The 143,869-nt window shown below is 43.8% G+C and overlaps 2 protein-coding genes, 1 long non-coding RNA gene and 1 other non-coding gene across 5 annotated transcripts; 3 read left to right on the forward strand and 1 right to left on the reverse strand.

The window, feature by feature from the left end:
• Nucleotides 1-5,055: 5,055 nt before the first annotated feature.
• LOC124090395 (uncharacterized) lies at nt 5,056-6,764 on the forward strand. Its single transcript, XR_006851088.2, has 2 exons — nt 5,056-5,154; nt 6,300-6,764. It is a non-coding gene; the product is annotated as an uncharacterized LOC124090395 (long non-coding RNA).
• A 40,061-nt stretch (nt 6,765-46,825) lies between these two features.
• Nucleotides 46,826-46,938, forward strand: LOC124090497 (U5 spliceosomal RNA). Its single transcript, XR_006851107.1, has one exon. It is a non-coding gene; the product is annotated as a U5 spliceosomal RNA (small nuclear RNA).
• Nucleotides 46,939-50,696: 3,758 nt separating this feature from the next.
• Nucleotides 50,697-94,875, forward strand: Nrde2 (NRDE-2, necessary for RNA interference, domain containing). 2 transcript variants are annotated; one of them, XR_006851026.2, is made up of 15 exons: nt 50,697-50,843; nt 61,246-61,354; nt 62,345-62,578; nt 66,257-66,406; nt 73,093-73,543; nt 74,452-74,857; nt 76,286-76,419; nt 78,590-78,710; nt 83,147-83,322; nt 85,390-85,776; nt 86,532-87,460; nt 88,558-88,696; nt 91,298-91,487; nt 93,965-94,036; nt 94,540-94,571. XR_006851026.2 is itself a non-coding variant. In XM_046440671.2 (14 exons), the coding sequence occupies exons 1-14, from the start codon at nt 50,780-50,782 to the stop codon at nt 94,663-94,665; spliced, it is 3,498 nt and encodes a 1,165-aa protein (XP_046296627.1). In that variant the 5' UTR covers nt 50,697-50,779; the 3' UTR covers nt 94,666-94,875. The 2 variants fall into 2 exon arrangements, 1 of the variants encoding a protein (XP_046296627.1); XM_046440671.2 differs by lacking the exon at nt 91,298-91,487 and having other exon boundaries at nt 94,540-94,875.
• Nucleotides 94,876-100,462: 5,587 nt separating this feature from the next.
• On the reverse strand, nt 100,463-113,831 carry Psmc1 (proteasome 26S subunit, ATPase 1). Its single transcript, XM_046440672.2, has 11 exons — nt 113,756-113,831; nt 110,543-110,596; nt 110,028-110,124; nt 107,867-107,991; nt 107,454-107,639; nt 107,142-107,270; nt 106,215-106,311; nt 104,081-104,270; nt 103,056-103,207; nt 102,077-102,231; nt 100,463-100,808 (listed from the first exon to the last, which is right to left on the reverse strand). The coding sequence occupies exons 1-11, from the start codon at nt 113,756-113,758 to the stop codon at nt 100,674-100,676; spliced, it is 1,323 nt and encodes a 440-aa protein (XP_046296628.1). The 5' UTR covers nt 113,759-113,831; the 3' UTR covers nt 100,463-100,673.
• Between the last annotated feature and the right edge of the window lie 30,038 nt (nt 113,832-143,869).

The following is a 143,869-nucleotide window of genomic DNA, read 5'->3' on the forward strand; positions in this document are numbered from 1 at the left end:
AGTGGCTCAGATGGGGATTTTTTAAAAGTCATTTTCTTCTAAATCTTTGTATTCTTCAAAGAATGTAACAGAATTCAAAGAAGAGCTTGGATATCAGCCCTGATGTTGAAGAAGATTTATTAATGTTCAATGAAGATGATACTTACTTTATTTATTTTTTAATATTTATCTTTTAGTTGTAATTGGACACAAACCTTCATTTTATTTGTTTATTATTCATTCATTCATTCATTCATTCATTTATTTTTAGTGGTGCTGAGGATCAAACCCAGGGTCGCACACGTGTGAGGCGAGTGCTCTACTGCTGAGCCACAACCCCAACCCCTTCCTTAATTTAAAAATAAAAAGTGCAGATGGGCATAGTGGCACATGCCTGTAATCCCAGTGACTTGGGAGGATGAGGCAGGAGGATCACAAGTTCAAGGCCAGCCTCAGAAAAACAGTGAGTTCCTAAGCAACTCAATGAGACCCTGTCTCAAAATAAAAAAATAAAAGGACTGGGGATGCAGCTCAGTAGTAAAGTGTCCCTGAGTTCAATCCCCAATTAAAAAAAAATGTAGAGACAAATGGAGAAAAAAAAATTATTATGTTGAATAAAGAAACTCTATCTTCTACCCTGTGGATTCTCCGTAAGTATTGATTGATTTTGTCGGAAATCAGCAGACCCTTTCCAATCTGGATTCTTCTACATTAATCTAAAGGTGAATAAAATTGTTCATTCATTCCTTCAGTAAACCTTTACTGAACTCCCAGAATGTAAATGAAATTCACTGAACACAGAGAATATAAGGATGTATGGAAAAGGCCCTGTCATTAAGGAACTTACAATTTAGTACACTAATTAAAAACAAACAAACAGATTTCATATGTGCTAGGATTGACGTAATATGTCCTAAGGAATATTTCATGTTTAGATAAACCTGGAACAGGCTTTATAGAAAACCTATCTTTTATATAGATGGGGACCTTCCCTCTGTAAGTATTGTGAGGATGCTAATAATAAACAGAAATGTGGCTTGAAAAGCTTAGGGGGTAAAAAGAATCAGATAATTCTAAATATGACATAATTAAGGTCCAACTTTTTCACAGCAGAAATCTCACAGAGGAAATCTGGAATTCATCTAATCCAATCCTCTTATTCTACATTCTAGAAAACCGAGGTCTCAAGAACAAAGGAACTTACTCAAGAATTCCTAATATGTTAGCGGCACAGTAGTCATTCCTCTTTTTTCCACAGGATGATCTGACCTGTTACAAAGAAGTCACAGTACATATTTCCTATTCCATGTACATTGCAAAAGAAGTATGGTTTGTTGTTTCTTTGGGCAGATATTTTTTTATGGTGAGATGCATATTTGAAAGTTCCAAGGTATTGGCTCACTTAGTAAATATTTTTGAAGATGACTACTAACTGCCTACAGAAAGAAAAATCACAGTTTTTCTCCTTTCTTAACAAGACTTTGAGTAAAAGTTTAAGAAAGGGCAATAAACAGAAATTTGGCCACAATAGTCTTAGATCAAAGATCCACCTCCTGGGTATAGGGCAGACACCACTGCCGCAGTCCGGCTGCAGCAAAATAACCGGGGGGTGACGAACAACTTGTGAACGTTGATACAGCAGGAGTAGGAGCCGTTTATTGCAGGACAGGAGCAGTATTTATACATTCCACAGAGCTTATCTAATTAGCATAAACTAGATACATCAGTCAACCAATAAGGAATCTCTACACTTAATGGCTCGCTTTTGTTACTTCTCAAACCACTCCCTCTGGCATTTTGCCAGGCACCATCCAGACTTGTTTACGAACTCTAACATTCCCCTGGCTAAATGCCAGGTGTTATTTTGACTTGTTTACAGACTCTAACATTTCCCCCTTTTGTTTAATTTAAATAACAACCATAGTGGTTTTTACACAAACACCATAAATAATCTGCTACAAGCAGCAGGGGAGGATACAAAATGTCACAATACCAAGCCAATTGATGGCTCCATGCAAGAAGCCCTTGGAAAAATTATACCAGCAATGACACTGTTAGCAAAGATACCGAATTACAATTTGTTATAGATTACAGTTTGTTGTCTCAGTCCAGGTAAAGCAGTGTCTCAATAGATTAACTCACAGTCCCGGTAAATCACAGTCCAGGTAAGTTCTGCAGGCAGCTAGCTTAAATCACAGTCCAGGTAAGTTCTTCAGGCATCTAGCTTAAATCACAGTCCAGGTAAGTTCTGCAGGCAGCTAGCTTAAGTTGTAGCAGCAGAAACAGCAATAGCTCCGAAGTCTCCTCCAGTTTTCAGCAACACTGGAAATTCTTCCACCTTGGTCTTTACCGGCACTGGGACGAAGGCAGGAACTCCGGATGGCTAAAGAAAATCCTGTAGCATTCTACTAAGAAAACAACCTTCTGAACAATTTAGTACATTATCTCAAGGTTTTTTTGCATTTGAAATAAGCATTAATAGTGCTCATTACTCATCAGCTTCCAGGTATGGGAGAACCATTGTAGCTTAGTTATTGGCATTGAAAATGACCAAACATCAGGGACACCAGTAGTGTCTTTTGCCGGCTGTAGTGTCCTGGGCAGCCCCAGATGGCCCTGGGGAGTGTCCCCGACTCAAACTGCTACTGGGCACAGGGAGCAAGAGCCTGCGAGACTGTGCCTCCAGGTCAGGTCTAGATTTGGGCTCGCGGCAGTGGAAGAGCCAGCTCCCCGGCCAGGAGGCAGGGAAGGGCCAGTCGCCGCCGCCTCTTGGAAAATCCTTGCTGCGCTGTGACCGGCTTGCACACTCGGCAGCCGCTGCACCGCTTCACGCACCCTCCGGTAACGAAAAGTATTTAGTAATAGCCTTTTGCTGCAACTTTTTTCCTGATAATCCTTCTTCTTCTGAACTTTCTTTTTCTTTCTGACTAGAGTTCCTGGGCTCTTATCAACACATGCCCTAACTATTCTTGGTTCCATTGGGGTGTCTTCTTCCCTTAGTAATTTACTTCTCACCCCTTCCATATTTTCATCATAAAGACAATACAATAAACTGAGACAAAACAAGACACAAACATACTGTATCAATCTTCTCCATTTTCTCAAAATGGCCATTTTTCCTCCCTATCTGCCTAGGGACGAGCAGATTGCTCCCGTCCTATCTATGGACGGGCAGCCTTTTTTCGTCACTTACCCCCGAGTGTCCCGGGGCTCCCCATAACGGGCCACCATCTGCCGAAGTCCAGCTGCAGCAGACTAACAGGAGGGGTGACGAATAACTTGTGTATGTTGATACAGCAGGAGTAGGAGCCGTTTATTGCAGGACAGGAGCAGTATTTATACATTCCACAGAGCTTATCTAATTAGCATAAACTAGATACATCAGTCAACCAATAAGGAATCTCTACACTTAATGGCTCGCTTTTGTTACTTCTCAAACCACTCCCTCTGGCATTTTGCCAGGCACCATCCAGACTTGTTTACGAACTCTAACATTCCCCTGGCTAAATGCCAGGTGTTATTTTGACTTGTTTACAGACTCTAACACACCACTACATGAGAAGTTTCAAACCTTTGGGAAGGACCACTCATAATCTTTGAGACAGGATGTGCATCTAGATAAGTTAGCAAAAAATAGCAAATAGCAAAAATCAGAGCATCCAACCTCTCGTCAAAATCACAGATATATGTTTGAAGGTTAACAGAAATGGCGATTTTAAGAAATCTACAAGGCTTATTTTTCTTATAGCATTGACTGTAAGCAAGTAACACTTCTTTTCGGCTACTTTCTCTGTAGGCCACTGAATGAAAATTGTATTCAGAGGAAATGATTCCTCTGGTTCTTCGAGCTTCCTTCGATTACACAATAAAGTTCCCCCCCCCAAAAAAAAAACCTTGAGCCATCGCACAACTGCAGTTCAGCTCTAGAAAACGAGGCGTTCCTGGAGTGGGAACACCTACTCAGGAGACCGCCCCTAGTCTGTGTTCTGCTTCTAAATTGCTAAGTGACTTCACGGTTATCAATCGACCTTCCTGGTGTGAGATTTTTTCCACATACTGAGGGTTTAGAGGTACCCTGCACACTAGACCGAGTAAGGTCACAGATTTGGACATTTGATAAGTTTTCACCAAACCCTCACATCTATCTAGGAGGGGCTTTCCTTCGGGAGGGGGATGGCAGTTTCCCGACTGTCCACCTGCCAGTCAGAGCCAAGCAGGGGCTCTCCGCCACTGCCTGCCAATCAAGCTCGAACCCGCTCCCGGCCGCGTCCCCTGGGGTCCCCTCCTGTTTCGACTATACTAAAAACCCGAGCCCAGCACGCCCCTCCCGCGGCCGGAGATAAGGAAACCACAAGGGGGAACTGGAAACGGGCCCTTTTAAGAGTGCCCACAAGGGTTCTTCTCGGGGGGCTGGGCCCTGCGCTCCGGCACCAGAAGGGTGACAATTCGAGTTCGGGTTTCAAGGTGAGGGGAGGTGTTTTTATGTCTCCGGTGGCAACAGGTGGTTCACACCACGCGCCCGACCAGCGGCCAAGGGCGCTGCTTTTTGGAACACGGGGGCTAGGCGAGGTTGGCTCCAGATCGCCCCGCGGAGAGCCACGGGGCACGGCACAGAAATGCACCATTATTTCTAAGCCATGCACATGCTTCGGAGCGAGCACAGCCTGTCCCGCGGGGGCAGGAAGGGCGAGCCTTGTCCCGAAGCCCTCGAGCGCTGGCGGGGCGCGGCGCGGGCACTACATTTCCCGGCGGAGGAGCACACAGCGGCGTCTCACACACGCTCCGAGACACGCCCCGAGATGCGCTCCGTAGCCGTTGGCTTAGTTGGCGCTGCTGCGGCTTCTTTCCGCGTACACTTGGGCAAGGACGCTCTGATAGGCCAGCGCGACCCTGCAGTGGTTGGCCGGAAAGAGTCGAGCCGCCTGATTGGCCGCGCCGCACCTGCAATGCGTCAAGCCGCGGCGGGCGTGGAGGGCTCCGTGTGAATGGCCGTGACCGGCGGGGCAGCCAGTGGCCTTCCGGAGGGAGAGGCCCCGCCCGGGCCGCCATCTTTACTAGTGGCAACGCGGACGGCCCCGGACGGCCCCGGACGCGCAGGGGCTGCACTGCGCTCTTTGACCAGTAGAAAAAGGCTCTGCGGCAGAAGTTTTATTTGGGGGTTCTTTTTCCTTTCTGGTGGGTTGTTTTTGCTCAGGTTCGGGGGATTGTTTGGAGAAGGAAGAAGGCGACGACTCGGGGCTTGGCGCCGAGGGTAGAATGGACACTGGATGGAAAGGGTCTGAGAAGGGTTTTAGCTTTGGCTTTAATAAAACTGCTTGGTTTGCGTTCTCTCGGCGTGCACGGGCCGAGCGGGGGTGCGATGTGATTGAATTTCTGCAGATAGAAGTGAGACTTGCTGCCTGGGCGTCTTGCTCGAGTCCGAGAGCCATTCTGGAAAGCTCTCCCGAATACGTCATTGGTTCTTGCTCGCGCTGTGCGCGGACCCGCCAGCCCGGAATGAGTTTTTGTTTTTTTAGAACTGTAAATCAAACAGCCGGGCTGGAGATTACTTCTCGGCTCCGGAGGCAGTGGCCTGCAGGGGCAAAACTGACCTCACCTGACAGCTACAGAAAATGATTTTGATCATGTCAGCTTATTTGCCTTTTTGGGGCAGATGTTTATGATGTTTGTGCATTTGTCCCCGATTGCCCTCCCCACTTCAAAAAAAAAGAAACCCTAATTGTCGGACGTGATAGTTATTCAGGACTCACTCTCTCCTTTTGCGGAACTAAAGAACATGTTCCCTGGATGATTTAGAGATTGGGGAAACAGAAGAGGTCGTGGATGTCATCGTTTCGCCAGTGGTGTTAGCTTTGTTGGTTTTATTTGAGCTGCGGAGGTGCAGATTCAGTGGATTGTGGATATCCAAAGGTGAATTCTGGAGCTGCCTCCGTGTGGGTGTTGCCGTGGATACAGGGCAAGGAAGTGAATTGTGGGGCCAATAAACCTGGCAGGGCCAGGCCTCTGGTGTATTAAGCCTTAGTAGTAATTGACTGCCCTGGTTTGTGTATCCAGGCTTTCTCCATCTCCATCCCCATCTAGGATTTGTGGATTGATCAATGCAGGCACACATGGGCGTGTCATTCCTGTTAATGACTAATACAAGTGACACTCATTACCATGTGTAGATTTCCTGATTAGATGGTGCATCTAGGAGTATAGTTTTTGTACCCTTTGCCATACAAGTTATTGATTTGCAAGTTATTGCTGCTATTACATAATCTTAGCATTTTTTTAACAATTACTTATGACTCATATTCCTTATTTTTCCCTTAATCTAGGTAAACCATCATTGCCTTCTGCCTAGAATGAACGCTCCCATTTTATTGGGTTTAAATATAATGTCAGAGCACTGAGTTCATGGACATTGCAGAAGAAAGAAACTTGCAGCTTTGCATAATCTCTATATAGCAACAACCCCTCCTGCCTGAAGAGCACACAGTACCTCAGTGTTTGGCAGCTGCAGTGCTAGGAGTTGGCCCTTAGCTTGCTGCGAGCACAAGAAGTCTTCCAGAGCCTGGATTGCTTCTGTGTTGGGAAGAGAATCAAATCTCAGAGTTGTGAGGATTGTATGCTGTGCAAATGTGGCAGCACTGTGTAAACTGCAGAACTATTGACATATTGATAGGCAATTACTAATGCAATAATTGAGTGCCCATACTGTCTGGCCTTTTGAGAGGAAGATTTTCCTTCAGGACTTTCTATCTCTGGAAAGAGCAAGTGAATAAATTCATATCCAAAATAAACCTTACGTAGCATTGTTTTCTTCTTAATGAAAATAATATTAATACAACCTTGTTAGCATGCGGTGCCAGATTTGGGGGGACTCTTAGAGTGATTAGCTCATCACAGTCTTTAGTGAATGTGCCTGGTTTTAACATCAAATGTGTTCAGAAAGTTCCTTTTAGCTCCACAAACGAGGACAACTGGTCACCTTTGGACTGTTTTCAGTGTCAAAGATGGGAGAATGAACAGAACGGAAAATGAAAGACTTTTACTATATGGAGGTTCCGTATATCTGGGGGTTACCAGGCCCAACAAAAAGGATGTCCTTGTGTAAGATAAGTGTGGTGTGGGCTGACACCTAAAACTCAAAGCTCCAAAGTCAAACTGATAACTTTATCCTTTTTTTTGGGGGGGGGGGGTACTGGGGATTGAACTCAGGGGCACTCAACCACATCCCCAGCCCTATTTTGTGTTTTATTTAGAGAAAGGGTCTCCCTGAGTTGTTCAGCACCTCGCTTTTTCTGAGGCTAGCTTTGAACTTGCAATCCTCCTGCTTCAGCCTACCCAAGCTGAGGTGTATGCTACAGGTGTGTGCTACTCTGCCCAGCTAACTTTATCCATCTTTACTGTTCAGTTCTCACACATGGCTTGTTTTCAGTATCTTAAATTTTTCCTATTAAATTGTCACCTTTATTTTTAGTAAAGGCTTTACAAAACTGTTTGTCACTGTAGAATACAGAAATACTTCCTCATGCCCTAGGTCCTTTGTCACCAATCAGCCTAGAGTTCTTTTGTTCAGGGAGAGATCATGGAAGGGTGGCCAAGTATAGCTTTTTTGGTGTTGTGGCTTCTTAGCTCTTAGCCATGAATGTTACAGCTAAGACTTGAGCGCTCTGCGATCTTGGATGTGCATCTTGAAGAGGCAAGCAGCAGCACCATTTAAGCAAGGCTTTATTGGGACTGATGCCCTACCACAGGGAGGCAGTACACAGGGCTGAGTTCCTGGACTGGCTCCTTGAGGAGTTAAGGAGTGAAGCTTATATCTGCAAAAGGTGCAGTCAGCTGTCAACCAGGAACTACTGTTCCCTCACGCGGGTTCTTTGCTCTTGATGATCTGCGTGGTTTGTTGGGTCCATCTGCACTTGGCTGTTGGGATGGGCGAGGTGCTCCCCCCAGCCCAGGTGGCTTCAGCTGTCTGCAAAAGCAACTTATATCCACACCCTTCGGGAAGGTTCAGGCCCTTCCTGTGCTGTCTCATTTGGCCAGTTGGATAAAGCCTAATGCTCCTCAGATCTATTGCCCGTGTTCATAGTTGACATCATGCTCCATTTCACTTAGAGGTTAGTGAAAACAAAAGTGTTCTGTTTTTCATCCAAGTACAGGGATCCCCGAATTCCCTCCAAGAAGTCCACCCTGAGAACCCCTCCCCTTCTCCATTGCCTCATTTTAGTTTTCTTGCAACTTCGACGACTTTCACAGTTTTTGCCTTTACATTCTCACTGCCACCACCGTGGTTCACACGCTGCTGCTGTTTTCCTCACTTTTACAAAAGTCTCCATTGGTCTGTTTTAGTCCACTCCTGCTGCTATAACAAATACCGCAGACTGGGTAATTCACAAACAACAGAAATTTAGTTCTCAGTTCCGGTGGCTGGGAAGTGCAAGGTCAGGGCACCAGCAGATTTGGAGTCTGATGAGGGCTTACTCTTCTTCCAAGAAGACACCCTGTGGCTTCCTCGTGTTGTGGAGGTAGAAGGGCAAAAGGGGGTGAATGCTGTGTCCTCATGTGACAGAAGAGATGAAAGAGCCAGGTAGCTCTCTGAAGCTTCTTTTATAAGGTCATTAATCCCAATCATGAGGGCAAAACTCTCCTGAGTAATCGCTTCCCAAGAGGCCCCATCAGTTTGGGGTTTAAGTTCCAAAATTTCAATTTTCCAGGGACACATACCTTCAAATCACAGCAGTTTCCCATCTTTTGTTCAGTCGATGGAGGACTTTATCTAAAACACATCTAAATGCCCTGAGTTTAATCCCCAGCACTGCAAATCAATAAATGAGTCAACCACATTTGACGATATCATTTCCCTGTTAAAAACCTCCATAGTTTCTCATGGCCTTCAAGATTAAGTCCAGGTTCCTTTAAGAATTCCTTCAGGGATCTCCATAATCTGGCCTTTTCAATCTTAATAACCTGCTCTCCTTTGCATCTCTTAAATTTCAGTTGGATGAATTGATCTTTATACTTGTGCTCCTGCCAGGCGTTGCGGCACACGCCTGCAATCCCAGAAACTCAGGCAGCTGAGGCAGAAGGACTGCAAGTTTGAGGCCAGCCTCTGCAACTTAGGCCCTAAACAGCTTAGCGAAACCCTTGTCAAAATAAAAAGGGCTGGGGATGTGGCTCAGTGGCTGAGTACCCTGGGTTCAATCCCCAGTGCCAAAAAGAAAAATAAGATAATTTGTGCTCCCTCATCTTTTATTGGTGTTGCTGCTTTGGTCCACACTTTCGGTCTCCATGGTCTGCTAACAAAGGTCTGATATCCTTAAAGGTTCACTTCAAAAGTGAAGTCAGCTGAAATGAACTCTTCCTCCCTTGGGCTCCCTTAGCATTTACTTCACTCTTTTGTGTTACCACACTCAACTTTTATTATGGGCATTTGATTACTCATTCAATAAATATTTGTCAAGTAGCCACTGTGATGCTGAACAGTAGGGGGATATAAAATGAAATAAATTTGGACTTTGATTTTTTAAAGGATATACATTTTAGGTTGGGAGAGAATGTGAACCCAAGTACTCATTTCCCAGGTAGGAGAAAATGACAAGTATTTCAGGAGTCCGGAGGGAGAATTCAGTCTGCTGGAATGATCAGAGAAAGCTTTGTGGAGGAGGTGGCATCTGAGCCAGCGTGGAGGATCAGCACCCTATATGGATGTACTCAGGGAAGGCATGCCACATGGAGGAACACTGGGAGCGCAGGCAGAGAGACTGAAAAGAGCAGAGAGTGTCGGGGAAGGGCAAGAACTTCAGTTTATTATTCAGGAGCCTGGTGAACAATTAGGCCCGAGGCAGGTTTGTTAAGTCTAGAGAATGAATGGCCCTGTGCTCCATCAAGAAGACTAGACCATCCTGTGTGCCTGGAATCCACTGAAGAGTTAGGAGAAGAGGCTGACTAACCAAAGGTTTTTAAGAATAATGTAGCAAAGTAAGAGGTGAGTTTTATAGAGACAGACTAGAGCGGGAGGCCAATGAAGGCAATAAAAATAGGAATAACATCCAATATTTATTTATTTTTAATACAGTTATTTTATTTATTTTTTATGTGGTGCCAGGGAACAAACCCAGTGCCTCACACATGCTCAGCAAGAGCTCTACCACTGAGCCACAACATCCAATATTTATTGAGCACTTAGGATGTGCTATGCACCATCTTGATTTGCAGTATCCCGTGTATTGGTCACAAAAATCCTGTTTGCTCCTTTCCACAAATAAGGAAATTTAGGCTTAGAGAGGATAAGTAACTTGTCCAGGTTCACCTATGGGGACCACTAGCTGCCAAACGTATGTTAATATCTGTAGTGGTCCATGAGTTGGCTAGAATCTGAAGATGTTCGTGGAATTAGAGTAGGGAAGGTATAAGAGATGACACTCTATAAATGATAGTGTTTTTGTAGTCTGTGTTTGAGACAAAAAGCAACAAATGTCACCACAGTGGGACTAAATTCCTGGGCTTTTTTGTCCAATATTGGTCTCATCATATGCATCCTCTACACTTTTCTGAGCAGTGTACAGATACCAATGGGCTGGGCCCTTTCAGGACTTCTCAAAACCCTTGTAGGAGAGAGTGTTCCCTTACAGTTGCAAATATTCCCACCAGGGACCTTTCCTGAATGAGATCAAGACATTTCCTCCAGAGTGAAAGACCTTTCTCGAGCTAGTACCTATTTAAAGATGCGTAATGATTTCAGTGCACTGGAGGAGTGATTTTCCTATTCTCTGTTGATGGAAATTTTCACATTGTAGATGGAAAAATTAAACCCTATATAGGGTAGAAATCCTTCAGATCTAAGAAGGCTTTTTGCCCAGAGGCTATCACCTTCACAAGTTCTATGCACATTTCATGATAAGTGACTACCTATTCCGCCTTACCAATATTTTACATCATTTTGTGTATGTGTTTATCATTCTAATTAGATCATAAGTCCCTTAGAAACAAATTACCTTCAAAAAAGTCCTCCCACTTACTACATGTCCTGGATGTAATTGTCTCTCAATCTTGTTTTATTGTTTTGCTATTCTTTATCTTTCCTATTCAGCATTTCTCTCTTTTCCCTTCAGTACTGGGGATGGATTTGGGGCTTCGAACGTGTCAGACAAGTGCTCTACCACTGTGCCACATCCCCAGCCCCACAACGTGTCTCTGATGGCAGCACTAAAAGTTTATTGAAAAGGGTATTCATTCAGATTTAGTACCAATATTTATTCATTCTATGTACCCAGGCCCCTCAGAATGTGAGTGCCATTTATTTTCTTTTGGGGCCATAAATCTTTGGAATTGGGGGATCATAGACTCTTAAGAATCTGTGAAAGCCATAGAAACCTCCCAGAAAAACATATACCTTTAACTAATTCTGCAGTTCCGGTATTAGACCCTTAATTTTCTGCTTCCATTAAAACCAAGCCCAAAAAAGCATCCAAAACAACAACGAAGGACCAGCCCCTCTGTGATGTGTTCAGTGTTCACCACTCTGATTGTGTGTGCTTTCCCTGTACTATACAGGTAGCTAGGTGGCGTTCACATGTGGCAGGTCAGCCACAAAGCATCATGGAAACTAGGTCAATACTTGACATTTTTGTTTGTTTGTTTAAATCTTAAGTCCCTAAAGCAAAAATGGTCACCTTTCTGCTACAAGAATTAGAAAGGAAAAATGTATTATAGTATTGGCTTTCCAATAAGGTGAGAGTTCTCATTCTTTATGGATACAATCATTTTTCAAATTATACCATGCCATATCAATTAACATAGTCTTTGATATTTTAAGTTCTAGTCTCTTAAATTTTGTGAACCATCTATAACTAAATTCAATTAAGAACCAAGATACAAAAATGAGATTTTTTTTACAAAATGGTTTCCCGTGAGATTTATTACTATTGATGTTTCAACAGTGTTTGTTTGATTTCTTCTTTCTTTCTTTTAGTTGTTGATGGACCTTTATTTTATTCACTTGTTTATATGTGGTGCTGAGGATCGAACCCAGTGCCTCACACAAGCTAGGAAGCTAGGCAAGCGCTCTACCACTGAGCCACAACCCCAGCTGCTTCCTTCTTTTTCTTTTTGATACTGTCAGCTGAACCCAGGGGCACTTTACCAATTGAGCTATATTCCAGTCCTTTTTTTTATTTTGATACAGGGTCTTGCTAAGTTGCCCAGATGACCTAGAATTTACTATTCTCCTGACTTCTGAGTTGCTGGGATTACAGGCCTGCACCACCACACCCAGATCGATATTTATTTATTATCTTGAAAAATTTTTATATTCATTGAAGAGAATAAATAGTATTTTCAAAACAGTTTACTAGTGGATTGGGTTTCTTCACTTATGTGACTGTTCTAACATCAGCATTTGCTAAATTTCAGTGCTAAAGGACTGAAAACAATGTAATATTTTCCTTTTTAAAAGCTTACATTGTGTTATTCAACTGGCCCTGTGTATATGAAATTTATGGATGTGTTAAAGGGCTCAAAGAGGGAACAAAAGCTGTCATTTGAGAATTTTTCTTTAAAAAAAAAAAATATATATATATATATATATTTGTGTGTGTGTGTGTGTGTGTGTGTGGTGCTGGGGATTGAACCCAGGGCCTTGTGCATGCCAGGCAAACACTCTACCAACTGAGTTATATCCCGAGCCCACAATCATTTTTTTTAATTGTTTTTTTAGTTGTAGATGGACACAATATCTTTATTTTATTTATTCATTCATTTATTTATTTATTTTATGTGGTGCCAAGGATGAAGCCCAGTTGCTCACACGTGCTAAGCAAGCGCTTTGCCACTGAGCTGAAGATTTTTCTGTATGTGAACAGTTAACAATGGGATCACCTGACACCAAACAATGTTTATAAGCCTCTACCTAGAAACTTGTTGCAGTTTTTATTATTTCAGTAAGACAAAACTATTGAAATTCCCAAAAGATTTCCTTTCAAGTGCTTTTTAGAATCTGGTAAGACTGATTTGTTTCTGAATAAATTCTATGTGTTTCATTTCATTTATTTGTTTGGTAATGCTGGGGATGAAACCCAGGTTCTTACACATGCGAGGCAGGTGCTCTATCACAGAGCTACATGCCCAGCACTGAAGTCTATATTAAATGATGGAACAGTTTGATTACAACATGGAGATTTTTCTGCCTATTTTAAGTAACTATAGGCATTGCAAATATTATCAGAATCATCAGTGAACATTATTGTAATTCTTTATATGTGCCAGGTACTCCAAGAGGTATCAGGCTTGTAAAAAACTGCACATGTCCCTGTCCTTTAGGTGCTCAGGACTAGCCTGTAACCCATGTGAAAGGAGAGACTTTTTTTTTCAATTTTTAGTTGTAGTTGGACAAAATACCAGTATTTTATTTATTTATGTAGTGCTGAGGATCCAACCCAATGCCCCACGCATGCGAGGCAAGTACTCTACCACTGAGCCACAACCCCAGAGATTTTGTTTTATTTATTTTTCTTATGTTTTCTGGCCTCCGCCATATGTACAACCATGTCCAGTATATGAAATCTGCTAAGCAAATATATATTGGACATCTAAATCAAAAAAGAGTTAAATAAAAGAAAGAACAATTCTATTTTGTAATGCAGCTTTTAAAAGGAAAATATTACATCATGTTGTTATTTTAAAACATTGTGTGAGGGGCTGGGATGTGGCTCAAGCGGTAGCGCGCTCGCCTGGCATGCGTGCGGCCCGGGTTCGATCCTCAGCACCACATACAAACAAAGATGTTGTGTCCGCCAAATACTAAAAAATAAATATTAAAAAATTCTCTCTCTCTCTACCTCTATCTCTCTCACTCTCTCTTTTAAAAAAAAAAAAAAAAAAAAAAAAAAAAAAAAAAAAAAAAAAATAAAACATTGTGTGATATTTGATACATACAAAATATACAGTAAATAGAAGTTATTAACATAATATTAAAATAAGCCATAGTAAACCCACCATCCATTCAAATTTCTAAAAAATTGCCAAAACTGTAGAAAATACTTGTATACTCACAAATGTCATTCTGCTCCTTCCCCCACCAACTCAAACTACATTTCAAGAGTATCTTAATTTTGAGGGCTGGGGTGTAGCTCAGTGGTGGAGTGCTGCATGTGTGAGGCCTTGGGTTTGATCTCCAGCACCAAAAAAATGTAAAAAAAGATTATTTTAACTTTAAGAATTATAAATCAAAAACAAAGATTGTAAAAGACAAATTTGCATAACACTTTTAAGAATTACAAACTTATTGAATGAAGAATATATTCTTAATAGTCATGTGGAAGATCATTTATTAAAAGTCCTTATTGTTATCATCATCAAAAAATAGTAAGCCAAGTTACTCTAGAAACAACAACAAAAAGGAAAGGTGACTTTTGAGTGCTAAATCCTAGCAACTGACCTGCTCACACAGGTAACATATGTCCTATAATGGTCTAGTATTCTCCTTGGTGTAAAATGATTTTTTTAAATTTTTTTAATATTTATTTTTTAGTTTTCGGCAGACACAATATCTTTGTTTGTATGTGGTGCTGAGGATTGAACCTGGGCTGCACGCATGCCAGGCGAGCGCGCTACCGCTTGAGCCACATCCCCAGCCCATAAAATGATTTTTGAAATGTCCTTTTTATTTTTTACAGTCTGCTATAGATTGCTTTTCTATTTGACATATGTAGTGATTTCTATTTCATAGTCTCAGAACTGTCCCTAAACTCTTCAGATATGTTCTTATAAATATTCTGAGTGACATTCATTCTGTGAGTTGTCTGAAGAGGTTTTAAGTTAGAACACTGGGTATACATAAATATTTACCAAAACAGAAAAGAAAAAATAAAAGAAGTCACAACAAGAATTGCATTATAGCAATTGGGATGGGCAGGCACTGGCTATTGAAACCAGAGACCCTCTACTACTGAGCTATTTTATTTTGAGACAGTTCACCTAAATTGCCCAGGCTGGCTTCAAACTTGGAATCGTCCTGCCTCAGCCTCCTGAGTTGCTGGGATTACAGGTGTACTCCATCATGAGAGCCACATATTTGTCAATAAAGAATTCTTGGACTAGTGTTTACCAGGTGCATCTTTTGATATAATACACAATGTAGTGTATTATGTGTATTCCCTTAAACTCATAAAGTCCAAAGAAATAGATTATAAATGAATAGGGCCCCTTTCCTGTACAATATTACCCTTCCCATTGATCTTTCTACATTTAGTTTCTAATGCAATTCTAAAGGTTACTGTCAGACAGATTGTCTTTCCCATCTTTTTCTTTTAATTTTTTGATTTTAGATTTATAGAGAAGTTAGAAGAATAGTACAAAGAATTTCTACGCGCTTTGCCCCTGAATTTCCCAGTGTTAGCATTTGGTGCACAGGCCATGTGTGCAGGTGATCTGTGGCTCACTCTCCCTCCCCCAGACACCGTGGCCCTTTCCCTAAATGTTCAATGTATAATTTCAGAACTAAGATTATTCTATTACATAACCTTAGTGCAATTATCAAAATTGGAAATGGATACACCACCATCATTAATGTTGTCTAATCTATAATCCTCATTCAAATCATTCCACTTGTCTCAATATTGGTTTTTTTCCACATTTTTTTATTGGTGCACTATAGTTGTGCATAGGGATGGGATTTAAATGTTTTTTCTTTCATAGCAAAACAAAACCCCTAAGTCACGCATTGTATCCAGATGTCCTCCCTAGTCTCGTGTAATCTAGAATTGTTTCTCAGTCTTTTTTTTCCCTATGACATTGACTAATTTACTGATATCGCACCAATCGATATGCTGAGCATTTTTATGGAAGTGAGTATATTCTAAGCAACTGAATTAATCACTATCAAAATGCACAGAAAAGGTTTAATTATCAATTATCTTATGCTACAACCATTTAAAAAAATCATTCCCAAAGAAATGGTAGAGTGAAGGGTGAGAAAAAGACAATTTAGAATTCTAGATTTATTCTGTGCCCCCATACTAACCCAGTCCAGTCTCTTTCAGAGTTGAGAAAATAAACCCAGACAGGTTTGATCAAACATTCTCTAGGTCTCCTGCTTTTCATAGCTTAATGAAAGAAAAAAAGTCGTAAAATCTAAAAGTAGTACCTTGCATTTAAAAAAATTTCCCCCAAGTTAATTCCATCCACTATGTTTGGTTTTATTTATTTATTTATTTATTTTTAAAATGTTTAAAAAAATATTTATTTATTTATTTTTTAGTTTTCAGCAGACACAACATCTTTGTTTGTATGTGGTGCTGAGGATCGAACCCGGGCCGCACGCATGCCAGGCGAGCGCGCTACCGCTTGAGCCACATCCCCAGCCCCTATGTTTGGTTTTAGCGTAAGAATTCTGCCTGGCAGTGATCTGTTACATATTTATTGTGTACAATATTTGATACTTGAATTATATTATATTTATAATATAGTATCTATATTACATTATAATACAGTGTATCTTAGCTCTATCTACATAGTATTTGGATAGAAGTGTGACTATTTTTCCAGGACATACATATAATGTGACCATGTTAAAGATATCACGGAAGACTATGTCCTGAAGGAGAGGAGACTGTGTGTGTGTGTGTGTGTGTGTGTGTGTGTGTGTGTGTTAGGGATCAAACCTAGGGCCTTGTGGATGCTAAGCAAATGCTGTACCACTGAGCTATGTTCCAAGCCCAGAAGAAGCCTTCTCACCAGGTCCTGCTAGGCTTTCCAGGAGAGCATCCTGTGCAGCCCAGGGCACTGGTGGGAATCACTGCTGCAGGTTTGCGGCGAGGCTGATCTTACCTACACCATGTACACATTTCTTATAAACTATGTATTTCCTGTTTGACCTTCATACACATTCTATGTGTATTCTAATTAAAAAGATCTTGTTGCCCAGAAGTCACCTAAGGAGATGGCCCTTCTTTATCCAGTGGCTTCTAGTTAGCCTGGGCATCCCCACACCCCAGCCTGACAAGCACACAAGCTAATTATGGAGAGATTTGTGGAATTCCATGCCTCCAGCCCAGAAAGAGCACTTGTGGTAACTCAGGAGTGACTCTGGCCAGTAGAAGGCAGTTGGGGGCAGTGCAATTATGGGCTGCAGAGCAGGGAGGGAGAGCAGTAGCTGGACTTCGATGCCATCTCGAGGAGTTGGAGAAATATTGTGAATGAGAGGGCTGATGCAGACCGGGAGAAGGGAGACCAGGTTCTGGCCTCTCTCTGCCACTCCCTTTCACCAGTGACTCTGGGAAAAGCCCTGAAATCTGGACTCTGGTTTTCTTGTATAGAGAAAAGCAGGACCACAACATAGATGACCTTCAGTTTCCTTCTGGCCAAAACATTTTAGGTTTCAATAGGAATGAATAGGAGGCATTAGCTCAGTAATAGTCCTTTGGTTTCACAGTTGACAGGTTTCATTCACTGGTGGATGCCCCCAAGGTTGTTACTAGCCACCTGCTGCTGAAAATATGCAATATCTATTTCGAGGCATTCAGAATATTTACACTTTTAAACCTCACTGAGAAATCTAGGCCTGTCATCTTATGGATCCTAAATGGTACTACCAAAACACAGGGTAGTATATTGTCAGTGTCAGGAGATCATTTCTACACAAATTGCCAGAATACCTGCTTATGTACATCTGGCTTGTTTCTAAAGGAGTTTTTTTATAGCATTTTGAAATTTACTTTCTTTGATAATTCCCTATAGGGAGATGTATGCTGGAGATTGAATACAGGGCCTTGAGCATGCTTGTGTTCCACCACTAAGCTAAACCCCGGCCCTTACAATTCTTAATTTTAAATCTCCAGAAAGAATAGAGTGATTGAAGAACTCCACCCCTCCCAATTTTAATTGTCAGTAATTTTTTATGAGAGGTAACCTACCTACCTTTCTTTCTCTCTCTCTCTCTTTCTCTCTTTCTTTCTTTCTTTTTGTTTGTATTTCACTTAGAGACAGGGTCTCACTGAGTTGCTTAGTGCCTCACCATTGCTGAGTCTGGCTTTGAACTGGGGATCCTCCTGCCTCATCCTCCCCACCCACTGGGGTTACAGGCTCACGCCACTGCACCCGGCTAACATTTCATTTTTAAACGGCTGTGAAATAAATGGTTTGGGGAATGTTTGAAACACCAGCATGTAGTTTGTGAGAGCTGAAAGCTGGCAGCAGACTTGGATGTGATTGGGAAATGTAAATCGCGTCTTTGTTTCTTCCTTCCTCCCTTTTCTTCTTCTTCCTCCTCCTCCTCCTCCCTCTTCTTCTTCCCCCTCCTTCCCTTCCTTCCTCTCCTTCCCCCTTCCACTCCTTCTTCTCTTTTTTGGTATCTGGGGTGGAATCATGGGGTGCCCTACCACTGAGCTACATCTCCAGCCCTTTTTTATTTTTTATTTTGAGATGGGGACTCACTAAGTTGCTGAGACTATCTTTGAACGTGAGATCCTCCTCCTTCAGTCTCCCAAGTGGCTGGGATTACAGATGTATGTCATTGTGCCCAGCCCTTTTTTGTTTCTATATAGCTGGAAACTGATAATCGCAGGTGCCTGGCAGTTATAGCACACATATGTTCGTGGAATTTTCTCCTATCTCCTGCTCATGCACCTAAGCATTAGCTTTTTTGTTTCATAGAAGATCCGAATCACAGAGTTTTTGCTCACCAGGAGCACAGATGGAATTGCGGGGGCAGGCAGCACCCCCGCCAAGGTAGTTTCCTGCTCAGAAGTTGTGAGTTGCCTAAGAAATAGAAAGTCTGAAATAATTAGTAAGAAATAAGAGACAGAGCCAAAAATCAGATTTAAAGGGAGCACCTGATTGGTCTTCCAGTCCTGATAGGAGCTGGAACTGAATAACTAAAAAAATGGCTCCAATCTTTTACTTAAGGGGGACTACATCAAAGGCAGGGATAAGGTTTCAGCCAGAGGAGTCATCTTGGCAAGCCACACCCATCTCCGAGATGTTCTGTGGCTCCAGCGGGTCACCCCTGTGCTGTGCTGAACTTGTTGATGGAGCTGGGTAGGAAGTCACAGGAACCTGGCACTCTCAAACCAGCAGGGTTGCGGCTGGGAGTTCCAAAGCAGGCTGTCCTGCCCAATGGCTTCCACGCGGATTTGGTTCACACACAGTTCACGGATGGCTTCCGACAGGTGCAGCTAGGCAATGGGGAACATTTTCAACTCTTTCAAAACTACATCTTCAAAATATTGATCAAAGAATAAAAAAGGCTATGATTCCCACATGAATTTTAGAATTGATCTTCAATTAAACTTAGGTCCCAAACAGATCCAAATATAATTATTTTGCTTCCTTTCCACTAATACAATTGGAGACACTGAAATATCTACAGGATTGCTTTTGATGGACATCCTGACATTTTATCTGGGGGCAAAAAATGGTAATTCTGTTTAAAATTGCTAATTTCATGATGCTTTTTAAAGCCTACTTCTATTCTCACTGATTTTCGATTTGCCTTCAATACCTTTCAGCATTTGTGGATATATTGATATTACAGTATTGTAGAAGGTAATATTTGGACTGGTTGACAATGTAAGCACTTATTATAACATGTATAGCGCTTAAATTATAATTTTCATTGATATGGATCCTTCCACCTGCATTAGAAATCAGCCACCAATGTCAACCATGGGAACTACAGCGGAGTGCTGTCAAACCTTGTTAGTTTCTCCCAGCTCCCATTTTTGCTGAATAGAGATGTTGGCTGAGATTTATCTCCTCCTTGCTCTCTCTTGAAAGGTTAGTGCTTTTCCTTATCATCTCATGATTTAATTATGCGACCCTCTTTTCTTTAGAATTTTCTCTCTTCTCGGGTTGACCAAGTCCGTTACCAACTTGCAGGAAATGGTGTAAAGTGTTATTTCCGTGTCAAGGCCCATCCCAAGACTGTGTCCTCCATATTTTCCCATGTATTTTGATTATATATTTAGAATTTTTATAAATATTTTAAATGTTAACAATTTCTGGTCAAAGTTAAAAGTATTCTTTTGTAGGCCGATCTGATCATTTACTTAAAACAAACTCAGGAAAGCTTTTGGGTTTTATTTTCAGTTGCTCAAAACAGGCTTTGGATTTTCTAAGTCATGTACATTTGCTTTTATTCTTTTTTCTTCCTTTATTTGGCAGCAGGAGATAGATCTCTGTGGGATTCTCTGGAGTCCTAACTACTTTGCATTTCCCTACAGCAGGGACTTTAGTTCTACTGCTGATTATATGTCAACACAGTTCTGTGTGGATTCTTTTTCTCTTAAATTATGCTGTCATAAAACTAAATGAGTATACCAAGTGCCAAGAATACATTTAATAGAAATGAAGTTTCTCACTAATATAAGTAGCTGTAGGAAAGCTACCTCATAAATAATGTTTTGTGAGATTCATGTTTTAAGAAAACAAGTTAGAATTTTTTTGGATCTTTTTATTTTTATTTTTTATTAGTTGCTCAAAACATTACAATGATCTTGACATATCATATATCATACATTTGATTCAAATGGGGTATTAATTCTTATTTTTCCACATGTACAGATTGCAGGATCACATTGGTTGTGCGGCCACGTTTACACATACTGCCATACTAGAATCTGTTGTATTCTGCTGCCCTTCCGATCCCCTCCTCCCCTCCCCGACTGTCAAAAAGTTAGAATTTTGAAATGATTCTGAAACTGAACTTTGGGGAAGGACTGCAAATGTGTAATTTACTTGTATAGATATTTAATTATATACCTCTCTGTTTAATTTCAAAGTTTCATTTATGTTCTCTCACGCCATAAGAATATTCTAGTGGCCATAAATTCAAAAATAAAAATCATCATCAATTTTGTTCCTTTTATGTAAATAGGCAATTAAAATCTCTATCTTTGGGCAATTAACTTTGGAAAAATAAGGTACCAGTGTAAAAGTCTCTTCTCCTCCTTGGCAGTGCTGGGAAGAGAATGTAGAACTGCGTACATTCTAGGCAAGAGCTCTACCACTCATCTACACCCCCAGCCCTAGTGTAAAATTTAAATTAAACCATTTGTCTATATAGGATCCCATGTAATGAGATATTTTAAACATCTTTAAAGCACAATTGCTCAATGGTGGAATAAATTGACCAGAAAAGAAGCAAATCAGATCCTTGTTTCTGTGGAGACTCAAGCATAAATTAGGGCCTGTACTTGGGGGTTTTATAGAATATACTTTTTCACTGGCAGGGAGATTGAAGTTTCTGTACTCAAATTCTAAAAGTAAAAGATTTTAATAAATCTCAGACTAATTTTTTTTTTGGGGGGTGTACTGGGGATTTAACTCAGGGGCACTGAACCACTGAGCCACATCCCTAGACCTTTTTGGTTTTTATTTTGAGAGAGGGTCTTACTAAGTTGCTTAGGGCCTCACTAAGTTGCTGAGATTGGCCTCGAACTTGTGATCCTCCTGCCTCAGTCCCCTGAGCTGCTGGGATTTACAGGAGTGTAAATCATGGCTCAGACTAATTCCTTATGAAATTAGCCTTAACAATATCAGAGGGCATGAAAGGGAGGAATTTTGGGGTGTTCAGTCATTGTTATAGATATGTATCCTGAGTTGGGGCAATGGAGGAAAAACTCTGTTTCCCCTGTTGGTGCCATTAAAGGTACACTGACAGTAGAGAAAAAGTGAACTCCTGTAGCTTTAAAAAGTGCTTTATAAAAGCAGTCATCTAGGTCAAGTTTCTCCTCTTTCTGCAGATCTTCAGCAAGTCCTTTTTAATAGAATTTGAGAATCATTTCATCATTGGGTTCTAGAATTTGTTCTCCCTAAACAGATGTCTGTCCTTTGATAACTGGCGATGTGTGGTAGCGTGTCCCTAGTGGAATCAAGGTGTTGATGGCAATATGTACAATTATAATGCACCAATAAAAAAAAAGTGGAAAAAAAGATGCTGGTGGAAGTTGGTCAGTTTTAATTACAGTGAAAGAGCCTTGTGACCTTAAGTCAGGGGCATGACTCCTCCCTGGGGGTGGGCACCAGAAGTGCAGCTCTGCTGCCCGTTCCCATGCATCTAGTTGGAAAGGGAAATGGCTACCCAGCTGCCAGTGCACGCCAAGCATCGCCAAGCACCGTGTTAGAAAGCCCGGGGAGAAGGTCTCACTGGCCCAGGCTGAGAAATAGGGTGAGAGTCTGTTTGGGATCAACAGTAAGCGGAGCTTTCTGCCCAGTTACCCCTCCTCAGGCTTGCTTTCTGGGAAGACTATGTGGTTACCATGCTAATGCACATCCTGATTAATGTCCTGCATCTCTGGGGGCGTGTTCATTTCAAACTCCTGTAGTTATAGAATGAAGGAATCAGCTGACGGTAGAGGTGTTTTATGGCCACACCCCCAGGCCTTTTGGGGTTTTAAAATTTATTTATTTTTATTTTTAGGGTACCTAGGATTGAACTCAGGGGCACTCAACCCCTTAGTCAAATCCCCAGCCCTATTTTGTATTTTATTTAGAGACAGAGTCTCACTGAGTTGCTGAGTACTTTGCTAAGTTGCTGAGGCTGGCTTTGAACTTGCGATCCTCCTGTCTCAGCCTCCTGAGCCACTGGGATTACAGGTGTGCAGACTAATTCTTTATGAAATCAACCTTAATGATCTCAGAGGGCATAAATGAGAGGCATTTTAGGCTCTTCTGAAAATTATATCAGGCCAAACCATCTCCCAGGTGGCCTTCTTTGAGGTCTTGACCTCTAACCTCACCTCCAAGATGCTTCTTCCCCCACCTCCTCTCCTCTCCTCTCCAGCACATATTTATGGAGCTCTACTATGTGCTCTGCACTCACCACCCTGAGCTGAAGGAAGGTACCTGCTCTCTGTAGCCTAATGAGACATGGGGCATTAGTCAAATAATTATACACATAAATGTCCGGTTACAGCTGTGGCATTGCTATGAAGGGAAGCCGGGTGCCTCTTGTATAACTGGGAGAGTTCGGCTCAGAAAGTCCAGGACACATTCCCTGGGGGAGTTTGATTTGAGTGGACTTAAAGGGAACTGTAGGATGTATTCATTTCCCAGACAACTATAACAAAGGACCCAAAACTGGGTTGCTTAAAACAACAGAAATGTATTGCCTGAGTTCTGGAGGCTAGGAATCTGAAATCAAGGTGTCTGCGGGGCTGTGCTCTCTCTGAGCGCCCCAAGGTAGGATCCTTCCTTGTCTCTCGGAGCTTCTGATATTTGTTGGCATCCTTGGTGTCCCTTGGTTTGTAGATACATCTGTCTAGGCATGTGGCTGGACATGTCCCCTTCTCTCGGTGCACCTGTCTCTTGTCCAAATTTCCCTTTTTATAAGAACACCAGTCATATTGGGTTAGAGCTCACCCTAATGACCTCACATATCAATGACCTCCGTAAAGGACCCTATTTCCAAATAAGATTCTTGGGCCTTTTGTACCTGTTTTGGGGTGACAATCCAACCCATATCTCAGGACAGGTAGCACAGGAATCTAGTAGGCAGGTGGGACAGCATGTCCAAAGGTCCTTTGTCGGGGGAAGCATGGCCCATGTGGAGTAGAGAATGAAGAGAAGGGTGGTGAGAGGGGAGCTGGTGTTGCAGTTAGGATATGAGGTGTCCCTCCCAATTCCTCTTCATGCAGGAATATTCGGAGGTGAAATGATCGGATTATGAGAGCTGTAACCTAATGGGTCCATCCTGGTTTGAATGGACTAACTGGGTGGTCACGAGGCAGGTGGGGTGTGTGGCTGAAGGAGGTGGGTCACTGGAGGCTGTCCTGGAAGAATCCTTCCCCCATCCACTCCCCTCTGCCGTGATGCTCTTCGTCACCTTGGGCCCAGAGCTATGGACTCAGCTAGCTGAGATCTCAAATGAGTCCCCAACAAATTATTCCTCCTCTAAGTTGTTCTTTTCACGGATTTTGGTCACAGAGATAGATGATTGATTAACAGCTGAAAAGAAGCAAAGATCAGACCCTGCAGGGTTGTCATTAGGCCTTACTGGGATTTTGATCTTTATTGTAATGGCGGTGAAAAGTCCCTGAAGGTCTTCATCAGGAACAAGATACGACTGGGATTGTACTTGGAAGAACACTGCTCTGGCTGCACTGGGCAAAACATGCTGGTGACAGCGAGGGCGGGCACAGATCTCCCAGTTCTGAAGCTGCTGCCGAGCAGGTGGGAGAGGAAGGGCCATGGACATCCGTGAGCCTGATGGGGCAGAGGAGGGCTGACTAGTCTGCCTGGATGCAGGGTGGTGCGGGGCACAGAGAGAGAACCAGGAAAGCGGGCTGGACTTTGAGTGTGGTCTGACCTGCTGGGCTTGGGATGATTCTCATAGAAATGTCCAGCATTTGAGGATCCGGAGCGGCGAGGATAGATTCCGCTGAAGCTGAAGTCGTTGGCCAGCGAGTGGTAATTGAGGGGGAGAGTCTAGGAGAAGAGAAGAAGGGCCTCGGGCAGCAGCTGAAATCAGGTGCAGCAGGGAGCTGAGATGCAGCAGCAGGGGAGGGGACAGCTAGCAGAGCGCACTCAAGGAGGACGGGCAGTCAGGTCCACTGAGAGGGAGGAAGGGAGGATGGGAGAGGAGCCCCGCGGAGGTGGGCGACCCCAGAGAGGCTCTGGGGTACTGAGGTGGGTGGAAGCCAGGTTGGGGGTTTGAGGAGCTGGTGGGGAGGTGAGGAAATGGAGACGCTCCACTCCACACTGCCCTCAGAGACTTGGCTGTGACGAGGCAGAAGCAGTGGCAACTGGAGAGCAGGCCGCGTGGCGGTCCCCACTCTGGTGGTCACGATAAGTTACCACGGTCTGGGTGACTTACATCACAAACATTTATTTTTTCACTGGAGGTGTAGCTCAATGGTAAAGCACTTGCCTAGCAAGTGTGAGGCCCTGGGTCCTGTCCCCAACAACAACAACAACAACAACACACACACACACACACACACACACAGCCTATTTTCTCAGTTGTAGAGCCTCAAAGTCTTAAGATGAAAGTGATTGATTTGATTTCTGATGAGGAGCCTCTCCTTTTTTTTTGGTACCAGGGAGTGAACTTAGGGGTACTTGACCACTGAGCCACACCCCCAGCCCTTTGTTATGTTTTATTTAGAGACAGGGTCTCACTGACTTACTTAGCACCTTGCTTTTACTGAGGCTGGCTTTGAACTCGTGATCCTCCTGTCTCAGCCTCCCGAGCCTCTGGGATTACGGCATGCACCACCATGCCCAGCAGGACCTCTTCTTGGATCCTAGATGGCATCTCCTGACTTTGTCCTCACATGGTGGAGGGAGAGTGAATGGTAAGCTGTTTTCTCATACATGAGGGCCCTGACCTCATGACCTCCCCTAACCTAACCAAACCCTGGGCCAGCTCCCTAAACCATCACAGTGGAGTTAGGACTGCGACATGTAGATCTGGGGGGTGGGGACACAATTCAGTCCATAATGAGAGAGTGTGGAGGGTTTGGGTTTTGGGTGCTGGGGATTGGGCCTATGGCCTGAGGTGTGCTAAGCCCTCTATCCCTGAGGGACACCCTCAGCCCTATTTTTTTTTTTCTCAGTGGAAGTGATTTCGGTATTCGGCAGAGTTGCCGTTGAGGGGGAAAGACTGAGTACTCGAACCAGAGAAGGGTAGTTGAAGACACATGGCAGGAGAAGGCAAAGAAGAAGTGAACTTAGAGAGGAGAGGAGACACTTCGTTATTTAACAGAACCCTTCATTTTAGGGTTTTCCAACTTGGGGTAAGAGCAAGTGGTGCCCAGAGCCCTGCCCCTGCAGGTGGAGAGAAGGACGGACATGTCCTCTGTGTTTGGAACTGTCACAGAGTCTCTCCTAGACTTGGGATTTCACCGTCCACTCTGCTCACAGGAGCAGATGGCCAGTGTCTGCATGTTTTAATCCAGTTCAACTATTAGTACAAACCATTTATACCCCACTCCGACCCCTGGGCAAGGGTGGGGTGGGAACGTGAAAAACAAAATTTCCTAGGAAAAGAGCCATAAATCATGGTGACAGTGGTGTTTTCCTCCACGGCTACTATTTCGGTGCTCCCCTTCCCCCCCTACTTCCTCCAGCTGCAGAATCAACATCTGAGGAGCACAGTTGCTCCAGGGCATCCTCAAGGCCCTGATGGGCAGAGGAGCTCTGTGCCCATTGTATCTGTGCCCGGTCATCCCTGCCACTCAGGCTTTCTTATGTGACAAAGCAAAACCAGCCTTCAGCATGTCAGGGGTAGAACCCTTGCTCCTCCTCCCTCAGATGGTCCTCAGAACCAGGTGGATGCCACAGCCCAGGAGAGCTGCCCTTTGCTACTCTGCTTGATAGTCTAATCTGGCAGCTACCATAAATATAGAAGGACCCAAAGGTCAAGTCTTTAGTCGGTCTGATAATTGCCATAGACTGAATGTTTGTGTTTCCCCCAGCATTTCCATGTGAAATCTTAACCTTTAAGGTGATGGGGTTAGGAGGTGGGGCACGTGGGAGGTGGTAAGGTCATGAGGTTGGAGACCTGTCAATGACCTCAGTGCCTTTATGGAAGAGACCCTGGAGAACTTCACCCTTTTACCATGTGAGAACACAACCAGAAGACAACCATCTATGAGCCAGGAAACAAGTCCTCAGCAGGCGTGGGTAGGCCGGCATCTTGATCTTGGACTTCCCTAGCCTCCAGACTGCAAGAAAGACACTTCTGTTGTTTATAAGCCCAAACAAACACAGTCATCTAATCAGTGAGTGACAAGACTTGCCAAAGTGGCAAAAGAGATGACCCTTCCCACTTTTTAAAATAAAACATTGTGGTTGTTGGGAACTTCACAGCATACCTCTTCGCTTAATCTCTGGAGGCCTTAACAACAAATTAGATGAATTTTTCATGCTATGGTGCAGTCTCAGTCTGAGACTTCTTTTGTAGGTGCTACTATTTGGGGTCATTTGGAGGGAAAATATTTCGTAAATAGAAAGGCTAAATCCTCCTTTAAAAATGTGATAGAAGAGACTTAAAGGTAAGAAAATAGATTAAAATATCTCATGCTTCTGTAATAAAATATTATGATTTAAGACAGGAGACACTGTGTAATAAGTGATTCACAAATTCCAGACATACATCTTGAGTAAATCCTGGTTCATTTTTATCATAAGAGAATAAGTACTGCTATAGATATATTCAGGAATATAAAAAATATTAACACTGTCATTTTAACTCTCACAAATACTTAGGGATTACATAGTGCATTTTTAAAAACAGCATCATTTTCTTTGGTAAGCACTTCTCAAACTGTGGAATTAGTTTGCTCAAGCAGTTTTCTTTTTAATTCGCTTGATGTTATTTTTAATTTACTTGATTTTACTCAAAATTGTTTTTCTGCATGTTATAATGAAGCTCTGCTGGCACAGACCCAGAACTCCAACACCCTGAGCATGATGATTTGCTGCTGCTCTTATTTCCGTCTTTGATCAGAGTTGCAGAATATGGTTTCCAATGAAGATGAATTTCATTATCACGTCTTCTCAAGAAAAACAAAAATACCATATGCATATACATGAATCGTCAATTTTAATTAGTTTATCATTTTGGATTTGGTTAAATCCTTTACTGGATATTCAGGATAATTAAGCAGAGGAGGATGGTTGGATATTTACTTATTCCTTCATTTAACCAACTTTTATAGAGCACTTTCATCTATAAAAGTCCCATCTCTTTCTTCCTTCAGGCCTACGATGTGCCAGACTCTGTGTTAGACTGTGAGAAGCCCAGAGAGGCTTGCCACCTGCCCTCAGGGGGCTTGCATTCTAGTTGAGGGAAGACATATATACAGGTGACAGCAACCACAGATGCATGAGACAAGTGTGTTGGGGACAGTGGAAGGGAAAAGAAAAAGATCAGAAAAGGCGTTGCCAGAGTTTGCATCTTGAATGTCCTCCAAAGACTCCTGTTGTAGCGGCTTGATCCCTGACCTGTGGCGCTTCTGGGAGGTAGTGGAACTTTTAAAAGGTGAGACCTACTTGGAGGAAGTTGGGTCCTTGGGGATGTGCCCTTGAAGAGGATATTGTGCTGCTTCTTGCTTCTTGCTTTTTCTTCCTCGCCGCCATGAGGTGAACAGGCCTCCTCCACCATGCACTCTCTATGCCATGACATACTGTGTCACCACAGACCCCATGCAATAGGGCCAAGTGACCAAGGACTGAAACCTCTAAAATCGTGAGCCAAAATAAACCTTTCCTCATCATAGACTGCTTATCTCTGGTGTTTTGTCACAGGATGGAAAGCTGACAAACATAAGCATCTTAGAAAAGAGGGGTCTTGCTGAGTGGTAGAAGATGGGGAGATGCTCATTGTAGAAGGAGATCATCATTTTCACAGCAGCATAGGAGAAAGAAGAGAGAGAAGCTGGGTCAGGCAGGGAGACCAACTTTGCATCCCTGGCCATGGAATAGCAGTGAAGGCAGAGAGAAGAGATACATTAGAAGGTAAAGAGGAAGAAAGAGTGTCTTTTAAAAAAAAAATTCTTTGTACTTGTAGATGGACAGCATGCCTTTATTTTATTTGTTTCGTTTTTATGTGCTGCTAAGGATCGAACCCAGGGCCTCACACACGCTAGGCAAATGCTTTGCCACTGAGCTACAGCCCCTGGCCCGGAAACACAGTCTTGATGCCTGAATTTGAGGAATAACAAGTAATAAAAGAGGCAAGGAAGACTCCCTAGTTGGGAAGAGTTAGCAGTGACCTGGGGTGGTGGTGGCACACATTGGTACTGTCCTTGGACGTGGAGATGGGTGAACTAAGTTTGAGGCAACTGGGAGACCCCAGCTGAATGTGTAAGGTCCCAAGGCAGGGCAGAGTCTGGGCCTGGAAGACATCTAAGAGTCACACTTAAATGACAGCTAGAAAAGGACCCTGTGCAACCGACTCTGAGACTCTCCTTTCTATTAGGACATTGATGGAGCCACCCTTCATTTCCATTATTTCAAACTACTCATCCCATGAGAGAACGTTCCCTGTGGTTAACCACAGCCCGTAAGGACTGACTTTGCAGTTCACTCACCTGGGGAGTTGGAAAACAGAGGCTCCTGGATCCCACACCCGGGATTCTGCCTCCGTGAGGACATTCACCAGATATTCAGCACTCCCCTTCCCCTTTACCCATTTCTCAGCCCCTGGCAGTGGGTGGTGTCCTGTGACAAGTTCTGGCCTATAGATTGCACATAGATGGGACAGCAGTCACTTTCTCTCTCTCCTTCCCCTTCCACAGCAGCAGCAAGAGGCCTGGAGACAAGCTGGATTCCCTGGAGGCCCCAGGCCCAAAGTGGACTTAGCAAGAGGGAGAAATAAGAAATTGCTGAGGCTGGCTTGGGACCTACGATCCTCCTACCTCAGCCTCCTGAGCCCCGGGATTACTAGTGTGTGCCACCGCGCCCAGCCAGGACCAAACCTTCAACACATGAATCTTTACTTATTTATTTTTATTTTCTAGACGTTGATGGACCTTTATTTTGTTCATTTATTTTTATGTGGTGCTGAGAATCGAACCCAGTGCCTCACACATGCAAGGCAAGCGTCCACCACTGAGCCCCCGCCCCAGTGAATGGCCAAGCTGTTCCTGCAGCGTAGCTTAGCCCATCCTGACCCAGGCAGCCTGCCTTCTGTGGGGCTCGGAAGTCAGCTTTCTTGACCAGCACTACTGGTGATCCTGGTGCAGGACCACTGACCACACTTGGTGGTCAATGGCTAGACTGCACTTATGTGATAGTACAAGTGTCATGGGCACCTTAGAAGCTTTCTCAATGCCCAGGATGTTAGATCTGCCATGAAGGAAGTTTGGCTGGCAGACAGTGCGTCCTTCACACAGACACATGAAAGGTACATGTCATTGAGGGGAGTATGAGTCATCAGTATAGTTAATAGGTTGGTCAGTTTGTTGAGCAGTTACTATGTGCAAGGCATGATGCTGGGTGCTCCATATACTTTTGTATTCTCCACCTTTGCAAGGTAAATAGGATTGTCACAAGTTGGAAGTAGAAGAGTGGGATCTGGACCCAGTTCAGTCTGTTTCCAAACTTGTACTTTAACTTAGAGACTCTCAATTTCCAAGATTTACTCCCGTTAAATAACAATTATGGCGGGCATTGTTTTGGACCAATCTCTCTAACAGTACAAACTAACAGTCAAAAGGGAGAACTCATGCTAAAATTCTGTATCACCTGCAAACCTAAACGGTTATCTGACCTCCTGAAATCAGGGAGAGAATGGCCAAATGTCCCAAGCAGGCTAGTTTCAATCTGAGTGACCTCAAAGTTTAATCTTCTGCTTTAATTCTTACCAAAAAAAGAAGAAAAAATTGCCAGGTGCAGTGATGCACATCTGTAATCCCAGCAATTTGGGATGCTGAGGTAGGAGGATCGCAAGTTCAAGGCCAGGCTCAGCAACTTAGCAAGACCCTCAGTGAAACGCTTAGTGAGAATCTGTCTCAAAATAGAAAATAAAAAGGGCTGGGGATGTAGCTCAGTGGTGAAGCCCCTGTGGTTTCAATGCCCAGAACTGGGAGGTGGGGGAGGAAGAAAGTAAGAATCTGAAGTAACCTGATATTAACAATTATTATTCTTTGTGGTTGTTATTCTGTCTCCCTGTTTCACTTTACAAAGAAAGTAACTTTAAAATGGCCAATCCACTTTTGGTTCCTTCTTTCTTCTTTCTTCAGTCTTTTTCTGTTTATAAAACCAATCTCCCCTGCTTAACCTGCTGAAATACTTACTCTGTTTTAGAGAGTCAAATGTTGCCAGATAGAGTCAGTTGAAATCTTGACACACACTTTGTTGTAATTTTGTCCTTTGATGCTGCCCTGAGGTTTTAAGGTTTAGGGTCCACAGTTGATGGTGACTTTGGTACCTGTTCCCACAAGGACTTGCAAAGGTTGTGTAATACCAAAGGATATTGTGTGAGTCAGCCTTGTGCTACTACAACAAACACCTGAGATGATCAACTTATGAAGAGGAAAGGTTTATTTTGGCTCACAGTTTTAGAGGTTTCAGTCGACCATCCTTCTGTCCCATTGCTTTGGGTCATGGTGGGGGAACAATGGTGGAGCAAATCCACTTGTTCTGCTCGAACATAAGAATCAAAAAAAGAGCCAGGAGGGGCCAAGGTCCCACAATCCCTATAGAGGACACCTCACAATGACCTAAAGTTCCCCTACTAGGCCCACCTCTTAGGTCTTCCACCACCTACCACACCAGGGACGAAACCTTTTTATAATACTAAAGATTAAATGCAGGGGCACTTAACCAATGAGCCACATTCCCAGGCTACCTCATCCCTTTTAAACTTTATTTATTTATTTAGGGGAACCAGGAATTGGACTCGGGCACTCGGGGACACAACCCCAGGCCTATTTTGTACTTTATATTTAGAGACAGGGTCTCACTGAGTTGCTTAGGGCCTTGCTAAATTGCTGAGGCTGGCTTTGAACTTGTGATCCTCCTATCTCATCCTCCTGAGCCACTGGAATTACAGGCCTGTGCCACTGCACCCACTTAAATGTTCTTCTTCTTCTTCTTTTTTTTTTTTTCTCCCATTTTGAGACAGGGTCTAACTAAGTTGCTCAGGGCCTCACTTATTTACTGAGGCTGGCTTCGAACATGCAATCCTCTTACCCCAGCCTCCTGAACCGTGGGATTACAAGTGTGTGCCACCGCACCCAGCCAGGACCAAACCTTCAACACATGAATCTTTTTTTATTTTTTAGATATTGATGGACCTTTATTTTCTTCATTTATTTATATGTGGTACTGAGAATTGAACCCAGTGCCTCCCACATGCTAGGCAAGCGCTCTACCACTGAGACACAACCCCATCTCCTTAACACATGAATCTTTTGTGGGACATTTCAGGTCCAAACTATAGTAGCGGTATAATTTAACTGGTAAAAATGAATGAATGAATAAAAGCCTATTTTCAAACTTTTAGCTAAGTATTTTTCAGGCTTTGGGGACAGTTATGTAGCATATTTCAATTCTCCTAGCAATAAATGAAGATTTTTGATTTCTATGGGCTGCAAAAGAAGTTGGCTGTGGAATGCAGATCCCTCCTATGGAGATCACAGACGCTGATGAGTTTGCATGTCAGTAAACCAAATTGAAAGCACAAATTACTTGCAATAAAATTTCTTTACAAGATCTATGCATTAACTATGTCAAGGAGCCTAAAGAAATACTCTGCAAATTAACAGTCTATATGGCTCACTCCTTGCTGATTTTCAACTCCATGTTCTCATCAATTTAATAGCAGTGCCACCTCTTCCAGAGGTGGTGCCCTTAAATTCTCCGGGTCTTCTCCCAATCATGAGATTTTGCATTTGTTGCTGCGTCAGGACGGGTGGATGGACAGGCCACACAGACAAAGGAACGATTATGACCCCCCCTTCAAGACCAGAGTTCAGCTAGGTGGTTGATGACTGGTGGGAACATTTAACCACGGGCTTTTTGATTCTGTCAAATGTCAAGTTTGCAGAGATGGTCAAATGTTGACAGGGATTCAAAAGGGTCTTTTCTTATCAACTAGAGAATGTTGTTGCCAAGTCAGGCTCTCCAGTCTACCGTGGTTGGTAATCTGGTTAGAAATCGTGTCTCAAAGTTCCTGTGGACTTAATTTTTCCTTCAGAAATGGGTGGCTTGAAGGGAGAAGTCACCATGGGACACCATGACTCTGCAATTGATTTTACCCTGTTATTGCTAAAAGGTTGGTGAAGGATATAATTTAATGCTGACTCCCAGAGCAGTTGAAAATGTTGGGATAATTATGTGCAAACCTGTGAAATGTCTCCGACCATGATTTGCGCAGGTTCCATTTCCAAACAAAGGAGCAGGGAGGAAAGACGTCTCTGTGGGTCCGAAATGCTCCCTTCTGGGAATCGCCACCTTGCCTGTGGTGAGGAGCCACAGAGGAAGGAACTGACCCGGGTGGAAAGTTCATTGAACACACTATGATGACCATTTGAAAATCCCTTGTTCCTAAAGCCCTTTAGAAACCAGTCATCCCAGGAGTTTGACTTTTGGAACAGTTGCCTGCCTGCAGTAAAAGTAATTACAACTGTCAGCCAGTAAATGATTGCTCCAGTGTCTAAATAAATGGGGAATCTTCTCTGGAAGGACTTACTGCTCCTAAATGAGTCAGCTCATCTCATCCTCTCTGCCTTGGTTGCTGACGAATTGGACCATCTGTCCAAGCCAGGGAGGGAGAAAGAAAGGGGGAGGGAGTTTTTTTTTTTTTGTACCAGGGATTGAACCCAGGGGCGCTTAACCACTGAGCCACATCCCCAGCCCTTTATATATTTTATTTAAAGACAGTGTTTTGCTAAGTTGTGTAGGGCCTCACTAAGTTGCCGAGGCTGGCTTTGAACTCATGATCCTCCTGCCTCAGCCTCCGGAGCCCCTGGGATTACAGGTGTGTGCCACTGCACCTAGCTGGGAAGGGAGTTTTAATTGGCAACAGCAAGGCAGCACTGCCCGGAGCTTATGAGCTGAACGGCAGAGCGACCTTCTCTGCTGGCCATCCTCGAGTCTTTCCTCGGCTGGGCACCCTGGGCAGGCGTCCCATCTGAGGTCTTGACCCCTGGCTGCATCACGAAGCCTGTGATGCGCTGACCTTTTCCTCCCTGTCTTTGCCAGCACTTGCTGAACTTTACACGGGAGTGCAGAAGACAGGGATCAGAGCACACACCTGGATGACGTTGGACAGACCATTTCCAAAGGAAATGGATGGGAAAGGTCTGGAGAGGGTGGAGAATCAATTTGTAATTGAAAAAAGTCCAGTGAACTGGAGTAGTGTCTTTCCAATAATAGTAAAAAAACACAGCTCTGCAGGCTCCTAAAGGACCCAAACTGCCCTTCCTGAGCAGCCAACTCTACCTTGTTGGTATCCTCCATGACCCGAGAGCTGGGAGGACGGGAATTGGCGCAGTCTTTGCCCATCTCAGGTTTCCTAGGCCTCTGTTTCTTCTCATGTGAAAGGGGAGGGGCGGTGATGTTGAGGGCTCTCCTGTTTTGAAATCCTCCCCTTTTGGGGCACAGATGGGCACTGGTGGAATGCTGTGGGCAGCCAGCTTTGGGGTGAGTCTTTGGAGGAGATCTCCAAGGATTTTTTCTTGGAGTTTCAGAAACTTAATTGAAAGTTTTTTTGTTTTTTTTTTTTTTTTTTGGTTTTAAAGCTTCTTGTGCACAGAGGGTCAAAGGGTATGGTTAAGTCTAGAGGAAACTTAGAGACCTAGGCAGTCACGAGGGGCCTGACTCCATGGCAGCTGCGTACCATCTGTGCAAGTGACTGCACTTTCCCCACCTTGAAGACTGTTCCTTATCCCCTATGAATGAAGATGAAGCATCAGGAACCTTCTCTGGGTGACCACTGAGGATGTGAAGAGTGGGTCCTATCTGCTCAGCCACCAGCTTCTCACCTGGTCTTCCATTTCAGGAAAACTGCATTATGTAGATCACAGTCACCTGTGTATATAATAGACCACGTGGTGGTTCCGTAGCTGTGCACTAGCCTGTTTTTTGTTCTCTCTTCAGCCCAAGGTTTAATATCAATACTGATGCTTCATATTGAACACCAGACTTAACACATTTGCTCCTTAGAGACTATCACTACTGGTTTAAAATGTGTTACTGTATAGTTATGCCCGGGGTTAGTTGCATAAGTAACAGTAGTTGAGCAGGTGTCTGAGATGATTATTTAACTAATTATTAATTGAAGGGTATTTTTTTAATATTTATTTTTGTGTTGTAGTTTGACACAACACCTTTATTTTATTTTTTTTTTATGTGGTGCTGAGGATCGAACCCAGGGCCTCACACGTGCTAGGCGAGAGCTCTACCACTGAACCCCAGCCCCAGCCTCTCTTTCTCCCCACTTTAGATTGACTTTGTAATCACATCTATGAAAAATGCTATTAGCAAGTTGTGTATTTCAAGTGCTCCTATTAAAGATGCCACCTGACTTTTAGTGCACTGCTTGAAGCACTTAGAGACGACAATGCTTTTATAAGTAATGATTTTGTTCTTTTTATAATGTACTGTTTATTTTTAATTGATGTAATAATTGTACATATTTATGGGGTACAGTGTGACATTTAAATACATGTATACAGTGTTCAATGATCAGATCAGAATAGTTAGCACATTCATCACCTCAAACATTTTCCATTTCTTTGAGTTGGAGACATTTGAAATCCTCTCTACTAGCGGCTTTGAAAATCACATTTGATTGTTGTCACCCACAATTTATGAATAAACATTTTTGACATAAGGACTAGTGAAATAACTCATTTGTACAAAGCACTTTGTTTGACATATTCTTCAGGCAAATTTTGATGCTGTGAAACTCACCTTCCTATCCTACATGTTTTCTTTCTTTCCTTCCTTCTTTTTTTGAGACAGGATCTCACTAAGTTGCCCAGGTTGGCTTTGAAGTGTGACTCTCCATACTCCCAAGTAGCTAGGATTACGGGGGTGCCACTGTTCCTGGCTCTAGAAGCATTTTATTTTCTTTGACTTTTTGAAAATAACTTTATTTAATTTTTTAAAATTTATTTTTAACGTAGTGCTGAAGGTTGAACCCAGAGCCTCACATGTGCTAGGTGAGCGCTCTACCACTCAGCTACAGTCCCAGCCCCTGGATACGTTTTGTTTTCAACATAACATCCCTCTTTCATTCTCTAAGTGTCAAGGGCTTCTCTGTGCTGGGCTGGGCTGGGACACCTGGGTGCAGTGGAAATGGAGGATCAGCCCTTGGCGGCTCTCTGCTTTTCTTTACCTTGGAGCGTTTCTTGGCTCTCCGGGCTGGAACCTGGGAGAGCTCATTCTTCAAGGTGCTCAACTCTCCCATACAGGGGTTTTTGACCCCCGCTCACTTATTATGTTGTCTGAAACCAGACTCTCCGTCTCTGGGCTGGGCTGGGTTTGGGAAGCATATGTTACTGAGCCTTGAAGAGTCTGGTGAGGAGGCCAGGAAGCTGTTCCAAGTAGGAAAGTAGAAGTAGGAATTAAAGCGATATGGTGTTATCAGGGCGCAGATGGGGCAGAACAGAAGGAGGGGGAAAGAAGCCGAAGCATTCAAACCTTGAATGGGGGGATGGAAACGGGGTTGATGTCACAGTACAGAATGCACTAGAAGGAGGAGACTGGAGGCAGGGGACCAGTCAGGAGAATAGTATACAAGAATAGTATAATAATAGTATCGATCAAGTGACAGATTTTGCTTCTTTTGGAGAAGAAAAGCTTTGAGAATAGAATGAAAACTCTAGGTATTCTTAGAAAATATGCACACATGTATCAAGTATTATGTGTAATTTGGGAGACTTGGGGATCCCAATGGATGATAAAATAAATGGATTTGGAGTCTCCAAAGAGGAACACTTGCACTGTGTAACTGGTAGAAATCAATAGGGAGATTTGGATGAAGAAGTGCATGGGAGGGAAGGTAACGGATTTGTTTCCCATAACAGGATGTGGGGTGGAGCTGTGCCTGGGGGAGACCGAGGGCATTTGATTAGATTGTAAGAGTTTTCATTTTGAGAATGAATGAGTTCTGCAAATTAACAAAAAGCAGAAAAGTACATCTCAATACTTTTGAGGCCACATTTATGTGGCTAATAGTCCTAGAAGAGTTTGGGATTGCTGTGATAAAAACCTCAAGTCAAAAATCAGACACAAGGCTGGGATTGTAACTCAGTGGTAGAGCACTTACCTTGCCTGTGTGAGGCACTGGGTTTGATCCTCAGCACTACATAGAAAATAAATAAATAAAATAAAGGTACGGTGTCCATCCACAACTAATAATTATAATAAAAAAAGCAGACACAAAGTAAATTCCTAAGTCAATGATTTCAACAATATTTATTATCAAGCTTAAACATTAAACTTAAGTTGTTAAAATCAAGATCAGGATAGAAGCTGAGCATTTATGATCATAGCTACAGTATAGTGATTATTGTTATAAGTCAACACCAACAGGTACATGGAGGTCTCAAAACTCTTCACACCCACTCGCACCGTGTCTGAATGCTACAATGGAAGTTCAGGTCAAAATAATATGACTCTTTTCTGTCTTAGATTCTCTGCTTTAATCATCCCAAGATGGCAGCTGGGGCATCAGCATCTTTTGACCCAGAGCTTGCTTGCATTCAAGTGGAACCTCCCTGGAGTCTGTTCTCTTAGGAGAGATAAGGGAGGCTTTGGGGAATTTGCAGTCTTAACTGGGACCAAAGAGATCCACCTATTCCAGGGACTAAGGTGGGTTGCATTCCTGCATCTTCCTTCTGTCATCTGTCCAGGCTGTGGCCACTTTCCCAAAGATGCTGGTGGCCACTGGATAGGCCACCATCTGCAGAGATGCAAAGCCCTGACTCAGTCCAGGCTGGGACTGCCCACACCATATCCACCCCAGATCTGGGCACCATTCATGGCTGTCTCTATTTAATACACCTACATAAGTTACTCATCCAGGTTCCTTGGGGAACCTGAAATCAGATACTTTAGAATGAACTATGTGGATAATTTTGGGCAGAGTGATTTATTTACAAAATAGTAATTTTTGGTGGTAGGTTTGGAGGCCTAGAGTAGTCTTTATTTCCCACAGGCTACATAGCCTTTGAGACCTATTAGGATGATTATGGCATCACAGGGCTAAAAAAACCAACTTTCCTCAGAATACACAACAACTGTAATCTTGTTGCTTCTGGTTTTTTTTTTTTTTTTGGTAGTAATAGCCTTTAGTCAGAAACCATCAAATGAGCCAGGCACAGTGGTGCACTCCTATAATATCAGTGACTTGGGAGGCTGAGGCAGGAGGATCACAAGTTCAGGGCCAACTTCAGCAACCCTGTCTCAAAAAAATAAAAAGGGCTGGGGATGTAGCTAGTGGTAAATGCCCCCGGGGTTCAATCCCCAGTACCAAAAATAAATAAAACACCCAATAACAAGAGAAGCCATTCAAGCCAAGATCTCCATCCACTGGATAAACCACAACCCTATACAACCTTCACTGCATGAACGATGGACCCTGGAGAATTGGGCCAGCCCTGCCTGTGACATGGCAGGTAATGGCCTTAGTGGGAAGGGGGAATGAAGGAGCTACTCTAACCCAGGTCAAAGGAAGGGGTAGTTTTGTCTAGCCAAGATATGCCAGATCAGACTAATCAGGAAAATTGTATGAAAATTGAGTTCACATGATATTTTTGATATAGGAATAATATTACTAATATTATTCAAGTCTTCTTGTGTAATGGGTATTTTGCATAATGTTGCAAAAGTTTAATAAATGCGTATTAATTAAACATCTACCACTTCTTCTTAGCACAGGTTGCCTTCTTGTATTTTGGCTGGGCTGATCTCAAATTGCCTGAGCAGCCTGGGGCTCCCCGCAACCCCTTGGAATTAGTAGTACAGTGTCAGGTCATCAAGCCTCTTTTTCTGCAAGAATATTGAGCTTTTCCTTCCTTCCCATATCCTTTCCTCTTCTGCCAAGTAAAAAGCTTCCCTTTCCATTGGCACATTTCCAATAAATGGCATCACAGGGCAGAGGCTCAGTGGGTTGGGCTGGCTGGAAGAAACTTCTGCCTGGGTTGGGGGTGGCTGCTTGGAACCCTACTGGCTTGTATTGACCAAGGTTGCTGTTGCTGAATTTGGACTCTTGCTGAGCCCAGTAGTGCTTCTGTCCTCTTGGCCAACAGTTCTTTGCTCTAGCTCATCTGTGATTATGAGAGCAGCAGGGTGAGACCTCCTCTAATCTTTCCCTGCTCAGCCTCACCTCCGGAAAGTTTTCCATCAGGGACAGACAGTGATGTACACAGGATGCGTCTCCTGTAATGACTAAACAGCCTCCCAGGGGGAATGTCATCCCTGTGTTATGTGCTCTCAATCCCCGACCCCAGGGCTGGGCTAAGGGCTGTTAGTGCTCAATAAAACAGTCCAAGAAATCAAATTCATGGACACATTTTGGTCTTGGCATGAGCATAACAATCACTTCTGGAAGTTCTAAATATTTGCAGGGTGATATGACAAATGTCAAATGTCAGTACTTTCAAAATCTCAGCTGCCTCTTAACAATCACTGGGTCCTAGAGATTTCTGCTTTTTAGCTCCATGGATGATGTTGGTTTGCCAGGACATAAGCAGCTACTCAAGGGCAGAAGCCAGGTTTCCTCAAGCATCCTGACTGTGGAAGGATCACTTCTGGAATGTTCTTCTCAAGCCCTCCATCCTGGAGCCCAGCATGGCTGACTACCATATTAGAAATACTAATTTAGTCTTTCTTCTTTAATTCGTGATCCCATTTAAAAAAAAAATCTGCCCAGCATAGTTCATCTGATTGCTCAGGGTCTCAGGCCACGATGCATAAAGTCTCACATTAATTGAAAAAGTAACGAATAACACCCAAGGCAGTAAATAAATCACCAAGTTCATTAACTCAAAGCGCTGAATGTCAATTTGTGGAACACTACAGCGTGGTATAAAATAACGTTACCCGACAGCGTAAGAAGGGGAAAGTGGGAATTATTTTTATATTAATTTTTAATAGACTTTTGACTGCTCATAAGAGATATTAAACATTAACATAATTTAATCCGTACGCTGGCATTTATCAAACCACGGATTTTCGAGCAAAATAAGTGCCACGTCTTTTTAAGACATTAAAGATTCAACAGGGATAATTAACTTGAAGGTCAAGGAGGAAACCGTTATCAGCGCATTCTGCAGAGTCCGCTGCAGATCGTGCAGCCGAAAGCTGAAGGGGGTGTGAGAGGTGCAGCCAGCGGCTCGGGACTCTCGCGAGATGTTGCAAGACTGGTTTTTGCTGATTCTGATCAGTTACCTAAACTTTTGAGCAAAGTTAAAAATCAGGGGAGGAATTTCCCTCCCCGTTGTCGCCTCTCGGTCTAACATGGAAAGATCGGGCTCCTGTGCTCACGCCATTCAAGCTGCATGTGTGAAAGTTCTGCCTATGACGTCAGCATCACCAATGAGGCAGAGCTAGACTGGGAATGTTGCTTTGAATGACTGTCACCACCGTGTGACAATTTTATGGCTGAGGTCTTTGAATTTGAGGGCCCTGACTCGAATGTTGATTTTTTTTCCCCTCCCCAGCCCTGAGGATTGAACCCAGGGGCATTCTACCACTGGGATGCATCTCCAGCCCTTTTAATTTTGTATTTTGAGACAGGGTCTCACTAAATTGCTGAGGCTGGTGTTGAAATTGCAGTTCTCTTGCCTCAGCCTCCCGAGTTCCTGGGATTGCAGGAGTGCACCACCACACCCAACTGAGTTTTGATTTTTGAAATATGAAAACTCACTCAAAATAAGTAACAAATTGGGATGATTTTTCACTAAAGGAAAGAGGTTACATCAGGGGCTGAATTCCTTGATGAGCCAATCAGGTGCTGTACCAATGCATAATGATGTGTTGATTAATTTTTCTTAGTGTACAAGTGGATCTGGCTGTAGAATTCCATTTGGTTGCACTGAAATTGTACATATAATTCCTAGTGCTCAAGAAAGAAATTTATTTTTTCTTGAAATTTGGTTAGTACTTTTTTGGAGGGTGCAGATACTGGGGATTGAACTCAGGGGCACTCAACCACTGAGCCACATTCCCAGCCCTATTTTGTATTTTATTTAGAGACAGGGTCTTGCTGAGTTGCTTAGCACCTTGCTGCTGCTGAAGCTGGCTTTGAACTCGTGATCCTCCTGCCTCAGTCTCCTGAGCCACTGGAATTACAGACTTGTGCCACCTCACCCAGCTTGGTTAGTATTTTTGCCTACTCTAACAGGGCATTTTGATTTAAATTATCTAGTTTTGCCAGCTACAAAGATCAGATTAACTAAATGATGGCCAAATACTCATTAAGCCCATTCAGAAATTCTACTGGCTAATTTCTATTTTGTTAGGTTCACAATTTTTCTACAAATTATTTCCACTCTAGATTGTCACCTGCTTCATGTCACTAGCTTCTTTGATAGTACATCTTGTAGAGCCACCTTGGCTCCTAGTTTACAGATATTTATGCAAAAAGTTAGCAGTCAGAAATCAAGGTTAAATAATCCCCAAAATATAAATTTGGGGCTGAAATGTCCTTTTGAAAATATTTTTTTCTACTTTATTATAAAGGTGAAAAAAATCATTATGTATTATTCATAAAAGTATAAAGTTTACTACATATCTCGTTTATGATTTACTACCCAGTTAATATTGGGACATACAAACTTTCCAAAAAGTGTGGTCCTACTAACCCTATTGTTTTAAAGACTTTTAAGAAACATCATAAGTCATGGCAGCTTTCCAAGGTAATAAGTTTAATTGACTTCATCACTTCTAAGGCTGCATGATATTTTAAGAATGGACCTTTAGGTCATTTCCCATTTTTCACTATTATAAACACGATGGATGCATATTTAAGATAAATTCTTCAAAGAGGACTTGCAACTTCAAAAGTATTCCTCTTAACCTCCGCCTACCTCTTTTTTTTTTTTTTTTGGTAACTACATATTACCAAATCCTCATCCAGAAGGTTTTTGCTTAGGGCTGAAGGTGTAACTCAGCTTTAGGGAGCTGACCCAGCATGCAGGAGGCCCTGGGTTCCACCCCCAACATTGCGTGTGCGGGCGGGCACACACACACACACACACATACACACACAGAAGCTTCTGCCTCCTCATCTCCCCATCAATGTATAATAATGCTTCCTTTTCCCACATGCTGATATTTTTCAGTCTTTTAAATGATTGCTATAATTTATTGTGGTAAAATTCACATTTCTTTGATTATTAACGAAAAGAGCAACTTTTCCTGTGATTACTTACATATCTTCTTTTGTGAATAGCATTTTTATTTCCTTAGCTCTTTTTACAGAAGTCGCATTTTTCTTATTAATTTATAAAAGCTCTTTATATTGGATATTAGTTCCAGAGAGTATAGACCACAATCTGTTTACAAGTTTTTTGGTAAAACTATGATTTGACTCAGATCATCTTTGTTTAATAACCCTCCCTTGGGTGAACCTGTCCCAAGAGATGTTTCTAAACACACACCATATCTGAGGAAGCGGCCACCATGTGATCTTGCAGGATGGGTTCCTGGTAGTGGTGTCAAAGGAGGCTGAAGGAGGAAGGGCTTGTTACCCTGTGGTTTGTTGGGTGCGGAAGCACTTCTGGCCCTGTGTGTTATCTTATTCCAGGTGATGGTTTTCCACGGTGTCATTTGCTATCACAGTACATAAAAGAGACTTCATTCTCGCCCATTCTGAGATGGGCATTCCAGGCTAGACTGAGGAAGAGGGCAGCACAGTGGTAGGGAATGGCTGTGTGTGTGTGTGTGTGTGTGTGTGTATAAAGGATTTGAAAGGCAGAATCTTCATGAATTCTTTTTAGATGGTGACAGTGGCATCTTTGGTGCCATAATTTCTTTTCCTCTCCCATCCCAAGGTTCGTGGCTGATGGCTTTCACCACTATTGCAAAGGACAGAGTTAATAAAAGAAAAGCAAATTACTTCACCCAAGGGTTCTATGACAAGGGAGACCTCAGAAATGAAGACTCAGGGGAAAAAAAAATGTAAGAAAAGAAAAGAAAAGAAGCCTCCGGGCCCCAGGGAGGACTGCATTTCTGTGGACAGGCGGAGAGGTGCGAGGCCAGGTCAGGAGGGTCGAGACACACAGCTCCTGTTTGTTCAGACTCATCCTGGCGTCCATGTCTTCATTCCGTTCCTCTGGTTATGGACAGACACCTGTCCCTTGAGAGTCTTGTGACCCACTTTCAGGAGAGGTAGGTTGGAGAATTTCCCTAGGGCCATGTTCATGGAGAAAGGCGGGAAAAGGTCAGAGGGTAACTTTTCTATTTCTGCAGTTTTCTCAATTTACTTCCATTTCAAACCCTCGAAATGTCAAGGTGTCATACTTTAGAAATCATATTCTGAGCCCCAACATTGGGCACTTTCATTCCTGTAGATGTAACTCTTCTTCTGTCCCCACCTCCCTTCCTTCCTCTTTCCCTTTCTTCGTTTTTTCAGGGCTGGGGACGGAGCCCAGGGTCTCATACACATTGGGCGGGCACTCTGCCACTGGGTACATCCCCAGTCTTAATATTTTATTTCTTCTGTTTCAACCAGGGATTTTTCAGCCTCAGTACTGTTGACATTTGGGGCCAGATGGTCCTTCGTGGTGGGGGCAACGTGTGCATGGTAAGATGTTTTGCAGCCTCCCAGGTCTCTACTGCGGATGCCAGTAGTAACCCCAGGTTGTGACAGTCAAAACCATCTTCAGACATTGCCAAATGCCCCCTGGGGAGGAAAATTGCTCCCCCCCCTATACTGAAAGCCACTGATTTAAATAAATATTTATTTTATTTAAATAAAAAGTCAAGGCTTTCTGCCTCACCTGCCCACATCCAGGAGAAGGGCCCAAGACACACAGGCCACATAGTGGAGAAGGTTTCAAATGGAGGCCAGGACCAACCAGCTCTTAAAATACCACTTTTCTAGGCAGAGAAAGGCTGTCTGAATAGTACAGGAATTTAACTGTTTGTTTAAGAATTGTTTTTTAAAAAAATGGTTAATGTTGTTTCTTTTATCTCTTTGATTAACACATATTTTTTTATTTTTATTTTTTAGTTGTACAGAATACCTTTATTTTGTTTATTTATTTTTTATGTGGTGCTGAGGATCAAACCCAGGGCCTCGCACATGCTAGGCGAGTGCTCTACCGCTGAGCCACAACCCCAGCCCCACAACATAATATTTTAAAAAGCTTACAACATTCATTGGGCTGGGGGTGTAGCTCAGAGGTAGAGAGCATGCTGAGCACGTGTGAGTCTCTGGGTTCAACCCCCAAGACCAATGTATAAAATAAAACCATCTATCATTTTTTTAAAGAGCCATAATCACAACAAAAGATGAAAATTCTAAGCTCATCAAGGAGCTGGGCCTGGTGGTACACGCCTCTAATCCCAGCAGCTCGGGAGACTGAGGCAAAAGGATCATGAGTTCAAAGCCAGCCTCAGCAAAAGCGAGACACTAAGCAACTCAGTGAGACCCTGTCTCTAAATAAGATACAAAACAGGGCTGGGGATGTGATTCAGTGGTTGAGGGCCTCTGAGTTCAATCCCTGGTACCCACTCCGTCTCCTCCAAAAGAATAAGCTCCAACAAGATTCATTTAACCTTTAAAAACTCTGCTTAGCCAGACATAGTGGCACCTGCCTATAGTCCCAGCTACTCAGGAGGCTGAGGTGGGAGCCCCAGAGTTCAAGACCAGCCTGGGAAACATGTTGAAACACGCCTCCCCCCCAAATAAAAAGACTCTGGTTAAAGCCACTTTTATCCAGGGCTCTCATGAAGTGCCACAGCCTGAATATATGAGCTTCCTTACAAGAGAGCAAACATAAATGCAGTTTCTCCTAAAGATATTTCTAAATGGTAACACCATTATCAAGGGGTGTTGGTGACTTCCCTCTGTGTATTTCTGCAGGATTTCTCAAAACCTTATGTATTTTAGATGTATTCTGGCATAAGGAAATTATAAATTATGCTTAAATGGATTGATTTAGCTATGACCAAAGATTGGAATTGTGTCCACATATTGAGACATTTCCAATTCAAGGTCCCCACAGCTTCCAAACAAAGCAGAAGAGTAGACCACATTTGTTTGTATGTGGTGCTGAGGATCGAACCTGGGCCGCACGCATGCCAGGCGAGTGCGTTACCGCTTGAGCCACATCCCTAGCCTAGACCACATTTGTGAAGTGGCTCAAGTTCTTTCCTCTCTTTGCTGTTATCTCTGGTTTCCAAAGGGCACATTTCTTTCTTTTACTTCACAGGGACTACCAGAGAATTCCTTAAGACTGAATGAGTTGATAGACCTGTTTCTCCAGATCGCCTGAGCTGGGGAGTGAATGAGGATTCTTTCCCATTCAAGATGAAAGGGAGTTGGCTTTTATATGTTCTGGGTAGACCAGTTTAAAAAATTTCATTCATTGTTCAAACTCATTGAAACATGCCCAGACTCTGGGATGGTGACCTGGTGTGAGGAAGTGTCATCATTCACTCACTCATTCTGTATTATTTAGGACTCTTGGGTGCAAATGACAAAGTGAACTTAGATTTGATTCCTGAAATGTGGAAATTAGGATATTTGAGTGTTTCCTAGAACCCAAGCATAGAAATGAGGCTGAGCTTCAAAGACAACTACCACGTAGAGTTCCAAAACCTTGGGGACTCTCCAACTTATATCCGGTTTCACCTTTCTCTCTCTGCAGGTGGGTTTCCTCTGCCTCTCCACCAGCTCCTGAGCTATTTTATCTTTCAGTATAGACACAAGAGTGACTAGATTTCATTTTACAATTCTATTTCTAAAATTTCCAGAAAAGAACATTGTTTGGCCTGGCTTGGGTCAGAGCTGGGTTGAACACCTATCAGCTGAAGACATTTTTAGCTCTTCATTGCTGTGACCAAAATACCTGACAACAACTTAAAGTTTATTTTAGCTCCTGGATAGAGGTTTCAGTCCTTTGCTGTGTGGGCAGAGGTGTGGTGGAACATCATGGCAAAAGGGTGTGGAGGAGGAAAGTTGTTGGCTCATGGCAGCCAGGAGGAAGAGAGGGAGAGAGACAAAGAGGGGGAGGAGAAAATAGAAGAGGAGCTCTTGCAGGGCCTGCTTCCTCAGTAGGTCCCACCTCCCAGTAGTTCATTCAGCTGTCACTGGATGAATCTGCTCACTCCATGATCCACTGATGAACTCAGAGCCCTCATGATCCAGGTATTCCCTAAAAGCCCCACCTCTGAACCTTGGTGCATTGGGGACCATGGTTTCAATACGTGAGCTTTTGGGGGACATTCTAGCTTCAAACATAACACCTGACATACCAGACGGTGCTGGGACAACCAGGCCACATTGCACTGACCTGACCTTGGGGATCAGTGTTCAATTTATTAAAACAAATTAAAATCCCTCATTTGCTCTTAAAATTTTAAATATCAGATGGTCACACACCTATGAAGCTATAGTGAAAATACACAACACTTCCATCACTCACCTTCAAAAGATTCCCCAGGTCCCTCTGTAGAACATCCCTTCCTCTGCTCCCAGACCTCTCTGATGGCTAGTCTACTTTCTGTCACTATACATTAATCTGTATTTTCTAGGATTTTTGTATAAATGGAAACATACAGTAAGCACCATGGGTCGAGCTTATCTCACTTACCATGCTGATTTCAAGATTCACTTCTGTTGAATGTTGCAATAGTTTGTTCCTTCTTATTATGATGATTTTTTTTTCAGAAAAGAAACATTTTAATTACTGGTTAATATTTTTTGTATCATGGAATATTTCAATATGCTTAACAGAAAAGGACAAAATAGGGTATGAATTCCCATGTACACATTAACCCAGTTTCAGCAATTATCAAGCCAGGGCCGGTTTTGTTTCTACCTTATCTCTACCCATTAACTACCTCCTGTATTAATTGGAAGCAAATCTTAGATGTCATTATTTCTTCTGTCAGTATTTAGGAATTTACTTCTAAGAGATAGGGACCCTTTAAAAAAAGATAAAATCACAATATCATTGTCATGTCTATAATATTTTAACAATAATACCTTAATTTCACCAAATATCCAGTCAGTGTCCAAAGTTACATACAGTGTTTGAATCAGAAGCCAAACAAGACCTCGGTTAAACTATTTATCAGTATATCTCTCAAATCTCTTTGCATGTGTAAGTCCCCTTAGTTCATTTGTGCTGGTCTAATAAAATAACCGAGTCTGGGTAATTTATAAATAATAGAAAATAATTTCTTCATTATGCACAACTATAATGTGCTAATAAAAAATGTGGAAGAGATATTCGGGTTATTCTGCAGATCGTATAAATCTTTCGCCTTTTACTAAAGATTTCCTTGGAGAGGAACAACAACAACAACAACAAATGTGGGAGAAAAAGAAATGAATTTCTTGCAGACCTGGAATGTGGGAAGTCTGTGATCAAGTCCCTGGCAGGTTTAATATGTGGTTAGAGGTGTTTCTGCTTCCAAGATGGTACCTAGTTGCTATATCCTCACATGGCAGAAGACAGAAGGGAAAGTGGGAGGAACACTGTTTCCCTCCACCCATATTTTTAAGGTTGCTAATCCCACCACTTGACTTAATCACCCACTAAAGTGGTGAAACTTAATCACCTTCTTAAGTTTCAATATGTGAATTTTGGAGGAGACAGAAATAGTCAAGCCATAGCATCCCTTTGTGGCTCTCTTTCTATTTTTTTTTCCTTATACTTTGTTGAAGGAACTATGTAGCTTGTTCTCTATGGATTCTTACAATTAGGGTTTTGCTAACTGTATTTTCTAGTAGTATTAACATATCTCTCTGTCCTCTTCATATCTTGAAATTTTGTTGGATATAAAGGAATAAATGTTTTAATTGAAGGATAAAGCTCTCATTGTTCTATTTATAAGTCTTAACACATTTTAGTAATAATTAAAAAAATTTTTTTGGTTCTTTCTTTTTAAAAAATATTTTATTTTGGTTGTAGATAGATGCAATACCTTTGTTTATTTATGTGGTGCTGAGGATAGAACCCAGGGCCCCACACATGAGAGGCAAGTGCTCTACCGCTGACCCCCAGCCCCAGCCGCAGATTTTTTTTTAAATTTTATTTTTTTAATTTATATATGACAGCAGGATGCATTACAATTCTTGTTACATATATAAGCACAATTTTTATATCTCTGATTATATACATAGTATATTCACACTGATTCATGTCTTCATACATGTACTTTGGATAGTAATGATTATCACATTCCACCATCATTAATTACCCCATTCCCCCTCCCTTTCCCTCCAATCCCTCTGCCCTATCTAGAGTTCATCTATTCATCCCATGCTCCTGTTCCCTATCCCACTAGAAATCAGCCTCCTTATATCAAAGAAAACATTCAGCATTTGTTTTTATTTTGGGATTGGCTAACTTCACTTAGCATTATCTTCTCTAACTCTATCCTTTTACCTGCAAATGTCGTGATTTTATTCTCTTTTATTGATGAGTAATATTCCATTGTGTATATATGCCATTTTTTAATCCATTCATCTCTTGACGGGCATCTAGGTTGGTTCCACAGTTTAGCTATTGTGAATTGTGCTTCTGTAAACATTGATGTGGCTGTGTCCCTGTAGTATGCTGTTTTTTAAGTCCTTTGGGTATTGATCGAGGAGAGGGACAGCGCAGCCCCAGATTTTAGCAATAATTTTAAAAGGGTCTTGAGTAATGTTGGTTTGAATTTATAAAGGTAGTTAATTAAACACTGTTCAATTATAATTTTGAAGTCTTTAGGGCTGGCAAACTATAGCATGTTGGGACTACCATCTGTTTTTGTAAATAAAATTTTACTGGAACATAGACATGCCCATTCATTTATATATTTTATTGTTTGTGACTGCTTTCCCAATATAATGACAGTAGTTGTGAAGAAGACCCTTTGGCCCATAAAGTCTAAATTATTTACAATGTGTTATTTTAAGAAAAAGTTTGCTGACCTCTACAAAGCACTTGTACATTTTATATGATTTAACAATACTGTTTCCTTTTTAGGTACTTCATTTATCGGACTATCACTGCAATTATTCATTCTTAATAAAGCTAATCAATTACAGTTGCAGATATGGTAAACTTTAGGTTTCTTAGATGTCCTGGAACTCTGCATAAGCTTCATCAAGATTTCAACTTACAACCAGAAATCTATACTAGTTATTTGATTACCTACTTTAAATTGTTCGTGTACAGGATCTCATGCTAAATTCTCTTACACATTTATAAATATACAAAATACCTAGTATGTCCAAATTACAGAAACATTATTATTATGATTTAGATTTCTTAAGCCTTTCATATTAATTCTTAGGTTTCTGGAATGGAAAAATAGGAAGTATTAGGAAAACTGTTACCATCAAGTTATCTGAAGTGAAGGCAGATACTACATGGATCAACTGAGGTAATTTACAGCCAGAGATTTTGACAGAACCTGATATTTAGTTGCAGAAATGTAGAGGATTACTGTCCCTACTGTCCTACTAAGCCCCTTTCTGCAAATACTATGTCAGGGACTTGGAAGCTGAAAGTGTTGATTTTGGACTCACACAACCCAATTCTCATGCAGATGTGCACCTATGCAAGGGTTCATTCATCACTTGATTAGATGATTAGATGCACATCTATGATTTCTGACATTTTATCTATCTCTGAAGATCACTGAGTTCCTTGGAATCCAAAGGAAAATATCACATCTATTTTCACTTGCAAATACTTCAGTATGAATCTCTAATACCTAAGAAAGTTAAAAAGACATTTTTGTGCCATTTGTCCTTTGGCACATGTAAGAAAATTATCAATAATCTCTTGATGTAGTTTAGTGGTAAAATGCTTGCCTAGCATTAGCATGCAAGAGGCCCTGGGTTGCAGCCTCCAGCGCGCGCACACACACACACACACACACACACACACACAAAAGGAAAGAAAAAAGGTCTTTCTTCATTTTGTCCAATCAGAATTACAAGGCCACATTTCATGCTTAGGGCAGAACACTTGCTGCTCTGCCATGGCGGCCTATTTTAAAACTGACATTCCCCCCCCCCCCCCTTCTCTTTTCCCTCTCCCTAACCTTGTGGGAGCAAGATTACCCTTCTTCCCATCCTAGGCTGAGTTATCTGTCCTTGAGCAAACACACACCACAGGAATGAAGCAATTCAGATTTTGAGGATGGCGCCAGAAGACCTAACAAAATGCTATCTTTCAGGGCCACAGGTGATTTACTTCCCCTGACAAGGTGCACCTGGAATATAGCCTTTGACTCACCTCTTCAAAAGCCCTCTGTTTCCCCTGCTGGATAGAATCACAGACTCTGGGGAAAGGAGTCCCCTGTGTTTCTCCTTTGCTAGCAAAGTAATGAAACATCTTTTTCCATGTTTGCAAAATCATGTTTTCCTTATTGGGCTGGCATTGGGGACAAGGGTGGAACTTTCGTTAACACTCTCAAAAACACTGATTTGCTAAAGAAATCCAGTCATTAGCTTTCTATGATTTCCCTCATTTTGGATTTGGCTGATTTCTTCTAGGTGGTATGAAGGCTGTTAATTTTCCTTTATTCCTGTATTTCTAGTAGCAGATTTGATTAGATTTGTAGTCAGCACCTCTCCCCGCCACCCCACAAGAATACTTCATAGGCAGGCAAATGTATTTCCTATTATAGAACGTTGAACTGGACGGGCCCTTGCATTCTTTCATACTTCTGGGGTCTTTAAAATGGCAACCTGATTTAAGTGTTGACATCTCGACAGTCACAACTCACACAGCTTTCATTAAGATACACACACACACACACACACACACACTTATTTATTTATTTATTTATTCATTCATTTACTCTCTCAGTATTCTGCATATAACGAAACTAAAGTTTACAGCGTTTGATTCATCCGACCCAGTTGACAAAATGACTTTGTACGTTTAAGGGGGAATTAGAATTCCGATTTCCTAGTCCCTTCCCGGTCTGAGCGCCTCCACTTCCGGCTCTCACAGAAGCCACAGGGCACCAACCAGCAGGAAGGAAGCCCTCTTTCCCTGTCCCCTCCTGCAGGCACCTCGCTTCTCTTGTCCCGCCCCATAAGGTCTGAGGTCGAATCCCGGGGAGCCCCAGGGAAACCACACTTCCCAGAGCGCACTGCGACCGGTGGAGTCCTCCAATCGGCGCTCGGCGGCAGGGGCCATTTCCGTAGAGAGGAACGGCGGAGCGGCCTGTGTCCATGGCGCTGTTCCCAGCCTTTGCGGGCGTTAGTGAGGCCCCCGATGGTGGGGGTTCCAGGAAAGGTGAGCACACAAAAAGGTTGAAGAAAGCACCCGGCGAGGTTAAGGCCAGTCTCTCGGGCCCGGGTTGCGTCTATTGTCTTAGGTTTGTTTACCCATTTGTATCCCAGAGTTCTCCGCGCGTTGCAAAGCCTTCTGGGAAGGGCTCCGCGCTTTGCCGGGGGTGTGGGGCTCGAGGGCGCCTTCGGGGGCGAGGGTTGTCGAGTTTTGGAAGGAGGAGGAAAGACGGAAAAGAGGCTATGGGGCTAGGACCAAGATATTGTCGGACTTCTTTCTTTCTCCGAGCGTCACTTAACCTTTAAAATGACGGTGCTCCACATTGCAAAGAGACTCCCGATGCAAATGCTGGATATTCTTACATATTTCCACCTTTAATGTTCTATTCATTTGTAAGATACTTGTTGAATTTCTGTCTTTTGGCAGACCTAGAGCTAAGGATTGGAATCCAAAGACTAATCAGGTTCTTTCCAAATGGACGTAGCTAGTCGTGAAAAGAATAAAATGTTCTTGAGGGTTTACTGTGTGTCTCGTTGTAGCCCTACATTATTTTGTTTAAGCCCTTAAACATCTGAAGAGGGATGCATTGTTAAAAATTGAGACACACAGTGAATTTATTTAAAAAACAATCCTACACTGGACACCGAGGCGCTCGCCTTAATCCCAGAGGCTTGGGAGGCTGAGGCAGGAGGACCGAAAGTTCAAAGCCAGCCTCAGCAATTTCTCGAGGCCCTAAGCAATTTAGCAGGACCATGTGTCAAAATTCAAAAAGTCCTGGGGATGTGGCTTAGTGATAAGCCTCTGGGTTCAATTCCTGATACCAAAAGGAAAAAAAGAAAAATTAAAAAAGAGGACAATCCTAAGTCATGTACTTCATGTGAAAGGGCCCAATTGTGAGTAAGATGTGTCAAAAAAAAAAAAATTACAGCAAATTTAAAGATCTTATTTGGCTTTTATTCCCGAATTTATAGTCAGGTAGCACTCAGAACCAGAACAGGTCCAAAGAACTCCTGAGATGCAACTGGTCAGAAACATTTATGGATAGAAAGTGGAATTGAGATACAACCACAACTTAAATGGTTACAGCTCAGTGTTTTATCTTATTGGAGTCAACTGCTCCCTGCAGGTGACTTAACTCAGCTACTGTGATTGACTAAGATTCAAGTATTTGTTAGAAGAGTGTACTCTTTACCCCTAAATTAGATTTTCCTTTGGCCTACCAAGGCAGGTTATAGTTTACCACATAAGGATGCACATATCTGAGGCATTTTTAGCTTAAACTTAATTTAACACACCTCTTTCTATCCTCTCTTAGCTCCTAAACTTCTCTTTTTGTAACAGTTCTTAACATTTGTAGTTTCTTATGTGGTTAATGTAATCTTTATTAGACTGTAATCAATAAGGCCAGGGAAATTGTCTCTACATTGTAGTATACTTTATACTTAGCTAAGCCACTTAGCCATTTGCTAGCAACTAAGAATACAGTAAGTGTTCAATAAATATTTGCTAGAATTACTCAGAATTAATGTGTTGCATAAGGGAACCTAAAAAATAACAGTACAAAGTAGGATGTTGTAGACGTCAGAGGTGAACCATAGCAATAACAACTTCTAATGGAAGATTCAAAGAAGGCTTTTTATTTTTATGTAGGAGCTAACTTTGGGACCGTCCTCAAGAGAGTAGGATTTGGACAAGTAGAGATTGTGGAAGAGTATTCCAGAGTCTTGAAGAACCTGAGGAGGAAAAGCATGAGACTTGTGCATAGAACTGCAAATAATCCAGTTAGTGTGGAAATATGATTGGGCTGGTGATAAGAGAGTATAGTGACCTTTAAACAAGATGAGGGTGTATTTTATTTTGGGAGGGAAATTGAAGGTTTATTTATTAAAGGTTTATCTTAACTAGTATTTATTGTACATGCTCTGGGTATCCAGCATCAGGATAATGTATGGAAAAGTGCTTTTCATAAAATATTTTTAAAAAATTTAAACACTATAGATTATTACTTATAGTGAGATTAACTGTAATTTCTTAGTATCATTTAACTATGAAAAAGTGTTCAGTTTTCCCAAGGTGTCTTCATATGGCCTTTTATACTTGGTTTATTTAATCAGGATCCAGAAGTCAGGCTCCACATTGCATTTTATGAATATGTCTATTTCAGTATAAAACAATTTCTTCATATCTTCTTTATTCTCAGGTGACTTTTTTGTAAAGGAAACTGGGTTATTTGTCTTAAAGACATTTTCCACCACATCTTCATGATGTCATTTAATGCTTCTCTGTTTCTTATAAGCTGGCAATTAGATCTAGAGAACAATTAGATTCAGGAATAATCTCTTTTGTGGAAAACACCTTGCACTTGATATTATATTGGGAAGGTAAGCTATATAGTTTTCTCTTTTAGTGATAGTAAGATTTCACTGGTCTGGCCCAAAATAGGGATGGGGATGAGGCTCAGTGGTTGAGTGCCCCAGAGTTCAACCCCCAGTACTAAAAAAAGAAAGATTTCATTGGTGGATTCATATATTTGCAACCTCTTTCTTTCATTAGGAAGCTGCCCATCAACCTTTCACCTAATGATTTTTGCAATCATCAGTTGCTAACTGATTATTTTCTAGTTTTTTCATTACTCTTATATTAGCATCAGCCATTCCTTAGAGAACTCTTGAGTACCATAAAATACGATTCAGGCAAGATTTGACAGGATGAATACTTGATTCATTTCCTTTGTCAGTTTGCAGAAAGAAAAGTTGGGTCCTGGTAACTTCTAGAGGTTACCATTGAGTTTTATTATTATTATTATTATTGTTTTTGTACCAGGGATTGAACCCAGGGTTGCTCAATCACTGAGCCACATCCCCAGACCTTTTTTATTTTATTTAGAGACAGAGTCTTGCTGAGTTGCTTAGGGCCTTGCTAAGTTCCTGAGATTGGCTTTGAACTTGGAATCCTCCTGCCTCAGCCTCCTGAGCCACTGGGATGACAGGTGTGCACCACTACACACAGCCCAAATTATTATTTTAAAAATCACTTGAAATAATTCTTTTGAGTGGCTTTGCTACCACTTTTTAAAAATTTTTTAATTTTTAGGTGGATACAGTATCTTTATTTTATTTTTATGTGGTGCTGAGGATCGAACCCAGTGCCTCACAGGTGCTAGGAGAGCGCTCTACACCACTTGAGCCACAACCCCAGCCCTTTGCTACCACTTTTTTTTTTTTTTTAATTTTTTATTGTGGGTTGTTCAAAACATTACAAATTTCTTGACATATCATATTCCACACTTTGATTCAAGTGGGTTATGAGTTATGAACTCCCACCTTCACCCTATACACAGATTGCAGAATCACATCAGTTACACATCCATTGATTTACATATTGCCATACTAGTGTCTGTTGTGCTCCGCTGCCCGATGGCATTAGAGCAGATTATGCTAAGTGAAGCTAGCCAATCCCTAAAAAACAAATGCCAAATGTCTTCTTTGATATAAGGAGAGTAACTAAGATCAGAGTAGGGACGAAGAGCAGGAGAAGAAGATTAACATTTAACAGGGAAGATTAACATTTGCTACCACTTTTGATACATAGATATGTTGGTTATATTTTCAGTTTTTAGGGAATGCTTTTTCTTCTTTTTCATTTAATTGTGTTCTATAATGATGGTACATATTATAAAGATGAAAATATAAATCAGTTATATTCAGAGAAAGAAAGCTTCTGGATCCTGATTAAGTAAACCAAGTATAAAGTTCTTTTCCTTCCCCCACAAGTTAACATTTTCCATTGGTCAGTGTTATCCTTCCATTTTTTCTGCCTTAATGTAACTAACTACATTTGCCTTCTCTTTCCTAACCACTTACTATTCTGTATTTTATCTTAGATCCGGAAGATGGCTCTTATAGCAGAGTGTAGAGAGCTTCCTTATTGGTGTCCCAAACTCCATTGTCTGAATGGCAAATGCTTTATTCAGCCAGTTTTCCATTAAAGACATTTGGACTGCTTCTAGTGTTTCACTATTATAAGTAGAAGCACTGTGATTTTTGCCTTACACTATAAAATATTATAAAAAAGATGTAAGCTTTTAAAAATCACTTGAAATAATTCTTTTGAGTGGCTTTGCTACACATTGCCACTCACTGGTCTAAATACTCGACAAATACTAACTCATCTCAACAAATACTAACTCATTGACCTCTCATAACAACCTTATGAAGTTGGTGCTGTTCTTTGCATTTTTATGGATGAGGAAATGGAAGCCAGAGTAACTTGCCCATGGATTGGAACTCAGGAGGTTTAGCTTCCAAGGACCTGCTCTTCTTTTGAACACTATATCTGATTTTGTCACTATTGCTCAAAACTCTCAGAACGTCCATCCATTGTTGTTAGGGTAAACTCGAACCACTTTTTTTTAAAGCCCAATCTCCCCACCTTCATTTTGCCCCCACTTTCCCTCAGCCCCAGTGGTCTAGCCAGAGAGACCATGAGTTCTCACGTTCAGACCTTTCTATAACCAGTTTCCTCTGCCTGGACACTTCCCAGGAACACACTTGCTTACCTCATCAGCTTTTAGATCTTAGCGGAGATGTTCTCCAAGGCAACTTTCCCTGGTTCAAACCTTGTCTGTATTTGGTAACCTATTGAAATCCTCTGATTATACCTGGTGTGTTTTCTGGAGCTTGGCCTTTATCATACTGCATGGTGACCACCAGCATGTGAAGGTAGTATTGGGTTTATTTGGTTCTTTTGTATTCCTAGTGCCCAGAACAGAATATGGCTTTTAGTTAAAAAAAAAAAAAAAAAGTTACTGAAGGAAAAAAAGACTGAGGAGGTTAAGCATTTTGTTCAGAGTTGTACAACTAATGAATGGTAAAGTAAGTTTGAACCCAGATCTTTCTGACTCCAGAACTTGGGTTATAAATCGGGCTGAGCCGTGTTGGAGGCCATGTTCAATATTACAGGGTTGTTTAAACATTCTCTTTGGAATTCCTGAGCCTTTTCAAACCATAGATTAACGTCCATGGAAGGATTGACTTGGCTCCACTGTCTGTCATCACCATCCTGACACAGATGCCAGCCATGTTTGCTAGTACTCTTTATACAAGTTCAGTTTGTGCTCTTGGATTGTCAGAAAATAAGGGGTTTGATCAAAATAAAGAGCTTGATTTATTCTTTTAAGAGCAAACATCTTCCTTAATATATGTGCTAATTTATTTAATGCATTCAGCCCTAGAAATGTCTTTTAGATTATCATCTCTGGGGTGACACTCATCTTTTAAGTTCACTGAAACTAGTAATCATTGCTATTTTGTAGTAAAAGAATGTAGAGTGGGTATAGAACTGGGATATTTTATCCAATTATAATGCAAAATTTGTTTTTAAAGTTTAAATCTTTGTTTATCAATGGTGAGATTGAATTAAAGTATTTTCAGTAGTGACAGAGAAGTGGATTTGTATAATAAACTTACAACAGAAAGTATTTCAGCATTAAGTATTTGATGTTGATTATCTTACTACTTTCTGTTAAATCACCTTGGAAGTGTATACATGCTGCAATCCCACCAGGTAGCTGCCTATTTTTGTTAGGCAATAGGTCTACAGTGGTTTTCTGCTCCGAACTGCCACCGTTTTTCCTTTCTTAGATGTGTGTATGGCCAAGTGCCAGTTTCCAGGCAAGTCACAACCTGTGGTTTATTTACTGACCCATGGCCCTCAGGGACGAAAGGTCTGTCAGTTTTCTCTCTTAAGCCTTGAACATTTGGTACCTTGTTGCTCTTCTCTGTAATATGTTACATCCTGCTTAGTATTGCCACAATTACATGTTTGATTTCTACAGGCAGTGTAAATTATGTGAGGATGTCAGTAACCGTTGAAAGGACTTTGCAGTGTAACTAAATAAGCATCTTTAATCTCTTATATGACTCCAGTAATCTGTTTAACCAGTGTTGAATTTGACAATCCAAATATACTATTTGACCAGGTAAAATTATGGTTAAGTTCCAGGCATGGTGGTGCATGCCTGTAATCCCAGCAGCTCAGAGGCTGAGACAGGAGAATCACAAGTTCAAAGCCTCAGCAATTTAGCAAGGCCCTGGGTTTAATCCCTGGCACCAAAAATTTTTTAAAAATAATAAAAAGGTTATCATTAAGCACCATGTGCGCATAGCCTGTTTTGTTTCCACTCTACCCCCAATACCTAGCACTTAGCAGGTATTTCTTTGACAAATATTTTTGGGGTGTTGTTTTTATTTTTTCTGTTGCCACTCTCTTATCATGTCTCAGTAATCATTACTAATCTGGTGCCCAGAGGGTTTGAGTTGTTTGACGCTCAGTGTAGAATATAGTGGGAATAGTGATGTGTAGAAAATGAGATTACAGTGCGAATATTGCCGTAACAGCCTCAGGTAACAATGGCAAGGAGACTTTAGGAGAGCTACCTCCTGAGTGAGGAAGCAGAGAGAAGTACCATGGTGTGATAGAGAGCATTGGATGAAGAATTGATGACCAGGTTCAGATGTGTGCCCTTGGCCACATGACTTAACCTCTTTGAGCCTCCAGCTATATGTTAGACTGTGCTCAAGAGGGCATCTCATCCCCTCCCTCTGAACAGCCAGCCAGACCATCCCTGCCTTTTATATTCTGCAGGTTGAACTTTTCTTAATTTTTTTTTGTTTCTTTGAGAAAAATGAATTCCTTGGTTAAGAAAAAATATGGACTAGATGTTTCCCCAGATTCCTTTAGTAATGATCATCTAGTGATTATTACTTATGATATTCTGTACATATTCAGCAAATATACTAGCAAACATAAACCAACTTCTTGTCTAGTCAGTACTATTAATTAGCTTTTTGTTGCTGTGAACAAAATACTGACAAGAACAATTTAGAGGAGGAGAAGTTTACCTAGGCTCGTGGTTTCTGAGGTTTTAGTCCATAGTTGGCCAGCTTCACTGCTCTGGGCCTTACTAGTTCCACAAACATGACTGTGGAAGGGCATGGCAGAGGAAAGCTGCTCAGCTCAAGGTAGCAGGAAACAGAGAAAGGGGTCAGGGGTAGGGCTAGACCAAGACCACATTCCCAATGACCTACCTCCTCCAATCACGCCCCACTTGCCTACAGTCATAGCTGGTAGTCCATTCAGATTATTTCATTAAGTGGATGAATTCACTGATGAGGTTACAGTTCTCATCTTAGAATGTTGTTACATTGCCTAACAAATGATCTCTGTGGGGTTTTTAGATCTAAACCATTACAAATATCTTTCCCCCTTTGAGATGAGGGCCACACACAGGGTCCATGGTGATTTGGGCTCAAAACCCAGGAATTTTTAGTTGTTTTTTTTTTTTTTTTTAATTTGGTATCAGGGATTGAATCAGGGGCATTTGGCCACTGAGCCATGTTCTCAACTCTATTTTTGTATTTTATTCAGGGACAGGGTCTCACTGAATTGCTGAGTGCCTCACCATTGCTGAGGCTGGCTTTGAACTCGTGATCCTTCTGTCTCAGACTCCTGAGTTGCTGGGATTACAGGTGTGTGCCACCATGCCTGGCGAATTTTAGTTCTTTATAAACTACTTTCTTCCCAGTAGTTCCATGGTCAAAGCCTCAGCTTCATTCTTTTTCTTCTTATTATTTTTAAATGTATATTTTTTAGTTAATGGACCTTTATTTATTTATATGTGGTGCTGAGAATTGAACCCAGTGCCTCACACATGCTAAGCAAGTGCTCTACCACTGAGCCACCAGTCCATCAGCTGCATTCTTAAGCAGCCTTGTCTCTTACCTTCTTAGATACTCTGAGAGTCACACACTGCACTGTTTTGATGTTTGTGTTTACATTTGCTTTCAGCTGTCATTGTTATCTGGGATGTTTGTGGAAAGACATCCTGGTTGGAACACTCTCCCAGCATAATGTTTGTTCCATCTTTCCCACTTTTCTGTTGTCCATGATAGGATCTGATTGTTTTGGAAATAATTCTGATCTTAGCAACAGGAACTATTTCCACATGTCTTGCCAGGAATTAGGCCCTGCGGGAGTGAGCCAACCTCAGAAGGAAAAAGGAGACAGTAGAAGAAAGATTGCACGAACAGTAACAGTGCTTAACATTTACTAGATACGCCCTTACAAATTACTTAATCCTTTGAGCCCCAGTTTTCTCTTCTGTAAAGTGGACATCAAAATACTTCCCTAGAGCCTTGTTATGAGGATTAAAAGATGTAAGGGATGGACATACTTGGCCTTGTGCTTGGCCTACTGTAGACACTAAGTTGGAGTGTCTCTCTCCCTTTTTCCTGTGCTATTTAATATTTCTTTTTTTCTTTGGAATTTTCCATCCTTTCTCCTTCCTCTCTTTTCTACAGTCATTGAATACCTGCCATGTTCTGGGCATTGCTTTAGGTGCTGGGGATACAGTGTGAATAAAACAAAGTACCTGTCTTCATGGAGCATGTGTGCTGATATGTCCTCAGTAGGATGCAGTTACCATAAGGGACAGAATGCAGAAGATATGAAGAACTCTCAGAACTCAATAATAAAAAGACAGCTCAAGTTAAAAATGAGCGAAGGATTTGGGTAGTTACTTCTCTTTGATCTGTGAATGGCCAATAAACAGATTAAAAAGATGTCAAGATCATTAGTCATGAGGAAAATGAAAATTAAAACCACATTGAGATAACATATCATACCTACTAGGATGACTATAATCAGCAGAACAACAGTGACGATTGTCTGTGAGATGTGGAGAAATTGGAATCCTCATATATTGTTAATGGGAATCTAATGACGCAGCTACTTTAGAAAATAGGCTGGTAGCGCCTTAGGATTCTAAATGTGACCCAGCAGTTTTGCTCCTAAATATCTATCTACCCGAGAGAGAAAAACATTTCCATATAAAAATTTGTGCATGAATGTTCATGGCAGCATTATTCACAATAGCCACAGAGAGGGAGTAGCCCTAGCGTCCATCAGTGGAGGACTAAATGAAAAGCGGTATAGCCATGACATGGGATATCATTTGGTGGTAAAAAGGAATGGTGTGGTGGTGTGTGCTGCAGCGGGGACAACATTTTGCAAGTGAAAGCAGCCAGTTACAGAAGACCACATGTTATATGAGCTCATTTATATTAAATGTCCAAAATAGGCAAATCTGACAGACACAAAGTAGATCAGTGATTGCCTATGCCAAGGGGAGGTGACAGGAATCAGCTTCTCTGCCAGTGAAGTTTCTTTATGGGACGATGAGATGTTCTAAAGTTATGGAGATGATTGCACCACTCTAAATGCACTAAAAACTGTTGTCCACTTTAAATGGGTGAACTTTGTGGCATGTAAATTACATCTTAAGTTACTAAAAACTGCAGCTGCCTCTTCTCTTGCGTCTTCCTCCGTCTCGTGGCCTCCTTCTCCTCAGATGTGTGTGTTTGCTCTGGCCTCCCATCCTAAAGCCAGACAGCAGAAATGCCACTTCTCTGTGGGACCCCTTGCTACTTCCATCCTATGCTTTTTCTCCTTTCATAGCCAAGACTCCTAAAAGTTAGAAAATGAGCAATTTAGTAATAGTTTATTATTGAAAAGTCAGAAATTATGGGTAAGCACACACAAAAAAAGATTTTAGATATTTAATCTCACCCCCAGAGATAATTTTAAATACATTTTTATAATTTCAGTATTAAAATTTGACATCTTGTTTTTTTTGAAATATTTTCTTAGTTGTAGATGGACACGATACCTTTATTTTGTTTATTTATTTTTATGTGGTGCTGAGGATCGAACTCAGTGAGTGCTCAGTGCCTCACACGTGGAAGGCAGGCGCTCTGTCGCTGAGCTTCAGCCCCAGCCCAGCCCCGTGTGTGTGTGTGTGTGTGTGTGTGTGTGGTTTTTTTTTTTTTTTTTTTGCTAAAGAGGAGTACTGTTATAAGGAAAGGTTTGTTATGTTACTACATGAAGACAGAGCATTGGATATTATAAAAAAGATCTTTACCTTTTGTCAGAACATTAAACATGGTGGGCTTTTATGCATGATTTGATTTTTCACTTTTATGATTTGTATGAATCAAATTTGAAGTTACTAAAACCTAATGCTTTAGAAGCATTCAAGCTTGTTAAACAATGTGGATGGAATACAGAAAACCAGGTTACCTTTTAGACTACATCTGTTGTGTGGCTTTTGCTTAAGCTGCAGCCTGATACCACAAGAGGATTTCAGTCTGAAATATTTAAGAGCACGTTAAAGTGCCGTGCCCTGTGAAATAAAAATTTCATGGATTCTGTTGAGCATCTATGGGGTATTCAAAATGTCTGACTGACTTTGGCTGTGAATTGAGATGCCAGATAAGATGGATGGATTTCCTGCTTTAGAAATCATATTGAGCCAATTTTCATTGATCCTTTCTCTCTTTTGCATCTGCAGAATTAGACTGGCTGAGTAACCCAAGTTTTTGTGTTGGAACTGTAACTACCCTGAGCCAACAAACTGAAGAGGCCACAGCTCTTGTTTCTGAAGGGTCATCACCAACAAGGTACTTTTTTGACAGGTGGATTTTAGCCTTTGTTGGTCCACTCTGTAGCTTAGTTCAGCTGATGCTCCTCGAAAGCCCTGTGATGAAAGAGTGAAACTCGTCCCTGTACTCAACAAGGCAACCTCTGGCTGCTTCCTCCCACCTCACCCCTGCAGAGGGCTCCTTCTTCCCCTTTTGCATTGCAGTGGCAAGTGCATGACAGTCAGTCCCTAGAGTTAGGTAGGCCATGAGAGAAGTGGTGTTGTTGAGATTCTCAAGTACTTTGCTACCTTCATTAGTGATCTTTAGATTATTAGAATTTGGGTACTTTAGTTGCCTTTTCAGCACTTCTTGTGTTGTAGCTTGTGTGATATAACATAGACTAACATCCAAGAAAGCAAAGTGGCCACGTCGCTACCCAGCTATGAAAGGCCTTTTGTAGATGATTGAATTGAGGAACGTGCTCTTCCACAGATGTAGACTAGGTGATATGTATTTGAAATCCTGTACTAGAATTGTGCAGGAAGCCTTTGGAAATTGATAATAATTAATATCCAAGAGGGAGTTTGTAGAGATTTTGGTAATTAGAAGAAGAGCTCATTGTCATCTTTAAAAATAAGGACCACAAATTAAACCTCTTTTTGTTTTGACCTTAAGGACATTTCAGCATAATATATGGCCCTGAAAAGGTACTTTTAATAATGTGCCTAAAAACTGCTTTATTTGATAAAGTTACTGATAGGTTACTTTTATTTAAAAATGTGAAAGTATAGATTTAGGAAACTATTAATATGAAAATTTTTCCTTCATCCATTTTTATTTGAGGTTCAGTTCTTAAAGTCTTTAAGGTGATTTGTAACCCAGGAAGGTTCTGTGCAGTAGCTGGGTAAATAGTCTCTGTGGGCGTTTTATAGAGCTTCCTATTACATATTTACCTATATTATTTTCTTATTTATATATAATTTTTTCTATTTCTCTTGAAAATAATTCTAAATTGATTTTCCCAAAAAGGAGTCCTCTGAAATCAGAGCCTTCAGATGAAAGTGATGCTAGCAGAAAGCTCACACAAATAATCAGGAGAAAGAAGAAGGAAAAAAAGAAAAAAAGGAAGCATCAGCACCACAAGAAAACCAAGAGGAAGCACCGGCAGTCGAGCAGCAGCGAGTCTGAGCCAGATTCTGATTCAGGAAAGGACAGATCTTCCAGGAGCATCAGAAGCAGCCAGAAGCAAGCTGAGCAACCCAAGTATGTTGCTCTGCTCAGATACTGTAGCACTTTAAATTTGAATTTTCTGTCTTGATTGTTGCCACAAGTTAGACATTTGAGTAATTAGCCAGTCACTCAAAAGATCTCTATCATTAGATCAGCTTAAAAGCAGAAGAAAAATTGTCATAAAAATTTAGGGGTATTATTTTATTTGAGAAATACTACTTAGACACAGTAATGATGGTGTCAAAATCTGATTTGGGCTTTCTCAAAGATGGCTCATGTGCCATATGGTGGGCTTATGTGTCACTGCACTACATAGTGAAGGATTCCATCCCTGAGGGCTGTTGGTTTCCATCCTAACAGAGACTAACGGGAGCCTCTTAGTTCTTAGCCTTAATGTGTTTTTTTGTTCAGTTACTCCTATACATGCTTTCTCTCTCCCTGTCTCACTCTATTTTTTCAGTTCAGTTAATAAAACTCTTAAATAATTGCTTTTTATCCCTCTCATTTTTTTATTTCACATTTATTTAGAAACACTGTGTTAAAAGGGTTAGAGTAGCTTGTGACCACAGTATTTCCTTTCTTGGGTGACTTAGTGTCCCCATATCTCACTCTGCTCATCTGCCTTGAACCAACTGCTCTGTGGAATTTCATTCCACAGAGAGGCCACAGCATAGGGACTCAATATAGCTTTTCCTCTTTGTGTAGTTGAACATCCTTCTGCATAGAAAGGTATGTGAGACGGAACAGGTAGAATCTGCTGAAGCTATTGAATTATTACTCATTTAACGTTTTCCTTTTCTTAGTTCCTACAAATTAGAAGAAAATTTTAAGTAGCTTTCCAGGGTGTACTTAAAAATATGGTGCCATTGAGATTTTTGCAACCCTCAGGGATTATTTGCTTTTCTTGTATGCTTGGAAGTCCTTTGATGCCAGTGAAAGCTCTCTGCTTCAGGAATTGTGGAGCTGACCCTGAGTGTTTCCAACAGAGAGGCAAACACTGTAGCCCTCTGGATCCCTGAGCAGCGTCCTCAGACCACTGGTGAAGAGCACTGCCTGCCTCTGTGACTCAGAGGAGCCAGATTTCTTTAGTGCTGTGTGTCTCAGGTGCTATACCTGTAACCCATGCTTTCTCTCAGGAGGGGAAAAAAAAGGATTTGAGCAAAAAGGTTCCGAATTGCAGGCTGAATGTAGGAGGTCAGGATCATGGCCAGCCTGCTTACTGCTGCATCCCCAAGTGCTTGGTGGGGCCTGCCACGGTGCATTGTTGCTGTGTGAATTAATGTATTATTGATATCTTTGAATTTTATTTTACTTATTTTTTATTCTTTTTTTTTTTTTGTAGTGCTGGGGATTGAACCAGGGCCTTGAGCATGCTAGGCAAGTGCTCTACCACTGAGCTACACCCCATAGGTCTGTGTTCTTAGCTTTTTTGTATTTCCAAAGCCAGCTACTTTAAATTGTGATAGTTTCTTTAGAGCTGAGGAAAATGTTAAATGATTTCCTGAAACCATATAGGAACTACCATGAGAACTTGAAAGATTGTTAATTTTGGCCTATGCTTGGTTTTATGATCCAGATAGCATTTTTTTAAGTGACCTTTATTTATTTATTTTTTAATTGTTTTTTTTTTTTTAAATACATGACAGCGGAATTCATCACAATTCTTATTACACATATAGAACAGTTTTCATACCTCTGTTTGTAAATAAAGTATGTTCACACCAATTCATGTCTTCATACATGTACTTTGGATGATGATGTCTATCACATTCCACCATCCTTGCTAATCCCCTGCCCCCTCCTTTCCCTCCCACCCCTCTTCCCTATCTAGAATTCATCTATTCCTCCCATGCTCCCCCTCCCTTACCCCACTATGAGTCAGCCTCCTTATATCAGAGAAAACATCCAGCATTTGTTTTTTTGGGATTGGCTAACTTCACTTAGCATTATCTTCTCCAACGCCATCCATTTACCTGCAAATGCCATGATTTTATTCTCTTTCAGATAGCATTTTTTTAGTTGTCAATGGACTTTATTTTGTTTATTTATATGTGATGCTGAGAATTGAACCCAGTGCCCCACACATGTTAGGCAAGTGTTTTACTACTGGGCCACAACCCCAGCCCCAGATGGCATTTGTAAGTTTGTTATTTTGTGGACTGACCTGAGATCAAAATAGATTGTTCTTATCCTTCTCTTTTGCTTTTTTTGTGATTAAATTCTATAGTTTCTTCCTGGGAAGGTTGACCTGGAGGAACTGTTTGTTTCCACATAGACAAGTGCTGAGACATTAGTGAGTTGTGAATGTCTTTCCATGATGTCAGGGAAAAGCGACTTCATGGAGGGCAGCATACCACGAGGGATTCCACTTCAGGAGACCTGGGGACAGTTTCCCCAGAGGCTGCAGCTACTAATTGACCTTCATTTCCTGGGATGAACTTTTCTTCACCTTAAAGGGAAGGCTGCCTCACCTTGTACACAGTTTAGAGGGCATCCTGCTTCCTACCTCCATAGCTGCTAGGGAAGATGTGAGGGCTCTTTTATGTGCTGGGGTGGGCTGCAGATGGCCCTTCCTCCCTGCCTCACATTTGGCTTTCCTTTTATTTCTGTTTTGCATCAATCTCTTTCCAGTGGACTCTTCCTCCTTTCACTTCCCCTATGGTTTTTGTAGTTAGAAAACCCTCCACAGTTGTCCTAAAGGAAAATGCATTCAAGTCACAATATATTTTATCATTATCATTCAACAAGTATTTATTGAGTAGCTACTTTGTAACCCTGAAATAGCATTCTCTTTTATTCCCTGCCAGGAATGATTTAGAAGCCTCCAGAATTCTTATTTGCATCTGGGCAGAGCTAAAAAGCCAAGATGGAGCAACAGTTAATGGCTGTTTTGACTGCTTTGGCAGCTCCTGTGTCAGCTGCATTATAAACTGATTTTCTTTAGAGGAAGAAAAATTCTGGGATGCCAGAAAACCCTTCTCTCCCTCTTACTTAACTCCTAGGGAAGCAGTTTTATTCATTTGTAACTGAGCTGAAAGTCTGCAAGCCTGCAACTTGGTTCAAAGAGATAAATAAGGGTCTTGACTTCCAGGGGTCAGCATGACTCTGCCCTTTCTATAGGAGGTCCAGACAGACCTACAGGCAAAGCATGGTATAGTCGAGACTATAGAAATGAGACTGGGACCACTCCTGAGTAATTCAAAATTGTGGCTCTTTTTTTTCTTTTCTTTTTTAAAAAGTACCTAGTTGGTATAAAGTATTTGAGTGCTTTCTTATTGGTGAGGTGAAGTGAGGGCAGCTTACTGTAATGTCAGTGGTTGTCACCTTTAAATGTGTGTCATCATTTCCTCTGCCTAGTACTCTAAATGCCTCAGAGCAGAATTATTTTTTAGGAAAAAATTTTGTTTATAGGTATACTTGCAATTCCAGTTATAGTCACTTAAATGAACTACTTAAAAAAAAATACCTATGTCGCTCAGGTTAATATCTGAGGTGGTGACCTTTCTTGTTATTTAGTGGCGGGAGGTTTTGCTTTATTTTTTAAACTCTTTTTCCCAGAATAGGACTCCTCTTCTTGTCCCTGTAGCATGTACTTAGGCGCGTTGGATGCCATGTGGGGTTTGAAAGGTTTTAACTCCCATATTTCTGAAAATGTCAAGTATATCACTGGAAGAGCTCTGAAGTGCCTCTTTCTTTTCCTTCTTCCCACAGTCAAGGAAATAATACTGCTGCTGATGCTGGACTTCGCTCTGTCTGGCTTGAGGACATTCAGTCTCTGACAGGAGAAACCTTCAGAACAGATAAGAAACCCGATCCTGCAAACTGGGAGTATAAGTCTCTCTACCGAGGGGATATTGCAAGGTATCCATGGTGTCAGTCTCTTGTTTTTGCTTTTGAAAGTGAGTTCTTTCCCCTCTGGGCTTTCTCAGCACGGTTTGCCTCTCTTTCATAGCTGGTGGTGGGTTTTATCTATTGCTAAGTTGTTGAGGCACATGTGACATTTCATATTCTAAAATGAAACCTTGAGGTCAGGTTGGATTAATCTTCTTTATTTCTTCTGCTTCATTTAGTGCCTAGGAAAGTTGCTGTTCAGTAAATGTTTGTCGAATGAATAAATCTAAAAATATCTTTTAATAATCAGTTGTGACAGGTATCTGGAAACCATTTGGTCTAATCTACATGCCACTTGAAAAAGTGGCAAAAGCCTGTGCCATTTAAAAGACTTTTAATGGTAATGACTTTTTCTCAAATTATTTCTAGCACACACCACCAGATGATCATAAAAATAGGTGGTATTTGCTTCGGTAATGAATTTGAACTTTTCCCCTGTAATCTGTCAATCAAAAAGATTTGAGTAAGCATGGCTGGGAGGCTTGTGCTTGTCATCCCAGCTACTCAGAAGGCTGAGGTGTGAGGATTGTGAGTCCAGGGCCAGCCAGGGCAACTTATTGAGGCTCTGTTCTCAAAACAACAACTATTTGACAATATTTTGTAGGAAATGTGGGAACATAAAGAACAATAATATACTATCTCTGTTCCTAAACACAGTTATAAGTAAAGCAATTTGAAGGTAGACAGTCATGGAATATAAGGCCAACAGACTTTGGAGGTGGTTACCCTTCATAGGCTAAATTTCAGTTTCCAGTACCTTACTCCAAATTTTAATCATTTCTCATTCATCTTAATGTTCCTCAACACATAAACAATTCCAGCTTTATGATCAGTTGTATCATTTGGGTGTCAGTACATATTATAATATGCATACTGTTGACTAAAACTTCATGACTGCGACTAAATGACTATCGTATTTAAATGTATACATATATATATATATATATTTTAATTTTAAAATTTTTAGTTGTAGAAGGACACAATACCTTTATTTTGTTTATTTGGTTTTTTTAATGTGGTGCCGGGGATTGAACCCAGTGCCTCATGCATGTTAGGCAAGCACTCTACCACTGAGCCACAACCTCAGCCCTGTATGCATATATATTTGCATTATTGTAACGTTGCCTGAAGTCTCGTTTGGTGTTCCATGCCCCTACAGGATAGTGCCAGAGATATGGTGGATACCTAGTAAATGATGGGCAGGAGGTATGTGCTATGGTCCTGTGCTCATTCCATTTAATGTCAGCTTGTCTGATGCTCAGGGCTGCTCCTGGAGGAGGAGAATCTCTGAGAAGTTAAGTAACTGATTAAGATCAGGTAGCCCTGGAGCAGCAGGGCTGGGATTTGAACTAACTAATGTGAGACAGGTGTGTGATAGGATGCTTTCTCCAGTTGGAAACGGGACCCATGTGCTCATTCTAACTGCTCTTCTTCTTCTTCTTTTTTTTTTTTTTTTTTTTTTAAAGAGAGAGCGAGAGAGAGAGAGAGAATTTATTAATATTTATTTTTTAGTTCTCGGCGGACACAACATCTTTGTTGGTATGTGGTGCTGAGGATCGAACCCGGGCCGCACGCATGCCAGGCGAACGTGCTACCGCTCGAGCCACATCCCCAGCCCTGTAACTGCTCTTTACTAGCAGCATAATCCCAGGAAGGTTGCCTCTCTTTCTGAGCCTCCTTTTCTTTGTTTGGAAATGGGAAATATAATTTCTGCCCTTTCTTATGTTCAAAGATCAGAGATATTTGATCTGGAATTGGAAATTGGTGTGCACTTATAAAGGGTTATTATTTATTAATAGATTGAAAAAAGGAGAAAACAATACAAAGAGTGGCTCTTGAGGTTTTGCTAATGAATGGCATAGGCCTTAGAAGAGTAATTAGACATGACCTTATTAATCTAAATTACAAACAGGATGATTAAAAGGTTTAAGGCATTGTTGGTTTCCTAGTAACTCAGGAATTTTAAGTGAGGCAGTCTTACCTGGGTTAATAGCCATAGAGCTGTCAGTAATTGGGTCTAGGAAGATAGTCATCCCTCAGCACTCTGGACTGGTCAGAGGACAGTGGTAGTAATATTGTGTTGGATACTGTATTTATGTTCCACTTGAAAAGGAACGCAGACAAACCTAGAGCATCCAGCAGATGGTGAGCCGTTGTTTAGGATTTGATTAGCTCTGGTCTGTCAAAACCAGGTGAAGGGGATGGATGTTTGGCCTGTAGCAGGGATGTGATCACTGTCTCTTAAGCTTTGTTGAACTGTCCATTGGAAAGTGGACTGACAGAGTTTTGACTCAGGGAGGCGGAACCAGGACTAATGGAAGTTCCAGGAAATCAGACTTGGCTCAAAACAAAGACGTCGACAAGTATGAGCGCCCCAGCAGCGCATGGCACGTTTTGGAGGGATATTCAGCAGGGTATGACCTGCAAATGCTAAGTTATTCTTTCCCTTTGGAAAATTCATTAGGACTGATACACTGTCAGTGAAATTCAGCTCAGTTTTTTCTCCATTTTTGAATAGATGGTTTCTTTGGCTGTACAACAGACAAAATATTGGCTTATGTCTAGGAGCCAGTTTTTATAAAATAATAATAATTTAAATTTACTAGTCCTTACTGTGTGTCAGACACTCTTCTAACACTTTTACATCTATAAAAGTTTTTGACCCTCCCAGTAATACTATGACAAAGGGACTACTATTATTCCCATATTACAGATGAGGAAACTGAGGCACAGACAGTGCTGTGGTTTGACTATGAGTTATCGCTCTGAACTCATGCAGGAGTTTTATCCCCAAAGCCTTATGCTAAAGGTATTAAGAGGATGAAAACTTAATCTGACTGTGATGTGTAGAGGTGTGGCCTATAGGGAGTGACTAGATTAGATGGGGTCCCTAAGGTGGAGTCCTCATCACAGAATCCTTATTGCTTTTATAACAGTTGAGCAAGAGACCAAGTAAATACAAAGATACATACATGCTCCTACCATGATGGGATGATGTAAAAGGGCACCCTCTTCAGAGCTTATACCCTGCTGTTTGGACTCCAAGCCTCCAAAACAAAATAAACTTTTTTCTTTTATAAATTAGCCTGCCTCAGATATTTTGTTACAGTATTGCAAAACTAACCAATACAGAGTGGTTTTAATGACTTGATCAAATTCACCCAGCTAGTCAGTGATGGGATTGGAATTTGGACTAAGGTATTCTTATTCTGTGAAGACAGAAGAGATGGAAGCTACAGAAGAAAAGGTAACTTTATGGGCATCCAGGGCCCAGGCCTATTGTTTGTGGATTCAAGGCACAATTGTGTGCTCTTTTTAAATGTATTCATTTCCCTCTTTATCTTCTAATGACTTATTTTTTCTCTTTCTTTCTTTTTTTTTTTTTCCTTTTCTTTCTTTGGCGGGCAGGCGACTATTGTGGTTTTTATTTAAAAATGTACACATGATGTGTCATTTATTGAACCTCCAGAGTGGAAGTTCCAATTTTGAATTATTCAAGTGAAGCCTAGCTGTTTATTTGATACAGAACTTTATTGGAAGAGCACCTTCATTGGTGGGGTATTGCATTAAAAAAACATCTTAAATTCTGTCCAATTTGTTAACCTCTGAAGGCCCAAGTTTTCAGATCTGCCAATATTTCAGTAGAATTGACACAGGTATATTAAAATAGGTTGGAAATCATAATATAAAGCTTATATATATATATATATATATATATATATATATATATATAGTGTTATAACATTTGTCAACAGTATTTGATTATTATAATTTTTTCCCTTTATTTTATATATATGTGTATATATATATATATAAAATTATATACCAAATTTAGTTTTTAGAGGTGTTCCATCTGGGACAGTGGGATAAAGTGGGTTAAGATTCTTTGATAAGTGATTACTTAGATACAGTCTAAATGTTCAGGAGTAGAGAAATAGTTAACTGTACACATCTGTACAGTGGAACAGTTGGAAGCCAATAAAAATTATATTCTCATAAGACTGTTGGTATGGAGAGAGCTTGAAGGTAGGGAGGAAATCTTGAAACTATGTGATATCAACTGTTAAAAAGGAAGTGTACGTGCACGTTACAAATGTATACAGAACAATGTCTGAAAGTAGATAATATAAGCCAGTAAGATTCTCTAGCAGTTTCATCTCCTTTGCTACAGAAAATGAAGCTATTACTTTTAAATTAGAAAACTAAGTAACTCCTCCCCCATACTGGGGATTGACCCCAGGGGTGTTTACCCAGTAAGCCACATCCCGTATGATTTTTTATTTTGAAGCAGGGTGTCATTAAGTTGCTTAGGGCCTCACCAAGTTGTTGAGGCCAGCCTCAAACTTGTGATCTTCCTGTTTCAGCCTCCTGAATCACTGAGATTACAGTATGCACCACTGTGCCTGGCCTCAGTAAACATTTTTAACAGATTATATGAATATTTAAAATACTGTATGTTTTTAATAAGGGATCAATACTATTAAAATAGTAGTAATTAAAGAGACAGTAATAGTTTTTTTTTTTAACTTAGTTTGTTCCTTAGGGAATGAGGAGTGTGTTTAGAACTGTTTAACTCTGTTTTGTCCCATTACAAGTTGTTGTTACACTCCTTAGGTTTTGGTGCTCGAGTATTGCCCCAGGCATGCTGAGCACAGCTCTACCTCTGAGGTGCACCCCAGCCCCATTACAGTTTTTGACTCATGTTGGAATACAGAAAGATTGTCCTAAGGTGATCTAGGCAGAGTTGAGGGCGGGGGGGATAGGAAAAGGGTTTGTCTTATCTGCTTTCTGCTCCTTTAACAAAATCCTGGGGGTCCAGGACTTGGTGACTCACTGAAGAATCCAGGTGTGTGTGGCTCACGGTCAGCCTCTGGCCCTGGCTGCATGAGGACCTGGGAGACAGAGCAACTGTGTCAGCTCAGGACTTCGTTCCCTTCTTCCTGGGAAGTCACTAGTTCCACTTTGGGGGTCCCATGCTCATGGTGACCTTCGTTTTGGACCCATTATGTTCTAGCGATCCTACCTCCAAATACCATCCATTTAGGAATTTGGGAATTAGGGTTGACTATCAGCTTCTGAGAGGACATCCAAGCCCTGCAGGGCGGGTGGGGGAGAAAACATTTCCATCTTGCGGAAGTCATCACACTTGAGCAGTGACAAAGGACAAGGTGTTCACAGAGGGCAGCTGTGGACAGTGGAGAAGCTCAAGATGGAGGGGGAGGCCATAGTGGCCTGTGGTGTGGTGGAGGCAGAGCTTGTGAGAGCCAGACCGAATGACTAGAGAGGCTCACTGTGGCCGGTGCTTTCCTCCTCCTCCTCCGTCTCCTTCCCATGCTTCCAGCGGCAGGCACCTTCCTAACTTAACGCCCACCCGTGATTCCTCGAGCCTGGTCAGAATCCACGGGAGCAGACTGGTGGCGCCCTGCGTGGCAGCATTTGTCAGTAGTGGTTCTTTCCGCTGCTCGTGGTGCTGGTCCTGGCTCAGCCGCTGGCTGTTGTCTGTTCTTTTTTTTTTTTAAAGAGAATTTTTTAATATTTAGTTTTTAGTTTTCCATGCTGAGGATTGAACCCAGTGCCCCGTGCATGCCAGGCGAGCGCGCTACTTATTTATTTATTTTTGGTACTAGGGATTGAATGCAGTTGTGCTTTACCATTGAGCTAGATCCCCAGCCCTTTTTATTTTTAAAAATTTTGAGACAGGGTCTTGCTGAATTGCTTAGGGTCTTGCTGAATTGCTTAGGGTCTTGCTAAGTTGTTGAGGCTGGTCTCAAACTTGGGATGATCTTGCCTCAGCCTCCCAAGTTGATGGGATTACAGGTGTGCACCACTGTGCCTCGCTTTGCTCAGTTTTAATTGGGTTGTTTGCTAACTACATACAGAAAAGTACAAAATTTTCTTTCGTTTTGCCTGTGCGTATATTCAGTAGTCATGTGCTGGTAACTCTGGGGACACCTATGTGTTACATAAAAGCGTTTAAGAACCCAGCCTCTTTTCCTCTAGAGTAGAAAATAGCCAGATGTAATTTCATTTGACATACTTTGTTTCAGGACTAAAAAAAGAATCTTAGGCCTGTATGTTGTCTTACGTATGGACACAGGACGATATTGAGAAATCGGGACTGAGGTAGGAGACAGATGGCTTAGGTTCCCAGCTCAGTGTGCTTATTAGGAACAATGTAAAAGGTGATGAGATTTCTGCCTGCCTGTCGTGTGTGGCTGTGATGATCAGATGACATAAAGAATATGGCAGTACTTTAACCACAAAGCTCCAGGAAAATATAAATTACTAAAATCTAGAAGATGGTCATGATGGAAACGTTAACGAGGGTTGACTTGTTAGGGGAAGCAGTCAGACTTGGCAGAAAATGCTGATTGCTAATTCTCTCATGGCTCTAAATAGAAGTAATTTTTTTAAAAAGTATTTTTTAGTTGTCAATGGACCTTTATTTTATTTATTTATATGCAGTACTGAGAATCGAACCCAGTACCTTACACATGCTAGGCGAGCGCTCTACCACTGAGCCCCAGCCCCAGCCCTAATACAAGCAATTTGTGTGCAGTGAACTTGAAAGAGTTTAAAGTTCTAATGAGCCTTCAGGCACTTTGAGGTAGCACATGTATTCCCTCAGTAACCTTTTTTTCTTTTTTTTTTAAAAGATACAAGAGGAAAGGAGACTCCTGCCTGGGCATTAACCCGAAGAAGCAGTGCATATCTTGGGAAGGGGCTTCCTCAACAAAGAAGCGTGCGCACAGGCACGTTGAACGCTATTTTACGAAGAAGAGCGTGGGGTTGATGAGCGTTGATGGCGTTTCTGTTAGCAGTAGAACTGATCCTCCCTCTGCAGAGCCGGTCTTGTTTATCCCCGTGAAGGACTTGGATGATATGGCTTCTCCTGTTACAACCTGGTTGAATCCTTTGGGGATTTATGATCGGTCAACCACACAGTGGTTACAAGGACAGGGTCCTTCAGAAGCAGAATCAAAGCAGCCAGACTCACAGCTGGACAGAGAGAATGCTCTTCTCAAGGCAAAGGTGGAGGAGTTTAATAGGAAGGTTCGGGAGAACCCTCGGGATATTCAGCTGTGGATGGCATTTGTTGCTTTTCAGGTAAGTGTCCCTGTCCTGGTTCCCATACCTTGGAATGAGGTTCCTGAATTGGGGCAGACCCTTTTATTCTTCAGCACTTTCGGAGCTGCCATGAGGAAACCTGGCACCAAGCATGTAAAGATAATTAGGCCCTAGCCCTTTCCCTGAGCTTGCTCAGGGTCCACCAGGGAAGCCTGATGTGAGGAACAAATGCAGCCTGGGTAGTCAGTGCTCTGCTGTGTTATTTGGGAATGGAGTCACTTGCCACTGGGGAGGAAGACAGGCTCCCAAGGGAAGGTGAGATTGGAACAGAATCCTTTTTTTCTTCTTCTTTTTTTTGGTGCTAGGGATCAAAACCAGGGCCTCATTTGTGCTGAGCAAGTGCTCTTGCACCAAGCCACATCCTAGCTCAGGAAGGAACAGAATCTCAAGAGGAGTAGATATTCACTAGGCAGTGGGAGGCAAGTCTGAAGTACAAACAACACAGGCCAAGCGCACAAATCAGAAGTCAGTAGCTAGAGCTGTGTGCTCCCTGTGTGTTTCCCTAAAGCAGATGGGTCTGTCTTTTGTCTTCACTTGGAACCACATGCTGTCATTAGATACTGTCCCATGTTTGGCTGTTTTATTGGTAAGACTGGCTCTTCAGAAAAGGTTTTCAGGGCACGATATGCTGGTTACTAACACTTAAATAAATCTAAGTTAAAAATGGCAGAGTAGGCAGGTCAGTCTGTTGAAGTAAAGAGATCACGACTACTGTGGTAGGTGACACAGGCATCTTAAGAACCGAGTTTTCATGAAAAGGAATTATGGTGAATGAGTGGTTATCGACAAAGTAGAAACTCGTGGGGATTGTTAGCCTACCCAAGCACTGTCGACATGCTGGAGGTCCCCACTCATTGTGTTAGTAAATTGGTGTTTTTGTCATTGAGGATGAGGTCATGAGGAGTCCTGGCCTGTATGCTATGGAGGAAGGAGAACAGGAGAAGAGAAAGAAGTCCCTGAAGCTCATCCTGGAGAAGAAGCTGGCCATCTTGGAGCGGGCCATTGAGAGCAACCAGAGCAGCATCGATCTCAAGCTCGCCAAGCTGAAGCTCTGTGCGGAGTTCTGGGAGCCTGCTGCGCTGGTCAAAGAGTGGCAGAAACTGGTCTTTTTACATCCCAATAACACGGTCCTTTGGCAGAAATACCTTTTGTTTTGCCAGAGCCAGTTTAGCACTTTTTCAATATCAAAAATTCACAGTCTTTATGGAAAGTGCTTGAGCACTCTGTCTGCTGTTAAGGATGGCAGCATCTTATCTCACCCTGCGCTGCCTGGCATAGAAGAGGCCATGTTTGGTAAGAAGATAACTGATCCAGTTGCGTGGGAGGAGTTGGAAAAAAGGACTTATTTTTGGTTTATTTTAGAAAAGTCTAAATTGTCAGAAGTAATTTTTAAAAAAAGTGTTATGACTCTGGTAGATTATAAGATTCCCCTCCAGCTCTGTGGGTAGGGGTGTTGGTGGGGGGGTGGGGACTGTTTAGAATCAGTAGTTGGGAAAATGTCACTGAACATGAAGCTCCAACTTTTGTACTGATTGGTCCAGTAAACAGTCTTTTAAGTGCTTTGGCTATCAACCTGTTACAACCCCTAGTTACCTGGTCTCTGGTAATAATGTACATGAGATGCCTTACTGACTGCGTAGATGTGTTATTGATATTATTATGCTGTTAATGTTTTGGGTGTGTTCCGAGGAGCTTAGACTATAGATTTCTGCAGTAATGTGAGGCAGCATGTTATGCAGGAGCTGGAGAATGTCACTCTTCAGTTCGAATCTGGGATTTGTCCTTCATTGGCTCTGGTGTGACTTTGGACATATATATTTGTTTTCCTGTTTGAGCTCCAGTTTCCCCATCAGGAGCAATAGTTTAAAAAAACTCATCTGCTCACAGGGCTATTGTGAACATCAATGAGATAGAGATGATATGTGGTGAGTCCAGCTTAATGTGTGGCACCTAACAGGCATATCTTTTATTGAATTCCCTGCTGTTATTACTGTTAGCATCCAATACAAACATAGTGCTCTATAAATTTATAAGCATTTACCACTCTTAACATAAAGAATCTCACCTTTGGGGCTGGAGGTATTGGGAGTGAGTGCTTAGCATGTATGAGGCCCTAGGTTTGCTCTCCAGCACCAAAAAATAAAATAAATTCCATGGAGAAACTTTTAAAAGTCTTATATTTAAAATTATTTGTGATATGCTACATACACAGCTTGATGTTATTTAGCAAATGGAATTATACCATTGAAACGCTGAACTGAAAATTTCAAGCACAGAACCTGGATTTGTTCACAGTGGACTCTGAGGCTTGATGAAAATTGCTGGGCAGTGACGCCATCTAGTGATCCGTGGGGTACAGAGCTTTGCTCTCTGATAAAAATCTACGTCATCCTTTTCCTACAGTTCTTCTTGTAGCAGTGTTGAATATTTGACAGCCAACATTCAGATCAATCTCTTGATGTATTTTTAGGTACCATGTGTAGTTTTTATTATAATAGTATTCTGTGTTGGCTTCATCAAAAATCAACAAGATTATACTTGGATGGAGCACTGCTGATAGTCCTTTTAGATCAGGACATGTGTGTGTTCCAGCTTTGAAAATGTTAACAGGAATTTCTGGCAAAAGATGTTCTCAGTGTTCAGTCGCATGTTGTGAGCGTCCTGTTCTCTCCCTCAGTGGTATCAGCAAGGAATTCTTTCCCTTTATTCTCCCTTCTGCAGCACTCCTTCTTCAGCAGTGCCACTTTCTGCGGCAGGCTGGCCACTCAGAGAAGGCCGTGTCTTTGTTCCAGGCCATGGTTGACTTCACTTTCTTCAAACCTGACAGTGTGAAAGATCTGCCTACCAAATTACAGGTACCAATCTCTGCTTATATGATCAGTGTCTCTTTCTCAGAAATATTCCACTGAGCCAAGGAAAATTCCACAGTGAAAGTAATGAAATAGGGATAGAGAAGGGAAGATTCGTCCCTTCTCTCCATGCCCGCTATCCATCCATTCTCCCCTCGTGGCCCTTGTTTAAAGGCACGTCATCTCCAGCAGTCATGCTGCAGCGGCAGGCCCGTCAGTCTCCTGTGTCCTAGTCTGGGTCTTGTGGTGCTGGCCAGGTAACCTTTCTACTGCCTACAGTGTTTGCTGGAGTTGCAAATGAAATTGCATTACACGCACCAGTCCTTGAGAAGGGTTCATCTTTTAGGTGACAAGTGAACAGTGCCAGAGTTTGTTTTGTGAAGAAATGAGAACATCTTATTATAGAGATATGCCCTTGTGAAAACCTCTGTCTTCCCCTTTTCCACTGAAGAAAACTGCTTTTTTGCTCTGAAGAGGCTCAGGTCTCCCTCCTATGGAAGTTTCACGAATTGCCAGTAAAAACCATTTTTATAATGATGTTATCTCTAGTTAAAGTTGGGTTAAAGAATTACCAGTTAACATTAGTGTAATGGATTATTAATAAGCCAGATAGAGTAGTTTTATGTTCTTTGGTTTTTTAAGAATATGCTGTGTTCCAGAAGTGATTCTTAGCTGATTCTAAAGGTCGGGGTCTGAATCCCTCTCATCCCTGTTCCTCTACTGAGACTCACTGTCTGTGAGGAGAGCATTTACTGCCCCGAGAAGGAGTCCACTGGCTACTGTGACACAAGAGGACCAGTGCTCAGCTGCTCATAGGTGTCCAGGGATCATGAGCCTTAGTCTTGAGGTTTTAAGTACTAATAGGTATGTGTGTTTCCAAAGCATTTATGTGACAGCTTTGAAATGAAACTTCTTACTTAACAATTTTCCATTTTTTATTAACTGAGACATTACTGTACACACATTAACAGTTTATGTAATAAAGCAGTCAGATACCACTATTTCTTTGGAGTAAAAAAAAACTGGTTACGATAATTTATCACACAATTTTAAGAAAAGTTCTTTTTCTTGAGTGCACTTTCTTCCGTCACTCTCACAAGAGCAGACCTATGAAGTGAGAGCATAGTCTTCCATTTCCTTTTCCGAGGGTGACTGACACATGCTGGGAGTGCAGGGCCCATGTCATCTTGCTTGCTCTGCCCTGCCCTGTCCTACCCTGCCCTGACTCTTCTAGAGACCATGTTCCTCCAAGTATGCAGGACACTGCTCAGGCTGCATAATCCTGTGACTCTGTCTGTGCTGTGCTGTGCTGGTTGGAAGAATGTTTGTCCTTTGAAAGGTTTCTTACAAGAGCCTTGTGGGAGTAGGGTTGTTGGCTCACTCTTGAAGTCCTGTTGCCAGTTGATAGCATGATCACGTTCCTGCTCAGCCGCATTCACATTCTGTTCCGTGGGGAATTATTTATTGCCAGTGAGCCGGTTTCCACACACTATGGGCCTAATGCCCACGTGAGTGGAGCCAGGGGCTCATGGGTCAGGCTAAAATGCAGGCCATTTTTTTCCTTGGCATGCTTCCCTTCTGTGTCTGTGCCAACAAGTATTTATTGAGTCCCTACTATGTGTTGAGCTCTGTGCCAGGTGTTGGGGGTAGAGTTACCTAAGATGTGGTTTTCCCCTCAAGAGCTCATGGTCATTGGAATTTTGAATTCCCTTCCCCTGAAAAGGTCTTGAAAGCAATGTGACTTCAGATATCTGTCAGGGGATCCAGTGGATTAGAGGAACAAGCAAAGCCACCAAGGAGCAGAACTGGGAAACTGCTTGTCTCCTGCCCAGCTGTAGGCCCTGTCACTAGAATTTGGCCAGTCTTTTTTATAATCTAACTTTGGAAGTGTCATCTCTTCATCTTGGCCATATTTGATTTATTATAAGTCACTGGGCCAGCCTTTGCTCAGAAGTGTGCATTCCGAGGCAGGAGTGAGGTGTCTTGGAGGCTGCCTGCCACACTAACTATTGTGTTTTTGTCGTGGCGTGTTCCGTGTGTTGACTTCAAACACTGGTAGCCACACATGGCTTTAGGAATCCTCTGCTCTCGGTATGTCCACCAGCACTTATTTTGTCCAGTGACTCAGCAGTGTTGTCCTGGTAGGCCTAACTTATGTGTTTTTAAACCTAAACAGGTGGAATTCTTTGAGCCCTTCTGGGACAGTGGAGAGCCACGGCCTGGGGAGAAAGGAGCGAGAGGCTGGCGAGCGTGGATGCACCAGCAGGAGCGGGGTGGCTGGGTGGTCATCAATCCAGGTAGGTGCCTCCCCGGGAAGATGGGTATGCACTTTTCTTATGGAGTTTCAGCATCTTCATGGTCACTTGTATGTCTGTATAACCTTTTTATCCGTGGCTTAAGAACATTGTACAAACTTCAAAATGTCAAAAACACATTAAGTAGATTTCATGGGAGAGTAGACTGTTTCTTCGTCTTTTAGACTTGAAAATACTTAACATCCCGTTCCTCCAGTCCATAGTGCTCTGAGGATGGAGTCTCTGGGGGAAGGAATTTTTTATTTTCTTTGTAAATTGCTCCTGAAGAAGCAAGTGTGTGTTTAAGACGGTCTTATTGTTCCATATAGATCAACAGATCCTTTTTGCCTTTTTAGGAATATTGCAAAATAATTAACTAGCATTTGTATAACTGTCATTCTGCATAACTTCAGAGTTCTTTCCAGATTTAAATTCTAACACAGCACTATCTAATAGAAATACAACACAAGCCACATGTGTGATTTCAGATTTTCCAGTAACTACAATGAAAAAGTAAAAAGTTGGGTGTGGTGGCACATGCCTGTAATCCCAGTACTTTGGAGGCTGAGGCAGGAGGATTACAAGTTCACGGCTAGCCGCAGCAATTTATTGAGGCCCTAAGCAATTTAATGAGATCCTATCTCAGAATAAAATATTTAAAAAGTGGGGTGGGGTGGGGTGGGCTGGGGAGGGCTGGGGATGTCACTTAGTGGTTAAGTGACCCTGGATTCATCCCTAGTTCCAAAAGTAGTAAAAAGAAACAGTGAAATTACTTAATAATGGTATTTTTAACTTTGTATATCATAACATAAACATTGCAACATGTAAATACTATCAGTATTTAAAAATTATTAATAAGATATTTTACATTTTTCTCCTTTTCCTGCTAATTCCTTAAAAGTTGGTGTGTATTTTGCACCTGCCGCTCACGTCAGTTCACCCAGCCACTTGTCCAGTACTCACCAGCCACATACTCACAGCTGGGCCTTGGGTGGTGCAGCTCTTAGACATTCAGTAACTGCTTCTCTCTCTGAAAAGCACTTCTAGCCTAGAGGGAGGTCTCCCATGCAGACTGTTTCATCGAAAGTACCAGGACTTGGGTACCAGGTTCTAGCTGAGGCTCAGCTGCCTCTTCTCCCAGCATGACCTTTCTAGTCCCTGTTTTCTATTTTTTTTAAATGTTTTTTTTAGTTATACATGGACACAATATCTTTGTTTATTTTTATGTGGTGCTGAGGATCGAACCCAGTGCCGCACGTGTGAGAGTCAAGCGCTGTGCCACTGAGCCACAACCCCAGCCTCTCTAGGCTGTTTTCTTGACCTATAGATAGAAACTTTGGTGTCGGCGTGGTTTGCCTGGCACAGAGCTCAGGCTAGGTGGCGTCTCTGCTACCACTGAGGGGGCAGAGGGCTCCTTTGAAGTTTTGGGCTTGCTCTGCTGGGGGCGCCTTCAGGTGAGGATCATGCCTCATCCTCATCCTGTGGTAGGCTCAGCTTTTAGATTTCCCTTGAGGGTTCTTTTTCAACAAGAACTGGAACCAGTCTCCAGGCTAACCAGTGGCTCTGTGTGAAGGCCAACAGCCTAAAGCCTGCATGCGTGGAATGGAAGTGTTGCACTGTTGGCCACAGAGACGAAGTGACCAGGGACCAAAAAATGGCAGTCTTGGCATTAAGCCTTCTTTGTTCAGTGACTGACTCAACTTGGGTCTGTGTTTTAGGCTAGCTTTTTGATTTGTTGAGGAGCAAGATTATTATGATGCTTAGTATCTGTGTTATAAAGTTTGTCAAATTCTGTACTTTTGCAATGATAAAGTAGCATTCTCATAGCAGTTATCTGGAGACTACGGTAACACTGTTTCTCTGATGAGCGTCCAGATGTCTCATGGTCACTCATAATAAGATGTAAAGTTAGTTTTCTTAGAAAGGAGTGTTAAGTGTGGAGACCTTGACTTTTAATATCAAGTTAGGGAGGTGTTTTGGCACCTATATTTCCTGATGTTTCCATTATAGAAAATTGTCTATTGAATTTAATTAATTTCTTTCTGATGAATTTAATAGGAGTCTTTCAAAAAACCAGCAGAGAGATTGATAATTTTCTTGTTTCCAGAAAACTAGTTGGTAACTATTTTTGTTTTTACTTTTAAAATTTCTGTCCACCCTGAGAAATGTAGCATTTAGAAGGTAGTTGGGATTTTATAATGTGTTCTGAGGCATATCTTTTTCATATATCACAGTTTATTTTTACCCATTAGTCTGTAATTATTATGTCTGCCTGTCCAAAACCATGTGACCTTTTGAATTCTTTTTTCTTTTTTTTTTTCTTCAGACCTAGGGATTGGACCCAGGGCCTTGCACATTCTAAGCAAACACTCTACCATTGAGCTATACTCTGATCCCTTTTAAAAATATTTTCAAATTTTGAGACAGAGTCTCAGTAAGTTGCTCAGACTGGCCTAGAACTTATGATCCTCCTGTCTCAGCCTCCCAAGTAACTGGGATTACAGGCACATAATATCATGCCTTGTTTGAATTCTTAGTGCAATAAATTCAGGTGTCTAACTGAATATGTATAACTCAGGGATCATTTTAAAGTATTTCTCAAAAGTGTTTAATGGATTACTTTAAATGTAGACCTTTAGAAGATGAGGATGAATACATTTTGGTATTTTACTTTGAGAAACACAGAACATTTAAGTAGAATGCTGTTATACATTTAAATTATTCAGGGTTTTTGTTGTTTTTTTATTTTGAAATACTTGTAGATTTACAAGAAGCTAAAACAAATGTACCTAGAAGTTTTGTGAACCCTTTGCTCAGTCCCACACAGTGGGCAGAGTTTCACAACCAGGAAGCTGGCATTGGTATAGTCTGCAGGGTTAGGGTTGATTCCAGTTTCACCAGTCTGCACCTCGTTTGTGTGTGTGTGTGTTTCCCTAGGTACTTCGGTCCCGTGTAGCTTCATGCAGTCACCACCACACTCCAACACAGATCTGATTCATCACACAGAGCCCCCCCCCCCCCATGACTCCCCTTTTTGGTCCCCCTGGTCCCTCCCACTGATCTGTTCTCTACCATCTCTAGAATCTTTGCATCTTCCTTCTCTGAAACTCTGTGCTAATTAATCCCCTCTCCCTGTAGCAGCTACCATTCTTTCTTGCTTTAGTAACCTCACACAAGATCAGTTTTGTAATTATTTGTCCTTTTGTGACAAGCTTATTCCACTTATCATAGTGTCCTTAAGGTTCACCTATGTTGTGCATGTGTTGGAATTTCCCTTTCTCTTAAGATGGGATGTGTGTGCCACATTTGGTTTATTCATTCTTCCATTGATGGACACTTGGGTTGCTTTACCTTCAGCGGTTGCTGATGCTGTCACGAACATGGGTGTAAAATATTTGAGTTCCTGCTTTTGGTTCTTGGTATATGTTCAGAAGTGGAATTGCCCAATCATGGTAATCCTAAGTTCAGTCTTTTCAACTGTCAATACTATTTTTTACAGTGACTGTATCATTTTACATTCCTACTACCACTGCACAAAGGCTCTGGTCTCTCCACCTCCTTTGCAACGCTTGTTTTCTGTGTAATTTTTTGAGATTGAATTATTCGCTTAGCACAAGTCCCCTGAGATACATATAAATTATTGTGGCTATCGATAGTTGTTCGTTTTTAACACTGAGTAGTAGTAGTCCACAGTATAGTTGTGTCACAGGTTCTGTTCACTTACTGTGGGAACATTTGGGCTACTGTGAATAAAGCCACTACAAACATTAGTGTATAGGATTTTATGTGAATATAGGTTTTTGTTTTTCTGGAATCAGTTGTTCAGAATTAGGAATCAGAGAAATTACTAGATATTCTGAATTGACCTATTTTTAAGCAACTTACAGTGGTGTCATAGTTAATGATAAGGCCACTGTCTAAAAAGTCTGATGGCTTAAGGAAATCTAAGCCAATACAGTCACTAAATAATATTCAGCATTCTAAAACTGTGTTGTCCAAAACGGTGATCTCTAGTTACCTCTAGTGACTATTTAAAAATTAATTAAAATGAAATTAAGAATTCAGTATTTTTTTATTTGTGATATTTCAGGTGCCCAGTAAGTCACATGTAGCTAGTTGGTACTGTTTTAGCACAGATAAAGAACATTTTTCACCTCTGCAGAAAGTTCTTTTGAACAGTGCTGGTCTAGAGTATCTATCATTCTTTTTTTTGCTGTGATAGTATTTCAAATTGTCTGATTCCCTTATCTTTCCTGCCTGTTCTTCCTGGGCCTTGGGAGAGTCCCTAGATGCCCCTGAATGCCTGAGGAAGCTGGCCTGGCTCTGATTCATCTTGGCGTGGTAGGTGCCCACACAGTACCTGGCACAGCAGATTGACTGGGTGACCGTGGGGGTTTTATTTACTGCTTAGGTGAACTGGAGATTTCATTCTTGTCTAGATGAGGATGATGACGAGCCAGAAGAGGATGACCAGGAGATAAAAGAGAAGACTCTGCCCAGGTGGCAGATCTGGCTTGCTGCTGAGCGTTCCCGAGATCAAAGGCACTGGCGGCCCTGGCGCCCTGATAAGACCAAGAAACAAACTGAGGAAGACTGTGAGGATCCCGAGAGACAGGCACGTGCGCTCCACCGCAGGCAGGAAATTGACCTTGGGATTTTTGTCCTCCTCTCATTCCCATTATGTCTCCTTATCTGAAAGAAGTTGCTGGGGGTGCCCTAGTGCTTGGCTGGCTCAGAAGACTCTGGCCTGTTTCTGTCTGTGTCTGGGGAAACAGCCCTCCTGTTCAGTATCAGATAGAATTTCCCTGCATCTGGTTATGGGAGTGCTTATTGGCACTTGACTAGGTAGATCCTGTTGAAGGTAGGCTCTCTTGGTCTCCCCTTTGGAGAGTGTCTTCCAGGTCATTTAGTTAACTTTTCATATGGAACCCTGTGGCCTCAAGTTCTAAAATTTGGATCACTGTCCTAGATTGTTTAATTGTGTCTGCTCCCCCACCCATTCTCTTGGATCCATGGAGATGTAGCAGCTGGATTCAACTCTAGAAGGCATGAGGGGAGAATGGAGAGACCGTACCTGGGCAGTAGGCGCACAGCTTGACTTGTTGAGGAAGGCGCTGGTGTTGGTTGAACATGTTGAGGGCCACACACTTCATTTTACTGTTGTTCCATGGTATGATCTGTGCTGCTCTGCATTTGTGGGTTAGCAGCTCTGCGGGTTTTAAATTAAAATGAGGGAGGAAGTGCTGTTTTTTTTGTTTGTTTGTTTTAGGTGGACACAATATCTTTATTTTATTTTTATGTGGTGCTGAGGGTCGAACCCAGTGCCTCGCGCATGCCAGGCCAGCGCACTACCACTTGAGCCACGTTCCCAGCCCAGAAGTGCTCTTTTGATGCCTGGAATTGACCAGGTACCAGCTCTACTACTTGGTGGGTGTTACATGAATAGATTTTTCTCTGTGACCTTGCAAGTGACATGCCTCAAAGGTGGGGAGTTCTGCCTCTTGTTCGTTGCTGTGTCATCAGTGCCTAGAGCAATGCTCATTCTGTGCTTAGGTGATATTCTTATATGTTGAAGGGTTGTTTGTTGATGCTGGAGCATGAAGGCCCCACAGTGCCAGCCACATCTGTGAACAGGGTGGCCAGACTGGAGTTAAGATGCAGAGAATTGGGGCTAGAGAAGCAGGTGTGGTCTGGGCAGGAGGGCCAGCTTCCAGGGAAACCTCAGCTCTCCGCCTGCTGTGGGAGGCGTGTTTGTGTGGGAGACCTCTTTCCTGACTGCAGCCGAGTGTTTAGGGGAGACTGGGGTCTCCTTTTGGTGTTCCAGGATCTTATATGGAGTTCACTACTAACCTTTGGGAAGTTGGTTCTCTACCAAGAATTCCACCTGTCCCATGGACCTGGAGCACACAACTGTTGTGAGTGACTTCTTGTCATTTAGCTTTTTCTCTAGTCCAGGCCTGGGGAACAAAATCTTTTTGATTAATTGATGGTTTGATTCATTGAGTGCCAAGTTTATTGTGTTTGCATTTTGATTTCCTCTGCCGAGAGCCACAGAGATGAATCAGACAAGCAGCAAGTACCTTGAAGCAAAGAGCAGTGGGCGTCCTTGGCTTAGATGTTTTAAAACAATTACATGAAATCAGCTGTGAACATGTACAGTTGGTATTGGGCTCTTAAATGCTCTTGTCATTTTCTTCTTACCTGTGCCTGTTTATCTGCAGTTTTCATTTTCTGAAGAAAATTTGGACAAAAGAAATTCTCAAATAGAATTTTTTTTACCTTAAGATACAAAGGTTTGTTATAGTAACTATAAAAGCAATTATGTGTGCTTTTTGAAGGGAACATGGTCAGTCTCTCCTATGAATCCAGCAGGATTCTTTGGAAGTGGTCGGCTTGAGCCTGTTTGTGCCTGTCTGCCTTCACAGTTCTCCCCAGAGGTGTGAAAGTGCTAGTAGTCTTGGGCTGCTGGTGGTTCTCCAGCTGTCTGGGAGGCCTTGGGCGGCATCCAGCTTTTTTGTATTTTGCAGAAAACTTAGTTCTATATAAGATTTACTTTAATTTGAGTCATGTTGAATCATTAGTACCTCCATATAAAAAGAAATGTGAAAAAATGTGAAGACAGAAGTCTTGTGTGTTTTTTTCATTTCATTAAATGGATCCCTTTATTCTGCCTTTGATACAGGTGTTGTTTGATGATATTGGACAATCTCTGATCAGGCTTTCCAGCCAAGAGCTTCAGTTCCAGTTGATCGAGGCCTTTCTGCAGTTCTTGGGTGTGCCTTCTGGCTTTGTCCCTCCAGCCTCCTGCCTGTACCTGGCCATGGATGAGAGCAGCATCTTTGATAGTGGACTCTGTGATGAAAAGCCCTTGACTTTTTTCAACCTTTCATTTTCTGGCATTAGCTGTGTTGGCTGCATGGACCGGTTGGGCTCTCTCCGCTGGACCAGGGGTCACAATCGAGAGGGCGAGGAGTTCATTCGCAATGTCTTCCACCTTGTGATGCCTTTGTTTTCGGGCAAGCAAAAGTCTCAGCTCTGCTTCTCCTGGTTACGGTACGAGATTGCAAAGGTAACTCCAGCTGCCTCCTGCCCGGGTTTGGGGCTTTTTCATTTCACATCAGTGTTACAGATGGCATTGCAAGGCCCCAAGTGCTGCTCCAGGAACCATGACGACTCCTGAAGGCACGTTGTGCATGGCTGCCCTTCAGAGGGGCTGCAGGGAAGAGGAAAGCAGGGGCCAGTCCAGGGCTCAGTGCTGGAGCTGTCACGAGGAGGTTCTTACCAGATGCCTGCGATGATGTTGGCAGTTGGTGTTAAGAACCAGAGTCAGCTTAAGCAGGGTTAAAGGATTTATGTGCTTATTAGAATAGATAAATAAGCTACTTATCCTGAGCGGTATAGCTATCTGCTCAAAAGTGAGTCTCAGCCTGCTGCTCTGCCCTCTGCTGGCCATAGTTAGTACTGACTCTTAACATTCAGAGTTCTGAAGCTAACTACAGCTTATGCATACCAAGTTGTGTTAAAATAGTGTCTTTGATAAAATGTGGTGGCCACGTCTCTTTGGAAGAAGAACATTTGAAGTGTATCAACTTTGTTTATAGAGATTTGAAATGGAAACCTGGATGTGTTAATGTTGGGCTCCTCAGGCCTTGGTAAAATCCTGGTTTCTTTTTTAGCTCAGAGAGCCTCGGTGTTTACCAAACACCCAGGAAAGGAAGTGTAGAGACCTTTGCTGTTGGTGTTTTCTAAAGTTGACATTACAAAGAGATTGCTTGGAAATAACAGAGCACCCAGAGTCATTCTTTGATTATTTCTGTCTTGTAGGTCATTTGGTGTCTGCACACTAAAAACAAGAAGAGATTAAAGTCACAGGGGAAGAACTGCAAAAAATTAGCCAAGAATCTCCTTAAAGAGCCAGAAAACCGTAATAATTTTTGCCTCTGGAAGCAGTACGCACATCTGGAGTGGTTGCTTGGCAACATAGAGGATGCCCGAAAAGTTTTTGATACAGCCCTCAGTATGGTGGGCAGCAGCGAGCTGAAGGACCGTGAACTTTGTGAACTCAGTCTCCTCTATGCTGAGCTGGAGGTGGAGCTGTCACTGGACTCGTCAGGGGCCACCACGGCCCGAGCTATTCACATACTAACCCGACTGACAGAGAGCAGTCCCTACGGGCCCTTCACTGGGCAGGTCTTACCCACTAATGTTTTGAAAGCTCGAAAGGCTTACGAGCATGCGCTACAAGACTGTTTGGGTAAGAGCTGTGTCTCTGATCCAACTCCTGCTGATTCCTTGAACTGCCTGAGTAGCTTGGTCAAATGCTTTATGCTGTTCCAGTATTTGACCGTAGGGATTGATGCTGCCGTGCAGATATATGAACAGCTATTTGCCAAACTGAAGGGTTCTGTTTTCTCAGAAGGCTCTGGCATGGAGGATGGTGCCAGCTCCCAGAATCTGACCAGTGTTCTTGAAGCCATCACGCTGATGCACACAAGTCTGCTGAGGTTCCACATGAAAGTTAATGTTTACCCTTTGACTCCACTACGAGAGGCGCTCTCGGAGGCTTTGAGGCTGTATCCCGGCAACCAGGTTCTTTGGAGGTCATATGTTCAGATTCAGAATAAGTCTCACAGTGCTAGCAAGACCAGAAAATTCTTTGATGCAATGACCAGGTCTGCCAAACCCATGGAGCCGTGGTTATTTGCAATTGAAGCTGAGAAAATGAGGAAAAGACTGGTAGAAACTGTTCAGAGGTAACTATAGGCCATCTTGTTTGTGTACTTCCCAAACCTCTCTGGGGTGCTTGCCATTTTCCTTTGCCTTTGCCAGATCTCAGGAGTGGATGGGGTGCAGGGTCTCGAGCACCTGCTGTGAGCGCCCTGAGTGCTGTAGAGAACACACTGAAGATGAACAAGGGACTTAGAGCATAGCAGCATCTTTCTTGAGAGGCTTTGGTGGCTGTCTTCCTGGGCTGGGCCTCTTGGGGCATGTGTTGCTTTTGGTGTGTACCTGGCAGGCCATCAGAGTGTCTGAAAAGCTATGTGAAAGCACAGTGGTTGAGGGCCTGACGCTGGGGGGTCACTTCTCTGATTCCAGTGCCAGCTCTGTTGGTTAGCAGCTGGGTGACCTCAGGCAAGTTGCTTCACCCTCTTATAGGCTCCTCTCTGTCAAATGAGAATAGTTAAAGAACCCGCCCGCCTCCTATGGTTGCTCTGACGGGTCAGTGAGGTAAGTGCTTGGCCCAGAGACAATGCGTGGTAATTGCTAGCTGCTGTCACTGTTTCCTTAGGAAGCCCTGTCTGCTTCACATGCTGTCTTTTGACGCAGTGTATTATATCCAAAAGTAAATGATAGTCCTGTGAACATATTAGTTTAGGCATCATTGTTTCTTCTGGAATCTCTGTTGTGGTTTCACTGCAACCTTATAAATAAGGCAGAATTTCCATTGAGTAGTGTTTCATTTTGCTTGATTTTTATTTCTTACATTGGGATTTTTCACTGCATATAAATCTTACCTCATCTACTTTGAATGGAAAGGTCTTTCCTTCCTGGGGAGTAGAGTTTGTATTCTGATTTCAGGGTAGGGCAGCATCTTTAGAAAAGAGAGAAGCAAAGAATTTGTGACTTCTGGACAGTCTTCGTGTGGGGCAGAAACCACAGAACCCTGGCCACTGCCTTCCAGAAATCACATTGTGCCTGTACTTGGTGCCACCACACACTTGAAGGACAGCACTCCCTTGACACACTGTGACCTAGCTGTTGCTGACCTTTGTTGTCACTAGAGCATCCCTTCCTGCAGGTCACATAGCAGAGAGGACGTGTTTTGGTTACATGAGCCCTTGCCTTGCAGGGTGGGAGGTAGAGAGATCCACGCCACCATCCCAGAGGCCGGCTTAACACATCGGATCAGAGCCCTGTTTGAGAACGCAGTGCGGAGTGACCACGGCAGCCAGTGCCCCTTACTGTGGAGGATGTATTTGAATTTTTTGGTAAGAAAATATTTCGACTTTTGTTTTTGTTTGAATAGAATTCTGCTTCTTCCTTTTTAAGTGCAAAAGTGTACAAGGCCCAGAGCTGCTGCTGGGAGGGCCTCAAGCCTCCCTGGTGTGGGAACCCTGAGGGAACAGCATCAGGCCTCTCAGGACTTGTGAAGGGGCGGGGATTGCATGTTTACTCAGATTATTTGGTAGAACAAAACCAGTAAGTAATGTAGCAGAACTTAATGTTGGTTTCTTTGAGTTGATTTCATTGAGTCAGCAACTTGAAAAATGGTCTAAGAGCTTTCCTTTGAAGGGAACCTAAATTCTTTATATTCTACACATAAGAATTTTCTGATTCTGTTTTGTTATTAGAAATAAAATTTAGTCTAGAATGTGGTTTTTAAAGTAGACATTTTCAAGCAGATTGTGTTCACTTAAATGGTGAAGCACCATTTAATTTTGTCAACGTGAGGGTGCAGACGGGAAGGTGCTTCTCTGACTACACAGGCTTAACTCGCTTTGCTTTGGGTCTGGGGCCTGGCCCTGAGCTGGCCTCGTCTACTGTTTCCAGGTTGCCTGGTTCTTGAGGACATAGTCTTCTAGGCCTTCTGCTTGTTGCTTTAGTTCAAGGCCACTCACATCCAGCTGACCTCTGGTGAATGTTGTACCTTTTAGAAGCCAGAAGTGACCTTTATTCATAGGTTTTATGTATCCCTGATTATTCCATCAGGACAAATTCTCAAAAATTTCATCAGAGAATTTGAGCATTTGACACAAGACAAAGCTGGGGTGTTTTAAAGAGATGACAGACAGGGTTAGGAGAGGTTTGGCTCTCTGACGGCAAAAGGTCTCCACTGGACACTCCAGAATTTATCTATGTATACCTCTCTGACCTCTGAAAGGGGCCATGTGCTGAAGACCTGAGGGATCAGGAGGATACATCCATCACCTCACGACAGCTATTCATTGGCATATACAGGAAAAATGGGTTAATCCTAAGGGGGTAGAAGTTGCATCAAAAATGAATTACTACAAAAGTTTGTACATTTCCTTTGTATTTGTTCTTTAGATCCAGAAACTCAAGATTTTGTGATTTGTGTGAAATGGAAGCTTAAGGGGTCCTGTGCTATGTGCTTTCGTGGCTGCAAGGGTGCTTCTTGTTTGCCAGAGATGACTAGGTGCAGAAGAATCTGGAGGACTGGAGGACTGGGCTTTTGCCAGAACCCTGCTCTGATTTTTTTCAACATTAATACTCTTGTCACTCTTCCGAAACAATGGGAAATCTGTAGGTTTAAGTGGGGTTAGCTTCCAAATTTGCCAGTGTAATTTCTCCAGTCTTTTATAGGTAAAGGTAGGGTAAGAGCAAATTTATAGTATTTTTATTGAGTCTCAGCTGTGAGCTAGGTTTATTTGGGTTGTAGACTAAAAAATACCATTGACTTGGCAAAAAGATCTAGACTCTTACGGAATTTGTTTGCAAAAGTGGTGTTGAAGCTAAGGATTAATTAGAGCAGTGACTTTGCTTCACGGTTCCTGAATTGTCTGGGTGGGCGCCTAGCACTTTATCAATTAAACACATGAAGAAACCAGATTAGAGCCTAAATGTAGGCTGCAAGTGCCACGAGAAGAGCCGTGGGCCCCGTGAAGGGTGAGACCTGGGGCTGGGCTGGTGAGTTGCCTCTGCTAGAGCCTTCCCTGGACCTATGTACGGACTGACTTGCTTGCTTCTTTCACTGCAAAAATGATTGAGGGATTGAAAACTTACTTTTGGCTGTGGAGAATATGCAAGGAAAAGGAAGTGGACTAACAGCAGTTCAAACTCTCCACTCAGATTGGGACTTAGCCAGTTAAAGCCTCAGTTTTAGGATCTTCCAGTGCATTGTTCTGCATAGTATTAACATTTCAACCAGACTTTTTTGTTGTTGTTTTGGCTAAAGTTGCAGTTACTTTGAAGATTTTTTTGGTCATTTCCTACACAATAAGGAAGGAAATGTAAGTATTGATAAGCTAGTCAGCTGATTCCATGGGGCTGATGAAAGAAGTCTTGCTACATGAAAAAGAAACAGTGGCATTTCTAAATGGTTAATCACTAGATTTCTTTTACCCTCAGTACAGTTCCTTGTGCCATCCTGTTGATAGCGGGCAGAGTTCAGGCCATATTGAGAGGCCACCATTGAGGAGGGCTGGTGGGAGGGAAGAGATTCTTTTCAGCTGCCCTCCTGGGGTGAATGAGTAAACTTCTCATAGTGCCAGCAACTCATAAGGGGAGTATTATAGAGAGATGACATTTTATTGGAGGAAAATGGATATCAGTTTTGTCAAATTGCTTGAAAAAATTCTGTGAGCTAACAGTTGCTCAGATAAGTTTATAATGAGATGAGAAAAGAGAATCAAGTTTTGCAAAAGTGTGAAGACTTCCACCTTCTCATTTTCTTAGAGGTGTTGCTTCCCCTGTCGAGGTGGAGCATCTCAGAGAGGAAGGCACAGAATACCAGACTAAGCACCAAACAGCTTTGCAAAATGGGCGAGTGCAGACCACTTGGTAGGTGTGCCGAGGCGGCCTGGTGGTGGCTGCCACTCCACATGGCCACTGGTGTTCTTCCCGCCTAGGGAGAGGAGAACTGTGGTGCCCCGCTCACGGCTGACACGGGAGCTGCTCCAGGGAGGCTGGCCTCCATGTTCCTTACGTGTGCGCGACTCGGCTCCGGGGGCTGAGGGTGAAGGAAGGGGGCGCCTCTGTGTGAGCCCTGTCCTGCCCCTCTGAAGACTCATTGGCAGGATCAGGATGTGCACAGAGATGGTAAAGTGTGACCATTTGCCCACTGCATAGGATGCCAGTCGCTGAAACAAATTTTCAAAAGAGTTATTCACAAGGCAGCTGAGTTGGAGTGGGAGGCCACACATCTCCCTGCCTGAGGGTAGGTGTGGGATAGTTATGGGGTAAAGAAGCAGGGTGATCTGTGGTGTGGGGAGAATGATTGGAAGATGAAGTGATCTGTGTTTCATGCACATGTAATGAGACTTCATGGCTCTTTATGAGACACATGTACAGAAAACAGAGGTGCACGATCTGAAGAAGGTAGAGATTTTGGCCCTCTGACGGCAAAAGGTCTCCACTGGACAACTGCGCAGGCCCAAATGAAGAGTTGGTGGTTTCAACAAATTTGCCAAGTCCCTGAAAAGTAACCTAGGCAGCTGTTACCATCATGACCCACGCGTCAGAGGTGTCATCTGTAGCTCAGCTTGTGAGAGACTAAGAATGTATAGCTCAGCTCCGTGACCTCCAGAATTAGTGATCTGTAAAGCCAGTAAAAATCAGGTAACTAAAGTGGGAAAGGGGCTTCAGAGAGAAGTACAAAGCATCGGTTCACATATACGAGGCTAGGCCAGCCACGTTTGTTAATTATCAGAGTTAAGATTCCAGTCTTCATGGAGTCTTGGAGACTGAGGTGAGGGTTACCTTCCCAACAGTGGCTCTCAGTTTCTTGGGAGATGCTTCTGACTGGCAAAAGGTAGATATTTATAACTGGGATCCTCTCTTTTAGTAAATGCCCGGCAGATGGTTGGCCCCGGTGAGCAAGAGCAGCTCTCTTCCTTCATCAGCTCTGTCTTCTTTGGTTCCATGCAGAGACTCAGTTGGTGCCCTCAGGTGCTCCTGGCTTGCCTGAGGACACACATTTACCCAGTCATAATACCGTGGGGGTGACAGGAGTGTCACAGAAACTCCAGAAAAGAGGGTATCACCCCCCAGTTATGTTTCATTCCTGAAGGAATCTTACAAGGAGTCTTGGGTGTTAAGATGACATTTAGATGGTGATAGAGGGACCAGGAGAGCTGGTAGTGGCCATGGACTCTTCTCTCACTTGAGGCTTGCTCTACCCACAGGTGAAGGCATGTCCAAGGCCGTGTCTTAGAATACAAAATCATGGGTAGAAAACACATGGTCACCACTGAGTTCTCACCTGGCATCAAGCTCTTCCACCCCTGATGCAGAAAAGGACAGTGTTTTCCTGTGGCCTGTTGATGAAGGAAATGCCACTGAAAAGAGTATAGTGGTTTATTGGGCTCCAGGATTCTGCACTTGGTAGAAGACATAGTAATATAGTTTTTCTTATTCTTTCAAAAAGGAAGAAAAGGTTCAGTTTAGTCAGGAGTTAGGAGAGGACATTGACGCATACTGACGTGGGAAGGAGCACACCGGCTGCTTAGTTGTGAATTGAGTGGCCCAGCCTCAGAACTGGAGGCATTCAGTAGAAAGGACACATGGGAGTCTCCTGAGCCTTGTGGCTGGCTCTTGGAGACGCTGAGCCTTGCCCAAAGCAGGGTTCTCATAGATGTTGTTACAGTCCAAGCTGTAGTCCCTTGTGACCGTGGGAGTGAACCTTCAAGATTGAAAGATGGAGTTCCCGAGCAGCAGTTTGGATCTCTGGATGCTGCAGTCCAGGTTTCCAGGAGCCCAGTCATTAGCTCTTCCTTCTTTGCTGGCTGCAGCATGCTGGCTGTGTGGCTAGGGAGAGCCAGTGTCCACTAGAACACGATCCTGAGGGAGCAGGCTGGGTGGACAAGCACAGAGACAGACTTGAGCTCCCTGGGCTCTGCTCACGCCACCCAGCAGGTACTGTCCTGGGTAGCTGGCTTCCCAGGAAGGTCAGGAGAGGTCCCCAGCAATGGCTCCTTCCACACTGGGCTGGGAACACAGTGGTGGCTGACTTTGAGATGAAGGTTTTAGATCTAGAGAGAAAGCCGGCTGAGAACCTGCACACACTCAGACTGAAATTTCTGATGGAAAAATTTAATAAGGTGAAATCTGGCAAATGGGGTAAGCTATTGGAGAAATGAGATAGTCCTGATTATTTCATTTCTCTAAAAGACAGCTTTCATCCAGTGGCACATACTAAAGCAAAGGTTTTTTTCATTTGCACAACTTATCAAGTTCACCAGCTTCATCTTGCGGACGCAGAATGAGGCAGGTGGTTCCCAGTACAGGAGGGGGAACAGGATTGCTAATAAAAGTGCTCAGCATCAACATGGGGCCATTTGAAGAGGGAAATGTCTACCACATAGCAGGGGCCTAGAGAGCATCTTCTGGTATCTGGGCGCATTCCCTTCAGCCACTGTGATGGTACCGGGCCATCCACAGAGGCTGCCTACGCGGCTGGGGCCGTATGCCATGTGAGGGCTGTTTTTTTTTGTTGTTGTTGTTTTTTAAATTTCTTTTTTATTAAAGCCTGAGCTCTGCTTCAGTTGATCTTTTTTGTATTTTCGCCCTCCCCTCAGGCTTCCTTAGGAAACAAAGACAGAAGCAAAGGTGTGTTCTACAAAGCACTTCAGAATTGTCCCTGGGCAAAGGTAGGTTTTACACACCATGGTATCTTAAGATTCCTCAGGACCTTTCTCCTAGGCCTCTGCCCAGCCAGTATCGTCTGGACATCAGGGCGATCAGTACCCCTTCCTGGGGAACATGTAGGGCGTATCCTAGTGATCTGTTCCCTGTGGAGTCAGAGCCCAGTGGTCCGTTTCCTTGCCCTGCATTGAAATGTGGCTCTTAACACCTGCCCAGAATTCAGCCTAGATGCCAAAAGTGTTGGGATCCATGTCCCATCCAGGCCAGGAGACATTCGGAGTCAGTAGACAGTGACTCAGGGTCTCCAGCACCTCTGGCCCCCCTGTAAGCGGGGCCTCACTTGGTGCTCACTGGCTTTCACTGCTGTCGAGTCCCCTGTCCTTCCTGACCAGTGCTGCCTGAGCTAAGAAAGCTCAAGAGAAAGGGAAAGTGGACTGTGGAGGGCCAGGGTGGGGGGCACGCTGGCTGGAACCCCTCCACTCTCACAGAGGTCTTTCCCTGGTACTAGGTGTTGTACATGGACGCCGTGGAGTACTTCCCTGACGAGCTGCAGGAGGTGCTGGATCTGATGACTGAGAAGGAGCTGCGCGTGCGGCTGCCCCTGGAGGAGCTGGAGCTCCTGCTGGAGGACTAGGGTGCAGGCAGGGGAGCTGGGGAGCACATGCGAGGAGCCTCTGTTTTGGAAGTGCTCTTCTTGGTCCTGTGTGTCGGGGTTGTCAGGCTTTCCCATCTTACAAAGGTTTTGGATGTGTGGACGACACAGAGCCGTTGCTTTACATATTACATATGTGAATGTGTGCACCTGTGTACAGAGGCAAAAAATCACCAGTGATGACAAAACGTGTGTTGAGCTGTGTGTGGACTCCTGTTCCTTCTGCTCTTGCTCTGCCCAGCCAGCACTGGCCCCACCCTGGTACACACAGCCCCTGGTGGCATCATTGAGGGTCCTTCCAGATCCCTCTGTGTTGGGACTTTAAAGTCTGGCCCCTTAACATTAGGACGTCTTTCTGAAGCGGGGTGGCAGGAGGGCAGATTTTGTCCTTATCCTCAGCCCAGCACAGTGGAGGGTCGTTTAACCCTTGGTGTTCCTTCCTGGGCCAGGTGTGGGGCAGGTGTCTGCTTATTTCCTGAGCCCCACCGGGTGGCCCCTGCCTCTGCACAGCAGCATCCCCTGGGATCTTGGGAGCAGTGCAGATTCCCAGGCCCGCCCCAGCCCTGCGAGTCAGAGTCTGCCCTCCACCAGTGACGAGTGAAAGCCCTGCCAGCCCTCCAGAAAGCCTGCTGATGACACCATCCCAGAGAGGGCGGACTGCAGCCAGCACCTTCCCCACCCAGCCCGACTCTGCAGGGAGCACTGAGGTCCGCTTGGCCTCCGTGTGGCAGCTGGCCCTGTTTTTGATTGCTGAGGGCTGTGAATAGAATGAGAGAGAAATATCCACATTCGGGCTTCTTTCTGCTCTGAAGAGATTGGCAGCGCAGTCCTTTTCACCATAAAAATGTGGCGGGAGGGATGTCTCGTCTGTGTTGCCCACAGACCTGCTGCAAAGCAGATAGCTCCTTCCTGGACTCTCTTTTTTTTAATCCTCATCTGTATAATTGCTGAAGATTTTGCATTTCTTTGGCCCCCCCCATACAGAAACGCCTGTGTTGTGGGATGTAAATTTGGCCCAAAGCTGATGGACAGGTTGGGAAATAGAAGGGAGTCAGTGTGCTAGCGTGCTTTCCAAGGGCAGTGTCTCAGGATACCCAGTCACTACCGCCTCCTGCCCCTCCCTGCGTGCGTTTCTTCAGCAAAGAGGCACCTAATGGTGCTCCCTCTGGTGTCTTTTCACAGAAACAGGCAGAGCTTAGGGAGTTGAGAGCTCAGCCCTGAACTGGACCCGCTGAGAGCCACTAGAGCGCAGGGCTGAAATGAGGAGCCTCCCGCTCCCAGTTCTTGGCAGCTTACGAAGGAAAGTCTTTGACACCCTCACCTTCTTGTCGGGTGGGTAACTTGCACACCCTATTGGGGGCATCCAGTTGAAGCCCAGGACCAAGCCACATCCCCCTCAACAGTGACTCATGTTTTGATCCTATCTGATTCCTGCACCTGTTCTCATTTGATTAGAACTTTAGAAACTGGCCTGTGGGTAACTGGTCCCCTCATACCCTAGTGGGATCCTTGTACCTTGGGAGCCTGGAATGAATTGTGCAGATGGGCAGTGAATCCCTGAAATGTGATAAAGGAGCTTCTCACATTGAGTTTTGGCACATTACCCTCTGCATGAGAAGATGCTTTAACACACACGCACACACACACACACACACGAATTCTCTGTGGGTAGCAGTGTTTTTTAAAGTTTTTTGTACTTGAGACAAAATGGGTACTTTATCACTGAGCTACACCTCCAGCCCCTTCATTGAAGTTTTTGGTACTGAGGATTGAACCCAGGGGCACTGAACCACATCCACAGCCCTTTTTTTAAAAAAAATAATTTAGTAGAGAGTATCTCACTTAGGGCCTTGCTAAATTGGTGAGCTTGCCTTTGAACTCATGATCCTCCTGCCTCAGCCTCCCTAACTGCTGGGATTTCAGGTGTGCACCACCGTACCCAGCCCCTTTTATTTTTTGAGACAGGTCTCACTGAGTAGCTGAGGCTGACTTCAGACTTGCAGTCCTCCTGCCTCAGCCTCATTGGGATCACAGGTATACACAACCATGCCTGGCTGGCTGTGGGTGGATGTTTTATAGAAAAATGGATAGTGAAATAATTGTGATTTTTTTTGGAGACTTTTTTTGAGATTGCTCAATATAAAAGCATGAAAGATGATTAGGTTGTTCCCAAAACTAACAAACTGATGGGAAAAGAAGGGGTTTGAATTTCTCCAAGTCTGTCAGGCAGTTGCTCTTATATTTATCAGGAGTGCTAATTAATTCCTCAAGGAGTTCTTATCACTTCAGACCCTAGGGCTCAGCCCTGTCTTGGGTCTGGGATGACACTGGAGCGGAGCAGTGCCCATACTTCTGGCTTGTTGTTTGCTGGACTTGCAGGGATCAGGGAGAGCCGGGAGGTGCCCTCTGTGCTATGTCCAGTTAAGAGAAGCCTCTCTGTTAGCTGCTGCTCATAGTACACACATATTCCTTCGTTATTTTGCATTTAAAAAGTGAAGACAGGGTAGTTCCTCTGCTTGCTATAAGGGAGTGATCGGAGAGTTCACCCTAAAATACTTCTTCTGAGGAAGGGCTTTAAGGGACTAGTGACTTCCACAGGCAGCAGAGCTGACTGCCCTGTTCACCAGGTGAGAAACCAGAGAAGAAACTCATCTGAAGAAATTATTAGTCACTTCGTTCCTGTGGCTTGCACTGTGGACCATCGGTGGAAATGGTAATTTTAGCATTGGTTTGGTCAGCAAACTAAGTGGAGAGGCAGCTGGATTGGGGTGGAGGTGGGGTACAAGTTCAGGCTGTGACCGCACTGTACCTCAGCTCCCTCTACTCAGACACTGTAGGCACTGGCATTTGCTTTGGCTACTTTTCTTTGAGAGAAGGGAGACGTCTCTATGGATAGAGGAGGAGAAGGAAATACTGATGTGCATGTGTTTTATTCTTTTAAAGTCTGAAACTTAAAAAATATTTTACAGAGGAGTGAGTGTAGTCATTCCTTAGTATCCATGGAGGATTGGCTCCAGGACCCCCTGAGGATTCTGAGATCCAGAACATACTTCAATCCTTTAGGTAGAAAGGTATAACTTTGCATATGACCTATGCATATCTTCCCATATACTTTAAATCACCTCTAAACGACTTGTAACACCTAATGTAATTCAAATGTTACATACACAGTTGTTTTACTGTATTGTTTGGGAGTAATGACTAGAAAAAGGTCTGTACAGTTTCAGTACACAATTTTTCCTGAATATTTTTGATCCGGGATTGACTCCTTGGATGTGGAGGGCGGACTGTACACGGAACTTTTTTATCCTGACCCACTTGAGGGTAAGTTGCGATAGTTTTCTGCACATTACCATGCAAGTATCAAATAGGAACTCGGCATGAATATAGTTCCCTGTAAGATCTTAAGGTCAAAGTTAGGCCTCAAGGATTGTCCCAATGTCTTCTGTAGGAAGAGGATCCTATACACTTGGTTATCATGTACATCTCTTTGGCTCATTCGGTCTAGAAGCTTTAACTTGTTTTTTTTTTTTTTTTTTTTGTAATTTGTCCAGAATTTGTAGACTGTTAAATTTGTAGGTCTAGGTATATCCTCCTGAATGGATTCAAAGTATCTTTGGCAGGAGTGTCACAGTAGTGACACCTCTGGGCTAGCACATACTTTCAAGATGCCCATTGTTGATGTTTGTTTTGATAACCAGGTTAAGATGGTATCTCCTGGGATTCTCCAACGTGAAGCTGCTTTTTCCCTAATTAAAGAGCATTTTGTGGGGAGGTATTCTGAAAATTGCAAATGTCCTGTTATCAAGTTTTCAATTCATGGATATTAGTATGAGCTCAGTTCCTATTTTAAAGGACTGTATTCCATTGATGTTAATTATTTTGACCAGTGGCAGCACCTTCAGACTGGCAGTGTCTTTTGACATGTCCATTCTGTATACTTCTTGCTTTCTGGCAAAATATACTTGAGGTTCATGCCCAGCTCTGGAATCACTCTTTTAGGGGAGAATGGTATTTACTTTTTGTGGTACTGGAGATCCAGCCCTGGACATCATTGTTGCTCAACAAGTGCTCTGCCGTCTAACTACATCCCCAATCCAAAAATGGTATTTAGGAGCAAAGATGTAGGTCTAGGTATGTCCATTGTAATTGGAGTGTCTCCATTCCTAGCGGCTGTCAGTGGATTGAGTTCATTCTACTTTCCTTCTTTCCTTACCTGTCACTTCTCAGATAGTAAGGATGGCAGGAGCCAGGTTTCTCACCATGTAACTACATATAACCAACCTTTTCTATTTCTGCCACTATCCAGTCCTGCATGGATGCCCTCCTCACTTACAAGGGCTGTAATACTCGTTAGGCTGTTTTCACATGGATGCTTCTTAACCTGCCCATGCCAAGTCCCTATGCTGTGCTGCTGCTCCATGTGGACAAGGACCCTTCTCAGGCTGCCTGATTGGGAACCCCACTTCCTCACACATACATTGTCTTCCTCCTCTTGCACTGGGCCTCTTTGTTGGGATATCCTCCATGGTAGGCAGAATGGTCCCCAAAGATGCCCACACCTAAGCTCTGGAACATGTGAGTGTTGTGTGGCAAAAGGAACTTTGTAAACAAATTGTCTTTTTTAAAATGGAGAGGTTATCCAGAATTATCTGGGTAGGTCCATGTAATCACAATGGCATTAGTGTGAAAAAGATAGGCAGGCAGAAAGATGGGAAAAATTCAGAACTCAAAAGGGACTTGGCTTGCTGTTGCTGGCTGAGGATGAGTTGGGGGAGCAGGGGTGCATGGGCATGAGTCAAGGAGTAAGTGTGGCCTTCACAATCTGGGAAAGGTCCTCACATCTGAGGTAACTCCTAAAATTCCAAGAAATAATTCTGCCAGTGACTCCCAGGTTAAGAAACTGTATTCTCCCCTAGAGCCTCCATAAAGGAATGAAGTTCTGCTAACACCATATGAGCCGCAGAAGACCAGTGCTGGACTGAGGTTTTGTTTTTGTTTTTTGGTGATACTGTGGATTTAACCCATGGGTACGCTACCACTGAACTACACTCCCAGCCCTTTTAAATTCTGAAGCAGAGTCCTACTCAATTGCTAAGGCTGGCCTTGAACTTGAAATCCTGCTGCCTCAGCCTCCTGAGTAGCTGGGATTATAGGTGAATACTACCACTCCCAGCAAGAGACAAATTTATATGAAGTCTGTGGTAACTTGTTATGGTGCTAACAAAACTAATAATCTCACTCAGGCTGCCCTGCCAAGTGGATGTACCCCTTGACCTACCCCACCCAGTGACTTTAGAATTGAATTTGCTCAGAAAAGGAAGTAAAGGAAATAGCTGGAAGAAGGGAAGGTGGAAAGTCTGGCATGCATTTGAATACTCTTGAAGGTGAGGTTTCTGAACCAAAGAATAAGGCAAGACCAACAGCCAGATTCTTCCTAACCTGAAGTTTCTTTTAGGAACCTTCAGTCTCTTGGGAACTTCAGTACTTACTTTCCCACAGAGTTGCAAGAACTTATGTGGTCCACAGGTGGAAGTTTCTCTCTCTCTCTCTAAAGGCAATAGCCACATTAATTCAGAGAGAGAATACAGACTTTACTCTCCAACTAGGCAACTAATCTAGTTTTCCACGACTGATGCCAGCTATCCAGAGGCTCAGTGAGGCACTGGCCTGGAAAGCGCGGTGTATGTCACTCCTCCCTAGCCATGGCACTTACGCTTACAAAGACCCACATCTTCCCAGAGAAAGCAAGTTGTGCTCACATTCAAACAAAGATCACTGTCTGTGAAAGAGCACGTTTTATTCGGAAGCAGAGAGCAGCACAGTGACCAAGAGAAGGTGCCCGATGGGCATCCTAAACGTCGTACTCCAGAAGATACACAGGATGTTTTGCTAATAAAAATCAACAGGAACATGGATTCTTCTGGGCAACTTCCCCAAACTCAACCCTCTCAGGGGTCAAGAAAACTCCTGAAGGCAACTATGGTTCACTAGAGATAGAGGCCCTCAGGGGTGCCTTCTTGTTTTTTATAAAGAACATTTTCTTTAGATTTTTTGAAGTCTTCATTTGTTACTTTCATTCTACGTTCTCTCAAGGCCATCAGACCAGCTTCTGTACAGATTGCCTGAAAGAAAGCAGTCAGTATGTTCAGAAAATGAGCTATTTTGAAATAAGGCATAAGATAGACTAAATACAAATTGCTCACTGGGAAAAGATTATTTTTTTTTAAAGTTTTAAAAGGATCTGAAATGGCTTAAACTGGGAATACTTTAAGAAAGTAGACTGGCCAGGAGTCCAGGCTGTGTCTAGGTTTTAGTTCTAATGAGGTATGTGGCTTGGCAGGTTAGTAATTTCTGTAGCTCTACTTTTTTTTTTTTTTTTTTTTATTAAAGAGAATGTGCCTAGGAAATTACACCTGGAATTTAGAGGCAATTGAGAATAAAGGTCTATTTCATTTACCAAGGGTCAGAACATGTATTCCAGTCAGATAGTATAAGTTGCACTACAGCGTTGATACTAATATTTTCTCAAAACTTAAGTTCTTGCCCAAAGTCAAGCATCATTAGAGCCCTTGTGACCCTTAGATTGGTTATAGCTATCAGGTTATTTACTTCAAATGGTTTATCTAAAAAGTGAGAGTGCTTGTGCAAAGGAAGAGAAAGCAAGTGGTAAAGTGTTAACCACAAATAAATCCAGGTGGGAATGTAGGTGTTCATGGTACTGTTGTTGCAACTTTTCTGAAGGCTTGGCATTTTTTAAAATAAAAAGCTGGTTTGTATGGTTTTAAAAAGAGAATACAGTCTTTACTCTCCAAGTAGGCAACTAATCTAGTTTTCCATGACCGATGCCAGCTATCCAGAGGCTCAGTGAGGCACTGGCCTGGAAAGCGTGGTGTATGTCACTCCTCCCTAGCCATGGCACTTATGCTTACAAAGACCCACATCTTCCCAGAGAAAGCAAGTTTGCTCACATTCAGGGCTGCTAGGCCTTGTTTTATAAACCCTGTGGGCAACTGAGAAGAAACATCTTAACTCAAATACATTTGTAATAAAGCCCAGAGGTACAATCTGGTGTAACCTATCAGAATGCAGTGGGAAGACAAATCTTCTGGCCTAGAACACCTGAGCAAGTCACCTGGGCCTTGAAGAGAAGGTGGCAGACTTATGCCAGTAACCCATCATTGTGGCTACAAGGACTTAGGGGTCATTTACTTCATAAAATAATTCACAAAACACCTTCAAATAAAAAGCAAATCTACCATTCGGATGTAATGGTAAAACTAATACAAAGAAAATGTTAAGACCCACACAAACCTCTCACCCCAGGAGCACAATCTTTCCTGACAGAGGAGTGACCTTTCCAGAAATAAGCTGACTCAGCCAGTTAACTCACCTTGATGTCAGCACCAGAGAGGTCGTCCTTTGCCATAATTAAATCGTCCAGGGTTACGTCATCTGCCAGTGTCATCCGGCTTGTGTGAATCTGAAAGATGCGCTTCTTAGTCTTTTCATCAGGCAGGGGGAACTCAATCTTTCTGTCAATGCGACCTGCAGATAGAAAGCTTCCAGTCACACCGCTCCAGACCCAGCTCTGCCCTCAAAAAGAGGCCTCATCCTGTCTCCCCACAGGTGTGGTTTCAGTCAGGGGGTGTTCTGTGGGAATGACACCTAGATCTTAAAAAGTGAACATTTACTTTAATACTTAGTAAATTTCTATATTTGAATTCACCCCATTTAAAATAAATCCTCTCTGCTTTAGTATCCTCAGAAATAAAAGAAGCAATTCTTGAATGGCACATTTAGTGACAAAGGAGAGACCTATGGGCTAAAATCATTACAAAAGAGGCCAAACAAATCACTTTTGGGGTGGGGGGTAACTGAGGATTGAACTCAGGGGCACTGCACCCACTGAGCCACATTCCCTAGCCCTACTTTGATTTAAGAGACAGGCTCACTCAATTGCTTAGCGCTCGCTTTTGCTAAAGCTGGCTTTGAACTTGTGATCCTCCTGCCTCAGCCTCCCAAGCTGCTTGGATTACAGGCATGCTCCACCCTGTGTGGCTCAAATCACTAGTTTTTTCTAGTGTTACCTGAATGTAAATGATAAACCCCAGCTGTCATACAAATTATTTTTTCAAGAAAAAAGCAAGTGTTTGAGGCTAAAAAGGGAATATTTATTATGGGGAAAAAGATCAAGATGTAAGATTAGAATTCAAAGGGTTAAGATGCAAGAACTTAGAATATGATTTACCAAAGATATACCCCTTCTAAGTTTCACTATGGCATTTGCTATTAGGTGTATCAGTTTATAATCACCCCAAAGCACACTCAAATACATTAATTCTCCAAGATGAAACAAAAGCAAATTTAACCTGGTCTGATAAGTGCTGGATCCAGAGTTTCTATTCGGTTTGTGGCCATGATAACTTTCACGTCTCCTCTTGAATCAAATCCATCCAACTGGTTCAACAATTCCAACATTGTCCGCTGAATCTCTCTTTCACCTCCAGAATTTGAATCGTATCTTTGGAAAAAGAGAAGAAATAAAGACCCAAATCTCCCGCTAAAGGGGAAGGTCAGCAAAGACCTTACCATGACAGAACACCTTAACATTCTCTTCTCAATCCAAATATACTCCCTCATTCTTCTAACACAAAAAATTAGCATCCTATGCTATGTTCTGAATGTGTCCCCCCAAATTTATGTGTTAGAAGGTAATTAGTGTCTAAAGAAAAAGCTGGTGGGAACTAGCTTAGGCCTCTTCACTCTGCCATATGAGCACATAGCATTTGTCCTCTTTTGCCTTTCTGCCACATGTTCATGAGGACTGAGCAACAAGTGACTATCTTGGAAGCACAAAGCAGCCCTCACCAGACACCAATGTCATCACCTTGATCTTGGAACTTTTTAGCCTTCAGAACTGTGAGAAAATAAACTTCTGTCTTTGTAATTTATTCATTCTATGGTATTTTGTTACAGCAGCACAAATAGACCCCCGTCAACCAAACTACAGATCACAAAATTCTTCACAGAAGTTTCTGTGCCTGAAATTGGAGTACTGATTCCGTCTTCCTTTTCCAGTTTGGTGTCTGATCCCACAACCTGACTGTGAACTCAAGGGCAGAGACTACGATGTTCATGGCTCTATTCCTCAAATCCTGGTGGTCCTTGCTCAGGGCAAGTGCTCAAGCTGTAGTTCTTCAAGACTGACCAATTTCCAGACATAACCCTGCTCTTGGGTAGTTGCTACCTAGCTTCCAAAGAGCAGAATCCAAAGCACCCACACCGAAGGCCATAGACAACAAGACCTCACCACCTATGCAGAGCCCAATGATCATTCTTACAGAGCTGTGTGATTTTTACCTCTGATTAAGGCAAAACAGGTGGAGAAGTTTACCTTTTGGTCCCAATGGCATCGATTTCATCAATGAACACAATGGATGGTGCATGTTCTTCAGCAACTCGAAACAATTCCCGCACGAGTTTGGGACCGTCACCTAGGTACTTCTGAATAAGTTCAGAGCCAACCACTCTTAAGAAAGTGGCTGAGGTTTGGTTTGCTACGGCTTTGGCTAACAAGGTTTTACCTATTTTAGATAAAAAGAAAAAGGATAAGAAAAAAACCCTCAAGTCTTATTTTAACTTAGAAATATCACAACCTTAAGTAGTGATATCACCACAGATGGGGGTAACCCAGTGATGAAAGGCACACCACTTCAGGAATCTTGCAGTTCTGTTCTCCTAAGTAGGTAAGAGGAAATTTAGAAGAACCTAACATGTTTTGATTATTTTGAACCGTTTTCTTAAAATCATCAACGATAATATCAGCAAATATTTTACATACTTGGTTAGTTTCAAACCTTGACCCAAAGTTTCCAATAAAGAATTACAAACTATAATTACCTATAGGAAGAATATCTATACTAGATATATATATATATATATATATACACATACATATATATATATATATATATATATATATATATATATATACATACATACATATATATATATATATACACACACATATTTTCCTTCTAGGTGAGCTTTCCTTGGGTCCCTTCAAAGCTGCATATAAAATTAACCTGACCCATCCAACCCAGGGTTAGAGAATCAAATAAACTGCAGAGTTATCAGTGATGATACACCATCTGGAATCTTAGGTTTGATCCTAAAGAGATACACCTAAGGGGCTGGGGCTGGAGCTCAGTGGTAGAGCGCTTGCCTAGCATGCATGAGGCACTGGGTTTGATCCTCAGCACCACACAAAAATAAATAAAAAATAAGGGTATTGTGTCTATCTACAACTTAAAAAAAAAAAAAAAAGGGTTTAAATGTTTAAAAATCTTATACCTAAGGTTCATGAGCATTGGTCACATGGCTCTATCACTAGCATAGTTAATCTAGGTGGGCTTGATGTCAGCTCAGGCATGTGAGCCCTAACTAGCTTTTGACGGAGCCTACAAATGAGAGCTGAGGAAAGTTTAGGACTTTTCTCAGTCTGGGATGACCTTTGAGAAAAAGGCAGTTCCTCTCACTGATCTCAGGAAGATCTCAAACCATATCTCCAATACTTTTCTATACCATGATATTTCTATTTTGAGTCCAAAACAAAGAATATCCAGTTTGAGAATTTTAGATCTGTCAGACGGTAACCCCTTTACATGGTAAGTAAGGACATGCCTGAGGACTGAGTGCCACTGCAGGATTCAGAAACAGCTGCAGCACAACTGGCACTTTGAGACCAACAGGGGAACCCAAGGAGGAATCTAGCTGGGGAGTGACATAGAAAACTCCAGAGTGGGAAGGACAGGGAGCTAAACTTTTGAGATATATGACAACGATGTTCCCTTAGGTACAGTGGCAGATGAAAAGGCTTAGGGACTGGACCAAGAGAATCAGTTAAGGATGGCTAAAAGAAAAAGAGGGCCTTTTCAATAGATGGGCTCTTACAGTCCAGAAGCAGCCAAGACCAGTTGCTGGGTTGCTTCAATAGCTAGAGGTTTCACTGAACAGGTCACCCGCTTCTGAGGGGCTCACCTGCCCAGTGCTGGGCTCCAGCCCTTCAGGCCAGTGCTCTGTAAAAGGTGTGTGGCTGAGCATCAGGTCTCCATTATGGCTTCAGCTATTACCTGCTCAGTGCCCAAAGTTGCTGCCACCCTGGGTTAGTCACCAATCTCTTTGAAACATGAATTTACTGAGCTGAAAGATTGGGGGCTGCAGTAGAGTGGTTGTTTCTGGCTCCACGATTCTGGGCCCAGGGGCCTACTTTACCTCTGAAGTGGGCAACCCCCAGCACACCTTCAGGAACATGTTCAATCAGATATATATACATGTACTTTTATCATGATTCATTCACACTTCCATTGACAAATACGTATTTAGTACAAGTGGGTCAGGAAAGTGAATCTGATCTGAATACCCTAGAATAGTAGTGGTGTCCTCACTGGATGGTTTAGTAATTACAATAGCAAATGCTGCTACTCAAGATATGAGCTGAGTACCTATAAAGAGTCAAACCAGCATACCTGTGCCAGGTGGACCATAGAGAATGACCCCCTTCGGGGGCTTTATACCCATCTCTTCATAATATTCAGGGTGGGTGAGAGGAAGCTCCACAGATTCCTAAAAAATAAAATAAATACCTGCTAAAAACTAGTCTTTCATATTGAAATTATTAGCATTATTTGACATGAGAATATCTTCCTTCCAGCAAAAATAAGTGAAAATCTCACTCTTCGAGACAATGTACTTAAGTTGCATTAGCACCAAGGGCATACTGAAGAGGACATCTGTCCCAGCTAGGCTCCTAGCAGCCAGCTTCTAAGTTATACCCAGTTCCCTTCAAGTTTCTAGTAGAAGTCAGCACTGAGCAAGAGTGACTTAAGAAAGGTAAAATTCACACTTTTCAAATAAACTATAGATAGGACCAAGAAAGATTTCCTGATGGTTGTTCCCACCTAAGGACATTAAATCTATATTCCAATTGTCTGAGAGATAACCAGTGGATATCTGATTCACTTTCCTGTGGATTAAAGAGCATGTAGACACTTGGCCCACAGCATCCTAAATGACCATATTCCCCAATCCCCAGGACTACTGCAGGAGCTGGAATTATGTTCTAGACCCCAGCACTCAGTAAGCATGTGCAGGTACACATGCTACCTCCATACAACACTGGAGGTTTCTAGATATCCACAGCCAAAGTCAATGGAAGCATGTCTTCACACAATTAAACATTACATATAGTAAGTATTAAGCTGCAGCTGCTAGGAACTATCATACTATAAATATTTACTATCTAATTCAGATTAATTAACAAAAACAACTCACAACTGATAAGCCCCAAGATGGTCACTAATCTGATCAATAAAGAAAAACAAATTCCAAAGTACCCTGAATAGGACAAGCAATAAGAAACAGTCTAAAAACCTAGAACTGGTTCCCAGCCATACCTTAATTTCCTGGATTTGGTTGTCCAACCCCCCAATATCTGCATAGGTCTCCTGGGGGGCCTTTTCCACCTTCATCACTGTGACCAAGGGATCTGTGTCATCCATCAGCACTCCTATCACGGCATGCACCTAGCAAGGAACACCAAGCTTTAACACAGAACAGGATATTCCCTCAGTCCGCTGACAACAAAGTATGCCAATTATGGCATCATTCTCCCCTCCCAGGAGTGCTCTGGCATCCACATACTTGGGACAGGTCTGAGAGGAGGCAGAAAGCACTCCTATGGATTTCCTTAGAGACTAGCAACTCACTTTGTGGTTGAGCAGAACTGAGCAGCCTGGTTCCAACAGATCCTTGTCCACAAATGAAAGGATGCTGACATAGTGTTCTGAGCCCACAGATGTGGACACGATGGCGTGATTGTCATCAATGATCTCTTCCAAAGTTCCTACTGACATTGGGGTGCCCCTCAGATCATCCACCTTTGATCTTTCCTCCTATAGAATATACCAAGAAGGAGAAGCCGATTAGACCTAAGAGGCACCAGGTAGTCCTTATAGGTTCTTAGTTTGTTAGAGCAGCTGATGCTTTTCTAAGATACCTAATAAGGCTTCACACAGGCCTGGAGAAGTTTACCTACTGGAATCTAACTTATCTGACAGTTTCAGATTCTAAATAGAATTCAGTTTGTAAAAATGAAAATTAGAGTAACTTCTCCACTTACCTCTTGCTTTTCTTCTAATGGTTTCATTTGTTCTTGATTTCTAATGAATTCTTCTTCCATGAGAAGATAATCTTTAATTCTTTCTAACTTCAGTAATTTTAAACGGCACTGAGTGTGAGGTGTCACTGTAATTAAAAAATAAAGTTCTATTTTACTTGGAACTTTGCAATTAAGGAGAAAATATTAGCATTTTAATTTTTTTTTTTTTTTTTTTGCAGTGTTGGGGATCAAACCCAGGGTCTCATGCTTGCTAGTCAAGCATTCTAACACTGTGCTATATCCCCAGTCCAAGATTTTGTAAAAAACCAAAAAACAAAAACAAAAACACTCACTTTAGCTGGGGGTGGTGGTGCACACCTATAATCTAAGTGACTAGGAGGCCGATGCAAGTTCAAGGCCAGCCTCAGCAACTTGAGACCCTGTCTCAAAAAATAAAAAGAACTAGAGATATAGCTCATTGGTAGAGCACTCCTGGGTTCAATCCCTGGTACCAAAAGAAAAGAAAAGAAAAGAACAACAAAATAAAATAAAATAAGCTCATTTCAGTTGGAAAAACTGTGGAAAAGTCAGTTTGCTAACCCCAAGCAAAGCAAGTACTGAGATGAAAATAGAAAAGGGATGCTGGCAGTTATAACCAAACATCTAAAAATGGGAACAAGGTTCGGACCAAACAGCTAACGCAGAATGACACGTACTGACTGAACACTTTTTTCTTTTTAAGAAGAAAAAAGTCACTGATCCACTAGATAGTTGGTTTATTTTATGCTCATCCATTTTTAGGCTTCTACAATATCAGGGATATTAACCTTTCCGTGCTTTGATTCTTTTGACTTTGTTTTGAAGTCTCATGCTACAGAGGAATTTTATCACTTACATAGACAAATCTGTCAGCTTTTCATAATTTCTGGGTTTTCTAGCTTTCTTCAAAAGGCCTCTTCTTCCCTAAGGTTAAATATATCCCTGAATATTTCATTTATTTATTTCCCATGTATATCTATACTCCATCTGGCAAGAGGCAAGTGGCCTAATTTCATTTTCTCTGGACAGAAGATTAAAAAACCTCATCCATTTATATTAAATAACCCATCCTATTGCCTATAAAACTGAAATATCACCATTAACATTCATTATATATCCATGTTATCAGAGCAGATTAATGGGTGATTTTACTATTTGACTCCCTTTGTTTTTAACTGAGCAAAATTAAAAAAAAAAAAAAGTTTATTTCTTCTAAGTAGGGAAGGACACTTTTAGGTGGACATGGTGGTGGTCTTTAAATTGAAGCCTGAAAAGATGAGAAGCAGACAGCCATGGGAAGGACATTTTAAGCAAAGGGAAGAGTAAGGGCAAAGACCCTGATATACAGAGAAGTTGAAAGACAAAAAGCAGGTAGTGTGACCAGTGAGCAAAGAGGAGTGGCAGGGTTGGACATAGAGAGGGAGACTGGGTCAGGACACTTGTTATTTTGTAAGCAGGAAGTCACTGAATTTTAAGTTCAGGCATTACATGATCCAAATTTTAATACAGTGACCTTTCATTTCATGAAATGTTTCTGAGTTACTCAAGTTTAAGTTGGGTTTTGTAATCTAAAACCATACTGTTATAGTTTGGATCTTTAATGTATCCTGAAAAGCTCCTGTGTTAGGGAATGCAGAGATATTCAGAGGTGATATGATTAGATTATGAGAGCTATAACCTCATTAGTGGATCAACCCATTTAATGGATTGATAATTTGAATGGACTACTGGTAACTTCAGGCAACTAGGGTGAGGTTAAGGAGCTGTCCTCCGCCACAATGCTTAGGCCCATAGCCATGGAGTCAGTTAACCATAGACCGAAACCAGAGAAGCTGTGAATTCAAAATAAATACTCCCTTCTCTAAGCTGTCTTGTCAGGTACTTCGGCCACAGCGATGGAAAGCTGACCAACACACATACTTTTGATAAGCTAAAGGGGCTCGCTATTTAAAGAAATGAATTTTTTTAAGTGAGATATACTTATATAATACTCGATTTTAAAATAAAGTATAACTATAACTCAGAGGAATGGTAGAATGGGGTTAGGAGCACAGAGCTACAAGTTTAAAGACACTAAGCCACATGCACAGAGATGGTTTCCCCTAGGAACTGGGAAGACAGGAAGGAGGAACCATGTCATTACCCAGTGGGAGTTTGCTGGCAGCATCTGGTCCCTTTGTTTTCTTCTTCTTTTTCCCCACTCTGGTTGGTACAGGAGGTTCATATTTTTTTTTCTTATCCTTGAGTTTTTAGAAGAGCAAGAAAAAAGGTCATATGGAAATCATAAAACATAAATGTATTCCTGTAGTACCATCAGGTGGTACAATTTCCTTATCTTTTAGGATACTATTTTTTTTTTTAGGATACTATTTTAAAAACATCCTTAAAAAACAAACAACAACAAAAAAACTAGGTTTCACATTCTTGCAATTTTAATAAGTAAAATGTAATAAGTAAATGTAACCTTTTTATAATGCACATTAATGACAATGAGTCAGACTATTCATGAAAAGTATATTTTATCTATAGACCAGGCTAGTTAAATAATTATTAGATCATTTTGTTTTTTAAAATTCTTGAATACCCAAAGAACTCAGTTGAGACCTATGCCATTTTCCATAATTTCACATCACAGTACATATCTGGTTTCTTATTTACCTTGTCATCCTTCTTGCCACCTCCAGGACCATGACCACCACTCTGACTTTGACCCTGAAAGGAAAAAAAAAAAAAAAAATCAGACATAGATATAAATTCAAAATACGATCAATTCAAAAGAACATCCTTCTTACTGTTCTGATTCTAAAACACAAACACATCTTCTTATTTTAACATTTACAAACCCAGGATGTGCCTTGTAGCTAATGTGTGTATTTAGTGTAGTAGAGATTATTTGCAACTGACTACATCTTAGAAGCAAGAGTAACTCTATTAAGAAGTAGACAGAACTAAGGAGGCTGGGGTTCTAAGATCATTCCCTCTTGAGCAGAAGGTATAGAGCTTGACATTCTTTAATATAAAATTACCAGAGTGAGGCTACCAAGAGTGTATTTCAAGGAATCATCCTGTGGAAAGTGAATATAACAGACAATCATTTATACTGTATGTACCTTACACTACGATCCAGAAGAATTTCAACTGCACTTTATCTACTCCTCACCTTAAAACCTGGGGGCCACCAGGCAGGTCTTTCTATTCAATCTGAAAAGCTGAATCACCTTAAGATATTAAGAACTTAATGTAACTAAAAAGCTTGTGAGATTTCTTATTTTAAAACAGACCCTTCATTTATAGGACAATGCTTAACACAGAGCAATGACTTAGAAATGAGTTAACAGTGAACTTACTGATTATAGAGGGGACTGCTTAGTTCCCTCAACTCACTTCCATGTAGGTGACTCTAAATTAATACACTAGCAGTTTCACTAACAGAAAACTCTACCATGGTTACCTGATAGTTAATGTCAAATATACTGCTCCACAAGCACAATAAATTTTGTAATTTACTCTGAAGAAAGTAATTAAGGACACAGAGAGAATCTGGGTAACACAATTTGTTTTGCTTAAACAGGCAGTTCAAATTATAAGCCTTTAACATTTATTAAACTTGCTGATGGCTAGGGCAGCTAATGTTGGTGGGATGCTTACTAAGTGCCCAACTCTACTAGATATTTTTCCTTCAATCTCATTAATTACATATAATCCTCCAAGAAGGGTTCATTATTCCCTCTTTATAGATGAGGAACTGCAATAAGCATGAGAATAGGGCTGTGGAATTAGATGATTCTGGTCTGAATTCTGGTTCTATTACCGCAGGCTCTGTGGCCTTGGGTAAGTCAGGTCACCTCCTTGAGTTTTGGTGTCTTAACTGAAGAGCAGGGGATGATACTAGCTCCTGTTGCAGAAAATGACAGACAACTTACTACATACACAATTTAAAATAAGTTCTCACCAATATGTAGTGAATAAAGAAAATCAAGGTAACAGACAATCATTTACACTGTATGTACATTACGCTATGATCCAGAAGAATTTCAACTGCACTTTATCTACTCCTCACCTTAAAACTTTATGCCTTTCCTAGCAGTGGACTGCGCCCCCCTCCCTCCCAGCTCTGCCTGTCAAGATTTTGTCAGTCTGGCTACAAAATGTGGGCCTTAAAACAGCCCAGATTCTGTTCTGGTTCAGTTTTTTGGTTCTCTCCTATCTCCACTCCTTCATTCCGGTTTTCATCCAAAACCATCATCATCCCCTGCCTCCTTGTGCCCCACTTCCCACACTCTGGTACTGGGGAATGAACCCAGGCCTCACTTGGGCAAGCCTTGTACTATAGAGCTACATCCCCAGTATTCAGGCGCTCATCTATTTGGATTATAGCCTCTGATATGAGAACCTTGGGTCCAGTTTCTTCTCTCACTGCCTTTAAAAACAAACAGCTGGCCCTTCAATTCTCCTCAAAATCATTCAGCGGTCCCTGGCCTTTATGGTGTGATGCCCAAACTCTTTAGTTTGGCATGCCTGGCCCTTGCCAACCTGTCTATACTTAAAACTTTCCAGGTTCATCAGAAAAAATCAGAACATTTTCCTGAATGGGTCCCTCATTCCATCTCTGGGGCATTTTACATGTTTCTCAGTCTCAAATAACAAAAAGTTCACTGAATTTTGAGCCCTTACTATATGCCAAGTAGTATGCTAAACATTCTTGGAATATTATCCCATTTAATTCTTACTAACACCAAGAGATTGGTACTATCATTACCCCCAATTTGCAAATAAGGAAACCAAGGCTTGGAGAGGGTAAGTGACTTACATATTGTCATAGAGCCTGCCAGAAACAGCCACGAATCACACCCAGGTCTGCTAGATACTAAAGCACAGCTGTTTCTTACTGTTCCAGAAAAGATAGGGCTGGTGTGTTGTAAGGAATAAGGAGAAACGCTGTAAAACACCTGACACAGGCTTAGAATTCCACCCGGAGGTCCTCACTGCGTGCTTTGGCCTTCTTGCCATCCAAGGTTGAGGCTAAACGCAGTCCCCTCTCAGGTCCTTTGCACTGGCGGTCTTGGCTTCCCTCAGACACTTACATGGCTACTCCCTCAATTTAGGCCTCTGCTCAAATTTTGGCAGTCTTTGGCTGACACCCTATCAAAAACCAGCCAACCCTCGCTGTCCTTTCCCTTCCTATAAAACAGAACAAGTGGTGACACCGGCCAGCCCGTCCCCGCAGGTACTCGGCGTGCCTTCGCCTCTGGACCTCGAGCGCCCTGCGGGGGGCCGTCAGCCCCAGGCCGCCCGGGCCCCGGGGTGCGCCGCGCTCGGCCCTTCAGTGGGTCAACGCCGACACGCGGGCCGCCTTTCCTAGCAGTGGACCGCGGCCCCCTCCCTCCCAGTCCGCCTGTCAAAGCGCCGTCCTCACGGCTCCCTCCAAGGCCCACTCCAAACGGCTCCCGGCCCCGCTCACCCCTCGGCGGCTGCAACGAGTCCCTCCCTCCGCCTCCTCCTCCAACCTCTCCCTCCCAACGCTCGGAAAACGCCTGCCCCGGTACTGCAAGGAAGCGCCGTCGGCCCAGCCCGGTCGGCGGAGAGGCAACGCTGGCGAGGCGGCCCGCTCTTCTGTCCCCCGCGTGGGGACCCACGGCGCCGGGCAGAGGCAGCAGGCCCCCGGCCAGGCCCGCTGGTCAGCCCGGCCCGCGGTGGATCTGCGCGCCGTCTGCCGGAGGCTCCGCGAGCCACGGCCCGCAGTGGAGAGCCGGCCGACAGGAGGGGAGAGGGAGGACCGAGCTCCTCGGCATCCGCCTCGTTCTCTCGCCTCGCGCCGTTCCTCGGGTACTGCCTTACCGCGACCACCGGCTGAAACCCTTAGTCACTCACCATCTTGCCTCGGCTGCTCCGGCTGCTGCTGCCGGAAGTGCATTCACCACTCAGGAGAGGAAGTTGCTGGGAGACTACGGAAGCCGAAGGAGGCCAAACATCCTACGAATAAAGTTGCGCCCAAAGAGCAGGTGTTGGTGGGTTGTGCTATCGAAGTACCTCCCACATGTGTTGTGCACCTTGTATATATTTTACCCTAAAAAAAAAATAATAAAAAAAGAAAGAAAAAGTTAGATTTTACTGGGCTTTTGTCGATAACTTACGACAGTGATACCGACTGACAAAGAACTGGGGCAATTGTGAAAATAAAAAAGTATGCAAAATAATTGGAACATGATTTGGTCAACAATAGACCTAATGTTTGACGGTGGTCCCATATGATTTTATTGCCTAGTGACATCACATCTGTCTTAGTTTGTGTAAGTCTACTTATGAGGTATGCACAAAACCACTAATGATGATTTTGCAGAATGTGTCCCTGAGGTTAAGCAACATATGACCTACATGGTGTAGAATCTCCAAAACCGAACTTAGCTTCTTCTGCAGGATCTGTTCAACCTCACCTGTACTCTGTCCTGGCCAATGTCACCATTCAGAGACCTAAACCAGAAGCTTTTCATTCTCTTTCACCCATCCCAGCCAGCTCAGCAGTCCAGCCTTGTCAACCTCTGTCTCATTTCCTCAACCTACTTTTCCTTCCTTCAATGCCTTCTTCAGACCTCTTGATCCTATCTGAACATGAATGCAGCAAAAAATTTCTGAGTACTGGTTTTGCTCCAAGCTCTCCTCCAGGTTCTGGGGATTCTGCACATGCCAACACCCTAATGGATTTTATTAAAAAACAAACAAACAAACAAAAAACCCCAAAAGGCAAAATATACGTGTGCCATGGAGGTGTCCTAGCTGGACACAGTGTTTATTGAACTGATTTGGTGGCCAAAATCATTCAAAATATGAATCAGGTGTAAACAATGGAGATTGGTTTGGGGAGAGTACTGCTGGGGGCTGGAAGGCCAAAGTCCAGCTGTGAAGAATATCCCTGAGCCCAGGGAAGTGGATGGGGTAGGGACAGGAGGCTAAGACCCAAGCCAAGTTCCAGCAATGTCACTTTGGCATCAGGAAACTTGTCTCCTCCTGTAGCCTCACCTGCGTGTGGGATTGTGAACAGCCACCTCACGGGCCGAGAATACCCGGAGAGGATGATGCACTTTCCAGGTTCTCAGTGGATTTTCACGAAAGTGGATGGAATGGTGGGTGAGAGGGTGGAGGCCAGAGGTGGACAGAGGCCTCGTGCTGGGGCTAGGGCTCTCCCTGCTCACCTGCCCTTCTCTGATATCAGGGCACATCAGAACCAGTCAGGATGCTGGTCAAAGGACAGCATCCCAGAGATGGTGATTCTGCAGGCCATGGACAGGGCCCTCGGTGTCTGCATCCTAAACGAATATCCCCAGGGATTCTGATTTGGTGGCTTGAGAGCCAGAGCTCCAGGGCAGAACTCTCTAAAGTAGGATGTACACATCCTGGAGGTCCAAGGACCCATTAGGGTATTGAAGGAATCCATCAGAATGTCTTTTCAAGGAATACTAATTTTTGATCACGAGGGGAGGGAGAAATAAGGGGAGGTTGGTCAGTGGGGGAGTAGGTTAAGTTACAGTTAAATAGGAGCAAGAAGTTCTATTGCACCATAGGATGACTAAGAATAACAATTACATTCTGTAGTCAGACGCTGTGGTGCACATCTATAATCATAGCTACTTGGGAGGCTGAGGCAGGAGGATCATAAGTTCAAGGCCAATTTAGTAAGGGCAACTTAGTGAGATCCTTTCTCAAAATTAAAAATGAAAAGGACTAGGGATGTAGCTCAGTGGTAATGAAGTGGCACCCCCTTTCTCCACAGAAAAGCCCTCTTCACCATGGCTGATTTTAGGACTTTCAGAAAAAGAGTCCAATGTAGATAAACTTCCTATTTTCGTGTCACCCTGTTTACTTGGCCACTGGCCAAGAAGATACCAGCACTCCAGGTACTGGACACCCCCTTACTAGTTTTTCACAAACGATCCAGTATAGCAGTTTGTAAATGTGCAAATAAGGCCTCTGGCCTGGAGCTGGGCTTCACAGAGATGTCTACATTCCTAAGATGAGAGAAGTTTCCAACTGGGCTCCATGGTAACAGCTGGCAGGGGAGGAAAGAAAGGGGAGAAGAAGCTCCCCCCTTCTCAGGTGTTGTCCTTGAAGGGTTAACTTGCCCAAAACAGTGAAAGAAAAAGCTGCTTCTATGTGAACTTCTGCAGACTGTGAACTTCTGAGCCCCTCCCCTTACATGCTGGGTGTAAAACTCTGAAACTCCCTGAACTCGGGGTTCAGGGGATTGATTGATTACAGCAAATGCTGTGCCCTCTGAAACTGGCTGCAGCCAAATAAAACTGTTTCCTGCTATCTTCGGTGCCTTGCCTTGTTTGTCCCTACAACAGTAGAGCACCCCTGGGTTCCATCCCCAGCAACAAAACAAAAGCAAAAACCCAAGTAAGTACTGGATATTTCAAAAAGCTAGAAGGAAGGATTTGGAATGTTGGGGCTGGGGTTGTGGCTCAGTGGTAGAGCGCTTGCTTAGCATGCGAGAGGCACTAATTCCATCCTCAGCACCACATAAAAGTAAATAAACAAAATAAAGATATTGTGTCCACCTACAACTAAAAAATAAATATTAAAAAAGAAATTATAAGTGTGTAAGGAAACAGATATGTTTAACCTGACTTAAACATTACACAATGTATACATGCATCGAAACATCACATGCTATCCCATTGCTACCTACAAGTTTTGTGTTTTTATGTATCAGTTAAATAAATAATTGAAAACTAAGCCAGGCAGGTGGCACACACCTGTAATCCCTGTGGCTTGGGAGGCTGAGGCAGGAGGATTGTGAGTTCAAAGCCAGCCTCAGCAACTTAGTAAATTCCTGAGCAACTCAGTGAGACCCTGTCTCTATAAAATATAAAAAAAGGGCTGGGGCCTGGGGTTGTAGTTCAGTGGCAGAGCACTTGCCTAACACATGAGAGGTACTGGGTTTGATCCTCAGCACCACATAAAGATAAATAAATAAATAAAATGAAACCATGCTGTCCGTCTACAACTACAATAAAATAAAATAAAATAAAAGGAATGAAATGTGGCCAAGTGTGGTGGCGCACACGGATAATCCCAGTGACTCAGGAGGTTGAGGCAGAAGGATCACGAATTCAAAGCCAGCCTCAGCAGCTTAGAGAGGACTTAAGCAACTTAGCAAGACCCTGTCTGAAAATAAAAAATAAAAAGTGGCTGGGGATGTGGCTCAGAGGTTAAGTGTCCCTAGGTTCAATATCTAGTACCAAAAAAAAAACCAGACTCGCTCAGAGTGGTGACAGGTTTACTCTTGGCCTCTCTCCTGGGAATCGACCCACCCAAAAAGAGGGAATTTCTGACAGCTTCTCCTTCCCGAGGCTGCTGCTCTAGTTAAGGGCAGCTTCAAGAAGGCTCCTTTGTTTATCTCCAACAAAAGGTTGACTCTCAAACCTCTTCAGCCTCAAAGGCTGTTTATATGCCAACCCTGGAGTTCGACGTGGGTCCCCACAGTGTTAAGCTGAGCTGTGAAAGTTAAGTGGGGGAAGTGGAGCACACAGGTCCCCACGCAGAGGTCTCGGGAGCCCCCAGGGTTGACCCAGGCACTGGACAACTGCCTGGGAGGTCCTGGAATGTGAGCTTAATGTGCGTCTCAGCCCTAAAGCTCCAGGTCTTCTTAAGACAAACAGGAGATGAAAATAGAAGTTGGGCTTCATGCTGGGCTGGGAGTCAGCCCACGATGGACTGAACCCTCCCAAACTGTGATCCCCAAATACACTTTCCGGACTCTAAGTTGTTCTTGTCAGGTCTTTGGTCACAGTGACACGAAGCTGACCAACGGAGCTTCTTTGGGATACACAGGACCAGACTCTCCCTTCATCCTCTGGCTGCCCAACCTCGTGCCCTGTCCCTCCCTTCTGAATCTGGCCACTGCTGGGGTCAGTTGGACCTCAACAGCAGTCTCCCCACGTCCTTGGGTCTTCGCCTGCCTCTCTGACCATTGCTCCACGGTCTCTCCCACCTAAGCCTTAGCCTTTCCCCTCTATTTGATTGTTTTTCTGAAGGCAAATTTTACACACACAAAAAATCAATTAAAAAAAATACAAATGCATGAGGTGTGCGTATGCACGCATGTGTCATGCCCATGTACCACAGCTGTGCAGACAAGGCTAAGGGATTTCCAGCACCCAGAAATTTCCCTCATGGACCTTCCTAGTCTCAGCCTATCCAACCTAGAGCCCAGAGCTCAGGGATCGGGTCTTGGTCATCATGATGTAGTTTTACTTGTTCTAGAATTTCATATGACTGACGGTGGTGCCCACATTTTGGTATCTAGCTGCTTTCATTCAGAATTTGCTTTGTTTTGCAGTACTGGGGGTTGAACTCCGCTGTGCTCTACCACTGAACTATACCCCCAGTCCTTTTTATTTTTTAAATTTTGAGACAGGGTCTGACTAAGTTGATGACACTGGCCTCAAACTTGCCATCCTTCTGCCTCAGCCCCCTGAGCCACTGGGATTTATAGGCATGTGCCACGGCATCCAGCCTCAAACACTTTCTGTGATTCGTCTGTGTTGTCACACGTATTGGTAATTCTCCCTCTCCTCTCTCTACTTTGGTGCTGGTGATTGAACCTGAGGCCTCCCATCTGGCTAAGTATACATTTAACCACTGAACTACATTTTTAGTTTTGATTTATTTTAAGATATGGCTTTTTCCCTAAATTGCTTACTCTGGCCTTGAACTTGGGATCCTCCCACCTCAGCCTCTTCAATAGCTGGGATTACAGATGGAGACCACCAAGCCCAGTTAGAAATTCATTTTTTATATTTATTTTTAGTTATAGGTGGACACAATATCTTTATTTTATTTTTATGTGGTGCTGAGGATCGAACCCAGCGCCTCACGCATGCTAGACAAGAACTCTACCTCTGAGCCACAACCCCAGCCCATCTAGCAATACATTTTTAAAAAATATTTTTAGTTGTAGATGGACATAATAGCTTTACTTGTATTTATTTATTTTTGTAGATGGTGCTGAGGATTAAACCCAGTGCCTCACACATGCTAGGCAAGTGCTCTACCACTGAGCCCCAACCCCAGTCTAGCAATTCATTTTTAATGGTCTAATCTGCAGATGTATGTGCTACAACTATCCAAAGGGCTGTTTCTAGCCACTGGCCATAGCAAGGAAGACCTCTGTGTACATTCTCATACAAGTGTTTGGTGGACGTATGTGCTCACAGCTCTTATGTGGAAAAGCTGGTCACAGTCTTAACAGACACTATTTTCCAAAGTGGTTGTACAATTTTATGTTCTCGCCAGAAAGGTACAAAGGTTCTGAGTGCTCTCCATCATCTGTGTCACATACCATTTCTGTCTTAACTTTTAGCCACTTCAGTGCAAATGTATAGGGAATGGAGTGGGGTCCCATTGTGGCCATGAGCAATGATGCTGAGCACCTTCTTGTGGGCTCACTGACCTCTTCTGCACAGTGCTTGCTTAAATATTTTGTAGTAGTATGATTTACAAAACTATGAAATTCACCCATGTTTCTGTACAGGTGGATGAGTTTCGCAACCACCAAATTTGAGGACATGTTCATCGAACCAAAAAATTAACGGAAGACTCGACCTTGAAGAGAGGCAGGTGCTCGTGGAAGTGGACAGATACCCCTCTCCTGGTCCCTTGCTGAGTGAAAGAGATGCAAGGAGAATAATTGTGGGGACAGGTTCTCTTAAGAAAAGGGGGACCGGTGTCTCTTTTTGGCAGCTGCACGTTGAAGTCTTTGCCGAGCGGGGACACCAGGTGGCAGCACTGTGAGACTGCAACACAGGAGCCCGGAGCTCAGGGACCCCAGTGCAGAGGCCCAACCTGGAACAGCAGGATGGACAGAGTTTAGTGGTGATGGCAACCTGCACAGCTGTCATTCATCACGGGACACAGGGATGCTACTGAAAGTAGCTGGCTGAAACCTTCAGTGGATCCCAACCAAGAGGCTTTGCTGGACCCCAACAGGACACACGCAGGTCTTTGTGGCAGACCTCCTGGGGGTGAGACTGGGGGTCACAAGAGGTCATCTGAAGGATGTAAGGCCAAAGTCAGACCACAGGACAGTGTGGAAGTCCCCATGGGACCTCCCCAGAATCCCTGTGTGCTTCATGAAGGAGCCTTTGGACCAACAGGCGTTGGCCAATAGAACATGGCAAACAGCCCCACTAAGACTCAGTTCCCAAAGTGAGGTAATGTCACCCTCATCGGGAGCATTTGTCAGCACAAGAGGGTGTTTGTGCTGTCACATGGTTAGGGAGGATGCCCTTGGCATTTAGGGACCGGGGAGTCAATCATCCTGAGGTGTATGCCCAGTGAAGAGCGTCCCCGACAGCTCTATGGCAGACACTTTACTCAACAAAACTTCCGAAACTTTTCCTTGGGTCCCTCCTCTGCATGTGTGTGGTGACACTGGGGGGCGCCAGAAGCTGCAGAGTTGGGGGAAGGAAAGTGCTTCCGGAGTCTTGAGCCAGGAGTCAGGTGGGGGCGGGGTGCTTTGGAGTGGGCTGGACTTCAAATTTTTTTTTTTTTTAGTTGTAGATGGACAAGCATGGCTTTATTTTTTTTTTCATTTAAAAACATTTTTTGGGGGGCACCAGGGATTGAATTCAGGGGCACTCAACCACTGAGCCACATCCCCAGCCCTATTTTGTATTTTATTTAGAGACAGGGTCTCACTGAGTTGCCTAGCGCCTCGCCATTGCTGGGGCTGGCTTTGAACTCCAGATCCTCCTGCCTCAGCCTCCCGAGCCTCTGGGTTTACAGGCATGCGCCACCGCGCCCGGCCTGTTTCATTTGTTTGTGGTGCTGAGGATGGAACCCAGGGCCTCACACATGCTAGGCAAGTGCTTGCCACTGAGCTGTAGCCCCAACCCCTGAACTGGACTTTTTAATAAGGGTGAGTCCAAAATGAGGGCTGGTCTTCGTGTTGGAAATGACCCAGACTGTGGGATCTGCCTGAGGGGCTGGTGGCAGGACCCCTCAGGGACTGGGCGAAAGCCCAAGTCTGAGAAGAGTAAAAGCGCTTCTCGCCTGAAGGCTCCCCAATCTTAACAAACCAGTGTTAATCCTGTCCTGGGCCACGCTGTCACTGGGCACGCTGGTGCAGAGACAAAGAATCTCTGGCTCTCTTTGTCTTCCTGGACTTGAGGAGATTCTCCCAGGCCTCCTGGGCACATCAGGAGCCCTTCTCAGTTCCCTCAGTGATGACAACAATGGCCTGCTGTAGTCTTTGGCTCATGGGTCGGTTCCTCTCCTAGTCAGGGTCACCTAACCATCCCCAGCACCTCAATGACAGTGTGCACTGAATTGTTCAGGTTGACTCTGCAACGACTGGAAGTTAGTTGGAAAAACCTTCCTCCTTTCATCTGTCAGTTTTTTCAGGACTCCACACTTGGAGACCCTGAGCGGGTCATTCCCCATTTCAAAACCCTGGGCCTTGCTTTCCCCGTCTGTGAAGTGGACTCCTCATCCTTACTTCTTGATGCGGTGAGGATGGAATGCATTGGGGTGAATGGGGAGGGGTCCGGGGCTGTGCCATGGGAATGAGGTGTCGGGGGTGAGAGTGCGGTCTAGCCACAGTCCTGGAGGGACCCTTGCTGAGCACATGTGGCATCTGGATCATCTCCCACCAGACAAAATCAAGACCCTGAGAAGCTTGCAGACAGTCTCCGGTGCTTGTATGTTTATGGATTGACTCCTCTGGAGGTGGTGACGGTGATGACAATGATTGATTAGGTGTCATCATCTCTCCGATTGATTCTCCCATAATTCCTGCTTTCCTGTCATATTTGGCCAGTCCTGTTTCTCATACATGCCCTGGGATTTGCGTCTGCTGTCTTGACGTATATTTCCAGTTCTGCTACGACTTGTCAAGAAACTCCTATTCAACCTTCAAGGCCCACTCAGATGTGACCTGTCTGTACAACTTCCTGACCATCCCAGAAGCGAGTGCTCCTGAGCTCACTTCTCAAAGCCTTTTCATTCATGAGCTTAATTGAGGAGGTTGTATGTGCCTCGTTCCCTTTCTGAGCCTAGATTGCAGGGACCACGTCTGTTTGTGTCTGTTTTCCGGGACTGGTGTCTGATCTAGTGGCTTGCTTATGGGGGAAGAGCAAGGGACTTCCCCAAGAATGAAAATGAGGTCATGAGGGGTCACAGATGGGTCCTGGGCAGAGCTGAGCAGCTGCACATCTGAGCCAAACTCACTCCCTGCTGATCTTCTTGGGCCTGGCTCTGCTCGGATTGTGCCAACAGAGCTGCCCATCACTGCACGCCCATGTGTCCCCACAGGCTGCCCCTAATGCCTGGGAGACATGAGCTGTGCACCCAGCGAAGCCCCCGCAGAGGTGAGATTAGGTGCAATTTGTTAACAGGAGTGTTCGCCAAATGTCAAACTTGGCAGAGCCTTCGAGCCAGCCCAGCCCCCGGGGAAAAGCAGTGAGTGGCAAGTCCCTATGGCATTTGAGCAGCTAAAAACCAGCTGCCAGAAGGACTCCAGCCAGGCAGCTGCCAGCGGCGGATGGACTAATTCACGGAATCCAGTTTGTAATATTAAGAGAGAGCATCATGACCCCGGGTGCCAGCCCACCCCCGGCCAGAGCTGCGGAATGAAGTCGGTTTCCAAGACTTTGGAGAGCAATGGAGCCGGGTGGAGAAGAAAGCGCTGACTGTGGAGGACTCCAGCCCCCAGGTGCCAGCACTGAGTGACCACAGGGCTCTGCAGATGGATGCACACCTGCTGGACTTCAGCTCGTTTTCATAGGGCATTTATTGAGCATCTACTGTATGCATGGCACACTGGCTCAGGAATCTGAAAACCTGTCTCTGACATTTAGGGGATGACAATCAGCTTTGCTGTGGGGACCTCATTTCATTGGATATAAAGTGGGAGCAATGATGGTGACGGTGACAATGACAGCTTCCATTTGATGAGCACTTTCAATGAGCTTTCCTGTCATCGTTTATTCCATCCTCAGGGCGATCTATTATATAGAACCCACTCAAGGCACCACTTTATAGATGGAAAAGAAAAGTAAAAACAAGAGAGAGTGTTGGGTTGGGCAGGGTCCCCTTCAAAACTTATGAACCTCCCACTGAGACCTCCTATGGAAACAGGGACTTTGCAGATGTCCTTCATTAAACTGGGTGGGTTAAGGTGAAGTTTCTCCTGGATTCTGGTGGGCTCTTACTCCAAGGTGACTTGTGGTGGTGTCCTTAGGGAAGAGGATTTCTAGACACCCAAAACTGTGAGTGTGAATTTCTACTGTTTTAAGTCACCCAGTTTTTGTCATCTGCAAGAGCAGCTTTAGGAAAGTAAAACAGAGAGGGTAATGAGTTGCCTGGGGCGTACAGCTGAGGAACTGATACCCTGGGTTTCCAAAGCACCTTCTGCTTTCAGAGCCCCGAGGGTGAGCAATGAGTCTACATCTTCTACATCTAATGAGCCAGTTGCCTTAGCGAGAGCTGAAGGAGCGCCACTGCTCCTCTGTTGTGGTGTTAATTATACGGTGGTGCAGGCTCCCTCCTTCCTCTGGTACTTCACAGGGTTGACATGGAGGTGAGGAAGAAAATGAATGCCTGGTAATCGCTCAGGACCCAGACAACTGGAATCAGACGGTCATTAATGTTATCATCAGAGACAATGAAGTACAGAAAAAAACCAATTTGTATTTTTTAAACCCACTGAAGTGTGTTTAGTCAAAGCAATACCCGTTCATCCTGCTGAGTGGAGGCGGAAATAAACATTCTGGTGTCCTCCGGAGAGAACTGAAGATTTTTCTGCATCTACTTTATGACACCAGATGCTGCCAGGTTCAGCCAAGAGGGAGAGAGAATGGCCCCAAACCTCGGCTCTTCCCTGCAGCCCCGACTTCTGCCGTGGGGCTTTCCTGCCCCCTCACCTGGATGGTCGGTGCCTACTTCCCTGCCCCTGACGTTGGGTGGGCCTTGGGGCTTGTGCTGGTCAGGAGACAGAGACGAAAGTGCCTTGCTTCATCTTTTGTGCTTACACCTGTCACTTGTCTCTCTGCTGTCACCATAAGAAGACTGGTCCAGGCAGCTTGCTGATTCCAGGAGGGGCATGAGAGATACCTGGGACACAGCCACCTCCAGAGAGCCCAGCCTGGATCAGCTGTCCCCAGCTGCAGACAATGAACTGTATCAGCGCTCACCATGGCCAGCCTTTGAGGATTGGAGCTTTTTGTTACACAGCATCACCACAGCCAAATAGACAGATACAAATCCCACACACACTTCCTCCTCAATATCCAGGCCTACAAATGATGTCACCTGGAGCTGTGTCACACAGTGAGACTCAAATAGCAAGGAGACCATTCCTTTGAGCCTTCATGGACACTAGGGGGTTGAAAAGATGGCCACATGAATGGCAACTAATGACTGTGACCCTAGACAGCTCTGTCTCTGATTTTCCTCTGTAAAATGGGAATAAAAATGTTGGGAGTCTCCCTGAGAACTCCCTGGGTCTTTCAAACATGGCTGTGGGCAAATTGCCAGTGGGCGGCTAGAACTCCCTGGGCCTTTCAGATAAGGAGCCCCTAATGAAACATGGCGGTGGGCAAGTTGCCATTGGGCGGATAACAAGTTGTTTTGAAAACCTTCTAATTGGCCCTCTCGTCTTCTGCACTCGTGAACAGTTCGTGCCCCCCATGAATCTTATGCAGGGCGGACGTGTGTGCACCGTAGGTGATGACCTGACCTTTACTATGATTGGCCCCGGGAGCTTCCTGGTTTAAGATAACTGACTCTCACTTTCTATATAAGCTAGCAGCAGTTCGCAATAAAGTGCTTCGTCTTTGTCACTGCTATCTGTGTGTGCGTTTTGATCTCTGACGACGAGCCTTGGCCTTTCATTGGTGCCGAGACCCGGGAGGGGAAATTCCTCATTCTGAGGACCCCCCCTCTCTCAAGGTTCGCCGTCCTCGTTCACCTTTTTGAGCGCTGCTACATTCCACCCAACACCAGCTCTCCAATAGGTAAGGACTTCTGATCGACAACTGGTGAGTCCCCCTCCCCCTCTTTGGGAATCCATCTCCAAACAGCTATATGCAAAGGCTTTGGCTGTGAACGTCCAGCAAGGCCCTTGACACCTAGTTTGGAGGAGAGAACGCACCCCACCACAACTTTCACAGTTACGGTGGACTCTCTGGATGCCCATCTCATGGTTGATGAGCTATAAGGGACAGAAGAATAGGCACTCCCTGACTCTCTTTAAATTTTCCTTCTCCTCTCCTGGGAAAAGCCCTGATGTCAGGTGGCCTGTGACTCCCGGCCTTCAGAAGGTCTCTCTGTTGGGCTCTTGGGTGACGGCTCATTTGCCCTCCCGGCCCCGGCTCTCCTGAGTCTCTTTGGTTGACTTCTCCCGTCGGGGACGCCTGCAGGAAATTCAACCAAAATCTGTTCCAGTCCAGGCCATTCACCTCTTCTCTTCCTGCCGAGAGTCATCCTGGGAGCCTCTTCTTCCCTCCCCGCTGATTCCCCTCTCAAATGCCTCCTGGCTAATCTTAACCGGTTGTCCCTCACTCCTGACACAAAAACTCAAACTCCTCATCAAATTCAGTACACAGAATTGGCCATATTACCAATTAGACAACCAAAACCAATGGCCCCCAGAGGGGTCTCTAGATCCTCAAATTCTTCGTGACCTTTTTAACTTCTGTGAGCACTCAAAAGGGTGGAAGGAGATCCCCCTATGTGGAGGCCTTTTCCCTCCTTCGCTCCCACCCTGAACTATGCTTCTCCAATAGATCCTCACCCTCAGCCTTCTGCCCCAGACTCTCTGCTGTCACTCTCACCTCAGCGACCTGATTTCTCCCTTCCAATTACCAGATCAAAAACCCAAACCTCCGCTGGTTCTCAGACCATTGCCCCCTTGCTGAGGTAGCAGGTACTGAGGTACCCCTCCACCCACTCACTCCTCTCTTCTCCTGTCAGTGCCCACGGGTCCCACCAGGTCCTCTTACCAGCTAACCCAAAGCTCAAACCAGCTGAGGAGAGCCCTCAGACTCCTATTCAGGATCTGGTGAAAATGGCCTTTAAAGTTGCTTTGTCATCACTGAAAGCAGGTTACTAAGAATTAAAGTCCCCTACAGGCTTTTTGGGATACTCACTCCCATCTTCCCCTCTGCTCTACCTGTACTGCAGCTCAAGTTTTCATTGCTAGGAAAATCCCAAACCCCTTTCCCATTATTCTTTTACACATCTCCTTCCTCATCCTCAGATCCACCAGAGCTGCTCTCAGCCCCGCCTTCCCGTCTTCCCCCTCCCTACCAGGCCCACAGAAAAGTCTTAACTGACCTTCTCCAGAAATCTTCACCATGGCTGATTTTAGGACTTTCGGCAAAAGAATCCCTATAAAAGAGTTCAGTAGATAAACTTCCTCTTTTCGTGTTGCCCTGTTCTACTTGGCCACTGGCTGGAAAAATCAGCACTCCAAAAGCTAGACACCCCCTTACTAGTTTTTCACAAAATATGTGAACAAGGCCTCTGGCCTTGAGCTGGGGCTTCACAGAGATGGCTACATTTCTAAGATAAGGAAATTACCAACCGGGCTCCATGGTAACAGCTGGCAGGGGGAGGAGAGAAAAAGAAAAAGTTCTCCCCTTCCCAGGTATCCTTGAAAAGTTAACTTGCCCAGAACAGAAAAAAAAAAAAAAAAAAACCCTGCTTTTTGTGAACTTCTACAGACTGTGAACTTCTGAGCCCCTTCTCTTACATACTGGGTACAAAAATTCTGAAACTACCTAAACTTGGGGTTCAGGGGATTAATTGATTACAACAGAAGCAGTGCCCTCTGAATCCGGTTGCAACCAAATAGGACTGTTTCCCTATCTTCACTGCTATCTTAGGTGCCTTGCTTTGTCCGTCCCTACAACAGTATAATTCCATATACTTAAACATTGTTTATGTTTTCATGAAATGGTCAACAGATGTGATTAATTGTGTACTGCAAAACACAAAAGTACTTTGCTACTTTTCTACAAAAGGTTGAAAGTTTCAGCCTTTCTTTAATTCATGTTTTAGATGTGATATTATATTGTGTTAGCTAATATTCATGTGAACTTGAACAATAATTTATGTAAACTTTATAAAATGATATTTAAAAAGCAAAGATCAGCTTCAAAACTAGAACACTTTACCTAAGATTTATGAAGAGCCCTGTCTTGCCTGAGATAAGGCTGTGCCTCCCATATTGCTACATGTCAGAATGACTCCAAAGTAGGCCAGACTTCAGGTAAAGCCCAGTACTCTTAATTTAAAGTGAAACTGACTTTGCTAGATGTTTAGGATCAAGATTTAAAATTAAATTAAAATGGCCAAAAAACCCCCAATATTTGGCTCTGGCCCTCTGAGTCAATCTGAATCCAGGGAGCAGGAAACTTCTCTAAAGAGCTTTGCAACTCTGGGCCACATAACCTCCTGATCAGGGAGATTAATGAGACCACTGGAGAATGAAAAGCCAATCTGTGCATTTGCTGTGAATAGGAGGGTCACCAGAGAAGGGAGATATCCCTGATGCTTCCAAGGAAAGCCACATGGTCAAGCAAGACCTGGACCCATCCTAGCACAAACGGCACTAGCAGAACTAAGAAGCTGCTCTCAAGTTCCCCCACGAGCGACCCCTATGGGAACTTGGCTGACTCTTAACAAGAATAGAAACAAAGTCAATTTTGACCAGCTTGATCTTAAACACCTACCCAAAACAGTGAAGCCAAAAAGTCATTCCTAGGAGTAGTAAAAGACAAAAACAACTAGAAAAGAAGAGACAGCAACTAGCCAACAGTCTCCATGGGGAATGTTCAGTCAAGTATGGCCTTGGCTCCTCCCCCTCACAGGACCCCTGTTAGTCCTCTTTATGTTTCTCCTAATAGGACCACTAATAGGACCACGTCTGTTAAATTGCCTACAGAAGTTCCTGCAAGATCAGATATATAGATTCACCAACCAGTCAGTCAATCAACTACTTCTTTAAGACTACCAGCCCTGGTGCCCAAGACGGAGACCTACGACTCATGACCAACTCCTCCAGCTCCAGAGACTCTGTGCCCATCTAAAACCCTCTCTAACCCCTTTTTCCAGTTTTCACAACCCCTCTTTCACTTCATAGGAATGAGAACTACTCTCCAGCACGTCCACTCTGCTTATTCTGTCTGCTCTACAGCATCCCCACAAGGAAGCATCAAACCTAAACTCCCCACACCTCAAATGAGGAGCCACCAGCCAGGCGAAGACTGGTAGATCAACTTCACTCACATGCCTAGGCACAAAAAGCTTCGCTACCTACTTACTTTGGTGGATACTTTTTCAGGTTGGATGGAAGCCTTCCCTACATCCAGGGAAACTGCTGACACTGTTGCCTCCATCCTCATTGAGGGGATCATTCCCAGGTTTGAACTTCCCGCCTCCGTCCAGTCAGACAACAGTCTGGCCTTCACTTCTCATGTTGTTCAACTAGACTTCCAACATCACTTGGAAGCTCCACATCCCCCACCAACTCCCAATCCTTGGGTAAGGTTGAGAGGCCTAACGGCATTCTCAGGGATCATCTCACTAAACTTGCTATTGAACTTAGGCTCTTCTGGCCCAATCTCCTGCTGTTGGCCTTCACCTGAATTCAGGCAGCCCCAAGGGCTCACTCAGGCCTTAGCAACTCTATGGGCCTTTGAGCAACTCCATGGGTGCCCTTTCTTAACCACCCAAAGCTTTCCAATCACTCCTTCTCCCCTTGTGTCCTACCTGCCCTATCTCACACTTCCACACAAACTCCTAAGGGAACACGCAGACTGGTGCCTTCCTGCGCCATTCATTGCCTCAATCCCAGCACAACCACAAACTGAATTGGACCCTTTTCAACTGGGTGACTCTTAACTACTAAAGGAACTGCTATTATATGCCAGCCTTATTTCTAATCTGCTATGAGCTTCCACGCCGCCTTTACAGCTGGGAATAGTCCACTGTGAAGCCCGTCAGACCAACTCTTCTCCTGCCACAGTGGGCAACTCTAAAGCTGACCAGGTCAGCCGCCCTACAGGCCCCATCCTCTTCTTCATTACTCCACCTTTCCTCTGAGGAATGACCTCCTGACCCTCACCCTTCCTCTGGGGAATGACCTCCTGACCCTCACCCTTCCTCTGGGGAATGGCCTCCTGACCCTCACCAGCTCATTAGATTTCTCCATTCACTGTTCCATTCTAGCCCCCAGAGCTTATCGACGTTCCTTCATTCTTTTTTCCCTCTTTCCTCCGACGATCGGACCTTTCTGCAACAGGTTACATCCATATGCCAGATCTGCCAGAGGACCAATACCAACACCCCCTTAAAATCCAGACCCTATCCTTCTCATCAGGCCCGTGGCCACACCCCGGGAGCTGATTGGCAAATTGATTTCACTAACATGCCCAGGGTAAACATCAATATCTCTTAGTACTGGTGGACACGTTCTCAGGGTGGATAGACACTTCCCACATCCAATAAGCAGGCGTCCACGGTTGTGGATTGGTTGATATCTGACATAATTCCTCGTTTCGGGATGTCCATTTCCATCCAATCGGATAATGACCCAGAATTTACCTCGCAGATAACTCAGGGGCTGGCTAGCGCACTATCACTCCCTTGGCATTTCCATTGCCCTTACCGTCCCCGAGCTTCCGGGAAAGTTGAAAGAACTAATCGGTCTCTCAAAGAAACCCTCACCAAATTCACCATGGAATTAAGCTTAGACTGGACTAAGGTCCTCCCCTTGGCCCTGTTGCATCTCAGGGCAAAGAAACCATCCAACCTTTCCCATTTGAGGTTATGTACGGCCGTTCATTCTTCCCCCCCCCCCCCGGAATACAGACTGAACAATTACCTATACCTGATTCCTATGCTCTACCTCTCCTTTTCCATCTACACTCTGAACTTTGGAAATACCAGGACTGGCTTTTACCTGACCCAACCATTACTCAAAACCCCCTCACCCTAATACCCGGCCAATAGGTATATTACTGCCCCCCAGGTGAAAGACCCCAAGTGCACCCCAATGGGAGGGCCCCGCCTCGGTTATCATGTGCACTCCCTCGGCAGCAAAACTCAGACTCACAAATAATCAATTAACTCCATGGATTCACATTTCTAGGCTCAAACCATGCATCTGGGAAACTGATTCTGGCAACATTGGACCAGAGGACTCGCAAGAATCCACACCTACATACTCTTGCTCTCCCCACCCTACTGACCCTTTAAAAATTCGTCTCTCGTGTTTCTGCCCTTACACCCATAGCTGAGAACATATCCGAAAATGAACCTTAACTTTCTGATCCTCATCCTCATCCTCACCCCAAGGGTAATGCCTTCACCATTGTATGTCTGGAGATTCAAGGTGAGAGAAACATACACACAAAAAACACCCAGACCACCCGCTTGGCTACCACTTCTGACTGTCCCCTAACAGGGTGCTCCTCAGCCATCTATATTGTACTCTCTTCCTCTTTCTCTGAGCTCATTAAGCAAGCCAGCTGCCCTTACTTATGTTTTCTATATGACCAAAATAAGGATTATTGCAAACAGTGGCTGGAAACCTACAGGGGCTGCCCCTATTGGTCATGCAGAATTCATGATGCATATTCAGGGCAATTAAATGTAGGAAGATTCAAACTTGAGTCTGCCTCCCACCAATACAAGCTGACTATCCCAGACCCTGGGAACCCACGCTGGGCAGCAGGAATAAAAGCATCCTTTTATTGCGGTGGGTATGCCTCCACTCCCTGTGGTTCCTTATCCATTACCCAGGAATATGTTTCTATAGGGCCCCCAGTCTCTCTTGTCTCAACAAGCAGAACAATGGCTGCTCGCATCCCTAGAAAGCCAACGCACTTCTGACTCTCAGGCTTCACCGATCTATACCTGGTTACAGATCATCACTGACACATTGTCCTACCTAAACCAAACTTTCCCCCATGCAAGTCCAGCAAATTGCTTTCTGTGCGCTTCCCTAGCACGGCCCTTACTTGCCTCAGTTCCAATAAAAGTTTCCAGTGCGGATGTTTCCAGCTTGCCCAACTCATCTTACAAAAAAGGATCCTATTAAACCCCTGCAGAATGTTCCTTTATGGGAACCTGAGGAAAATAACCACACCATAATTCCTCGGGTTTGCCTTCTGGGATCCGCGACTCCCAATTCCCTTCTGGCAGGTTTTTGCCACCGTAACCTAACCATCAACCACACCACTTATTCCCCACCAGGTCTCTTCTTCTGGTGCAATGGCACTCTCACCGCCATTATACTCTCCAACATGTCTAGCCCATGTTTATTAGTCACCATAGTCCCACAACTCACTCTCTATAGCAGCTCTGAAGTAAAATCCATCCTTAACCCTCTAAAACATGGAAAATGGGCTGCATTCCTTCCCTTAGTGATAGGCATTTCATTAACGCCCTCAGCGGCAAGCGCAGGGTTATCGGGAGGAAAACTTGGGTCATTCCCTGTGGGCTGTCAAGGACATTAATTCAAAACTTGAAGGAGCACTTACTTCCACAGCAGAATCTCTACATCCTTACAGAAACAGGTCACCTCATTGGCACAAGTCACCCTTCAGAATCGCAGGGACCTAGATTTACTCACTGCTGAAAAGGGCGGAACCTGTCTTTTCCTTGGGGAAGAATGCTGTTATTATATCAATGAATCGGGTCTTGTAGAAGACAATGTTGTTAAGCTCACTGACCTGGCAGCCACCTTAAGGACCCCAACAAGTCAAAACCTTTTCTCTTCCTTAATGTCCACTCACCTTCTGGCATGGGTATGGCCTATCCTTGGACCCCTGTGTGTAATCTTTTTAATGTGTATATTTTTACCATGTATTATAAAGTTTATTCAAACTCAAGTAGGTAAAATCTCTAACCAAACTTTTAACCAGTTTCTACTTAGAAATTATTAGCTTCTGGCCACAGAGAATCAACTGCCTTCTCCAGAGAACATCCCTCACAATGCTTAAAAACCCTTCAAAGATTCCTGGGATACCTTCTTGAGAGCAATATCTGATGATGTCTGGCTTATACCGCCATGGAGACTTATACGGACTGGACTGAAGTGATAATGGACCTTTGGCTACAGGGAACATTTTGTGATGTCACATCTGACCTTATACCAATCTTTGCAGTTCTCTTGTGGGGACTCCTAACTTCCCTCCTTCAGACCCCTTCCCCGGTGACGCCCCCACTCAGCAGGAAGTAGCCAGAACGAATCGCCGTCCCTTTCCATATAATAACAAAAAAGGGGTAATTTGGGAGTCTCCCTGAGAACTCCCTGGGCCTTTCAAACATGGCGGTGGGCAAATTGCCAGTGGACGGCTAGAACTCCCTGGGCCTTTCAGATAAGGAGCCCCTAATGCAACATGGCGGCGGGCAAGTTGCCAGTGGGCGGATAACAAGTTGTTTTGAAAACCTTCTAATTGGCCCTCCCGTCTTCCACACTCGTGAACAGTTCGTGCCCCCCATGAATCTTATGCAGGGCGGACATGCGTGCACCGTAGGTGATGACCTGAGCTTTACTATGATTGGCCCCGGGAGCTTCCTGGTTTAAGATAACTGACTCTCACTTTCTATATAAGCTAACACCAACTTGCAATAAGGCGCTTCATGTTTGTCACTGCTATCTGTGTGTGTGCATTTTAATCTCTGACGACAAACCTTGGCCTTTCATAAAATATGTTCCCTTTAAGAGTGCTTTGAGTACTAAATGAAGGAAACTACACAAGAGGTTCTGCACAGCGCTTGCCCAGAGAAGCTCTTGACAGTGTTGGCTCCTTAGCAAGCGGGGTGGTTGGAGGTCCCATGTGGATGGCATGTCAGCTTGTACACATGGATGCCCTTCAGTGCCGTCCTTACGGTGTTGGGGCCTATTTACCTTGCTCACTATTCATCCAGAAAATCTGACTCCCGACTCCCGCCTCCCGCCTGCACCACTGAGGAAGAGCATAATCCAGGCACATTAATCAAGCTCTGCACGGTTAACAACACCTCCTATGGTTAATGTCTGAGGACAGATCTGGGTCCATATGCAGTCAACACAAGGCCCCAACTGCTCCACTTGCTAAGGAGCTGACAGCTACCGGGACCTTCTATGCACCAGGTACTTAGATCTTCTCTGTACTAGATCCTCTCGTATTTCCCCTCACTTAGCACTTAAAGCCATCTTCAGATCAGAGCTTTCATTCTGGGGACTTAGCCCAATTCACACACCTGAACCCACCTGTGGAAGCAAGGCCCTCTCACAGGAAGGAGGAGGGAGTGAGAACCACATTGGTGGTAAACACTTGCCCTCCTCTGCTGATGGTTCCTTTCAAATGTTTCTGTGAGCCAGGACAGCTCATCACCCTTCTATTCTTTCCTCCATTTGTGTCTTCTCACTCTCTTGTTTCAAACTGTTAGTTGACTTTCTGTCACTGTGACAAAACACCTGAGCTAATAAACTTAAAGAAGAAAGGTTCATTTGGACTCACGGTTTTGGAGGTCTTAGTTCATGCTTGGTTGGCCTGTTGCTTTGGGGCTGAGGGCAAGGCAGAACATCATGGTGAAGGAAACTGTTCACCTCATGGCAGCCAGAAAGAAAAGAGAGAGGAGGGAGCCGGGTCCCAATATTCCTTTCAAAGACACACCCCCAATGACCTAACTTCCTCCCACTAGGCCCCACCTCTTAAAGGTTCCATCACCTCCCAATAGTGCCACAGGCTGTGACCAAGCTTTTAGGACACAGGCCTTTAAGAGACACTTGTCCAAACTATAACACTGATCTACAATTCATGTTGGGAATCATCAGGAGATGGTTCCAGAGCTCAACCTTTGACTCAAAAACTCATAATGAAGTGAAGGAAATCAGGGGCAAATATAGAAATAAGACAATAATTACAAGGCTTCCATTTTACTGGCTACTTAGTATGTGCCAAACACTGAGCTAAGCAATACGTGCTTCTTCTCCCTGAATTCTGCCCCCCTCCCTGTGAGGCTCTATGTTAAGGTCCCGTGGGGGATGAGGGTAGAGGGACGGAGGAGCGTCACTCTTGGTTGATGGTGGTGGAGGGTGGGGCTAGCTCAGCCTCCGAAAGAGGAGAGGAGACATCGCATCCTTTTAGGATGTGAGGGTGAGGAGGAGAGAGAGGGCAGGGGAAGGAGAGAGAGAGACAGGCAGAGCATGTTGGTGGTGTCCCAGGAGCACCCTGCCAGCCAGGAAAAGCAGGATGACGCACGGATGGCTCTCAGGAGACATGGCCCCCAATGGAATTTGGCAGCAGAGACAGGAAACGCTGTCTTTATGCTGTTCATTAACAAAATAAAAAGGTTCCTTTGGGCAGAAGCAGTGATGGTCACAATTTACAAGCAGATTTTCGTTAAGATTGTGATAGTAGCCTCTGTCTTGGCTGAGGGCCACCTCTGCACTGGGCAGGGGTGGGTGCGCCTCTCATCCACCTCTAGTCCACCTCTAGTCCTCACCACGATTTGGAAGACATGGCTTCCCATGCCGTATTACAGATGAGCAAATTGAAGCACAAATGATCACATAACTGGCCCGTGACACAGTAGCAAGCGGCAGAGCCAAGATCTGAATGGTCTCCTGATACACAGAAAAGGTGACAAATGATGGTCAGAGTTTGAGCAGGTGGGGAGGACACACCTGCCCACCCTCCACCTCCACTCCCCACTCACAATTTACAAGCAGGTTTTTGTTAATGATGGTGATAGTAGCCTCTCCCTCTCCTAAATAATTAGGATGTTTTATGACCTTTAACTTCGACTTGGAGACAGATGTTACTTTTCACTAGGAACATGATTTTTAAGATGATTCATTTTCTTTCCCAACAAGGAAAGGGAAGTGTCAAAGCAACGCTAGCTGCCTCCCCACCAACCAGATGCCCATAGTGTGTCTGAGCATCAGCAAACTGTGAACAAGGGCCCCCTTTTGTGTCCCATCACCAACTGACAGGTGATGGGTACATATCTGGGGGAGCATTTGATAATACCAATCTGGGTCCCACAAAAGTGAACTCAAGCTCTCAGGTAGAGTCCCATCAGGGAGGCACTGACCCTGGAATCCCTGCCATTTCAATCAGAGGTTTTTGTCTTATAAAGACTCCCAAGGAAATGGGGGGGGCCATAATAACACATTCTGTTTCTGGGGTCCTAAAAAATTAATGTGCAGGGTCACATATCCTTTGGATAGCACTTAAACCTGAGATGTGGCCACTCAATTAAGATTTCTGCTTCCTTACCCTCTCCAGGTAGCAGATGTCCCCAAACTCCCTTAAGGAATGGCAGTTGGGATCCTCCCAGAAGTTTCTGTGGGCAGCAGGCAGATCAGATGGGCTTGCCTCTCTTGGGCCATGAGCATAGTCATGGGATAGGAATGATCTTGGATGAAGGAGAGGGTTTAATGGAAAACCCACCCAGAACTGTGGAAACCCTGGTCTCCCCGCAAAGCCCAGGTTGGTTCCCTTCTGGACTTGGCTCCTTGCAGCAGAGGTAGAATCAGGCTTGGCTGGCAGCACAGAGTATATCTTAAGTTGGTCAAAAGATGAATCCAGAAGTTTGGATTATGATAGTGATCAAATGGATTTTCTTCAAATTGATTTTTATTTGATACATAAAAATATAAAAAGTTGTGCATATTAATGAGGAATTAATATTAAAGTATGCTATTTCAACACTTGTCTATATTGAATACTACGTGGGACTATGCATAGGTGCTATGCAGAGGGAAGCAGGCATGAGCTTTTGAATTCCATCTAGAATAAAAGAAATCCTGATGGAAGATCCAGACGATCACGGTGACGTGATGCCCCAAGCCTCAGGTATCCTGACGATGGCACCCAGGCTGCACCCCACCCTGGAGGCAGGGTGATTGGCGCTGCGGTTGCCATTCCACCAGCTGCCCATTCCTTTCCCTCCACGGGATCAAGGCTTCCAGAAGGGGAGGGTAGACAGGGAGATATGAAGGCTGCGACAGAGAAGTCAGCAGTGCGGGGACCAGCGGGCCAGGTCAGGAGCTGAGGGCCACTGGGCTGTCTGTTGGGGGTTTCAAATGGGCCGGCCCAGTCAAGGCCCCTTCCCCAGCTGGCTGATGTGAGTGGGGTCTGGAGTCCGTGGACGGTCAGGTGTCATGTCACATCAATGTAATTAAACTCTGCACACCTTTGGGGAACAGCCACAGCTCACCTGCTCCCTCTAAGCACTTTGGAGGAGTCGCACCTGGAGAGGACCCTCCTTGACTTCAGGGAGCCTAGGATTTAGGGAAGGAGGGATGCTATTGGAGAGTGAGTGTGCTACCACACAACAGTCTCCCGTGTTGGATTTTCCCCCTCAAAAAAGGTACGTTGAAGCCCCAATTCCAGATCTGAGAAGGTGACATTTTTTGGGAACAGGGTTACTGGAGATATCATTATAGTAGTACATTGTTTAATAATGGTAAATGCATTGTTACCAATTTTGTCACTGTGTGAACAGGATGGAGTGTACTTACACAACCGGGATGATGGCACCTACACACACAGAGGCTGTATGGTGTGGCCTGTGGCTCCTAGTGACAGATCCATATAGCCTGTTACTGTACTGAGTACTGCCGCAACTGTAACACCGTGGTAAGTATCTGTGCATCTAAACATCTAAGCACAGGTAAGTACAGTATATTGCAAGGCAAAGGTAATTTTCTGCTCCATTGTGATCTTACGGGACCTCTGTTATACATGTGGCCCATCGCTGACCAGAGTGTCCTCAGTGGTTCATGACTGTAGCTAAGATGAGGTCACCCTGGAGTAGGGTGGGACCCTGATCCACTATGACTGGTGTCCTTATAAGAAGATGACCCTGTGAGGACAGAGACACACAGGGAGAACATTCCAGAACAACGCAAGCAGAGTAGAGTGTTGCATCTGCAAGCCATGGAGCTCTGATGACTGTGGGCTAGACACCAGGAGCTCGGAAGAGGTGAGGAGGGTTCTTGCCAGAGCCTTGGAGGGAGCATGGCCCTGCCGATGGCTTTGCAGACTTCCCACCTCCAGAGCTGTGGGACGATGCCTTTCTGGAATTTTCAGCCACCTGGTTTCTGGTGTTTTGTCACAGCAGACCTAGGAAACAACTTGTTCCAGCAGCTAGAAGAGGGTGATACTAACTCCAGGGGATGGACGTCTGGGGAAGAGGGCCTAGGAAGACGCTGGGTTAATGGGGAGAGTCGTGCACAGGACCAGGAGGAGACGGCTGGGTCCTGCAGGGCCTTGGGATGCTAAGCAACAAACACTGGTCCATGCTGAGGGGGAACCAGACCCTGTCCCAGCCCTTGGGGTGGTCCCTTCTAGGTGGGAAGAGCAGCCCAGACATAGGCCAGCAGAGCCAGGCTGTGCGGCGTTAGCTGCCCACGCAGCGCTCAGTGCTCTGAGCTTGGAAGGTCTGAGCCCCCGTGTTGGCGTGATGAGGGAGCAGCTGGAACCCGAGTGGGCTTGCAGAGCCGAGTAGGATTAGATGAGGGCCAAGAGCGGGAAGAAACTGTAGAAAGGGAGCGGCCTGAGCCAGGGAACGGAGGCAGGAAGCCTCCAGTGTGCCGAGCGCAAGAAACGTACAACGGGACGAGAATGGCAGGCTCTCAGCGTGACGGGGCTGGGCTGGCAGCCGGGTGTCCATTTAGCAAAGGCTTCAGTGTTATGCCAAGGGGGCTCTGGATTCTGGAGGCAAAGAAAACCCGCTGAAGGCCGTAGGCAGTGATTTGCCCAGCAGAGGAGGAGGAGGAGGAGGAGGAGGAGGAAGCAGGCCTGGGGGAGGGCGCTGTCAGGAGGGGAGGAGAGGGAAACTAAGGCATCGCCAGGGGCAGAGGGGACCGGTCCCCACGACTGCCCTCGGGTGGTGCTTCGCCGGGCCTCACAGGTCTCGGGAAGGCTGCTCTGCTGGCAGTGCACGTTCTCATGGTGAAAGTCACAGATTCAAATCGGCAAAGGCACAAGCTGCAGACCAGGCAAGACCAGAGGTGAGCTTCCGGCGACCTGCCCTGTGGAGTCACACTGACACTCTGCGTTCTCTCCACGGTGAGGTGTGGCAACGTGGGCGGTGTGGCTGGCCAGGGAAGCTCCCCTGAGCCCTGCTGTTGAGAGTTTATTGCACACTGGTCTCTTAGACATGAGCCCCTACGTGGCTTTGTGACTAGTTACTCTGTCTCCAGCGCCTCCTGGAGTCTCCCCGATGCTGCAGGCCCACGGCTTCTGCCCTGAACTACACGGGCAGGATAAACTACGTGGCATGGCCCCAGGCTCCAGGTAAGCACAGACCCTTTTCTGAGGCAGGGTGTTCCCAGGGCTTAGCAGCTGTCTCCCAGGAGCGGGTCCCTGCCAGACCTTCTTGGGAATGTGCAGGGCTGGAACATTCCAGCCCTTTCAATTGCACACTGATGTCTGTAAGATCCAGAAACAGCCGGCGTGGGGTCAGATCGGTGTGGAGGTAGAGGTGGAGGGAGACACTAGAATGATCCTCAGGTTTCTGGTGGATTGAGATGGCATTGCCCAGTGGACGCCCGGCTTATGTGATACCTTACAGATGGCCTGTCTTAGTTCCTCCTGGATCACAGGCATGCACTCGTGATTGAGCACCGGAAAAAACTCAAGATGGCCACCAAGAAAAAGAATGGCATCAACTTTCCAGTCTCATCCTTCTTTTTCCTCTGGCTCCAGGGACATTCGGCTTCTGGAACGGAGTCTAAGTCAATGGCTACTCGAGGATCTGAGCGTCTCTGTTTGAGCCTCTGTCCTTCATGCTCCAAAGGCAGCTGGGAGGGCAAGACCAAGGGTCACAGTATCAACCCAACAGGAAAAGAGAAACTCTACCCAGGTCCTGCCCTCAGGAGGGCTTAGAGCTCTTACAAGACTCCTGGGTCCTGTCATCAGGGGAAGCTCAGCTTCTTGCTTGTTCCTCGCTCCCAAGATGGTGACATCAGAAATGAGGGTGATTCTGTCTCATGGGCTTAGTTTCCTCCCAAGACCAAAACAGTGGTATGGAGTTTAATTCTCACTCGAGGGAGAGAGTAGGGAGCAAGATAAATCAAATAAGTCAGAGTAGAAGTTGGCTGTGCCGTTGAAAGTTGCCCCCCAATTTGCAAAACATTTTAAACCTTACCATGTCCACAGAGGTCTCTTTCTTTCAGATAATTCCACATTATATATGTGGATACGTTCCCTCCGGGAGGTGAGGCTTAATTCCCTTCCTGTGTGTGTGTGTGTGTGTGTTTTGGGATGGGGATACTGGAATTAATCATTTGCTTACAGAGTATGCAAAGTGAAAATAGTAACATTGTCTGGGAGAATCAGTCAAGCGCTGTCTTACCCAAGGGATCAAGGTCAACCTCTGCAGCAGCAAGGCCCACCAACGTTGTGCAGCCCCTGATGACAGGCAACTAGAGGGATGGGTCACCTCTGCAGGCTTCACCTCCGAAACTCATATCTGCAGTCTCATCCCGAGATAACATCAGACAAACCAAGACGGAGGGACATTCCATGAAATACCTGACAAGTAGTCTTCAAGAAGTCAAGGGTAAGCCAGGCACGGTGGTGCAATCTGTAATGGGGCTCAGGAGGCTGAGGCAGGAGGCTCACAGGTTCAAAGCCAGTCTTAGCAATTTTAGTGAGGCTGTAAGCAACCTAGTGAGACCCTGTCTCAAAATAAAAAATAAAAAAGGGCTGAGGATGTGGCTCAGTGGTTAAGTACCCCTGGGTTCAATCCCTAGTACCCGCCCCCCCCAAAAAAAGAAAAAATAAAAAAAAAGGAAGTCAAGATTAAGAAACTGCTGCTGTTATAGGTCAGAGGAGAGACTTCTGAGACAAGAATACTAAATGCATGTGGTCTCCTTAATTGGATTCTGAAACAGAAAGAGTTTTAGTGAAATCTAAGAAAATCTGAAAAGTAGTGAAATATGAGAAAAGTCTGTAGTTCAGTTAAAAACAGCTAAGTTAAATTAAGATCAGCATCAATGTCTTGGTTTTGCCATTTGTACCAGGGTTATGTAGGATGTAAACATTCAGAGAAGCTGGATAAAGGATTCAGGGAACTCTGTACTATCTTTGCAACTTTTCCGTAAGTTGAAAATGATTCTGAAATACAGTACTCATTTATAAAAATAAAAATATCCACTAGCTGGATATTTTTACCACATCAGATTCTATCTTTTCCAAAGGGCGTGCTGTGGACCCAAAGTTGATTCCATAACTCACTGGCTGTCAAGTTCTTTTGCTGAACCTGGAGGCGGCTCTTAGTGTTGGGGGTGGGGGCTCCTGAGCTCACCCGCAGTTGTTCTAGAGCAAGTGAGTCCCACCCCAAGTGCTGACACATGAAGACATAGATCAGTAAGCGGTCGGAATTTCAGAAAAAGTGTCCCTTCATCTCAGGGACACACATCTGACCCATCACATGAATGCCTTGGGCAACAGACAGCATTCTCACAGCAGGGCAGGCAAGTCCGTGGCCACACTAGACTTTGAGGGGTATCCTGATCATAAGGACTCACGGGTGATCACACTTAATCACAGTATGTCCTGCTTTGACCCGCGATTCCCTCCCTCAAAGGCTGCCCTGCTGTTCCTCATGCTAATTAACTAACCCTAAGGAGTCTTCCAGGTTCCGGTCGGCGGGTGGGTGCACCGGCTTCTCTTATTGGGGGTTTTGCAGTACAACGAGCACCTGCAAAGAAAGCTTCGCTCACGAGACTGAGGCCCGCTTAGCCTTTTGGTCCACAACCAGCAGGATGAGCCAAGGACATCAGCGCAGCCTCCAGAAGGGCCTTGTGGAGCAGGGGTGAAAGCACTGCAGGAGGATGTCAATAGGATGCATAAGGAAGGGGGCCCAGGAGAGGGGCACCGCAAACCAGCAGCAGGCTAGTGAGAAGTTTCAGGGAGGCACAGGCCACAGTGCCAAGGACTGCCCAGAGGTGGCCATGTACGGGCTGAAGTGTGGATGGCTCTGGTGATGCAAAGCCCATGACGACCTCAGCCTGTTGCGAGGAAGGTGAGATAGGAGGAGAAGAAAGGCTGTGGAGAGATAGGAGGAGAAGGGTGTGGTGAGATAGGAGGAGAAGAAAGGCTGTGGAGAGATAGGAGGAGGAGGTTGTGGTGAGATAGGAGGAGGAGGCTGTGGTGAGATAGGAGGAGGAGGTTGTGGTGAGATAGGAGGAGGAGGCTGTGGTGAGATAGGAGGAGGAGGTTGTGGTGAGATAGGTGGAGAAGAAAGGCTGTGGTGAGATAGGAGGAGGAGGCTGTGGTGAGATAGGAGGAGGAGGCTGTGGTGAGATAGGAGGAGGAGGTTGTGGTGAGATAGGAGGTGGAGCCTGTGGTGAGATAGGAGGAGGAGGCTGTGGTGAGATAGGAGGAGGAAGCGGTGGTGAGATAGGAGGAGAAGGTTGTGGTGAGATAGGAGGAGAAGAAAGGCTGTGGAGAGATAGGAGGAGGAGGCTGTGGTGAGATAGGAGGAGGAGGCTGTGGTGAGATAGGAGAAGGAGGTAGTGGTGAGATAGGAGGAGAAGGTTGTGGTGAGATAGGACGGGAAGGATGTGGTGAGATAGGAGGAGAAGGTTGTGGTGAGATAGGAGGAGAAGGATGTGGTGAGATAGGAGGAGGTTGTGGTGAGATAGGAGGAGGAGGTTGTGGTGAGATAGGAGGTGGAGCCTGTGGTGAGATAGGAGGAGGAGGCTGTGGTGAGATAGGAGGAGGAAGCGGTGGTGAGATAGGACGAGAAGGTTGTGGTGAGATAGGTGGAGAAGAAAGGCTGTGGTGAGATAGGAGGAGGAGGCTGTGGTGAGATAGGAGGAGGAGGTTGTGGTGAGATAGGAGGTGGAGCCTGTGGTGAGATAGGAGGAGGAGGCTGTGGTGAGATAGGAGGAGGAAGCGGTGGTGAGATAGGAGGAGAAGGTTGTGGTGAGATACGAGGAGAAGAAAGGCTGTGGAGAGATAGGAGGAGGAGGCTGTGGTGAGATAGGAGGAGGAGGCTATGGTGAGATAGGAGGAGAACGTTGTGGTGAGATAGGAGGAGAAGAAAGGTTGTGGTGAGATATGAGGAGTAGAAAGGTTGTGGTGAGATAGGAGGAGGAGGTTGTGGTGAGATAGGAGGAGAAGAAAGGTTGTGGTGAGATAGGAGGAGGAGGTTGTGGTGAAATAGGAGGAGAAGAAAGGTTGTGGTGAGATAGGAGGAGAAGAAAGTTTGTGGTGAGATAGGAGGAAGAGTTCATGGTGAGATAGGAGGAGAAGGCTGTGGAGAGATAGGAGGAGAAGGTTGTGATGAGATAGGAGAAGGAGGTTGTGGTGAGATAGGAGGAGGAGGTTGTGGTGAGATAGGAGGATGAGGTTGTGGAGAGATAGGAGGAGAAGGTTGTGGTGAGATAGGAGGAGAAGGTTGTGGAGAGATAGGAAGAGAAGGTTGTGGTAAGACAGGAGGAGAAGGCTGTGGTGAGATAGGAGGAGGAGGCTGTGGTGAGATAGGAGGAGAACGTTGTGGTGAGATAGGAGGAGAAGAAAGGTTGTGGTGAGATATGAGGAGTAGAAAGGTTGTGGTGAGATAGGAGGAGGAGGTTGTGGTGAGATAGGAGGAGAAGAAAGGTTGTGGTGAGATAGGAGGAGGAGGTTGTGGTGAGATAGGAGGAGAAGAAAGGTTGTGGTGAGATAGGAGGAAAAGAAAGTTTGTGGTGAGATAGGAGGAGGAGTTCATGGTGAGATAGGAGGAGAAGGCTGTGGAGAGATAGGAGGAGAAGGTTGTGATGACATAGGAGAAGGAGGTTGTGGTGAGATAGGAGGATGAGGTTGTGGTGAGATAGGAGGATGAGGTTGTGGAGAGATAGGAGGAGAAGGTTGTGGAGAGATAGGAGGAGAAGGTTGTGGAGAGATAGGAGGAGAAGGTTGTGGTGAGATAGGAGGAGGAGGTTGTGGTGAGATAGGAGGTGGAGCCTGTGGTGAGATAGGAGGAGGAGGCTGTGGTGAGATAGGAGGAGAAGGCTGTGGTGAGATAGGAGGAGAAGGTTGTGGTAAGACAGGAGGAGAAGGTTGTGGTGAGATAGGAGGAGGAGGATGTGGTGAGATAGGAGGAGAACGTTCTTGTGAGATAGGAGGAGAAGAAAGGTTGTGGTGAGATATGAGGAGTAGAAAGGTTGTGGTGAGATAGGAGGAGGAGGTTGTGGTGAGATAGGAGGAGAAGAAAGGTTGTGGTGAGATAGGAGGAGGAGGTTGTGGTGAGATAGGAGGAGAAGAAAGGTTGTGGTGAGATAGATGCAGGAGGTTGTGGTGAGATAGGAGGAGGAGGTTGTGGTGACATTGGAAGAGGACGTTGTGGTGAGATAGGAGGAGAAGAAAGGTTGTGGTGAGAGAGGAGGAGAAGGTTGTGGTGAGATAGGAGGAGGAGGTTGTGGTGAGATAGGAGGTGGAGCCTGTGGTGAGATAGGAGGAGGAGGCTGTGGTGAGATAGGAGGAGAAGGCTGTGGTGAGATAGGAGGAGAAGGTTGTGGTAAGACAGGAGGAGAAGGTTGTGGTGAGATAGGAGGAGGAGGCTGTGGTGAGATAGGAGGAGAACGTTGTGGTGAGATAGGAGGAGAAGAAAGGTTGTGGTGAGATATGAGGAGTAGAAAGGTTGTGGTGAGATAGGAGGAGGAGGTTGTGGTGAGATAGGAGGAGAAGAAAGGTTGTGGTGAGATAGATGCAGGAGGTTGTGGTGAGATAGGAGGAGGAGGTTGTGGTGACATTGGAAGAGGACGTTGTGGTGAGATAGGAGGAGAAGAAAGGTTGTGGTGAGAGAGGAGGAGAAGGTTGTGGTGAGATAGGAGGAGGAGGTTGTGGTGAGATAGGAGGAGGAGGTGGTGGTGAGATAGGAGGAGGAGGTCATGGTGAGATAGGAGGAGAAGGCTGTGGAAAGATAGGAGGAGAAGGTTGTGATGAGACAGGAGAAGGAGGTTGTGGTGAGATAGGAGGA

Source organism: Marmota monax, unplaced genomic scaffold, assembly GCF_021218885.2.
Source record: "Marmota monax isolate L192 unplaced genomic scaffold, Marmota_monax_Labrador192_F-V1.1 WCK01_AAM20220418_F8-fsc00017, whole genome shotgun sequence".
In the NCBI taxonomy this organism is placed as follows: domain Eukaryota; kingdom Metazoa; phylum Chordata; class Mammalia; order Rodentia; family Sciuridae; genus Marmota; species Marmota monax.

Coding starts and splice junctions, on each gene's coding strand:
- Nrde2 (XM_046440671.2), top strand. CDS start 50,780: ATGGCGCTGTTCCCAGCCTTTGCGGGCGTTAGTGAGGCCCCCGATGGT. Junction 66,407..73,092: donor TACCGAGGGGATATTGCAAG/GTATCCATGGTG, acceptor TTTTTTTAAAAG/ATACAAGAGGAAAGGAGACT. Junction 87,461..88,557: donor CTGGTAGAAACTGTTCAGAG/GTAACTATAGGC, acceptor CTTGCCTTGCAG/GGTGGGAGGTAGAGAGATCC.
- Psmc1 (XM_046440672.2), bottom strand. Junction 107,271..107,453: donor CAGTTCTGCTCAACCACAAA/GTGAGTTGCTAG, acceptor GTTCCTTGCTAG/GTGCATGCCGTGATAGGAGT. Junction 106,312..107,141: donor ACCAAATCCAGGAAATTAAG/GTATGGCTGGGA, acceptor TTTATTTTTTAG/GAATCTGTGGAGCTTCCTCT.